Source organism: Vanellus vanellus (assembly GCF_965231255.1).
Source record: "Vanellus vanellus genome assembly, chromosome: 16".
NCBI lineage: Eukaryota > Metazoa > Chordata > Aves > Charadriiformes > Charadriidae > Vanellus > Vanellus vanellus.
This window is the reverse complement of record NC_138921.1, coordinates 1,055,943-1,199,569: the sequence shown is the minus strand read 5'-3', so window position 1 is coordinate 1,199,569 and position 143,627 is coordinate 1,055,943. Positions and strand designations below refer to the sequence as shown.

At 51.3% G+C, this 143,627-nt stretch overlaps 1 protein-coding gene across 1 annotated transcript; it reads right to left on the bottom strand.

The window, feature by feature from the left end:
• Window positions 1–39,188: 39,188 nt before the first annotated feature.
• Window positions 39,189–119,373, bottom strand: RTN4R (reticulon 4 receptor; the record flags this gene model as incomplete). The annotated part of the gene is given in 4 exon segments (XM_082491905.1): window positions 39,189–40,618; window positions 118,155–118,184; window positions 118,187–118,235; window positions 119,314–119,373. Coding segments are annotated over 4 exon segments (1,569 nt in total).
• Between the last annotated feature and the right edge of the window lie 24,254 nt (window positions 119,374–143,627).

The window sequence follows — 143,627 nt, the reverse complement described above, 5'->3', positions numbered from 1 at the left end:
ATCTCCAGGTGGATCCACCTCCATGGGCTCCTCCTCATCTCCAGGTGGATCCACCTCCATGGGCTCCACACCATCAGCTACCTGAGTGATGCTGAGCAGGACCACGTAGCTGATGCTGCATCCCTTCTGACACCGCCTCTTCCTTGGCACCCTCATCAACCCCTTCTCTGGTTTCCCACGCAGAGATGGGCACCCGCTCGCTTTGCTGCTGTGGCTCCTTTTTCTGCCAACCATCGTGGAGGCCAAGGGCCCGGAAGCTCAGTGAATGTGGGCAACTGCTGGGGACAGGGTATTAAAGGCTCCGGAACACAACGCAATGAGGTAGCTTCTGACATCAGGAGGCCATTGTGACGTCTATGCAAATGACCATATATGGCCATTCTAGCAGCTGGGGGAGCCTGTGTCCTTCAAGGTACCCACCCTACTGTGGGAGGAAGAGGAGGGTCGGGGGGGTTGAGGGCCCCTTTCCTGGGGATTGTGTCCCACTGTCCATTGCTAAGGGGGGAACGTTTCAGGGATCCGATTTTTCTGAGGAGGGCCAGAATTGGTTGGACTCTCCCCACCCATCCTGCTCGGCTCCCTTGTAAAGGCTGAGGGATTGTTAAAACTCTAGGTGAGCCAGATGGAGACTTTGCACCAAGTTCAGTGGAATGTCGATGAGGCCCAATGTGAATGAGTCCTTAGAGGAAAACGGAATGAAAGCGCGGAGTGTTAAAAACTACCCTGAAGGCAATGGGTGCTGAGACATTCAAGCACTGGGAGACACATTTAGCGGAAGCCACTTGGCTAGTTAACACTAGAGGATATGGCAGTCGACCTGTCCCTGCCCAACGCAAAGCCCTGCACCCTGTGGAAGGAGATGAGATCCCCATAGTACAGATAAGGAACCCGTTGGGAAAGACAGTGCGGGTTATGGCTCCCTCAGGAAAGAGTAACCTCTTCACGGGATTGTTTTTGCTCAAGGACCTGGGTGCGTTTGGTGGGTAATGCAAAAGGGTCGGGGAGTCCAATGCGAACCTCAAGGTGATTTAAGCTTGGGTGAAAATAATCCATGATTTCAGTTCTCACCGCTGCTGGGACTGCCATATAGCAAAGGTATTCTAGCGGGAGCCTCTCACTGCTAGGCAAGAGGAGGGATTCCGCGCAAGGTTAAAGCCTACAACCTGGCCCAAAGGCAGCAGGCGTGGAGATTGTAACGGAACTAGCCTTAAGTTGTTGTAAGCTGTGATTGGAGTTGCGTGTTATAGGAATGACGATGAGGAGGATGCTTTTACAAAGAGGACCCTTATATCCTTTTAATCCTAAAGCAGGTTGATCCTTGTAATCCTGAGGGAGGAGGAGAGGGTTTTGATTTTGGTATATAAAAAGAAAGGAAGGGAAGAAAGCACAGCTCCGCGGTGGCTTTTTCGGGCCAGTCAGGCGAAGATGGCCTCAGAGGAGACTCCTAGAATAGTTTGGGTTGGAAGGGACCCTCAAAGATCACCTAGTTCGCCCCGCTGCTGTGGGCAGGGACATCTTTCACAGGTTGCTCCAAGTCCCGTCCAACCCGGCCTCGCACACCTCCAGGGATGGGGCATCCACAAGCTCTCTGGGCAACCCGGGCCAGGGTCTCACCAGCCGCAAGACCAGAGGCAGTTCCCTCAGCCTGCCCTCCTGGGCCCTGGCCCCTCACCGCCCTGAAGGCCCGGGGCTGGGCCCGCACCCCACACACTCGCGTCTCTCCTGGGCTGGGGAGACCAGGAGGGGACAGAGGAGTCCAGACACACTTCCAAAGTCACAAATAAAGAGAGGGAAAGCATTTTTAGTTATTTTCAAAGTTTATTATTGCCCAGTCTCGAAAAGAACTAATCGAGCAGCTAGAAGGGGCCTTACTGATGAAGGCCAGCACTTCCTGCCGGCAGACCTGCGGTCTTCCGCTTCTGCAGAGGAAGCTTTCTTGAGGCTCAGAGCAGAGGAGACGGCACCCCTTCAGAAGGGGTGAGGGTCTGGGAGAGGGTGGGAGATGGGAAGGAAGGTCCCACAAAGTAATTGTTGATGCTGGGGAGATGGAAAGCAGGAGCCGGCAGGCCGGCCAGGCACGGAGGGTAAGCCTCCCAGCTAGTGCCAGTTGCGGTGGCTGGGCCGACGGTAGGGCACTGGCTGGGCTCTCCGCCAGACCCGCTTCAAGAGTTTTGTGTGGTGGTGCCAGGGGAGCCATCCTGCAGGTGGATCCACCTCCATGGGCTCCTCTTCATCTCCAGGTGGATCCACCTCCATGGGCTCCTCCTCATCTCCAGGTGGATCCACCTCCATGGGCTCCACATCATCAGCTACCTGAGTGATGCCGAGCAGGACCACGTAGCTGATGCTGCATCCCTTCTGACACCGCCTCTTCCTTGGCACCCTCATCAACCCCTTCTCTGGTTTCCCACGCAGAGATGGGCACCCGCTCACTTTGCTGCTGTGGCTCCTTTTTCTGCCAACCATCGTGGAGGCCAAGGGCCCGGAAGCTCAGTGAATGTGGGCAACTGCTGGGGACAGGGTATTAAAGGCTCCGGAACACAACGCAATGAGGTAGCTTCTGACATCAGGAGGCCATTGTGACGTCTATGCAAATGACCATATATGGCCATTCTAGCAGCTGGGGGAGCCTGTGTCCTTCAAGGTACCCACCCTACTGTGGGAGGAAGAGGAGGGTCGGGGGGGTTGAGGGCCCCTTTCCTGGGGATTGTGTCCCACTGTCCATTCCTAAGGGTGGGACGTTTTAGGGATCCGATTTTTCTGAGGAGGGCCAGAATTGGTTGGACTCTCCCCACCCATCCTGCTCGGCTCCCTTGTAAAGGCTGAGGGATTGTTAAAACTCTAGGTGAGCCAGATGGAGACTTTGCACCAAGTTCAGTGGAATGTCGATGAGGCCCAATGTGAATGAGTCCTTAGAGGAAAACGGAATGAAAGCGCGGAGTGTTAAAAACTACCCTGAAGGCAATGGGTGCTGAGACATTCAAGCACTGGGAGACACATTTAGCGGAAGCCACTTGGCTAGTTAACGCTAGAGGATATGGCAGTCGACCTGTCCCTGCCCAACCCAAAGCCCTGCACCCTGTGGAAGGAGATGAGATCCCCGTAGTACAGATAAGGAACCCGTTGGGAAAGACAGTGCGGGTTATGGCTCCCTCAGGAAAGAGTAACCTCTTCACGGGATTGTTTTTGCTCAAGGACCTGGGTGCGTTTGGTGGGTAATGCAAAAGGGTCGGGGAGTCCAATGCGAACCTCAAGGTGATTTAAGCTTGGGTGAAAATAATCCATGATTTCAGTTCTCACCGCTGCTGGGACTGCCATATAGCAAAGGTATTCTAGCGGGAGCCTCTCACTGCTAGGCAAGAGGAGGGATTCCGCACAAGGTTAAAGCCTACAACCTGGCCCAAAGGCAGCAGGAGTGGAGATTGTAACGGAACTAGCCTTAAGTTGTTGTAAGCTGTGATTGGAGTTGCGTGTTATAGGAATGACGATGAGGAGGATGCTTTTACAAAGAGGACCCTTATATCCTTTTAATCCTAAAGCAGGTTGATCCTTGTAATCCTGAGGGAGGAGGAGAGGGTTTTGATTTTGGTATATAAAAAGAAAGGAAGGGAAGAAAGCACAGCTCCGCGGTGGCTTTTTCGGGCCAGTCAGGCGAAGATGGCCTCAGAGGAGACTCCTAGAATAGTTTGGGTTGGAAGGGACCCTCAAAGATCACCTAGTTCGCCCCGCTGCTGTGGGCAGGGACATCTTTCACAGGTTGCTCCAAGTCCCGTCCAACCCGGCCTCGCACACCTCCAGGGATGGGGCATCCACAAGCTCTCTGGGCAACCCGGGCCAGGGTCTCACCAGCCGCAAGACCAGAGGCAGTTCCCTCAGCCTGCCCTCCTGGGCCCTGGCCCCTCACCGCCCTGAAGGCCCGGGGCTGGGCCCGCACCCCACACACTCGCGTCTCTCCTGGGCTGGGGAGACCAGGAGGGGACGGAGGAGTCCAGACACACTTCCAAAGTCACAAATAAAGAGAGGGAAAGCATTTTTAGTTATTTTCAAAGTTTATTATTGCCCAGTCTCGAAAAGAACTAATCGAGCAGCTAGAAGGGGCCTTACTGATGAAGGCCAGCACTTCCTGCCGGCAGACCTGCGGTCTTCCGCTTCTGCAGAGGAAGCTTTCTTGAGGCTCAGAGCAGAGGAGACGGCACCCCTTCAGAAGGGGTGAGGGTCTGGGAGAGGGTGGGAGATGGGAAGGAAGGTCCCACAAAGTAATTGTTGATGCTGGGGAGATGGAAAGCAGGAGCCGGCAGGCCGGCCAGGCACGGAGGGTAAGCCTCCCAGCTAGTGCCAGTTGCGGTGGCTGGGCCGACGGTAGGGCACTGGCCGGGCTCTCCGCCAGACCCGCTTCAAGAGTTTTGTGTGGTGGTGCCAGGGGAGCCATCCTGCAGGTGGATCCACCTCCATGGGCTCCTCCTCATCTCCAGGTGGATCCACCTCCATGGGCTCCTCCTCATCTCCAGGTGGATCCACCTCCATGGGCTCCACACCATCAGCTACCTGAGTGATGCTGAGCAGGACCACGTAGCTGATGCTGCATCCCTTCTGACACCGCCTCTTCCTTGGCACCCTCATCAACCCCTTCTCTGGTTTCCCACGCAGAGATGGGCACCCGCTCGCTTTGCTGCTGTGGCTCCTTTTTCTGCCAACCATCGTGGAGGCCAAGGGCCCGGAAGCTCAGTGAATGTGGGCAACTGCTGGGGACAGGGTATTAAAGGCTCCGGAACACAACGCAATGAGGTAGCTTCTGACATCAGGAGGCCATTGTGACGTCTATGCAAATGACCATATATGGCCATTCTAGCAGCTGGGGGAGCCTGTGTCCTTCAAGGTACCCACCCTACTGTGGGAGGAAGAGGAGGGTCGGGGGGGTTGAGGGCCCCTTTCCTGGGGATTGTGTCCCACTGTCCATTGCTAAGGGGGGAACGTTTCAGGGATCCGATTTTTCTGAGGAGGGCCAGAATTGGTTGGACTCTCCCCACCCATCCTGCTCGGCTCCCTTGTAAAGGCTGAGGGATTGTTAAAACTCTAGGTGAGCCAGATGGAGACTTTGCACCAAGTTCAGTGGAATGTCGATGAGGCCCAATGTGAATGAGTCCTTAGAGGAAAACGGAATGAAAGCGCGGAGTGTTAAAAACTACCCTGAAAGCAATGGGTGCTGAGACATTCAAGCACTGGGAGACACATTTAGCGGAAGCCACTTGGCTAGTTAACGCTAGAGGATATGGCAGTCGACCTGTCCCTGCCCAACCCAAAGCCCTGCACCCTGTGGAAGGAGATGAGATCCCCGTAGTACAGATAAGGAACCCGTTGGGAAAGACAGTGCGGGTTATGGCTCCCTCAGGAAAGAGTAACCTCTTCACGGGATTGTTTTTGCTCAAGGACCTGGGTGCGTTTGGTGGGTAATGCAAAAGGGTCGGGGAGTCCAATGCGAACCTCAAGGTGATTTAAGCTTGGGTGAAAATAATCCATGATTTCAGTTCTCACCGCTGCTGGGACTGCCATATAGCAAAGGTATTCTAGCGGGAGCCTCTCACTGCTAGGCAAGAGGAGGGATTCCGCGCAAGGTTAAAGCCTACAACCTGGCCCAAAGGCAGCAGGCGTGGAGATTGTAACGGAACTAGCCTTAAGTTGTTGTAAGCTGTGATTGGAGTTGCGTGTTATAGGAATGACGATGAGGAGGATGCTTTTACAAAGAGGACCCTTATATCCTTTTAATCCTAAAGCAGGTTGATCCTTGTAATCCTGAGGGAGGAGGAGAGGGTTTTGATTTTGGTATATAAAAAGAAAGGAAGGGAAGAAAGCACAGCTCCGCGGTGGCTTTTTCGGGCCAGTCAGGCGAAGATGGCCTCAGAGGAGACTCCTAGAATAGTTTGGGTTGGAAGGGACCATCAAAGATCACCTAGTTCGCCCCACTGCTGTGGGCAGGGACATCTTTCACAGGTTGCTCCAAGTCCCGTCCAACCCGGCCTCGCACACCTCCAGGGATGGGGCATCCACAAGCTCTCTGGGCAACCCGGGCCAGGGTCTCACCAGCCGCAAGACCAGAGGCAGTTCCCTCAGCCTGCCCTCCTGGGCCCTGGCCCCTCACCGCCCTGAAGGCCCAGGGCTGGGCCCGCACCCCACACACTCGCGTCTCTCCTGGGCTGGGGAGACCAGGAGGGGACAGAGGAGTCCAGACACACTTCCAAAGTCACAAATAAAGAGAGGGAAAGCATTTTTAGTTATTTTCAAAGTTTATTATTGCCCAGTCTCGAAAAGAACTAATCGAGCAGCTAGAAGGGGCCTTACTGATGAAGGCCAGCACTTCCTGCCGGCAGACCTGCGGTCTTCCGCTTCTGCAGAGGAAGCTTTCTTGAGGCTCAGAGCAGAGGAGACGGCACCCCTTCAGAAGGGGTGAGGGTCTGGGAGAGGGTGGGAGATGGGAAGGAAGGTCCCACAAAGTAATTGTTGATGCTGGGGAGATGGAAAGCAGGAGCCGGCAGGCCGGCCAGGCACGGAGGGTAAGCCTCCCAGCTAGTGCCAGTTGCGGTGGCTGGGCCGACGGTAGGGCACTGGCCGGGCTCTCCGCCAGACCCGCTTCAAGAGTTTTGTGTGGTGGTGCCAGGGGAGCCATCCTGCAGGTGGATCCACCTCCATGGGCTCCTCCTCATCTCCAGGTGGATCCACCTCCATGGGCTCCTCCTCATCTCCAGGTGGATCCACCTCCATGGGCTCCACACCATCAGCTACCTGAGTGATGCTGAGCAGGACCACGTAGCTGATGCTGCATCCCTTCTGACACCGCCTCTTCCTTGGCACCCTCATCAACCCCTTCTCTGGTTTCCCACGCAGAGATGGGCACCCGCTCGCTTTGCTGCTGTGGCTCCTTTTTCTGCCAACCATCGTGGAGGCCAAGGGCCCGGAAGCTCAGTGAATGTGGGCAACTGCTGGGGACAGGGTATTAAAGGCTCCGGAACACAACGCAATGAGGTAGCTTCTGACATCAGGAGGCCATTGTGACGTCTATGCAAATGACCATATATGGCCATTCTAGCAGCTGGGGGAGCCTGTGTCCTTCAAGGTACCCACCCTACTGTGGGAGGAAGAGGAGGGTCGGGGGGGTTGAGGGCCCCTTTCCTGGGGATTGTGTCCCACTGTCCATTGCTAAGGGGGGAACGTTTCAGGGATCCGATTTTTCTGAGGAGGGCCAGAATTGGTTGGACTCTCCCCACCCATCCTGCTCGGCTCCCTTGTAAAGGCTGAGGGATTGTTAAAACTCTAGGTGAGCCAGATGGAGACTTTGCACCAAGTTCAGTGGAATGTCGATGAGGCCCAATGTGAATGAGTCCTTAGAGGAAAACGGAATGAAAGCGCGGAGTGTTAAAAACTACCCTGAAAGCAATGGGTGCTGAGACATTCAAGCACTGGGAGACACATTTAGCGGAAGCCACTTGGCTAGTTAACGCTAGAGGATATGGCAGTCGACCTGTCCCTGCCCAACGCAAAGCCCTGCACCCTGTGGAAGGAGATGAGATCCCCGTAGTACAGATAAGGAACCCGTTGGGAAAGACAGTGCGGGTTATGGCTCCCTCAGGAAAGAGTAACCTCTTCACGGGATTGTTTTTGCTCAAGGACCTGGGTGCGTTTGGTGGGTAATGCAAAAGGGTCGGGGAGTCCAATGCGAACCTCAAGGTGATTTAAGCTTGGGTGAAAATAATCCATGATTTCAGTTCTCACCGCTGCTGGGACTGCCATATAGCAAAGGTATTCTAGCGGGAGCCTCTCACTGCTAGGCAAGAGGAGGGATTCCGCGCAAGGTTAAAGCCTACAACCTGGCCCAAAGGCAGCAGGCGTGGAGATTGTAACGGAACTAGCCTTAAGTTGTTGTAAGCTGTGATTGGAGTTGCGTGTTATAGGAATGACGATGAGGAGGATGCTTTTACAAAGAGGACCCTTATATCCTTTTAATCCTAAAGCAGGTTGATCCTTGTAATCCTGAGGGAGGAGGAGAGGGTTTTGATTTTGGTATATAAAAAGAAAGGAAGGGAAGAAAGCACAGCTCCGCGGTGGCTTTTTCGGGCCAGTCAGGCGAAGATGGCCTCAGAGGAGACTCCTAGAATAGTTTGGGTTGGAAGGGACCCTCAAAGATCACCTAGTTCGCCCCGCTGCTGTGGGCAGGGACATCTTTCACAGGTTGCTCCAAGTCCCGTCCAACCCGGCCTCGCACACCTCCAGGGATGGGGCATCCACAAGCTCTCTGGGCAACCCGGGCCAGGGTCTCACCAGCCGCAAGACCAGAGGCAGTTCCCTCAGCCTGCCCTCCTGGGCCCTGGCCCCTCACCGCCCTGAAGGCCCGGGGCTGGGCCCGCACCCCACACACTCGCGTCTCTCCTGGGCTGGGGAGACCAGGAGGGGACAGAGGAGTCCAGACACACTTCCAAAGTCACAAATAAAGAGAGGGAAAGCATTTTTAGTTATTTTCAAAGTTTATTATTGCCCAGTCTCGAAAAGAACTAATCGAGCAGCTAGAAGGGGCCTTACTGATGAAGGCCAGCACTTCCTGCCGGCAGACCTGCGGTCTTCCGCTTCTGCAGAGGAAGCTTTCTTGAGGCTCAGAGCAGAGGAGACGGCACCCCTTCAGAAGGGGTGAGGGTCTGGGAGAGGGTGGGAGATGGGAAGGAAGGTCTCACAAAGTAATTGTTGATGCTGGGGAGATGGAAAGCAGGAGCCGGCAGGCCGGCCAGGCACGGAGGGTAAGCCTCCCAGCTAGTGCCAGTTGCGGTGGCTGGGCCGACGGTAGGGCACTGGCCTTGCTCTCCCTCCTCTCTTGTTGTGACCTCTATGCAAATGACCACACAGCCCTAGAATTCATCATGTCCATCCAAGAGCTAGCACTGCCCATCCTAGCACTGTTTCTTGGATGCATCTTTCAAGCAGATGAAACTAGTCTTTCTAATCGTTGTTAGAAACAATGTGAATACACCCTGGTTTCTGGGTGGCTTTCAAAGGATTGAAAAACCTATTTCTTCTACCAGACTTCATTTAAAACATAAGTCTGAGTTCTTTTTCTACCCAGGAACATGCCTTTACTGGTGCACAAATCTTTTTAACCCACAAATGATTTTATTAGAGGAGCTTTCTGCACCTGTTTCTGAGCGATAAGGAGCAATGAACACTGCTCACTGCTTGGCATTACAGTGATGTCATGCTCTCTTCCATGTTAGCCCCTCTGAGTCGGGTGCTGAGCACTCTGCCCAAACTCCTGGAATAAAGGATTTGGGCTGGCATGAGTAGGGAGCTGTAAGGGCTGCGCCATACTGGCATCACATGGATAGCCATTACTCAGGCTTCATTAATGTTTAATGAAGAGAAATGCTTACTGAATTGGAATTGGATTGAAACCACCTGGATTATTAAAGACACTGTCCTGAGCCTTCAGCCTGCTCCATTTCCAAGGAGACTGCCAGGGTGAGTGGGTTCAGCAGCAGAAGTAGACAAGGGGAGAATTTCCCCACCTTGCGATCACACACACACACACATATTCATACTCACAATCACACACACCCTTCTGGATATGCTTGATCAGCGAAGCTGGAAACTTGTGGAAGTCCCTGTGGCACGAAGGCAGTACTGCAGAAACCCAGTACTACAACGATGTGCATCTACCAGGATGCTGTCAGCAGAAACCGCAGTTTGAAGGTCCATGCATAAAAGCTGTATCTAACCCTTTTTCAGGCAGAGTTGCAAAACAAGGACATGTTTTGCAGTGCTCGCTCCGAATGGCTACTGAATGATGCCTTGGCTAAAAGCAGCTTTTGCTGGCCACACTAGTCACAGAAGCCCTGTAACAGTACTGAAACAAAATGTCCTAACACTGGGCAACTGAGCTGTGAAACAGCCTCAACTGCAAACTTCAGAACCACCTTGTGGGTAAATGCAGCTTTTTGTCTTCCTTGATTTTGGCCCAGAAGAGTGAGAAGGGCCCTTTGGTGTGGGACAAGGGGATCTTTGCAGAATGGTGCTGAGGAACGTGTGCTTTGGTGGTCAGTGCCTTCCACCTCCCAGGCTTCCAGAGTCATGGCTTTTGTCACTGTATCAATTTGTCTGTGGGGATAAACTTCCCTTCCGGAGTTATACACCACCACCACCTCCCCCCCCAGCATTTATTCCTCTGGACAAATTTGCTATCCCTGGCTTAATAAAAGAAACAGAGCGTTAAATGCAGCCCCAGCAGCGTGAGAACCTCCACACAAATTCCAAAATGTCACTTTGGAAGTTAGCACTTCATCTTTTTTAGCTACGAAGGGTAAAGATCCTCCTCAATGCAAATTAGCACTGCAGCAAAGATGCCAAACCTTCCTTTCCTCCCCCAGTCGTGGTAAGATTCAAGATTGCCGCATGATTAAGCCCTGGCAGCTTTCCCTCCCCTCCTTTTTCTAAAACAAACATTAAATTATGAAAATAAATGTAAAAAATCCCTTATGCTACTGAAATCTGGATGTTATGGATCAAATGGACCGAAGTCAGAATATAGAAAATCAAAAGGTTACAGAGAAATATCAGCTCTTCATCCTTCATTTCACAGACTTTAAATCAGTATTAAATGATTGCATTAAGAAGGCAGAATATTAGAGAGGGAATTGGCTGAAATTTTGTAGGAATACTTTTAGTCAGTGAAAATGCAAATGTGTTAACAACAAAACGTTTTGCAAATCCATATTTGTTTTGCAGCTTGTGCACTTATTAAAGACACTTGGGCAATGTCATATTCTTTAGTTTCCAATCATTGTGCTTTTTATAGTTTGAGGTTAATTAATAATATTTGAAAAAAAAAAGTATGTTCCAATTTTAAATTGAAATGTTTGTGGTTTGACAAATAAATTTTCACTTTACCCAAAAAAATTCTTGTTTGAGTTTCCAGTTTTTCAAAAATTTCAGTTTCAGTTTTGCTTTAGCTTGGAATTAAATTATCTGATTCTATGAAAAAAATCTAGGTTTATACATAAGCTAGGATAGAGTTAAAGTTTTCACCAGAACTTCTCCTTTTTTTTTTTCGTAGCTCTTCAATTTGCATCCTAACTTTGGGGAACTTTTGACTTTTATTGCTACAACCTATTTTAGTAAATATTTAGTCAGCAAATTAGCTAGAATCTCTTCTGCCTTTCCTCTTCCTTTCAAGTGCCAAGTTGTTTCATGATGAAACCTGCAGTAGTGAGTGCTGGGAACTAAAGGACACGTGTAGGGGCATTCTCCACACTCAGCTACTTAGTGTTGTTAAAAGCCTTTACCACTCTGGAAAATTGTCATATTTAATATTTTGTCATATGCTACCGATGGGCCACGTGTCAGTTGTACTTCTACATCACTCTCATTAAGTCCCCAGTATGTTAGTGCTTTCTTCATGCTCATGATGCTGTCCACCCTCCCCAGGTGTACTCACCATCGCCATGTGCTTGGGATGGCTGCGATGGACCAGCGCTCCACTGGGATGTCCCTGATTGATACCCTTCTTCTGAGATTCGTGGGTGTGAAGGGAAGTCCCAGTGGAAAATGGGAGAATTCAGAGGTCTTTAAGTATGCAGCCAAATACTTTTAGTGCTGAAGGACATGGAAGGGGATGGACACACTGTGAGCCAAAAATACATGGAAGCACTATGCTGTGTGCTATACACTGATGCAACCAGTGTGTAGTCATTGGGAGAAGGCCAATGGACATGACCACTGGCAGTGCCCACTGCATCCCTCACTTCTCTCTCACGGGCAGCTGAGCATCTCAGGTAGGAAGAAGAGATCCCAGGCTGTGGAAGACAATCTCCAAGCAGAGGCTTTCACAGTGCAGTAAAAATCCCATCTCTTCTTATAAGATTTCCATCACACAGGAAGGCAGAAGAGCATTTCTATTTCCTGGGCAGATGGTAATAAAAAAAAAAAAAAAAGGTAGGAAGGGAGTAATGCCTGATGGGGTAAGTAAAGCTTCTGGAGCTAGTCCTACATTTATTGAGGGAAGAGGCTAAAACAAATATTTCTTTTTCCTAGGAGCAAACAACCGTATTCATGCTCCCAATCCTCCTAACAAACCAGGGTTTCCAGGCAGAAAACAGTCACAGCTGGGATTCAGTGAATCAGCCACCAAGTGGCAGAGGGAGAAGAGGAGCTTCCAAACCATGCCTGCAAGTGGGATGTGTTTTGGAACTACAGCTGTCCAGTGCCTTTGCTCTGAGCACCCCACTCTTCTGTTGGCCTCAGCTTCCCTTTGCACGGCAGAGACCAAAGCACAGGCTGTGGGAAGGTGGATTTCTGACCTGTACAGATGGCCACTACAGGCATCTGCCTTCCTAAGAAAGTTTTCCTCTCTAGTGGTCTCCAGCTATGCTCACTTCTTCTTTCTTGCCTCCTTTTCCAAACTCAGTGCTTTTCTAAACTCAGTACAGCAGTTCCCAAAATTCCAGGGCATTTAGTGAGGAGGGCAAAATCCCAGTGTTGTGACTCACCACGATGGCCATGTCTCAGGGTCAGGGAAGCATCATAAAGCATGATTGAAATTCATGAATTGTACTAGCTGAGAAAAAAAATCTGCAGCTTTTTCCAAATGAGGATGCTGGAGTCCTGAGGAGATGCAGATATAAAACTGGAGTGAGTGTGCATTGACAGTGAAGCTGGAAGAGGTGCTGTCTGTGCTTGGTAGTGCAGCACCCACGTATGCGTGTGGGTGAACTGTACCCCTCGCACCTCTACCCAGGGATAGGGCATTCACCAGCACTCTTCCAGTCCTGCACCCGGTATTCCAGGACCAAAGCTGGAAACTAGGGGAGGAGCGAGGAAAGGAGAAATTTATTAGCCCAAATTTATAATTCTACAGTCTTGGTGCATGCAGCCAAGCTAGAGAAAAAAATACAGGTTTCAGCATGCAAGTCACCACTTTTGCCTACTTAGATATCTCCCTGATAGCAAGATTGATGGCTTTCTGGCAGGGATGATTTCTCACTGTTGACCATAATGGGACTCTAGATGATTACTCAGATGGAGACATCTCTACTCTGCATCAGTGTTCAGGCAGATGAATCCTGCCAGGGTCCCAATCACTCTGATATATGCCCATACACCAGGAGGTGCCTCACATGATTAATGGCTCAGCATATTGAACGAGTTCAGGATGATAAGGTCCTGTCCTGCTTACCCCATAGCCTGGTGTAGGTTGTGTCCATCCAGCCTATAGCTCTCTCTTTAGTCACAGGAGTGCTGGGTTCCCATCCCAGCTCCAATGCAAGCTAGGTGAGCAGCTATGGAGTAAAACTCCCCCCTCCTGTAAATTAGATTAAAACCACCCCCTCCAAAATAAAACAATTCACTTCTTGTCAGAGGAAGTGTTTCATTTGGCTTTTTAACCCAATATAAACTGTTTCGCTTTGCCAAAAAACTCTGTAAAGTTGTAGGTTTGGGTCAACCTCAAACAATTATTTTTTTCTGGATCACTGGACAAATCAAGAAAACAATTACTTGCATATCTCTGCTCGTGACAATCAGACAAGGCAGTCTTGCCCTCCATTTGCAAAAACAGCAGAAGGAGGTGAAAGATCTGAGCCGTCACTAACATACACAAAATGCTGCCAGCTCCTGCCTTCCAGGGCCCAGAAAAACAAGTGATTTTACAGGAAGCAGTAAAGTTAATTATTTCTTGAGCTCCTTCCCCTGGAGCAGTGAGGGAGGGACGGGGCTGTGATTCAGAGAATGCACGTGGCTTGGAGATTCACGGAAAAGTGTGCTTTGCCGCAGAGGTTAGTGGAGAAAAATGAAATGCAAGCAAAAACACACGTCATAGCATCATTGATGTTTCTAGGAAAGTGAGTGAGATGAATGAGAGGCCAGCATCTCTATCAAGGGTCTGTTCCCAATTAGACTTATTACAGAGGTGATCTAATAATGACTGATTCTGGCCCAAAGCTGTTGATGATTACATATTTGCAGTTTCTTAGAGACCTCCTAGTGATTTTTGTTAGTTTACGCACTGGAGAAGACCTCTACTCTTGTTGCTGCTATTTCTTTTCATAAATGAGTGCATGTAAATCAGAGAAATTCAGAAAACAGAAAGCAAATGCGTTGCAAGTTCAATGTAGTGAAGGAAAAATGCTTTCCAAGGCTATTAGCTGCAGGTTCACATCTTCTTTCCAGCAAACCTTACAGCCCTCCTTCATGCAACGGGATTCATGACTGCAGACAGCACAGCAGATGCAGTGTCTGTTCAAGCCACCTATCACTTGCAAAGTGATGATTGGGGATGTAGTTGTCGGGCAGGATGCACGGGAAGTGTGTTTTCTTGTTCACTTGGGTTGATTTCATTGTGGTTTCCACTATGTACCTTGTTGCCTTTGGTGCAATTTCCTTCCCTGTGGAAGCAAACTACCTCTTGGAAGGACAGTACTGACACCAGCAATCTTGATCTTTGTTTGCCCTTGACTTTTATATCTAGGATCAGGAACTAATTTTTCAGAGTTTGTGAAATGACATACAGCAGGCTGCACCTGGTGAGCAGGGAGTATTTGGGACTCAGAGTAACAGAAACATACCCATACGGACCAGCCTGACATCCCACACAGCTTGACCTTGCTATTTCTGCCTGAAATGTGAACTTCTGGCTTAGCATTTCCTCCTTCTTTGAGCAAACTGAAAGATTAGGGTTGCCACCAAGGCAACACCCAAGAAAATGTGGGGTTTGGACATGCCTCTGGATGTAATACAGGAACACACATCCTAAATTTCAGTCCTAAAATGCCATCTCAGGCTGCTGCCTAAAAATCTGCTGCTTTGGACTTCACGCAGCCACAGGGCTCTGGGTTTCTATGCGAGATCCACCCCTTCCAACCTGGACCCCACAGTGCACAGCTTCAGTGTATCTAATTTTTTAATGGTCCTAGCAAAAAGTCCAGAACTTCTTAAATAGCTAACATTATCATAAATTGCAGTCTGTGCGTCATTCTCAGACGCAGTCTTCCATGCCTGCAATTTCCTACCACTGGCTCTTGATCTGTCCTTATCTGCAAAATTAGACACTGTTTTGCTATCAGTAATCTGCACCCTATGGGTGGATTTTTATGCCATGACTACTATTCATAAACTTCATTTTAATAAACTGAACGATGGAGCTCCTTCTGTTTGTCACACTAAGTCAGGTTTTCCAAACCTTGACTCATCCTTGCAAGTCTTTGTCTACCTTTTCCGGCTTGACAACATATTTTAACAATGTGGATATCAGATATAGATCCAGCAGTTTGCTCTCCCTAATATTGTATGCAGAAATCACACCACCTCTCTCTACCCAGCTAGCATTTCCCTGTGAATGAATTTTTGGCTCATGTTCACCATCCCAGTTTCCTTATCTCAGAGCGAGCTTCCATTAGGTGGTTATCTCAAATGATCTCCAAGTCATTTGTGGGGTCATGGCTTTACCATTTCTCATATCACAAGTATGATCTGTGCTGTCTGTGCTTTGATTTAAGTCCTTGTGTCCGATGGGTTAAGAAGCATATCGTTCACTTGAGCCTGTCTTACAGGATTGGCCCTTTATAACTGACCTGCCCATCTCTCCAGTTTTTTGAGATTAGTGTACCTTGTTCCAGCCCAGCTGTGAAGAAGTGGAGTGGTTTGGGGCTGAAGACAGACCCCACCAGAGCAGCTAGGAGGAGAGGGTGGTGGGCAGCTCACTCCGCTGGGACTGTGCTGCCTGAGTGGTGGGTTTGCTACCTAGCATGGCCAAGGTTTGCCATGTGGGATGACACCACCCCACAGGGGAAGCAAGCGACGTCCTTACCAGCTTCCTCATCAAGATGAGAGGGGGATTTTAAGTGATTCCTGTGTGCTTTGAGAAAGAAGCTGCTACTTACTGCATAATACAGTTTTTTCATCTGCTGCCCTTATGTTTTCCATCGTCAGTGAAGCGTGGCTTTTGCCAGGGTACTCGATTCTTCCCTTGTCAGTGGAGAAGAGCAAGTCACAGAGCACCTGGCCAGTTTACTCACTGCTTCCCAGGCTTCTGGAGGAGGACTGAGCCCCTTGACAGCCGAAAATTTACACCCAGCCCCTAGTGCTGCAATCTGGTGCCTGCCGTGCTCACGGAGAGCTGCTCTCTTCCTATAATAAAGCTATCAGAGCCTCCGTGTGGGCTCTCTCTGCTCCTCACCCAAACCAAGGTGGACAGGGCTGTTGTGTTTACCATGCCACTGTGCAGGTGTGAGATTTGGATGCTGTACAGAAAACGCGTCCAGCAGCTGGAGAAAGATGCACCAGAGGAATTTCTAGCTTTGCTCCGAATGGGATAGCAAGACAGGCTGTGCAGGAAAAACATCTCACAGCTTGTCGAGTGCATCACCACTGGGGTATGATTAATGAAGGCCCAACTGCAATGGGACAGACACATGGCTCAGATGGACACAAAAACACCAAGAACTCTCCAAAAAAGTGCGCGTCAGCCAGGTCTTTTGAATTACCACTTGCAAAAAGGCAACAATACAGCAGCAACGTGGGGGAAGGCTTGTGCAGAGACAGAGGCCCCGGGAAAGAAAAAGCCCCCGGGGTGAATGGTGCCAAATCCATCTCCCAAGATTAGAACCAAACTTGAAAAATATTTTAATCAAAATTCAATCACATTAGGAAAGAAATATGCTTTTAAAATAGAAGCTAATTAGTTTGAGAAAGACCTCCCAGCCAAGGCCAAGAACCCAACATGTGCCCCTGATGGGTGAACTATGGGTCAAGCAGCAGCTATAGGCACAATCCCAGCGGTTTGTTACTCATCTTATGGGCTCCTCCTGCCTGACATTTGCCAGTGGAGACCAGTGAATGAAGTGGTTGTACTTCCCTGCTACAAATTCATAACCAGAGGGGACTGTTATGCTGATCTTTCTGATCCCCTGCTGATCACAGAGCAGTAGCTATCCGGCCCCTTTTTCACGGCTAAAGAACAGATGCTCCAGCAAGATGTTAAATCTTCATCTAAATGCCATCTCTGCACAGAATCCTCCACGTTTAAAGGCTGGGGGATAAACTTTGTGCTTGGCTAGGGGAGAGGTGCTCCCCTCTTCCCTTTGGTACTTTGAGGGCCCTTGCTGTGCCCCCATGGAGCCCCATTGGTGCTGGGGCAGGGAGGCTTTGCCCTGTGCTTTACCGGGCGTGGTAAAGATGCCCAAACACCCTCATGGTTTATGTGGCCAGAGTATTTTGTGGTGTGCAGGGTATGCAGTGAGATGCCATTCACACTGGGATTTTCTCATGTCCCATGATTTCCAAGCGCTCTTTCCCAAAAAAAAAAAAAAAAAAAAAAAGAAGTATTATGGTGGCTTTCTGCTACCCATCCCTCCAAACACAAATGATGCGAATATCATAAGCTTGTCTAATTTACATGAATAATTTATGCAAAGTAATAAGTTCCTGATACCAATAAACAGAATAAATACAACTCCCAGAGACCACATTACAAACTAGAATTCATTTTTACACAGATATAAAACTGTTATGATCAAGTAAGGGGAGAAATAATCTCCATCAATAACACTTCCTTATTTCTTCATTGTTTTATTTGCACAGTGCTACATCTCTGTATGTTGTACAATCCATCCAGCTGTCCTGGGGATGGCTACGAAGCTATTCCAGCAGGTATTAAATTAATCATTTCTCATCACCAGACAGATATTGTTGGAGGCTTTTCTTGTTTCGCTTGCAACATGAGATCACTTTTAGCAACAAGCAGAGTAGGATCTAAACATATTTTCCCCTGCAGGTACTGACACAGTCTTATTTGTAAAATATGTATTTTCACTGTTAATTTCATATTGGCATTCACTGCACAAGACATAAAATGCCATTATTGGACACCAGTAGCATGTCTGAATTCAGGAGCTAAAAATCAGTGAAAATACTCTGTGTCACTGGTTGGTTGTTTTGATTTTTGCAGATTTTTTTTTTTCCCCATTCAGGTCTGGATCATCTTTCCCTATTATTTCACAGCTTCTACCATTTTATCATTCACTAAAGGACTTGAGAACTCAACAGAAACATTTTGATTCACCATCTACTTAGCAGCATTACTTCTATGGCTGTATTCTGTGGACAACCCTAATATCCTACCTTTCATGTTAAAATTTTGTTAAAATGGATGGGGGAAAAAAATCCTTTACTTGGTAGCTACTGTTTTTCCTCATTGTTTAACTGATTTTCTAAAATGTTTCACCACTTTGAAAAGCACGGACGGAACAACAATCACCTAAAATTCATGTATTTTCATTTTTGACAGGAATTTGGGATTGACAGTAAATAGGTTAAAAAACCTGATTGCAACTTTTTAAGCTTAGCTAGCCAGATTACAGCTAGGACAATATTCAGCTGCATTTACTAAGCAGCACAAATTAGCTCCCTCAGTGGGAATCTCTCTCATGCTCAGCATGGAAAACATCAGGTCCCATCAGCAGGGAAACACCTACCTCTGCAACTCTTAATTGCAACTGTTAATTGTTGGGCTGGAAGTGCTGGCTGGCTACAAACAGGAGCTGTAGATGACAAAGGGAAGGTGAAAAGACAATAAAGGCAGCAGCCAAGTGCAAAGCCTGTGTGCTCTGGGGGGCAAAGCTGTGGGGATGGGCAGCCTGGGGACACAGCAGGTCCCTGGCAGAAGCACGAGTCCGAGCAGAGTTTGGAAATGCAGCAGGTTATGTACAGAAGAGCCGAGTTGGGAGTAAGCTGAGGGATGAGCCCAAAGCATCTGCGGGGCTGTGCTCCTTGAAGTCCACAGCGCACCCGTGCTTTCTTCTCCTCTCACACCTTCAAGCTGCAAGCCAAGTCCGGGATTGGCCACACAAAAGGGAGTCGCGGGAAGGTGAGGAAGGAGAAGTCTGTGGTCTAGCCTGGCTACCGGGAGGAATGGTGCGGGGCGTGCATGGAGCTGCAGGCTCAGTTCTGGCAGAGTTGCCTGCGCTGCTCAGCCACGGATGCAGGCATGGGTTACGCTCCAGCTACCCTTCCAAGGGTTTAATCACATGGGGGGAGATAAATGTGTTTTAATGATGAATGCTGCGATGCCAGGGCAGGCTTTTACTGAAAAGAAAGGATGCCATAGCAATTATCTTGGACACCTATCAGGGAACCTACAGCTCTTTGCCACATTGTACAGGTGTTGGGAATAAATTTAAATTGGTTTGTCTCTATCACTAGTCTGAGAAAAATCTTCCAAAATGGCTCAGGGAAATAATAACACTAAAACTGCTAAGAAAACTAAGGAGGTCTCTGATTGTTTTTTCAATTACTGTATTTTCAGGAAGAAAAGAAATCTCTTTAAAATTACTTCCATATGAAGGCTAGATTTTCTCTGTCATTTGATCTTTGTCCAGTTCAAAAACCTGGGCAAGTGGAGGAGAGCTCATTTTTAAAAGGCAAAGCTTTCGTTTTAATTATTCATGATCTCATAGAGAAAGCTACCCTTGGAAAAGGTTTGATTTTATCAGGTGGGCATGAGCTGGGAAGCCAATATCCACATGGGAGAAGTTGAGTTTTCTTCATTCTCACAGGTTTTTCAGTGGCCAAAGAGAAGAAACATCCACACACTCAACCAAATGCACTTTCAAAGTCATGTAAAGAACTATTGTTTCTCAAACATTTTGCTTAAAAATAGAAGCAAGGAATGAAAAAAGTAATTGAAAATTAGTGTCACTCCTTCAAAAGCAATTTCCTTCAGAGAAACACTGTTTCCTGAATAAAAAAGGATACTTAATTTTGGAATTTTTTCATGTTACTCCAGTTAACACCACCTAGACAAATACTCTTGTTTCCGAGTATAGGACAAATGTAGCCAAATCCATGCATACTGTTTTTATCACATTCCTATGGCATCAGATATGGATCTTGAAGCAGTTTACTTGCTGCTTCCCAAGCTTCTGGAGGAGGACTGAGCCACACGACACTTCTGTCCTCTAGCAGATCTAGCGTCACAATTTAAAAATCCCAATGGCAATTTTCCTGGGTGAAGTATATTTATGACCCACCTCAACACAGAAGATATATTCTTCTTAGACATTTGCTGATAGCACTACTTTTCTTGGCATGCTTAGCAGAAATAGTTTTAACAGCTCCCACCATGAATCTGCCCCTCCTTTATATTTCCTTCCCACGCCACACTGAGGACCTTATCTGGACAGTGGTTTTACCTTGCAGCCCCAGAAGTATAGTTGGAGGAAGACTTGGTCCTTACAACACCAGGTGGCATTTGCAGTTTGACCTTGGGTTCCTCCATACTGTCTTTGGCATCCAGATATTTTTATCTTAAAATAGGTACTAAGATGGTTCGTATGGGCTGTCCTCTGGAAGTCCCTGGTGCTTTGGGTTCCTCTGCAAGGAGCAGCTCAGATTTGGTGAGCTGCCTTTAATTTCTCAGCTCATCAGCAGCACTGTGAGGATATCAGTGCTCCGTTGCCCATGCATATCTATTTTAAGTGCAGTAAGTGAAGAGGGGACAATCACTGTCTCAGGACAGTCCCACCATCTAAACTGGGGCCTCTACACCAGTGTGAACATCAAGCACACAGTCCCTCCTGGGATTTGGTTTGTGCCAGAATTCAAAGCAGCTTCTCTTGCTCCACGAAAGCATGATCAAAGCCTCCCTCCCTTGAGCTGATTCCAGCAATATTCTTCATCAAAAAGCAAGGGGAAAAAAAACATATTTGCCTGTGGTTGTCTTCTAAATAAATCCCCCTATCTCAGGAGTCTTGGGGCTGCTGTCTCACCCCCAATCAGCTTCGGTGCTGCTGGTAAGATTATTTTCTCTTCATCACCTTTGGAAAAAATCCCCCTATTGTAGGAATTTGAGATGTTTACATCTGCTTATCTTCCTCCTGATCTCAGGATTCCTATAACACTGCGGCTCCCTCTTTAGCTGTATCATTAGTTCTGCACAGATCACTGAGAAAAGCCTTCTTGCAGAACTTTGCCTCTGAAGCCAGCCTGGCACCAGTGCCCCAGTGAGAGCATTTCCACCTTTCTCTCCTCTGGCCTCAGCTCCTTTCATTTATCTTGATAGCTTGCAAAAGATCTCGCACAGTTGTTTTATTAAGAAGCCTGCATGGCAGTGGCTGTAGCCAGACCCTGTTCCTCCTCCACCTCTGTACATAAGGGAGGTCGCATTGCCTCCAAGGTCTGTGTGGACAGTTCCTGTAAAACATGACGTTTCTACTAAAGTTTCTCTTTCAGAGGCACTTGCACCATTTCCTTTCCAGGCAGCCACGCTGGCACCTGCCTGTGCTGAAGACACATGAAGTAAATGTGCATCCAGACAGTAAATGGCAGTTTCTTTCCATTCATGTGCTGATCAGGCAGAGTGGTGATCCAGCTCTAACCTCAAAGCCAAGCAAGCACATAAATGGCACATAAACTCCCTCATGGGACATTTATAACCTTCTGTGGAGCAGAAGCAGGTTCAAAACACACCTGCCAAATTGCAGGGGACCCTGGTGCCCTGGTACACATCTTCAGCCAGGGATGTTCTTGCTTAGGTGTAAAATAGAAATTATCTACATGCAAGAGAGATGAGACAAAATAGACTGTCCAAAAGCTTTCAATGCTACTTGTCTAACTGCCACGATGGGTGCAGGAAGTTCAAACTGAAGCTCTGACTCCAGTGGGTGTTGTAGTTCCTTGACCTCACTCCAAATGAAGCAACCTAGAGCTGGGTTGTGTTGGCTGCTGACCTGCTCCCTTGGGTCCAGGTCAGCATCTCATCATTCCCTACCCCAGAAAACAAAATGTTGGGTTAGGGTTTCGCATACAAAGCCATACCTTTATTGTCTCAGGGAAGCTAGCCATGACATGGTTGTTTCCTTACGTACCTGTAAGACAACACTGTGTGGCCTGATTTTTATGTTCTCTCAACCCATTTAGCAGTGTTAGGCAGGTGAGGTGGGAGAGCACTTCAGGGTCAGGAACTGACATTTCAGTTCACCATGAAGCTTCATGATACACTGAGAGATGTTTCTAGAGTTGTTTGCATCTACACCGTCATGCTGGAGCATTCCCAACTCCTGCTCATCCTCATTGACCCCATGCTAATGTCCACTTGGGTCCTACCCTGATACCCACTCCCTTGGGAAGCAAACTCCAATGCAGCTGAAAAGCTTGGGTACGTTTGACTTCTATCTCTTTGCCCCATGAGGTCCTGGTACACCAGAGCTGGGTCCTATAGTGGGGATTGTCTGCCAAACCTAGAGCTAGCACCAGTGCCCGTAGCAGCCTGAAGTTGAGTGTGGTGCCTGTCCTGGTGTGTCCAAGACCGATGGAAGCACTCCCCAGTGGTCCCACGCAAGGCACGTCTGCGTGGGGTGCCCTGGGCACTGCCCTCTGCCTCGTCCCAGAGCATGCACTGTCATATAGCCCACCACCAAACACCCCCTCCACGGCCACTTGGCAAGAATTTGGGGACTGAAGTCACCATATGATGTCTGCCTAAGGAGGGCTGCATAACCCAAAGAGCCAGGGCAACACAGTGTTGTCCAAAGCAGAGGGGTGGCAGTGAGTCTGCAATGCCCCAGCTCGGCAAGTGTTCAGGTCTTACAGCACACAGCCATGGCCTGCCCACCAGTAACACCAGTTATGATGCTCAGGGACATGGCAGTAATCCCACAGCATCAATATTCCTTGGGACTCACTAAGCAGAGGGTATCAAAGGAAGAGCATCTTTCTACCAGTCCCATCAATGTCTTATGTAAAAGTTAAAATTACCTTCTCTACCCTGTTCTTGATCCTCTTAAATCCTACCCCAATTTGCTGGCCTGGGAATGACGGCCAGCACGCTCACCTTCTGCAGATCCCTGTCAGAGCTGGTGCCTTCAACAGCTCGCGTCTGCCCTGCACCAAAAGAGCTAACACTCATCTGCCTGTGCGAAAACACATTTTAATTGAGCAGCCCCACTCACCCAGGAATTTAGCTAAGTCTGTAAAGCTGCTTGCTTTTATCTGTGTATGCCATTCTGCCAGTCTTGATGTTATCTGCAAATTTAGATTTATTTTTAGATAATTGACAGAAATGTTGAAAAGTACAAAGGCTTCACTGTTTCCTTGAGATCCCGACAGAAATGTCCCCATTCAGTGACAGTTTTGTGTTGATTACTAGTGTTTTGTACTCTGTTGTCACTTCCCAACCCATTTAACATGGATTAGGTAATGCCCAATACTAATGTTTAAAAACAGAATATGATGTCAGATGCCTTGCAAAAGCCTTTTATGGGTTATATCTGTCAGCTCCATGCTGAGGGAGACTTTGGTGCCATGAAGCCCAGCTATTTTCTCAGTGTGTCCTGCTTTATTCACACCATACACAACTGTCCTTGAACCTCCTGACCAAACAGCACAGAAGCAAAATTCAGACTTCAAGCTCCAAGAATCTCAGTCCAAACAGGAATTCGCTCTGCCCTGAGGACTGGCCCTGCTGAAGCAGCACTCCTCTATTCCCAGTCACTGCTCCTCTTGAAGGAACTCTCGCGGTACTCCAGCAGTAGCACAACCTGTCTGCAAGATTTTGACCTGCTCCTGCTGCTTTTTTTCAGCTCGCCCCTATGATTCTATCAGGACAGTGAATAGGTTACCCCCCAGGAGAGGGGAAAGGAGCTCTGCAGGGACCACGCTCAGCTGTCGCCCCAGTCCCCAAAGCCAGCCTGGCTCTGACCCCGAGAGCGTTGCAGCATCAAGTGATGTCTGATGCATCCCTGCATCCCTCTGGCCCAGCAGTGCCCTGCCTGGTCCCCTCCCACCACTCAGCTCTGCTCTCGCTGTCCTGCCCACCCCACCAGGGTGGAGGGATGAAGGCAGCTCTGATGGTCTCCCTCTGGCAGCCTTGTCTGGGCTCATTGCAATTAAGTCTCCCTCCTGTCCACTGACTCTTTAAAGGTGTAAACACGGGGCTGTATGAGTGCTTAGAAGCAGTCCAGGAGGAGCTCGATGCGTCAGGATGCAATAGGCACTTGCAGTGGGGATTTTTATTTTTTCTTCTTATCATCAAGCTCAGCTACAAACAAAGCTTTAATTAATTCCTCCACAAAGTTCTGCTGAGCTCGTGGCCTCCAATTCTTCTGGGAGGCTAATTAACCTGATCCTCTCCCTCCGTGCTCCTTTCTCAAGATTGTCAGTTTTCACTTGTTGAATCTTAATGCCTTTCACTGGTGTAACAATCTGCTCCTGTTCACCAGATGCCTCTCGCCCCCAGTGCACAGGCTACATTTCTTTTTTGCCTGTATGAGATCATGCTACAGCTGCTTGAAAAACCACACAGCTCACACTTCGTTGCAGGAAAAATTGACTTTTTGCAAAATTTCCCCTTAGCACTGGAAAAGGAAACCGCCCAGGAATTTCAGTTTTCCACTAAAATTTTCAGTTTTCAAAAGCTGTTGGTTTTTTGGTGTTTTTTTTTTTTTTTTCTGTGAAAGCTAAAGGGCTGTGGAACATGTTCCTGTTTCAATGTTTTCAGTAAAAACTTGAGGAAAAAGAAACCAAACTGATATCTGCACAGATACAGATGTACGCAGGCATTTTGGGCAAAAGCCCATTTTTCGGGGGGTGGTGGTGTAGTCACTATTTCACTTGGCTCCATCTTGATCAAAAGCCCATTGATTTCAGGCGTGAGGCACCCAGGCTGTTTTCGACATGCATCTCCAGCCTTGAAAAAAATTCCCTGAAGCTGAAAAAGAGAAGCTCATAAAAGTAATTGAGATGTTTTGGAGACTGTGCTTTTAGTCTTCTTGTGACTCAGTTCCCTGAGATTGATGTAGGAGCACTGAGCTTTCCAACCCACCTCGGGGAGTGACATTGGGCACAAAAATGCTTGCAAAACTTCAAGACACTGATGTGCGCCATGAGCCGGTGGCCATGGAAGTGCTGAAGGAAGAGGTGGGGGGTCCAAGTGCAGGGGAACGAACTGGCACCCTGGAACCAGGGAGTCAAGTGTGGGACGTGGCATCACTGTGGGATATGGGCGCCAGACCAATGTTTGCACCTTGAGGGAAAGCCACAGCCACTTGGTTCTGTAGAAAAGCTAGGTGCCTTTAAGACAAGGTGCTTCAGCACTCCCCAAGTACAGGTGGGCTTTGTTTAGTCACAACTCACAGAGATCACCCTCTGCAGCATTTTCGAGGGGGAAAAACCTCCTGAGGTGCTATAGCCTACTGACTACGACCCCCACCTAGGAGGGATTTCACAACAAGCCCAACTTGCAGCTGAGAAGGAGCAGGGCGGGTTGTCCTGGGGCATTTCTTCACCTCCAGCATCCCTCTCCCCGAGTTGGCCACTGGAGAGATTGTTCTCCTGAGGGACAGAAGCAGAGGAGGGACCAGACTCTGCAGAGTTCCTCAGCAGAGCTCCCAGGGCAGGGCTGGTGGGAGAGGAGAGGGTCTCCACCTGACTCTCAGGGACCGGTGCCTAAGTGCAGGCTGCTATGTCCAAGCTTTTGCTTCCACTGGAGGAACCTGAAATAGAATCAGTTTAACAGATTTTTTTTCTTTTGGTTGAACATGCAGTTTTCCTCTTCTCAGCCCTCTTGAGGGGAAAAAAAAAAAAAAAGTGGAAAAACACTGACATTTCTGTTGGGTCCAAACTCTTTTGGCCACTTAATGCCTCAAAGATTGTTTGCATGTTGGTATCATTTATACCACTCTCATTAGAGATGGCTAGGAAATGCTGCCTGTTAGCTAAATGTTTGGGAAGGAAAAGAATAGAAATATCACAATTTGGCTTTTTTTTTTGTTTTTTTCTTGGGTTTGTTTTTCGGTTTTGTTTTTGTTTTTAACCTGTGTGGCATCCTCAAAGCAGTAAAATCATAGAAATTTTTTTTTGCTAAAAGGGAGGAGGTTAGGAGTGAGTGACTTTCTGGCAGTTTGCTGCTCTGACAAGCCAAATCCCGTATGTGTCTTGAGCGGATTCGAGGGCAGCAGCACCGAATTCTGCTCTCCAAATGCCCTGCTCTCCAAGCACCTGGAAAGCGCTGCCTACAACGGTGTTAAAATAATCTTCCTATTTTACAACGGTGTTGAAAACATCCAGGACCGGCTGGGTAGCATTCAGCTACCATAGCAATAAGCACCGGGACATTTATAGCGCTATATTCAGAGCAGGGCCGGGTGAAAGAGGCCACGCATTAAGCGGTGCCTGTGGAAAGGAGAACAGAGCAGTGGTTCCACCCTGAGTGCTCTCCAGGTTGAGTGAGGTGAGGCCGTGTGGGAAAATTCTGAGATCATTTAGCATCATCCGAAGGCATGCTCGCGAAGAGTCTGCAGCAAGACTGCATGGGGACGCAGCCCTGGTCTTCCTCCTTCTATAGCATTTGACTGAGCACCACCCTACCGCAAGGTCGCTCTTCACGCCAGGCTTTCCAGCTACAGATGTCCATCTTGTGTGGGAGAAATTAGCATCTCCAAAATTGGCTCAGACCTGCTAAATTTCACTGTTAGTGAAATATGAGACTAAATGCAAAGAAGAAACCGTATATAAGTGAATAGCAGTTTTCAGCCTTATTCGGGAAAGATGCCGATTGTTGCTCAGTTAAGGATTTAAATTCTCTGCATATTATTTGATGAACCCTGGATGGAAATGCAGCAGTTTATGTCCAAATCACACTTCTGCTCTCACCCTTTAAGGTCACCTGGGGCATTTTACCCACTCAGAGCTTCCACTTCTCCCATGAGTAATGACAATATAGGGCTGAGCCCTTCCTAGGGAGACTGAGGTCTGGAAGAGAAGTAACCCACAGGAGCTTTGCCTCTCTCCATAACTCTGGTGACACAGAGGGGTAATGACTCCGTTAACCTCTCTGCTTTGGCTAGGTTTTGCTGTTGCAGGTTGTGGCGAAGGATGGAAAAGGTCCCAGGACTCCTAACGTAACAGCCTGCCAGCCCAGCAGTGTGGTCCTGGGTATCAAGGTACAAACATCCTTCCAGGGACTGATCCCCTCTCCCCGCTGAACCTCCTACGGCCAGAATAGCACTTGGGCTTTGTCCCCCCAGGCAGCCTGCAGCCCCCCAACCTCTCCAAAACCAGAGACGGCACCTCCGAGTGCAGGTGCCCAGATCTCAAGTGGGCTAACACAAGGCAAAACAGACCTGGGGGAGTGAAGAGGGGGAGGACAGACTTAAAATAAGATTGTTGGGGAAAGCAAAAAAAGAAAAAAAAAAAAATCACCACACACCCTCTCAAACTCGCATGCTTTGAAAATGTGTGAGTTTCTGTGAGGCTGCAGAGATGACAAAGAAGGAGCTCCAGGGAATGGGTCTAGGGTAGGGAGGGGGCCTCCATGGAAATGAGAAAGCCCCGTAGAACAGCACCGCTTTGCAAAGGCCCTGCAGGGGTGGAGAGGGATGCCAGTTATCCCATCACAGCATATTAGTGCACTTTGTTTCTATATTATTATCCTCCTGTTGCTAGAGCCATTAAAAACTGCCTCTAAATAGCTCGGCGTGGTGATTTACTAATTGAGTTAACTTGGCTGCAGTGGCTCTGGTGCTGAAGGATGTGGTTTGTGATTAGATAAGACCATTGCCCCTTTCAAAATGAACAACACATTAAGAGGTTTTTCTAGGTCATGCTAGACTGCTCAGCACAGCACTCTTGCCAAGCACCGCATAGCCCAGGGCCTGTGGCCCCAACCCAAGACAGACAGTCATTACAGCTAATGAAGGTCTGTGCTGTCCGTCCCCTGGAGGAGACACAGAGCCTGAGAAAAGCCCAGGAGCATCTTCAAGCTGGAATCAGTCTCTCCTGCCTCAAAGTCCAGGGAAGGCCAGCTCAGGCAGCTTGGGCTTTCCAGGTCCTGCTGCACAGGTAGTGAGTGAGGGGTCTCCATGCTCCCAGAGGAGGCACGTACTCACATCTCCCCACAAGCTTAAACTCTGCTTGTAGACCTCAGTTCAGAGCACAACAACGCTGTGGCATGATGGTCTTTCAGGGCAAAAGTCACTGCTCCCTTCCCTGCATTTTTCTTGCTGTTTCTTCCCCAGATCTGCCAGCACCACACTGACCTTGCCCAAACCACTTTTTCCAGGAGCAGCAAATGTTGGGTCAGATTCTTCCTCACTAGGACACACCTCAGATGCATCTCCAAATTGTTGACATCCAGCACAGACCCGCACCAGGGGGGACGTGGCAGCTTCAGTCGGTCTCAGTTGTGCAGCAGCTGGTGCACAGAGCTCCTTGGGCTGCCCACAGGAGAGCTGATAGAGTTGACGGATCTCGTTGCTCATCCATGCACCTGCCTATAGTGTTAGGTGAGCTAGTTCTTGAGTTCACATGGGGGCCAGCCTCCTTGGTTGTCCACACCAGCCAGCATCGGTGAGCATTTAGCTCAGCTTTGTTGAATCTTCCTGTGGCAGGAAGACACAAGGCTGCATGGGGCTCAGTCACAGTAACTAGTAGCGCAACCTAGAAGCAAGTTGTGTGATGCTGAGGTCCCCAGCAAACCTCAAGAGCTGCACCACTCCATAGAAAGAGTCAGCCCAAAAGGAAAATAAGATGGCAGCATGCAGGTATGTTCATTGAGGTCTGTCCCAGTGCAGCTGGACCTTTGTGTCCTCCAGCTCAGACCGACAAAGGGTTTGAAGCAAACCCTACATTTCTAACATCGCAGAAGGGATTCTTCTTCCCTCAGTAGCGCTGAGGCTTACACCTCTGCCTGCACCGCTGTCCCAAAGGAGCGGCCAAGGGAACTGCAGGGGACAGGCATGGGGGAAAGCAAAGCTGGAAAAGGGCTGGGGACAAACCATGAGGAAAGAACATTGCAGCCAGGGTCCCGGAGCCACCATTTCAGAAAAATGCTTTCAGCCATGGAGATGCATTTGAGGAGACCTCCCACCGGTGAGCAGCTCCTGTGTCACACTCGCCTATGCCTGCGTTGCTCCACGCTGGCAGCAGTGACTGAATCTGCCCAGCTCAAAGCACGGAGGGGAGCTGCAAGACATCAGAAGAGACAAAGCTGCTCTTCTGGCAGCTCGAGCACCGTCCAAGCGGGTGTACTGGAACATGAAATAAAACCCCATTTAACAAGAATCCTGAAAGTTTTTAAAAAGTGAAATAATCTCGGATGGAGCCTGGTTCCCCCCTGTCAGCCGAGCGCTTCAATTGGCAGCCAGACGAGCACCTGTCAGGGCTGGGCTGGAGTCATTAGCAAGATCAGAGTCCTGGCAGAACAGCGGGAGGCTGGACGAGATGACCTAATTTGCGTCCCTTCTAGCTCAAAAAAGTCTGTGATGTATTTTTAATGAAGCACACACAATAAACTGCTAACATAATATTAGAGTCTCACTTCAAAGCTCAAATGGGCAGGGAAATCAAGGTGAAAGTTTCTGAATTCATCATTATTATGTGTCACTCATCTTCACTATGACAACCCATGGGCACACTAGATGCTCCCTTTCCAGTCTTTGGTACATGGTTTGGAGCCCACCCTCCTCCTCATTTTTTTTCAAGCAAACCAGAAAGAACCTGGAAAGTATAAAGCTTGACTAGACACCCCTTATACATATATGCATTGTTCCAGCCCCACAAAAGGCTTTGCAAGCAGCAAAATTTAGGGACTCTGGAGAAGGCTGGGGTCATACCTTAGACAAGCTGCAGGCCACCTGGGTTGCCTTTTGTTCTGCTGGCCCCTTCTCATCATATAGCTGGTGTCTGTAATGTTCATTGTTTCATGTGATGTGTCAGGGAGCAGCAAGAGCAGGGCTGCTCCCTCAGGGAAGGCAAGCCAGGAGCTGAGCAGGATCCCACAGTTGTAAGGGGTCCCACCAGCCACAGCCTTTCCCACAGGACCTGAGTGAGGAAACAAGATCAAGAAATGGTGGCCAGGTCCAGCCAAGAGTCCACACCATAAGGCAATACCATAGCAACGAGGCAGGTCCAAGGTGAAGCCAGGAAGTCAATTGACAAGTCAGGACCAGGTCCAGTGATCACCAAGCAGGTCCATAGTGAGGTGACAGTTCAATGTCAAGCCACAAAATTAGCCCACAGCTGGGGTTCAGAGCAGCATCTCTCTGTAGCCAGGCAGGGGCATGACTATGGCTGAATTGTAGACCAGTGCTCGTCCAGCATGGTTCCAACAGGGACTTAAAGCACCGGTCTGAACATAAATAGAGCTCCTGGGCTCACAGTTTGGGTAGAGACCCCAAACAATGCTGGTCAGGACCATTAGGACCTATTCGTTAACTCAGGGCCCTGGCAAGATGTATGAGCTGCACCAGTGATGTAGAAAGAGACAACATCCATGTGTCATCATTTTCTCCTTCCCCGAACTATTAGGCCACTCTGGCAGGAGAAAACAGATTTTTTTCCACACAAAGATCCATTCCTTCCCCCTGTTTCACCAAGTGGTTGGAAATAATCTTTTAGGTTGTTTAAAGATCACAACTCTGATGGAAATAAGCAATATATTCCAAGGGTGGAAACCAATCAGAAGCCGAATGCTCCTCTGACTGCATGTAAATATTCCTGACCTCTCCAGGTTACAAAAGTTGGCCAAGAACAATCTGGACAAGGACCAAATCACCTCTGAGGTCCAACCAAGCCAACAACGCCACAAGAACTTACCCACATGGGTCTGGAGAATGTTGGTATTGAACACCTCTGGTGAGCTGCCGGTGCTGGAAACACTCCCAAAAGTGACAGACAACCTCGAAATATACATAGTAAAGTTAAACATCCCAGTGTATTTTCCATCCCCACCCCAACTCATAGAAATTAGGTGTGCATATGAACGCATTCCCAGACCTCCTTGTTTGGGAGACTTCAAGTTGCTTTCCCTTCACCACCCTTCGTCCCCACCAGCCTCATCGCCACAGTCCCAGCACGGTCAGTCTGGCAGCAAGGGAGGGGCAGTGAGGAGCAAAAAAAAAAAAAGAGAAGCATATAGCAAAATACAGAATTTAATAATCTTACTTGGAAACCCTGTTAAAATTCCAACTTTTACTGCCCAAAGCAAATGGGAACATTTAGTCCTAGCGTCTTGAAGAAGTCAACTTGAAATTTGCATGAATGTCATGAATGTGAGGAGCGTGCCTGCTATCCAGCCTTGCTACATCTCGTTTGAGCTCAGCTTCTAATTGTCATGCAGAAACGGACTGAGCCTTCCAGGTAACCTGGTGTTAATTTCACTGCAGGGCGGAGGGGAGGATGGAGACAGCTAATGAACCAGCAAAAGTGATTGATTCCTGTCTCGGTGTCAGGACACCGAATGGCTGTTTGTCAAGAAACAAGAAAATGTCACTGGGATTTGTAAGCGCTTGTAACTATTACATAAAGCACTTTGACTAAGAATCACATAAGATAACTTTCCGAGACTGCTGCTCTGAGAGTGTGTTAATACAACCACTGGCTCTTCTTGACATTTCTGCAAACAACTTATAAATATTCCATGGGAGCAGCTGCTCCTGCTGCCGCCGTTGTTGCGGTTTGAATGGAAATACCAGGGGAGAAAAGAGCAGCTCTGCCCTTATTTAGCAAGCGTGCAGCTAAATAAGAGTCCTCAGTCAGCCCACTCCAGGGCTTTGCTCCAGTGAAAACAAAAAGCAGTCGAGCAACCTGTCCTTCTCCTGCTGAAGGAAAAGCTTGGATGTGTGTGAAGACCCAATGCAGTTTCGGGCCACCAGCCCCTCTGCACCCAGATGGGTGCTGGGAAGGGGTTTAAATGACTCACCCGAGGTCTCATACTGTGCATGCTCAGCCAGAGCCATCTCTGTCGCTTTACCCCAAAGGCTCAGAGGCTAAACATGGAGTTCTTCATGCAGGGCAAGGCAGCAAAGGGGGAAGCTGATGTCTGATGGTCTGGGGGGAGCAGCTCCATGTCTTTTTGGGGACTGTCCGTGATGGGTACTGTAAAAGGAAGATGCCATGCCACTCCTCACGGACACACTGGTGCATAACACACCCTTTGGCTCATGGGCAGCAGGGAGGTATTGTAGAATCTTAGAATGGTTTAGGTTGGAAGGGACCTTGAAGACCATCTAGTTCCACTCCCCTGCCATGGGCAGGGGCACTTCCCACTAGCCCAGGTTGCTCCAAGCCCCGTCCAACCTGGCCTTGAACACCTCCAGGGATGGGGCAGCCACAGCTTCTCTGGGCAACCTGCGCCAGGGGTTCATCACCCTCACAGTGAAAAATTTCTTCCTAATATCTAATCTAAATCTCCCTTCTTTCAGTTTGAAGCCATTACCCCTCGTCCTATCACTACGCGCCCTTGTGAAAAGTCCCTCTCCAGCTTTCTTGTAGGCCCCCTTCAGATACTGGAAAGCTGCTATAATATGTCCCTGGAGTCTTCTCTTCTCCAGACTGAACAACCCCAGCTCTCTCAGCCTGGAGAAGCACCCCTCAGCCCTTGGGACAATGGGAGGGATCACACAGCAGATCTGGTGAGAGATGCTGCTGTGCTCCTGGGCCACGTCAGCTGTCCATGCCATGAAGCTTGTGGTCCTTCTCTAGAGGTGCTGGATCAAACTGCACTAGAGAGGCTTGTGCAGAAAGCAGAGCAGGATTGTACAGCTCAGGCAGCAGCAGACGCACGTGCAGTGAGTTGCAGGAGTGCAGGTTTACACCCCACTGACCACAACCAGCCAATAGGTGCAGCTTCACTGTTCCAAAGTGTTAGCTCCCCACGCACATGGAAAAGTCCAGCACACCATCCTCATACCAGATTTTGCAGTCGCTCCCTTTCTGCTCTAAATCCAAGCGATAATACTCAAAACCATCTACAGAACAACAAATGCAAGTAGGAGCCAGCCACAACCACACCACCTCAAAGGAGCTGAGCCATGAGCAAACCACTGCCAACAGACCCGACCCACAAATAAACCACTGCAGATGGACCCTGACACAAGTAAACCACTGCAGATGGAGCCGCCCACAACCGAAATGTTGCAAAGAAGCCCAGCCCGTGACTCATCCCAGCTAGCGCCCCTGTGATGGTGTCATGTGAAGTGCAGCAGCCTATCAGAAGCTATGATTTCATCCCAAAAGACGTTACTGTTTTTATTCTTGATGACAGCTGGACCTTTTTGGTACCTGCTGACCTAGAACAAGTCTCTCAAACTGTACTGAAGGTGGGTCATTTCGAGATTTGAAGTGCCTCATCATTTAGTGAGTGGGCAGTGTATACCTTTATTTTCATCGTGCCTCTTTGCCAAGTCTCCATTATGCCTATTTATAGATGCCCTGGGAAGCAATTCCATTAAGTCTCACCTGCCTCAGCATTTCCCCATGTGGTGCCCTAGTTATGGCACAAATCAAGGGGTCTCTAATTAGTGTTCCTGTCCCTAGCCAGATTCAAATGTTTAGGCTTGGCTTTATAGGGAAGGTCTCTGCATAATTTCACAGATTCTTTGCCCTCACCATGGTAGTACCCATAGTTCACGCTATCTCCGGAGCTTCCCATCAGCAATCGTGACACTGTGGTCCAATATCATCACCTTTGCCTCTCTTTCCTGTTCTCTGTTCTCCTGCCCACCCCCATCTCTCAATGACTCTGGGTATTTTTATCCTTTCCGGATTTTGAGAAGGAGGCAGAATGGCAATAGCTCTTCTCCCGCACTGTCTATTGATAGGGAACTAATCCAGAAACACAGATTTGAATTAGAAAACCTTCCAGCCTTTATTATTTCTGTGCATCATGTCTGTTTGTACCAAAACTCAGCAGCTCAGATAATCTCCTCCATGTCAGAGCAGAGACGTGGAAACACCACTTATTCGCAAGGTTTAGGAGCTCCTGATTAGGAGCAGAGATCTCAGCCCTGTGGAGACATAGGCAGCTGGGCATTTGCCCCCTGATCTTCTATGAGCTATTGGGGAAGGATGGGGCAGAGATGTCATCTGCCTGCAGCCCAAGGCCAGGGTAAGAAGCAGGTAATTGTTCTCACAGACAGGTAACTACTGCCAGAAGCAGGTTCCATTCCCTGACACAGCATTGCCAGCTCTCATCACTGTCCTGAGTTTTGTGAGATTTGGTGTTTCTCTGATGGTTCCCCAACTCAGAGGAGGACTGGGGAGACTTCAGCCTCAGATGAGAAAAGCTTGGAAACATGGTCTCCAAAACCAGTATGCAACCAAGCAGAACTCAGATGAGCTTCATTAAGAAGCCCCACATATTTAAGCTGATTTCAATTTGGGGACCCAAGTAATGTTTTTTAGCAGCTGGAGAGTCACTGTCTGGGATGCTGTCTGGAGGACCAGCTTGGAAACGGGAGTCCACTGTCTCAGAGGAAGAGCAGGAGAGGCAAAGGCAACGTGCATGTCCTCTCACATGTGAAAGAAGGAGGAAAGCAGCTGTCACAAACACATTTGAGGCAACTGTAGACTCCTAAAGTCTGAAGCCAAGAGAGACCATTAGCTCTGCCTGAGCTTGTCTCCCTCAGGGTATTGCACTTCTCCTAGATCCCTGGCATGCAGCAAAGTGACTGTTCCTGTAACACTGTTGGGAACACAATATTCTGTGTGCAGCAGGCAGAAAACAAAGCTACCAAGGTCCAGTGCCTGGCCATGGTCAGCTTTGGCTGGTCTTGTCCAGCTCCCAGCCTCTGCTGGTCATCTGATGATGTGCTTCCAGCAAGGCTGATGCAGCAGCTATAGCAACAAGGTTTAGACCCAGACCTGTGAGGGACATTCAGTGCACAGACTTCATCTTCTGAAGGCTTGGAAGGGCTCTGGAGAGGGAAAGTGAGGAATCCTCAGGAGACCACAGCTTACACTAGAACTGCTTGAGCTACATGTGACAGAACGTCTAAGTCCTTTCCAATCAACATCTAGGATTTCTTATGAACCAGGCCATTAGTGGGGTTTCTTTCACACCGCATTACCCCTCTCCTCCTCTCTAGCTTTGATGAAAAAGGTCTTGCTGATGGAAATGGCATCAAAGTCACAGCATCCCTGTATAAAGTTTTGATCTCAGTGAATCAAAGTTGTCCACTAAAAAAGCAAAACAAAGCTTTCAAAACCAGTTTGGTGAAATTGCTTTTACATAAAATGTCTCCATGTCAGATGTTGCACCTTGGCAGCATGGTAGACAGAGATGGGGACCTCTGGAGTGAGGCTTACCATTTAGGATGAGGCTCTTCATTTAGGATGGAAGAGATCAACACCTGGGGACACATGCTTTTGGACTCCACCTCCCTCTGCAGGAGGATAGGAAGGTGGAGGGAGGGGGCAGAGGATAAATACACTTCATGTTACCATGACAAGGAGGGGCATAATTGTCTCCTTGGCTGGCTTGGAGCCTGGTGGTGCTTACAGGTGGTCCTGACAACCTGGAAAAAGTGTTTCTCTTCTGGTACCATTCCTGCTTGTTGCAAGGACAAGTGTGGAGCTGGCAGCAAAGGAGAATTGTGGGTCCGCAAAGGCAAATGCTGTCAGAGAAGCAAGCATGAACACCGCGGCTTGAAAGCCTGTGTTTTGGCTTCATCTTCAATAGTGAGCACTGCATTATGAAGGGTCTGCATGGCGACAATGCGTAGAGTACACTACGTGCTGCATTGTGCAGTTCTGCGCTCTGTGATGGGGAGTCCATTCTTCCTAGGACAGTCAGAACTGCATCCCTCACCCATCCGGAGCCATTCTGACTCCTTGCTGTTGACTTTGTTTATTTGATTTCACTCCTGGCATCAAGGACGTCAGCAGAAAATTGACTGTGACTTGCACAGTGAGAAAGGAAGAAATATCATGAGATGGGGAACAGTCAACAAGGTCCTGAGTCCTGATGGGTAAATCCTATTTAACTCAGTGACATCTGCGTGTAAAATAGGTCTAGGAATATCTGGAAGACTTGTGCCAACCCCAGCAAAGCACAAACCAGAAGCGAAACTGCCTTCCTTTGAAGTCCTCCAACCCTCCCTACCCTCACCAATACCAGAGCTCACCCTTTGCCTCTTCCAACTTCCTACAGGTTTTCCTGCTGTCCACTGCGTCCCCTTCTTCAATAATTTGTCATTCAAATGGCCTTCTAATGCCTGTAAACACAGAAATTGGCATCTGAACAGCAGGAAATCTAGGAAATTAGCACAAGGGACTCTTCTGGGCTTGTGGCCAATATATAGTCCTAGAAGCCACTGAAAGCACAGCAAAGTTGAGCTCTAGAAAGCAGGAAGAGTGTCACTGGGTTGCCATAAAGCGACTCAGTCCATTCAGGGTGACAGTAATGTGCTAGTCTGCATTGTGTTAACCAGAGGGAGCACCAAAGCCAAACTCCCTGTGATACTGAGTTGGGCATAGACAAGCCCAGACCCCAGTTCTGTTCAGGGCCCATTTAGCTGCTGTGGGGAAATGACACAACACACAGCTGTTTTCCTGTTCTTTTCTTTTTTTTTTTTTCCCTCAGGTTCCTCCTGGTTTTTGCCACCTCATCTGGTTTCCTCATGCCCATAGAGCTGTGGGCACTGGTCCAAGCATTTTGACCACAAGATTCACTAACTGCTGTACAAGGGAGACACACAGTGTACCCTGTGACTATGACCAAAATGGGAGTTTCCACAGCAGCCCATCACAGAATCTAGCAATTCTCCTTCTGGCTTCTCTATGGGCTTTGGAGTGGTGCTGACCCCATGGCCAAGCCAGGCTGAGCTGCTCTCTGCCATGGTGCTTCAGGTTCAGGTGTAGGTTTGAATCCCTCAAGAGCTTGAATGACACGTTTGGATGAGTAGGAGAGGAGAAGGCCTGCTTCGGGCATGCAGGACCTCGGAAAATCCTTCAGCATTGGCATGAAACGGACAAATCCTAGCAAGTATGGCAGAAAGCAGCCGGTAACGGACCGATCACTTGCCTGTGTATGTGGATAAGCATGCACACAAACTGGGCATGCATGAGGCATCAGGACTGCCAAGGCTGCCTAGCTTACTTAGGAATTGCAGCACAGGGCACTGACTTCTTGCTTCATCCTTTGGGCAGGACAAAGTATTTGCACTGAAACATGCCCGGCTCCTCTGCAGAGGCTAAAGCTGGTCATGGAGATGGGATGGCAGCAGTCAGATCTGCTGGGATCCCAGGGCCATGCTGCACAGCATCTCCTGCCCAGCAATGCAGCTGGTACTGACGGATCAGTCCCCATCTCAGTGCCAAGAGCCAGAGCTCTTCTCTAGTGTGGGTCTATGCCACATCTTTTTGGCAGCCCCAGTGACAGATTTGGAGGAGACAGATCATAAATGCAACAGTTAGGGCACTGCCCTCCCTGTCATTCACACAGGTGGAAACTGGCTGTGGCAGAGTTAGAAAGTACCCAGCAACACCCCATGAAGTTGTTGCAGGTGGGCCTCAGATAGTGCCCAACTTGCAGCACCACAGTCTCTCTGGGACACGAGCTATCCAAGCATCCTCCCCTGCTTCTTCCCAGAGTTGCTGTCCCCTCCTCATGAACCATCAATCCTGGAGCAAGGCTGGCACCAAGTCATGGCTCTGCTGATGTCCTTCACTCCTGGCTTGTGACGGTTCCTCCCTCCTCCACATGTGGTTGTTCTATGAAGCTGAGCACTAACCCCCAGTGCTGTGAACCGCGATGGTGGCCAGCGCAGCCTGGAGACCCTCAGCCTGACTTGCACACATAGACCACTAGTGCACATTCCCAGGACCTTGGTACACCCACGACACTCCTCTTGCTCTTCTCTGGCCCACACTACATGCCACCTGCATGTGACAGGCTGGTCTTGCATGCACAGACCTCAATACCTCAACAGTCTTCCCAAAGAGAGGAGCGCAGAAGAAAATCTACAGTTTGGTAAGGAAAAGCAACCTCCTGGCAAACTCTCTGCCCAACCCTGCCATAACCTGAGTACCTGCAGAGTGCACAGGGGGGCTGTCTGCACTACAAGGAGCACACACCTCGATCTGGGCAGGTGCTTTATGGCCCACTGTGGTGGCATGGGGGCACCCAGACATGGATGGTTTTATTTTCATAGCGTCCCGAGGTCAAAAGATGGGGGTCATACAGAAAATGAAGACGCTTGGACAGCAACTCCATGAAGCAACTCCGTGGTGGCACAGCCAGGAACAGACACCACCTCTCCAGCACGGCCAGCCTGAGCTGCAAGGCCAGGAGCTGTGTGTTTGGAGAGATGCACCTTCTTTCATAAATCCAAGCCTGAGTGCTGCTCCGCTCTGGAACTACCTTCTGGTTCATTAATCACAGAGCTGAGTCTAGTTATCTCTGCATATCAGAAGACAAATGGCCCTGCCCGCCTTCTTGGGATTGCTTACTAACGTTCCTCTACCTGCAACCTGGAGTGCTCAGCTCCAAGGGGCTGGGCTAATATTTCCTGCTATTCCGGGCACCCTGAAATATGAATGATGTTGGGCAAACGCGTGGGACAGTTCGAAGGGAAACAGGAGCATTAGCAGAGCATGTTTCACGCAAGGAAACCCTTTGCTGGCATCAGTTAAAGATTGCATAACCATGCCGCGTATGTCTTATTTATTACTGTCGTGTTAAACGCTCAACCTGCCTTCAGATCACGGATTACTCAACGTCCTTTTCATTTTTCAGCTTTTTAGCTGGTTAGTGTACTTCACCCCTTGCAGAGGACAACCATTTAGGAAAAAGAAATCTTTATTTTTATTTTTTTTTGTATACTTGTACACAAGTAAAATAAAATGCATATCTATATATACTGCAATCTTGTGAAGGAAAAGGTAGCATTCTTTAACAAATGCTGCCCGTAAACATGGTGTGATGGAATGAATACGGAAAAACTGCAATATTCATAAACATAGGATTAAAACAGCATCAAATTCATTACCTCTGCAAATGGGAACCTGCAATATTGTTCAGTGTGATGTTAAGATACAAACAGATTTTAGACATTCTTTTCGGAGCATTTCTTACACTTTTTTTTTTTTTTTTCCTGTAAATAAACCATATTTCTTTACCATCTGCTGTAGCAAAAGCTGCTTTGTGGGCAAGTGCAGTTCCAAAGACCAAAGGTATAATTCACAGGTTTCAGGACAAATAAATTATGTACATCTTGGTGTTTGTCTATTTTGTTTTTTGTTTTTTTTGTTTTTTATAAAGGCATCCAGTTAACTTTTGTGTAACAAAGCTTTCTCAGGGTGGATGGTAGTTTTGCTTTTGTTTGCAACATTTATGGAGGTCAGCAAAAGTCTAGTATTAAAGTGTCATCAACCCAGGAAAAGAGTTAATTTTAGCAGAATAACAGTAAGCTCCACACCAAGGGGGGGATCAAAAGGCTTAGGCTGAGCTGTAACGTGGAGCTGTTTCCTTGCTGGGTGAGGCGGCACTGGGCCTTTGATTTGTTCTTTTTAGAGCAGCCCTGCCTCTTTTTGGTTGGGATTGTGGAAGGTTCAATAGGCTCTAGAAATTCTGGTTTCAACTTGGTCAATGGAGGGTCTACAATGCTGGGGAAGGTCCCAAAGGGGGAATCATTTATCTGCTTGTTGCTGCCATTTTTGGAAGGGTCCGTCTCAACGTACTTGGTTTTGGACATGTTCTCCTTATCCTTGAGAGGGTTGTTGGAGGATGGCCGGCTGCTGTGGGAAGAAGGACCTGCCTTGCCTTTAGCTTCATAAATAAAAGACTTATCTATTTCCGGTTGGCAGCACTTCGGGGAGCCGTCGTGGGAACCGAGAGGGGGGATCCCGGTAGGCAGTTTACCAGATCTGGTCTTAGTGCTAAAAACGCTTGTTCGTATCTGGTTGAAGGAGTCGACGCATCCTTCCAAGTCGGCGCTCTGCAGCCTTTTGAGGTCTCTCCCGGCCAAGCGGGGGGGAAGGTGGCACTCTAGCTCCGAAGAAGATCCTTTAAACTGCTTAAACCAATTCCAGAGAGACCGAGCCTGGCAGTCACAGATCCACTGGTTGCCATTCAAGCGCAGGTACTGCAGAGACACCAGGGGAGCCATGGTTTCCCCCGTGAGCACAGTCAGGTTGTTGTTAAACAGATACAAGGTCATCACTTTCCCAAGGTCATGAAAAGACCGGCGGTGAACCAGGCTGACCCTGTTCTGGTGCAGAAGCAGCCGGTCAAGGTTGATTAGCCCGCGAAAGACATTCTCTGACAAGCTCTTGATTTTGTTACCATGCAAAAACAGGTAGGTGAGGTTTGCGAGATCTATGAAGGTGTCATCCAGCAGGTTCTGAAGATTATTATCCTGAAGGTAGAGATATTGCAAGGAGAACAACCCTCGAAAAAGCCCTGTGGAGAGCTCCAGAAGCCCACAGCGATCCAGGTGTAAGGTGTGGAGGTGAATAAGACCCCGAAAAGTGACAGGGTTGATAGATTTCAGGTTCGTGTTGTCGCTGAGATCTAACTCCTCCAGTTTGTTGAGCCCATAGAAGGCTCCAGGCTCAATGAGGCTGATGTTGTTGGAGTGGATCCAAAGAATCGTCATGTTGCGGCAGGATGTGAAGCTGGTGGACCTCACAAGGGTTATCTTGTTGTTGTGCAAGAAGATGCGCTGGCTCTGGATGGGTATCTCAGTGGGGATTGCTGTCAGTCCTTGCTGCTGACAACTTATTGTAATCTTCGGTTCACTGTAGCATACACACGCCCCGGGGCAAGACTCCACTTCTGACTGGATGTTCAAGCAAAGCACCAAAATCAGCAGTTTGCTTCCTAAAGGATAACAAAAATAGTATGCAAATTAGCCAGGGTCATGGGAGACCATTTTTCTTTGCAACTAATAGATGAGCCTGAAAATCACCCTTCTAAGTGTGTTGCCACTAACCACAAACAACAAGTGCCACGGGAGCCAAACAATTAAAATGCAGAATTAAAAATGCTCTACCACTGAACACAATAGCTAAAATCAATATACACTTGTAGCGACAAAGTCTGAGCACCTCCTCAGCCTTTCACACTTGGGAGGCCTCTGACTTTGGTGGCGAAAGAGCGTGATCATCATTATGTATTTGCATCCTGGATGCACATCTAACACAAGCACTGTGCCAAAGAGCTTACCTCTGAGCAAAGGGGCTGTCTTCTGGGGGGCCATTTGTCTCTGCCACAGGCACAATTAGCACAGTTCAGCCTATGGCGAAACATCTGCCCAGCTGCAGCTGATGCCTGCAGCCACAGGGTTGTACCAGGCAACTCCGCGTCGCACTCCAACAGTGCCACCAGCTCCTCGCTTTTCAGAATCATTGAACAACTCTCCAAAACAAGCAGGTGTCCCCAGACTGCACTCAAAATGTAAGAAAGACGAAAATGTGGCTTTTGTGACTTTCTATGAACCATTTTGGATTGATCTGGCCTTTCTGTAAGAAATAACTGTGAGAGATTCCCAGAATACAGGTCAGACCTGCCTGTAGAGGTCTCGGGGCCAAGAGCACACTTTCCTTCTCTCGGTCAAACCTTTATGCCATATAACCTTGCTTGCCTTCCTCTCTCCACTTTTTTTTTCTTTGAATCTGTGAAGCCACCAAGGAAGAAAAGAAAACAGCACATTTTTCCACAGAGGGCAGTGCTGTTGTTGGAGGAAATCATGTGCAATGCTTGCTTGGTTCAGGGATTCCTCAAAGTTTGCAAGACAGAAGTGGGTTTCATGTGTCCCAAGCACGCAGGCAGCCCACTGGGGTTATCACAGAATCACAGAACGGTTTGGGTTGGAAGGGACCTTAAAGACCATCTTGTTCCAACCTCCCTGCCCTGGGCAGGGACACCACCCACCAGCCCAGCTTGCTCCAAGCCCCGTCCAACCTGGCCTCGAACACCTCCAGGGATGGGGCAGCCACAGCTTCTCTGGGAAACCTGGGCCAGTGCCTCACCACCCTCACAGGAATTATTTTCTTCCTAATATCTCATCTAAATCCCCCTTCTTCCAGTTTGAAGCCATTCCCCCTCGTCCTGTCACTACATGCCCTTGTAAAAACTCCCTCTCCATCTCTCCTGTAGGTGCCCTTCAGATACTGGAAAACTGCTATAGTATCTCCCCGGAGCCTTCTCTTCTCCAGGCTGAACAGCGCCAACTCTCTCAGCCTTTCTTCATAGGAGAGCTGCTCTGGCCCTCTGATCATCTTCGTGGCCTCCTCTGGACTTGCAGGGTTGATAAGACCCTGAGAGGAACATTTTTTCATGGTGATGACCACCCGCTTCCCCAGGATCTGGGCTGCACAGGAATCACAAGGAAACACTTTGATTCCCCGAATTTTCCAGTCCCAGCTGGGATGCTGGGAAAGGGCCTGGAGGATGGGGAGAGATGGGCAGATGCTGTGCAACCAGCATCATCTTCTGAAAGGAGACCCGGGAGGGAGGGTCAGCGTGAACCTCCAGCTGAGAGACCTGCTGTTTCCTACCCATGGTGGGGAAGGAGGGGAAGAGAGGTTGTTTCAGCAGTGCTTTACCACCAATTATCAGCAAGTAATTAGATTGCTTCCTCTAAACCGCATATGGGAGCTAAAATGAATGGGCAGCCATTGTAGCAGCGGGAGGCTCCGTTTGTGAAATACCACATGCGAGCAGAGACACATGTGCGTCCTTCCCGGCTCACCACAGCACCTCTGCAAAAAGACATGTTCCTCCCCACTGCTGGGGATCTCCAGCCCAGGGACAAACAGCAGCTTTCCCTCTTCGCTGTTGTGGGAGGTTTTTTCTTCCTTGAAAGACTGAAAATATTGTCCAGGCATGTCCATGCCTCATTACACCTTAAGGTAAAATAGCAGAGTTCAAAAAGTCAGGCAGAAAAGGACAATGATGGGGAATGGGATAAACTGGGGAGACTGGAGAGAGCCCGGTCATATCCAGCCACGCGTGCACAGTGCAGCACGCCGCTCCCGCGGGGCCAAATCCTGGAGAGAGTGGCTGCCTCTCACAGAAAAGCCTGAAAAGTGATCGTGTTGCTAATGAAATCACGTTATCTCTGCACTGAAGCAGCAACTTCAGACCCCAACGATAAAGGATTCAATCATAGGGAAATCTCACCGAACCGTTTACTGAAGCAATAACACAGGTGTCGGAGAAGCCAAAGTGGGAAAGTCGCTTTTCTGCAATAACAGGTTGGGATCCCAGGCCTGAGCTTCAGTCTAGTCAAAATAATTCACCGTGTGCAGCTAATAAATCTGTGGTGATCCAACAGTCCAATACAGGCAGGAGACTCCTATATATCATAGTCCACATGGGAGAAAAAATACCAGCTCAGCACGCAGAGATAATTTGAGCCTGATATTATTAGCTGCTGAGCATCCTTGGAAGGGAGTGCATTGGGTACAGTATTATGACACATTCTGGCTGGCTTGTCATGTTTTGACATATCACGTCCCATCATATGGAGCAAAGTAACACGAGACAACTGAAATCCCCTGCTGGAGACATGTCACACCAAGAGGAACCTCCTGGGAAATTAAAGCAATGCTGGCAACTCTCTGACCAGCACGATTCCTGTCCAGCTGATAATGAAAATCTGTAGCCAGAGAAACAGGTCTTTCTGGAGCCTCTTTCTCCAGTTTCATGGTTCAGATGATGGGGACCGAGGTGGCACTGGATCAAAGAGAGTCACCTCGCTAGGCAACACCACCCACTCTGGTGCTCGGACTGCAGACACCGCTACCAGCTCCACCGCTCTTCCCAGTGGCTCTTCCCTGCCTCAGCAAGACCGCGGGGGCTACAGCCTACTCGGGGAGAATCAAACCACAACCCAGATGCATCATCCCACATGCCTTATAAATATGTGACACGCTCGCAGTGGAGTGAACGCAAAGAACCGCTCCTATGGGAGAGGAATCACAATGACAACACTCCTGTTCCAGCTCCAGCCAGGGGAGGCAAGTGCATAATAAATATATGTATACACGGGGAGAGAAAGAGAGAACATGAAGCAGCCGGCAAAGGACAAGCCCTGCATACGAATGCCACCCTGTCCTGTGCCACCCCCTCCTGACAGCCATGCCCCTGCACCCTCTGCATCACTTGATTGCTTGTGCCCTGAGCATGCACCAACAGCCTTCTCCTATGGACAGAGATGTCCATAGGAGACAGTGGAGATGTCCATACGGCTGGGCAGTGAGGTCCTGTCCCAGCTTCTGGGTGTGCGCAGAGCTGGAGGCACGCTGCGGCTTCTCCCCAGCGCGGAGGAGCAGAAGGGATGGGGCAAATCCTGCTCCACTATGAACCACGGCTTTTCTGCTGCCGATGCCCCTGAGGCTGCCGGGAGCCGTGAGTCAGTGTCACTGATAGCTGGCTGCCAGTGGAGCAGCATAGGGAAATTAATTACAGGCAGGGCTAGCCTGTGTGCTTTAATTAGGGACCTGGTGTTCATGAGCTGCTCGGATTAGCTCCTTCCACCGGAGACAGTTACTGTCAATCATCCCCCAAAGCTTTTTTCCAGTTAGTTTCCCGCCGTGCAGCTCAACCATGTCCTGACTGGTCCCTGACAAAGCTCAGCACCCAGCAGTCATCAGAACGTCCCCAGCCAACGCAGGGCCTGCAGCAGCTGCAGGAGTGGGTGCAGTCCACAGACAGCCTTAGGAAGTCAAGGTGACCTTTTCTTCCCGAACCAGACTGGGGTGTGCTGTGGCAGAGACGGGAGGGACCATGCCTTGGCCTTCCCTTTCTCCTCCAAGGAGCTTCTCCATTGCTGGTGTTCAACCAGTGCTCAGTGTGTCCCAGACCACAGTGGCCACTAAGTGCCATGAGCCATCCAGACCTTGCACCAGGATAGTTTCATCTGTCCAACTCCAGGCAAACATTACCTTGCTTTTTCTGACCAGGTGCCAAGAGACCACTTTAGGACACGGGTGAGCACAAAGCAGGGTCCTGGGACGGGGAGGTTGCTAAGACCTGGCATCAAGCCACATTAACACAGTCACACAGTTTTGAGAAGGTTTGAAGCATGGCAGAGCTTGTTCCCATCTGCCTGGACTATACCCCATATTTTCAGGTAATCTCTTACTCTAGACCAAGCCCTGCAAGATTGAGACAGGCCAACGGTATCACTGCCCCGTGCCCCCGGGGCTGGAGCCCATGAGTTGGAAACAGGCACCTGTGTTGGGGCACAATGTCATGACACAAAGCACAGACCCAAGTCCCTCTATCCTGAGCTGAGCACTGCAGAATGGCGTGGAGCATCACCTCACTGAGCATCATGCTCTATCACGGAGACGGGGCCATAACGCAGAGGAAGGAGCTGGAGCACTGACCTGGGGACTGTAGTACAGAGGTGTGTACAGGAACCGAGCACCCCGACAGCCAGCCACCCTGGCACAAAACTAGGCGCTCCACCTTCTTCTGTTCTCCTCTCCACCTCCCCTTGTTCCTCTCCCTTATTGATGACCTCCTCCTTTCCATCCTCCTCTGCTCCTTCACAACCACTATACCCCAGGGCTTGTCCAGCTGAGGTGAAGGCAGCACCCAGGAAAACCCGTCCGTCCCCAGAGAGGCCGGGGCACATCCTGGCAGTGCCCAGAGCCTGTACACTAACCTGTATGCCACACTGCAGCTTTCTTCCCTTGGCACAAAGCAGAGGGGAATGATGAAGATCTGCAGAGGGTGGCCAGGCAAAGATTGCACAGACACAGCTTAAAACTTGCCAGGAATAGCGTGAGTGTCATGGGCTTCTGCTCCTCTTGGGAGGCACCACATAGCCATGATGCTGAGGGGTCCGACCGGGTGCTGCCCTGAGCAGAAAGGCCAAAGCTCTGGTTGAGGGCAGAAGACAAGAATCCAGAGGACCTGGGCAGAAAGAACTCAGCTGCTCCACAGCCTGGCTGGCACAGGCAAATGGCATCATTTGTCTTCCTGGAGCGCTGGGTTCAGCTCTGGCTGTGGGCTCCTTCCTTTTCCAGGACAAACACACCCTGCCCTTAGGGCAGAAGTACAGTTCATGGGTGTCACAGGGAGGAGGGAGGTCAGAAGGTGTGCCTGTTCACAGAAATACGTGCCAAGCCCATGTCCCAATGGGGAACTACAGCGTCCTTCCCTTAACCTGCCAGATAAAGCCATAGTACGCCGTGTGCTCCCACCACCACTGCCCACTGATGGACACCAGACCCTCCACCACCTGCTGGAGTCTTCCACCTTGCAGGACTCAACCTTAGTGCCCATCTCTGAGAAGACGGGTCTTGGCGCGGCATCCATTCCCTCATCTCTTAGACAAGAAGCCATTCCCACCCCTTCCAGAACATGATAAAAACTTAACTGGATAGTTCCAGTCAAAAGCAAAAGATGAAAGAAAATCCAGTACCTGGAACCTTCAGTTCCTCCAAGACTTTGGCTTTGAGTTTAGCATTTGTTCCTCCAGAGCTTTCTTAAAAGCCAGAAACCTCCTTCAGTCAAACTGCCGCACTTCCCCTTTGCCATCTCAGAAGTGTTATGACTCATGGAACTGGGAAGCAATTAAAGAGGGTCCATTATCTGTGCGATCGCATTGTCAAACATGGCAATTAGAAAGAAAAGGCTCCGGAGGCCTCTAATAGATGCTTTGCAAACTTTTTAAGAGGCCAAAGCAAAATGCAATTTTCTGCAGTTTGCAGAGCCGTGGCCTTTCTCTGCCGCTCTGCACTTGTCTCTATTGATTTGGAGATATTATAATGCGGCTTTCCTACAGTGGAGGGTCAATAATCATTTGAATTCTCTCCTGGTTGGACATAAAGGGAGTACTTTACAATACAAAGCCTTTTGCTGATGCACATAGCATTTTGCCTTTGTTTATAGTACGGAGACACTATAGCTGCTTAATTCCCTGTTCTGAACGGGTTATTGTTTGAAATTCAGCACATGGCTTTGAAAGACACTCCGCAAAGCAGCTTCCGTGTCTCCTGCTTTGTCCTGTGGCCAAAGGTGGGTCTGTGTGTGCGAGTGTGTGCATGCCAAAAGGAAGAGGGCAGCACTCTTATGCATTTCATGTCGAAGGCGAATTGAGAGGTGAATGAGGAAGGAGAATTGGTCTGGACTAGTCTCACCCCAGGCTGGAGCTTCCCCCCGCCTTCTGCTGCCTCCTCCCTCCCTCCGCTGCAGAGAGGAAGGCTGGTTCGTGATGGTGCAGCTGGAGCGGCTTTAGGGTGAGAAGAAGAGGAGTGACGCTCTGCCACCACACAAGCACCTGGGAGAAGCAGCCAGTGTTACAGCTCTGGGAACAGAGGATCCAGAGTGGGTACAATCAGAGCAGGTCTCAGCACGCAGGTGTCCATGGCCGTGTGAGCATCCTCAGCTGCTGCATCCTGCTGCAGGTCCTGTGGCACATCTGCAGCTCCATGGGGATCACAGTGTCGGTGTGTCGGGCACCCCTCCCGAGGCAATCAGTCAGTGGGGTCACTGGAGCGAGCGAGCTGAGCGCAGCTCCGTGCCTGCTCTGGGGCGCTGAACTGCTCTCCAGGCTTGGCTGACTGGGTCCACTCCGTCTCCACGGGCCGTTGCTGGAGCTCAGAGTCCCAACTCACACCGAAACACCTACGCCTTCTTCCAGTGCTGGATCCCAGCTGCCTAAAAATAGGCGGCTCGTTCCCTTTCAGACACCCTTGAGGGTCTGAGATGCCAAAATGAGCGCTGGGAGATCTGAGACAGCTCCTCCAGGAGAACTGTGCTCTGGCAGCAGCTGGAGCCGGGTGTGATATAAATGGCAGCAAGCAGCAATAATTAGGCACTTGAACCCCACCCCTAACCTGTATAGGTACAGTCTCTGATCCCACATGCTCTGGGACTGCATCCAAATCCATTAACCTTTGGGAAGGTGGTGCTCTTCACTCCCTCCATCCTGCTCTTTGGTATATCCAGCCTCTACCCTGAACGAGACAGGATTTCAGCAGAAAAAATATCACATGCGGTCAGAAATGAAAGGTCATTTCCGTAATGCATCCAGGCAGGGGATGGAGGCAATAGATGTGCCATTTCCTAACTTCTAGGTGTTCATCTTTTCCACCTAAATCATACTCCTTTAATGTGATTTTTGGACTTAATATTGCAGGGATATTTTTAAGGGAGGAAGGTAAAAGCAAGTTATATCATGTGCAATTCTTAGAATCCATCCTCACAAATCTCCAGAGGGGTTTGAATGCTGATTCTTCAGCATCGCTTAGGGCTGAAGTACACGACTCATTACGTGAGCTGAGTGCAGCACAAACCTTAACCAGGGCAGCACCATCCATTCACGGGCAGCTCCCGGCCGGCCGTGCTCCTCATCCCTGCCGGGGGCTCTCCAGCGCTCCCAGCATTTTGGCAGCAGCATCAGTTTAGCCTAACAACATTTGGGCAGGGTTATACTTTTGGTAGTTTGCCAGCATTTCCCTCAGCAACATCGGGGAGAGAGAAAGGAAAAGGTGATAGTTAACAGTTTATATTTCAGCCAATTTGAATATGAATTTGATGAGGAGAAAGAAGAAGAAAAAAAAAAAAAAAGCCTCTTCTCTAGCCAGAGGGTTTTCTTCCTGCTGAATTTCAAAGGCTTGCTGCAAGCCACAGAGGTGTGAAAGAGTCTCAAAGAAAAGGTCACGAGAAACCTTAATAGGTGAACATATCGAGGGATTTAAATACAGGAGCCATTAGGTCCCTGTATAACAATAACACTAATATCAATTTCTAGAGCCTGGAATGCCCTGTGAGACTAGGAAATGAGAAAAAGGAAAGCCCTCCTTATACCACAAGAACGTAAGAAGAGCTGCGCAGGGTCAGACAAGGGCCCATTTGGGTTGGTCAGGAGCAGAGGCAATACTTGCCCTGGCATCTTCTCCAAGCCCTGGGCAAACAGTGGTCCAGGACCTGCCTAGGGCAGAATTTCCCTGTCTCCTTGCAGACTATGAAACCTTCTTTCCACTCCCTCAGGTTTTCTGCAAGCCCTAGGTCATTTCATGAATGCTGCCCCCGACATTTTTGCTCTACTTCTCTGGTCCTCTTCACTGTAGGGGTGGGAGGACGACACTTGGGATGCCACTGCAGCGTGGACTTACGTAGAGGTCTAGGTGTCCTGCTCTGCCCCTTACAGCTCCTGTGCTCTGACTGCTATCATTCAGCATCAAGCTGAGCTTTTCAGAGAGCCCTCCACAAAGTCTCCAGGATCACTTTGCTGAGTGGCAATAGCTCATTTAGAGCCCATCACTGTGTTTGTTTAGGTAAGGGTCTGGGCTGTTTGCCAGTGTACATTACTTTGTATTTATAAAGGCTGAATTGCATCTGCCATCTAGTCTGTGGTTATGAATTTTACCGTGAAACCCTTTGCTGCAACAAATCATGTGCCCAAATATCCACTTTCCTTCAAGCAGAAATATTACCATAGTTCACAGTTGTGCCCAAACCTTAAAATGTAAGCTGGTTTTAAGCAGTGACATCCTCCTGATCCAGCAGCCAAGCTGCAGCACGATGTCACAGAAATAAGGGCTTGGTAATCCCTACCTATCAACACAGGTTAAAGATGGTCCTCAAAATGGTTTACATAAAAAGAGGAATAAATGTTGCTGGTATCTTTGACATGAGGTTATTCTCCCAGGCATTAAAAATCTGACCTAGTTATCACTGTTTCCTATGGATAGGCATAGGAAAAGCCTATGGATATCCTGGGCCATGCCTCAATGAGTGCTCTTGCCAGCCCTGTGCTCTGCCATCTCATCTGGTGGGACAAAGTCTCTGCCAATTCTATCAGCAGAGGCAGAATTTTCAGCTGTTCTCGTGTAAGATGTAATATATCTGCGTGTTTTCCATCTGTCGTGTTTCCAGCTATCGCATATCTGGAAGGGAAAAGCTTATGACCTTTTAAAGGGAAAAGATTATGACCTTAGAGTAAAAACATGGAGAATTCTTGTAGAAAAGATGTGGGTTTTATACCATTCAATGCAAAACCTGATACTGTTCAACCCTGGTCCTTTCCATGTAGGTCTCAGATCCTGTTGGCCCATTCAAACTCTCCCAGTATTCCCTTTTTTCTTCCTCAGAAGCCATCTGGTTTCCCCACTGTATGCAGAAGTGTGTGCCCTTTCAGGACGTGATCATGTATGGTTGCTTAACACTGGCCATGTTCAGGTCTCCTAAAGTCATAATGCAAAGTCTTGGCATCCCCTTGCCCCTGGTCCTCTCTAGTGTCCCCTCCACCAGTGTGACACCACAAAGGTCCCTGCAACACAGCTCCCCCCAGGCCAATCTCAGCATCAGCCTCTGTACTCAGTAGAGCACATGGGATTTCACAGAATCATAGAATGGTTTGAGTTGGAAGGGACCTTAAAAACCATCTAGTCCAAACCCCTGCCATGGGTAGGGACACCTCCCACCAGCCCAGGTTGCTCCCAGCCCCATCCAACCTGGCCTTGAACACCTCCAGGGATGGGGCAGCCACAGCTTCTCTGGGCAACCTGTACCAGGGGCTCACTACCCTCACAGCCAAGAATTTCTTCCTGATGTCTAATCTACATCTCCCTTCTTCCAGTTTGAAGCCGTTCCCCCTCATCCTATCCCTACATGCCCTTGTAAAAAGTCCCTCTCCAGCTTTCTTGTAGCTGCCCTTCAGATACTGGAAAGCTGATTTGTGGGCAGCTGGCTCTGAGTAGGTGAGTTTGACATGATACCGTGCCTGTTACCAAATACAAGAGCGATGACTGTAGGAGAGGCAAAAATCTCATGCAGGTATCCAATGCATGGGACAGTCTGTGACAAAGGCAGAAGTCCAAGGCAAATATCTGATGTGGAAGTCAGATGAGAGGCAAGAGGTCTGGGCAGAAAATGCCCAGTGCCCACAGAGAAGGTGAAAGCTCATGGCGTGGAACAAGCACTTGGAGCACCTGTGGCAGCCCTGGGAGAAATGAGCAGGAAGGATGGAAGAGGGAGGGGATGGGCAGGAAGACTGTGGGCTTGCTGCAGGAGAGCCAGCAAAGCAAGGGTAGAGAGACACCCATGGAAGCCTGCAGGCTGAACCCTCCAAATCATGAATTCATCTCAGAGGAACACGTGGAAGAACCGTTGTGACCCTAATTCACCACACCGGGCTGCAGTGGTGCACTCACCGCAACGCTGAGCCTGGCCAGGCTGAGCACAGTGCGTCAAAGAGGAACCAGGCTCCTTCCTCAAAACCTGGGAGAAATGTCACATCTGCGCTTTTTTCCAAGTCGCGGCCACCAATGGCCACGGTGTTATCATAGCTACCCCTGCCACACTGCCTTTTGCAAAGTGTCATATGACTAAAATCCATACCCAGCCCAGTAAATCCTAGCAGATCCCAGGCTGCCTAAGAAAGCAGACCAAAAGAAGCTGTGACCCAACGCAGAGGGTGAGGGCACTGTAAGTCATCACAATCCCCATTCCCATCTTATTGAGATGGGACGCATCCAGCACATTGCACGAACAGGATCATCTATGATATTGCCACCACTCAATCCTCATACTGTGAAGAACGAAGTGAGAAAATATGCACTGTGAATCACAACTAGCTCCTACAGAAGTTAGTAATATCTGTGCCATATCTGTAAAAAAAAAAAAAAAAAACAAAAAAAATCAGGGACAAACAGGTGTCCAAAGGAAGTAAACTCTGGTTCCTGAGATGACTTAGAACTCCCGTGGAGCCCAAAGTGTCTCAGGAATGCTTCAAAACGTTATTAGTAAGAAGCAGAGTTTCCTGCGTATCCCAACCTGGCACTGGTTAGGGAGTGACTCACAGAATGGAGAGGTAAAGCTCCAGATGGCATTTACACCTGCTCCCCCCCAGCCATCTGGGACTGCCCCCCGCCTGGCAGCTGCAAATCCCACCCCCACAGCTTCAGCACTGCAAGTGCCCCATTGCACTTAGGCAGCGTTCTTCTCGGTTTTCCGCTAAAATGTCACTTATCTCAGCTCTCCCTTACAGACCCAGCATCTGCAGGTAATGTGGTGCAGAGGAATGGAGTCCAGGAAAGAGCCTGGAAGGAAAAGTTGCTCCAAAAATTTCCCATGACCTCGGTTTGGTTGTCCGCATGGATGCAGAAAACCCGCGCAGCTGAAGAAACCGCTTGGGAGTGAACGCCCCAGGCGACGCAAGGGGGACGGGGAGAGCGGAAGCATTTTCATTTCAACTTTAGACACAAACGCTTTTTTCAAAGAACAGCTAGAAATGAAAACATGAGAGCAGAGAGAGGTGACTGAAGATTGCATTTCTCTACCCTGCTCACAACTTGGTGCTCTCCTTTCTGAGCCGGGATGGCCGGAGCTCTCCACCCCAGCCCGGGAGCTGTCACCTTGGACAGTGGAGCAGCAGAGCCGTGAGATGAAATGCCGTGAAGATGCCTTACAGAAAGCTCTGCAGTGCAGACACGGGGCATTTCTCAGCGCTCCCCGGGACACCGGACCCTCCATCCGGGCGGTGGGACAGGCGCCCCATCCAGCCACGCTTCCCCTCCGCCTCCTTTCCCCTGTCTCTCCTGGCGTCCCTACCAGCTCCCTGGCACGCGTCCCCGCTACGTTCACATGGCTCATTCTTTCATCCCCAGATAAAAGCTGGGACTGATTTTTAATAAGTGTGCAAATTCACCCGCCGCTGTCTTTATCGGGTGTCGGCGTTGTCTCCTTTGCAGTCTCGGCATTAGACATGCTTGCTTGCCCTTCTGCAGCTCTCCCACCCACTCTTGCCAGATAAGAAACACAACACCCTCAACTCTACAAACATATTTTTTCGCGATGTGCAGACTCTGTGAAGCCAATCTAAACAAGAATACAATAGGACGCTAACGATACACCTTCCTGTTTGCATGGAAGTCGGGAAGCCAGCGACGGGGAAGGGATCCCAGCCGGCAGCTGGGGCTGCCCACATCTCTTACCACAGTGGATGTTGAGAGACCCCATCGCGCACCACCGTGAGTCTGCACCAGGTTTCCATGCTGGAAGCCCTCGGTTCAACTTCCAGCCTTTGGGTCTCATTACAGCTATAGCAGATCACAGCGCCTTCCTGCTTTTTAATCAAGGTGGATAAAAACTCCCTATTCAGACTTCGGCTTCCCCTCTTCATCCAGAGAACACGTTCATCCATTTCACCACTACAGGGCATTAAATGTTCATAATCACCTGTTATCCAATATGGCCCTTAAATCAATTTTAGAGTTGCTGCCCTCGAGCAGGCAGTCTCCCAGCCTGACGGAGTGGCCTACATTCCGCGCTCGGAGATGGATGACCGAGCATTTAGCTGTATTAAAATTCATGTTGTTTCGCTGTTGCCAGTCTACCAAGCAATTGCAATTGCTCTGCATTAGAGACTTGCCTTCATCATTATTTATCACGGCAAAATTTGAGTCAGCTGCAAACTTTACGGGCAACTAATTTATATATATTTTCCGGATCATTCATGAAAATAGTGAAATACACTGGGGTGAGAGCTGAATCCTACAAAGCTACCATGCAAGCAGCTCGTTCGGCAACGATCCTCCAACGGCAATCGCATTTCGAGAGCTTTTAGCTGCCTGCTTCTTAATCCATTTAATAACTGTCCATTGATTCAATAGACAGTATATTTTCAACCAAGTAAATCAAGTGCCTGACATAGGTCTAAATATATTATGAAAATCCAGACACATGAGCAGAGACTGGGTTTTTTTTGTCCACATCTAATAGACCAGGACATTAGTCCCTGCCTGGGGCTTGTTGGCATTGTGGCAATATGATTAATAAATAATAGCGACAGCATTATCTTTAAAAACAATATCAGAAAAAATTGAGAACTCGACTGGGTTTAAGAATACTTTCTGGGAAATCTACCAGTTGAAATTAATGGTATTTCTATGCCTTTGATCTTCAGCTATGTTAACATTTCCTCTTTCTCCCGCAGCGCTGAGATCGAACCGACCAGCCTCTCCGTACCTCCTGGGCTTTCCTGCTTGCTGCTTCAAACCAGCGGTGGGCACCGGCCTTCCCTGCCTCTGGGACTCCCATGGTTTTCTGCTATTTATAAGGAATTAGAACCGGGGCCCCGTCAGCTAATTTTGACAGCGCTGCCATGCACGCTCCTTAGGAAGAGGCTTGCGCACCCATCCGCGGCTGGATTACTGTCACTCTCCATAAACCGCTCCTGATGCATGGCGTCTCACCTCCGTCGGGCAACCCTCTCTGGAGATGCTACTTCACAGCCTCCCCAGGCAAGTTCCTTAAGAGCTCAGGATCATTTCAGAGAAAATAAAAGATTTCCTTAGCAGTGACCCCATGAGACCAGGTATTCACGTCACTGCCACCGCCCTGTCAAACCAATACCCTTCCCTCACTCTTCCACTGTGGGCAAGGTAGGCATTGCCATCCCACTGTTGGCCTTGTCTGAGAAAGGGATGTTGTAGCAACACATTTTGCTTCAGCCCCTGAAGCACATTACTTAATTAAAAGAACCAAAGCATGAAGCTTATTGAAGGCAATCTTCATCCTATAGCCAGGACCTGCACATCTCCACAGGGACACGGACTTCACACCCTGCAGTTCAGTCACTCCACGCAGAGCCGGTTTAGTGCAGCAGGACTAATTTCCCCTAATACTAAGTGGCCATTAATATTTCATGATACTAAGTGAACTTTTTTGCCATTTCATTTGCCATCTTTATTTGTTTAATTCACCTCCTTCAGCGCTGGGAGGGAGACCAAGGACCAACTGCTGATTTGGGGGAAATAGGAATCATGCCATCAAAGGAATTAACTGAAGTGAGAAAAAGGAAGAAATTGGCCAAATTATGAATAGAAATTACATCAGAATCACAAAAATGGACCTGGGAAACTCAATCCTGCAGCATACTCCTGAGTTAAAAAGCAATAACATCAGGCACCAAAACGGCACCTGATAGGAAATATATACATTTACAAGCAGAATATCCCATCTCTTACAGCCTGGAAAAAGCTTATCCCAGTATATTCTCTGTTACTTTCTTCAGGATTTCTCACACTTGATGCACGCCAAGGAAAGAGAAGAGTAAATCTTGTGGATTTGAAGACAGAAAAACATGACTCCTCGTTTTCCCCTGCTCTCTTTTTCCTGCCAAAGTGGAAGCAAACTCTGGGGAAATAGCTTGTGCAACTTCTGACAGGAGCAAGGACAAGCAAAGCAAACCCCGCTGCTTCCAGCGGGCACTATCCAGACAACACATTTCAAAAAAGCGTGCTTTGTGTCAGCCTCAGCATACAAACCTCTTCAGGACTCTTGCCTCCAAAACTCACAAACTGCCCAGCAAACCATCTCAGCCCAGCCCTGTGTGGGCGATCGGGCCAGGGATCTCGCACAGGGAAACCATGAATACTTCAGAGTAAAGCTAGGAATTTCAGATTGTTGTTTTCTTACATCCTCATGAAAACCTACTTCCACCCAGGATCCAGACGCTGCCATTTCTGCTTCACCGGTCTTGGCCTCTGCCTTGATATTTTCCTTCTAAGATGCTATGTGGAGTGACGTCCCCTTCGCCCCATCTTTGGCTGAGAAAACAGTCCAAAGTGGCTTCCCTTGCTGGACAGCTTGGTGAAACTGGCACCATGCAATAGCATCATGTAAAAAGCAGCAACAACCTGACGCGCCAAGCAACTGGGGCAAGCACACCAAGCAAAGCAGGTTGATAACGGAGGAAACGGTGTACAAATTCTGCACTGACTGGTAAAACGTAACCATAAGGAAGGGTGTCTTCTCAGTGTTTCAAGGACCAAGCCTGTGCTGTTTCAAAGGACAGCAATCTCGTCTTGTCTCTGCTGATGTGTATAAGCAGCAACTCCTGCCTGCATCCCTCTCCTACTCATCACCACACAGCATCCTTTCTTCTTCATGCTGCCACAACCCGAACTCTTCCTCTGCCCTGAGGAAAGGCTTGCGCTTCCCTTCACCCACCGTTTCATACTTCTGCAGGGTCCGACTGCTGGGGAGGTCCGTGTCCTGCCCCAGAGCCATCCACACTCCCTGTGTCTCCAGCCGTGTGCACTGCTGGGTTCAGCTGGTGGCTTCATCTGGTGGATTCACATAGGTGGACATTGATGTCTTCTGGATCTTTATTCTTCACAGGTGCTAGCATCCTTTGCTGTAGCCACCATGTGTCCTTCATCCTTAAGACAGCACTTTGTGAATCCCTGAACCCCCTTTATTATCAAAATATTCCAGCTCTTTCCCCAGCAGTCTAGAGGTCACCTTACGTTTTTTCCATTCCCAAATGTATGGTTTGACATTTGCTAATGTTAAAATCCAGAAGCTATTTCTTTCTCCTCTCCTCTTACGTGTTTAAATCCTGCTGAAGGTGACGCATGCCTCTTAGCCCTCCTGTTAGTTGCTGGTGCCCAGAGGCTATTATCAGGGAACCGGCTAATCCTAGATTTGGAAGGTCCCTCTGGGGTTTCCTGTGACTGAGTAGGAGGTGGGGGTGTCTGATGGCTGGGTTTGTTCAAAATCGCTGCCTGAATTGAAATCAAACAAGTTCAATGTCCTCCTGTTCATCTTCCCTGGGACTCTGGACGGTTCCCACAGCGCGGCATCCCCTCATCTCTAGCTGGCCGGGGAGCAGCAAGGTAAGCAAAACAGCAACGGTGGCAGTCACTGGGACAAGGGCAGCTCTTGCAGTGGCAAACCTCCCCAGGAGCTGTCAGCACCTAAAATGCAACTGCCACAGCAGTTTTCAAACTCATCTCAGCTACCTGTGAAGCCGATGGCACACAAATTTTCTTGCCACCTACCAGCATGAGAGTGCAGGTGTTGATGGACCTCAGCATGCAGGGCTTTCCTTGGCCAACGGAGCATGGAGAGGCTTGTAGGGGTGCCCACTGGTGTAGAACTGTTTCACCCATAAGCCCAATGTGGTGCGAAACCTGGTTGTTGCATCCCCCCAGTGCCTGACTTGAGGCAGAGACCTGCACCTTCATCTCCAGTTGGCTGGGCAAGGCCCACAGATGGACGATACGCGCTACAGCATCAACCAGCTCACTCCTGACACGTTACATGAAACAGCGATTCATACTGGATTGGGGGAATGACTACTACTGGCTGAAAGATCCCAACTGAAGCTTAATGTTAACTGGTTGATATATTGAGAGGAGCACGTGTGCTGTGATAGGCCATTGGGACCACTATTAGACCCAGACTCATTAGGCACTCTCATTAATGATCTAGATGAGAATGGGAGAAAATAGCAGGTTAATTAAATTTGCCCCTACTGAGCTGGAGAAGCTTTCAGCATTAGTGGGGATAGATAAATGACAGGGAGGGTTGTGGAAAAAAAAATATGGCAGATTGATATAGGCTAGAAAAATGCAGCTACTTCTGGGGAAAATGATCAGCCTTCCAACTAATCAGTGTGAAGGGGAAAGGCTATAGATAAAAGCACCATATCTGAGGAGCTGCCAGAGAGCTGCAAGATGATGGCCGATAATGAGTGAGGGGAAGGTGGTTTACTTGGGAGTGGATTTTTGCTCTGTGCTTGCATTGCCAAATGTTAGTTCTTGCCTGGGGCTCCCAGAGACTATCAGAAAGAATAGAATTGTTATTATTGATCGCCGCTACAACAGCTTTCAGATTCTGATGTTCTTGCTTAACCAAAACACCAAGAAACTTATGGAAGTGCCGAGAGAAAGAGCATTAGCCACAGGTGAACTTGGAGGACCAGCTCTGTGCACAGGTTGAAATGTCTTAATTGTGTGCCCTAAGGGCTGCAGAATCCTGGAAAAATACAGGACGAAGCAGCGTAGCACAGAAAATTAACTGAGCTGAAGGAGGAGCAACCACTCTACCAGGCACTATAGCAAGACCCATCAACAAGGAGATATGGAAAGGCTGCAGGGGAAAACACATCGTCCGTCCTCTCTATTTAAACATGCACCTCAGAAGTGAGCTGTGCAATGGCCGGCCACCCCACCCAGTCAGGTTGGTACCCACATGAAGACAATGCCGCAGAGAGACAGTGAGCCGAACACACATCACGTCAGCTCTAGGCAGGTTCTTTGCAAAGTGTTGGAAGAAAAGAAAAAACAGAAGGTTTTGGACAAAATACTCACAGCTCAATTTCTGCATAAGATTGGAACAGAGCACCTGGATGTAAATCTATCACTCAGACCAGCGCAGCACCACAGGTCCATGTTATTTGGCCTCCTTTTTGTCATCCTTTTGGTGAAGGGAAGGACATGTGGTGCTCCGCAGAAATAAATTTTTCAGGAGAAAATGTTTGGAGAAAAGGGGACATCAAAATATCACCTTTTAGAGATATAAATACTCCCAGGCCATCACAGATGGCAATAAAAGTGTGTACACCCCCAGTTCTGCTCCACATATGAGTCAGAACTTCACCAAAATCTGCCAACTTAACCCAGCTGCAGTCCGAGTGGTCTCTGAAATAACAGCAATGAAGATCAGGTCCTGTGACACACAAGAAATTTCTCTCCAGAGGGGAAGCAAATTCGAGACAAAACTCTTTGAGCAAGAGGGAGACTAAGTGTACTTAAAACCATTTCTAAAGGGAGCAACTTCAAAAAAGAGGGAGAAGATATTCAAGGCAAATGTGGAAGTCTGACAAGACAACATGGCAATCTCTGAAAAAAAAAAATAATGTTAAGGCTTGATAGTAGCATTAATGCACAAAACCAAAGCAATTTCTCTAATTTCTGCCTGTCGGGAGGAGGAGACCCACAGCTTCCAGAACCACAGGAGCCCTCACACCTGGAGGGGAGTTCAGCCATTCCTGATAATCACGACAATACAAGGGAAGCCCACAGCTGAAAGACATTTACAAGAGGCTGAGGAGAAAATCTAAATGAGAAAGAGAGAATTGAAAAGCACTACAACAAGTGACCCATAGGCTTTCTGCTAAGACGCTTGTAAGCTTTGGTGCATCTGAGACTTGCACAGCCTTGCAGAAATTAATAAAAGGGCGATGTAGGGTGCTGATTTAGAAAAAAAACATATATATGACTAAATGGTTGTCAGCTGCAGACCACTCATTTGAATACAGATTGTGTAACCACTGATCAGATCACATCCAGACACAGGCAATTCAGCAGAGGAGACAAATGAAATACAAGAGGCATGAAATCAGCATTTTTAACTTATGAGCTAGTTATAAACTACCTAATCCGAGAGAAGAAACCCTCGGGATAATAGGGATAGCACAAAAGGCTTCAATTTAGTTCTGTGTTGGTGGGTATGGCAGATACTGAGAATGCGCGGTACTTCAAAGAACATACTGAATTGGCTTTGACGGAGCTGAAGATCCCACCCGGCCTTCCACACCAGTGACGTATTCTCTAAAGGGGCACATCGTCACCTCTGGCTCTTCTGCATTTGCTTCACCCACCCTTCTTGTAATAGGTCAGCTGGACCTCAGTGTAAATTTACCATCAATCACCCTGTCTCTGTGGACTACCTGAAATAACATGCAAAGTCGAGGAAAGGTATCATAGCTTTGTCTCGGATCATTAAGAACATTTCAAATCACATTTGCATGAAATTTGAACTAATGAATGCACCGAGGTGACATCGAGAAGGACCAACCTTTAAGAGAAATGGTCTGAGCTGAACTTCAGATGAAGTCACTGACCCGTTATCCCCAAAAGAAAGTACAAACAGTCTGACATTTTAGAGCATGGCCTCTACAGTGACTCTGACATTAGAAAGAGAAAACAACTTTACACTACAAGACGAGTTTACATCGGCTCCAGAAATCCAGGCTGACTGCAAACAACCGAGTCCAGCGCCATCCCAGTCACATTCGCAGCACCAGTACGCCAGACTGGACTCTGGAAGAACTGAGTTAGAGAGGGCGGCCAAACACAACGCTTTCCAAGCGAAACCCCATGTTGACGAACTGCCTACCTGAACAAAAATGAAGAAGTGAGTTGAGATATTCCTGCACATAAGGAGTTCTGTATATCTTTAGACAGTCTTAACACCAGTGAGTTAGGGGACAGAACATGAGAGAGATCCTAGAAAAACGGAAAGACTATTTGAAAGGCTCAAAAGCAAAGCCCCTGTGTATAAATTGTGATCTTTTAACAATCAGGAACATCCCGCTTAAGACGATCAGCTGAGGCTCTCATTACAGTGTCACAAGATGACGCTTTTCACACAGATTCTCACGACTGGCCATGGTCTGAAAACAGGTGAGATCCCTGAGCAAAGTGGTGGCCCCACACATCTGCCCGGAGAGAAGAGCCATTCCTCAGCAACTACTCAGGGCTGGTCCAAGGCACATATATCCTGGGAGCAGAGCTGTCAGACCCCACCTGCAGGTTTAAAATAATCAGTTTCTAGCAGAAAAGACAACAGTGGCATCAATTCATAATGATGATGATGATATAGGAGCACCACAGCACAAGAAGAGGCTCCTCCATAGGTCGGTGCCCTATATAACTTGAACTTGTCTACCTGCACCCTGCTGGCAAATTCACAGGCTTAAGGATGTATTTGTGCATCACTAAGCAGCGTCTCAACGGTTGGTGGGAGACTCCAGAGAAAGGGGGGCAACTTCAGGCATCTGAACTCTCAAGATCATAACCACATCCAAGTGGATTCAAGAGGAACCAATAAGCACACTGAAGGGCTGGACCAATAACCTTAGCAGGAAGGACTGAAAAATAAAATGTGCTGAGTACGGGTCTGCCATGACAAATACAACGAAAGCTTGCAAAGAACGAGGCAGGAGATGAACCTGAGACCAGGACAGAGAGCAGAAGGGAGAAGGTCTATTTCAGTCCCTGCTCAGAGGACTGCTTTTTTATTTGACATGACACATCTGGGAATTAAAAAACAGAGATGCTGCACTGAGGAGGGGTGAGGAAACAGGGCTCCCTGCCCTGCTGCGTGCTCAGGCAATAAGCTCATGCTGTCCTCCGCTTGCTCCCGCAGGATCCTTGTGCTGCCGGCTGCATCTGGGCTTAGAAACAAAAACTACAGGGCACAACGCCCTCCAACAATGGTATATCACTTGGAGATGGCCGTTGAAAGCCAGGAAGCCAGGCGGCATGGACCAAGGGGCTTTCTGGCTCAGTCTTGGCTCCTAAATCTCTCCTTCATCCCTGATGGCAGAAGCGTAGGCAGGCTTCCCCCTCAAGCCACCATGATTTGGCTGGAGTCCATTCCTCGCTGGCCTGACTTTCAGAGGTACCCCGACCCCACAGCGGCAGGTGGGTGCCAGTGGGATCGACAGAGGCGATGAAGCTTGTTGAGGTCTGCACTTGCAGTCAGAGCTGTAGGGGAGAGGAACATCCTGCGTGAGAATGCCTCGAATACCCAACGGCGCAGCCCTGCCCGCCACTGTGCCGTGGGAACTGAGGAAAGTCATGGGATTCGCTAACTGCAGGACTTTTCATGTCCACTGAGCACCTAAGAAGCTCTAAGATTGCAGCACAAGGATGCCATGTCCCCTAAACAGCAGGGATAACTGCTCTGCCCTATTACACAGCGGGGTCACATGGCTCAGCACACTGCAGGTGAGGGAGTTGTTGGTGGTGGAGGGTCCCGTGCCGGAGAAGCATCTTCAAAGTTAGGCATCAAATATGGCAGGCTTCACGTTGGGGAATAATCAATAAATGCTTGATTAAAAAGATGTCAGGCCCCAGAGAGAAGGAGGTCACGGAGGGCTTGAAACCCTTTTCTCCTAAGGCATCGCTTTCCAAACAGCTGCCGTACCACCCTCTGCCACGACTGCTACTGCAGCCACTCCCCCATCCTGAACTCCAGTCCTCACCCCACTTTCTGCACCCAAAAACGCCCCAGCCTCACTCAGAAACCAAAACAGCTCTCACTCGCAGGAAAAATATTTTTGGGGAGGGATGACAGTTTATTGCGACTCCCTTGACACTAACACTGCAGACAAAACAAGAGGGAACTCTGAAATGCTTTCAAACTTGGGAAATTCAAAGGAAGTGAAAACACTACCTGTGGTTTCCGTGACAGGATATGACCCACACGATGACTTCCCCGAGTGAGATTATAGAGCTGTCACTCACTGCCACGGCACAACACGGAAATTAGCAGATCGGGCTGATGATGAATGTCTTGTCTCCACGCTAAACGAAGGCTGCTCTGATCCCACTGCCCCCTCCTCCCCCACTTGTGTGGCTCAGGAAAGGCAAAGGGAGGGGAGGAAGGGGCAGGAGACCCACCTGAGACTCAGCCCGGCCACCAGCAGCAGGGAGACATGTGGGAACTCATGTCCTGCAGGTCTTGCTAACTCGCAGGATTTTATCATTGATCTTAAGATACTTAGCAATTTTTTTGACATCCTGGCTTCTGGATTCAGCAGTTCATCACAGCTTTCTTACTAATGCTGATTTTATTTTTTTTTTCTGGCAAAGAAGATGAAAATGCTAAGTCATCTATCTCCTCAAACCTCAGAAAGAAGGAGGTAAATGAAACACCCCAAACTATGTGTTTTCTGAGCATTTCCTTCCATATTCAAAGCTGATGTTTGTAGCTGCTGTTTGTAAACGTGGTAGATGAGGAAAGGTTCAATGACAGACTCACGAATCTCAGAACTTCCCTGAAGAAAGTGACACCCCTTTCCTGAGCAACAGGGTAGCATTATCCAGGATTTTCTGATGTTAGCTGGCTCCCTGTGGCTCCAAGCAGAGTAGTGTGGAAAGAGCTTGAGAAGGTCTCAAAACCAGCCGAAGCCTGAGTACACGCTGTCCTCAGACTGAAAAACAAGGTAGCAAAACTGAGTTTGAAAAGAGGGAGCAGAATGCACAGGGATGGTATTGAAGAGGATGGTTTAAAAGGATGGCAGGGAGGGAGGAAGATGCTCACAACCCGCCGGCACAGACTCTGCTCGAGGACGCACTGCAGAGGCGATGCTTAGTCCGACCTGCGGGTTTTGATTTAAAGGACTGTGCCTTCTGGAGTCCAGATGACCAATAAGTGCTTGTCGCTTTTAAGAAAGCCCTTGTGCCTTGCAATAATTCACCGCTGATTGCCTACATTTCCTTAAAAGAGCTCATTTAGAGTTGATTTAAGTACTCCTGGGGAGGCCAGGCAGGCAGGAGGGGGTGCGGTGATTTACGGACCTGGTGTCAGCTGGAGAAGCAGCAGAGGCTCTCCTGCCTGCAGCAGGGATGCTGGGGACTGCCTGGAGGGTTACAGTGGAGAGTGTGAGGACCAGAGACCCCCCAAAAAGGTCCTGGAGATGATCCATGGCAGCCATAAATCTTACAAGATCCCATCTTCTCCCCTCTTCAAGGGCCAGCTCTGATCCAAGCATGGGATCGGTGTGTACCACAGATCCCAGAGGTTAGATGATGTTTGCAGTTGAATTTCACTATTCTAATTCTGGGGAGGGGATCCGACCATTCTGGTCTACAGACTCTGGAACACAATTCAGCTGAGCAAGCACAGGTGCTGAGAAAGAGAATTATCATGCACTGGACTCCATTAACTACAAAGAGTGCAAAGATGACTTGCTTAGACATAGACATTCAGGTTTGGTCAAATAAACGGACATCCAGATCAGATGTACATATCCATATTGGTCTGATCCATCCTTTTTTGAAGTGACACCTCCTGTAAGGGCCTTTGGTGAGAACTTGTGTGGACCCTGAGCGCAGTAGGTGTTGCCCTACTAGATGCCTTGCTGCTTTACTGACTCTCCTCTCTGATGTCTCCTGACTCTGCAGGTAGCTGCTCGGCTACGGACAGCCTTGGAAACAGAGGCAGGAGCTCAGTAATGTGTGTAGGCAAATCCCTGATGGCTTCCTCCGTTCCTGATCACTGCCCAGCATCTCTGCTGAGCATCACGCCTGTGACAGAGATGCCTGAGAATGAGAGGCAAGTGCCCTCCAGGACTGTCCTGCCCTTCATTCTCACCCACAGCCCACTGCGGAGCTCAGGCATCCCCAGGAGCTGGTTGGCAGGTCCCTGCAAATCTGTATCTCCTGTCAAGATGTAGAAAAGCAGGAAAAATACAACAGAAAGCAAACTTTTAAGCACATATGTTCTTGCCTTGTAAGTGTGCTGCCTCTTTAAAACACTGCGGCTTATATTTCTACACATTCCTATCTGGAAGGACTGAAAAAGAAGAATAACACAGGATAGAAATAGCAAGGAAGAAAAGGACCAGTTTAGAAATGAGCAGAATGGGGAGCTTTCTGCTGTGCCTCCCTCCCTGCGTCGAGTCCCCCTCTCTATTGCTGCCCTCCCAAATTGAGGGCAAGGCCAGCCAAGCAGGGAGTTACTCCACGCTTGCCCCAGCGAGGTGCAGAAGAGGATCGGTGCCTCTCTCGCGGTGCCTCTCCGCGTTCATTGTTTCCAACCCGGGAGCCTTGTCTCTGATTCCTCCCTGGATGAGGACTGGAGAGCTGTCATAACAGGGACTGGTTTCCATAGCAAACCCACTGTTTTCAGATGGAGAGGCTCAGCCCTGCATTCACTAGAGCTGAAAAGAAAAGCATTTATTCCCCCATAAGCATGAAGGACAGGGAGAAGTCTAATGCCACGTGTGGTTTATATTTCATGAGCTTCTTCAAAGCAGAAATAGCCTGCTAGTGAGTGCCTGCTGGCAGCTTTTCTCAATACACGAGTTGAAGCCTTCACGATGCAGAGCTGAGCCTTGCTCCCTATTTATCGGTTTGTTGGCTTCACACAGTATCCGAGGGTCAGTGGTGGGCCACGCTGTGCACAGAGGGAGGACATGCCGCTCTTGGCCCACGTGCATTGCTGAGAAGCAGAGCTAGAAACCAGCACAAGGGCAAAACTGAACTGAAGGCACTGAAACCTCAACAGCAGGCATGGGAGGACGAGAGAGGGGTGGACCATGGACATGAGATGAAGATGGCCAAGAGTGCTGCATCCAATGGCAGGCAGGAAAACAAGGGCCCGGGACACATGGGATTAAGAGCCAGATTCTGGAAAGCACCTGGGGAGGGGTTGGACATTGCCAAGGTCAAAAAACAACAAGAGCCCATGGATTAAGAAGGGTGGGGAACCTTCATCATCAGAGCTATTCTCAGCTCTGCTCTGCACCACTCTGCCTGATGGTGGCGATGCTCCATGCTCCCAGAAAAGCTGACACTGGACCGTCAATGCTCCACCATCCTACAGCAACCATGAAAGTAGCCCAGGGGCCACGCTCTCACTCCAACATCTCTGCTTCTCATGCGAAGCTGCTTGCACAGGGACATGCTCCTCTTTTGGGCTCTGGCTGCACAGCTGCATGGAAAACACTCTCCATACCCAGCTCCCCACGCACAAGTCCATGAGATACACAAGCACTAAAACAGCATACGGCATTTATTCCAACTAATCAGCGTTGTGGATCTGTTGCTTTGTGGTTCGGCTATGTGAATCCCAAAGGGTGAGTTATTTCATCATTTTTCCACAGCCACCGTGACTATAAACCACTTTAAAAATTAATCCCATGATCCCAGAAGCTAGGGTTTTCAACAAAGGCGTGGTGTTAGAAAAGTCTGGGAGGGAAAACTTGTTTAGCCGACAAAGGAGAGCGAGACAGATACATCGCCAAGGCCATAAAGGGTTACAGAAAGCAAGAGAAATCATTTCTCTCCTGCCCTCTGACTAGGGTTCCACAGCTCACTTCATACGGGTTGTGTGCAAGTCAGTCACTGTGGTGTTATCTGAGAGGCTTTGGGGACTGGGAAGAGCTGGACGGTGGGGGGGGCTTCTTTGTCTGCACCAGAGCCAGATCCAGGGGCACTCAGGAATCAATTCTTTCTGGCCTGGTCCTCGGCATGATGCACTGAAGAGCACCCCAGGAGAAGAAGGATCACCCTTTCCAGCCCTGGCCCAAGGCAGGGAGGGTGTCTGGCCGTAGTGGCCGTCCTGTCCCCAGAGCCCTTTACCAGGGCTTGTGCAAGTGCTGCACAGAGTGATGCGTCCTTGTCCTCCAGAATGAGTTATCACATCTACGCAGAGCAGACAGAGCAGGCGTTTATTCCTCCTCCAGATGGAGAGATCTGCATTTGCAGTGGACATTAAATTCGTAGCAAGGAAAAAAAAAAAAAAGAAAAAAAAAACAACTGTGCTGCAACCATAAACCTCCTTGCCTCAACCAGAGAGACACAGTGTGGGGCAGTAGAAGGGATGTTGTCCAGCCCATAGGAGACAAGAGGGGACAAAGGGGTTGTCCTCTGAGAGGACTCACCTTTCTCGTAGCAACACTAAGGGCAGGAGAAGCATTTAGCTCTTCCTGCGCCTGGCATCCTTGTGCAGAAAATGCCCCAAAGCATTTGTAAATGTGCTGGCAAGCGTCGCCTCACACACACACCCCTCCCCCCCCCCCCCCCGTTGCTTTTTCCTGGCTATGAAATGAACATCTTCAGTCACAGATCGGGGCTGAGCGTTTTGCAGGTAGAAGGGAACACTCTGTTTCCCAGCTTGGTGCCGGCAGCTCATGATGCGGCCCTGTGCCCAGCTGCATTTTGGGGAAGGTCTGCTTCCTCCTTTCCTCTGCCCTGTGACATTCCCTTTCCTGGGGAAGGCGAGAACAGCCTGTCCTGCAGCCCTGTGTCCAAGCCCTCTTCCATGGCTGGGAACAGATCCCCATGCCCTGGTGCCGGAATAGACTTCCAAACCCATTTACAAGTGCCCGCTGGTTAAGGAAAGGAGGGAAGATGCTCTTTTATATATTAATTATATGTCAACTCATTTGCTCTAGAACTACACTGGGAGCACATGAAGAATTACCGCATTAATTAGAGAGTAAATGACCCCTAACTCTTAACAGTGTGCTCCCAGTTTTGGCAGCCATTTGTTAACAGCAATGAAAAGCACCAGATTTCATTACAGAACATAACGAGTGACCACACGTTCAGGGCTTCCGTATTCTCCCGCCAGAGCACAGGGAAGTTATTTGTCCCATTGAAATCAGCAAGAGCTGCTGTATGTAATGCTCCCAGCATCTCACGCGTTTGATTTTGGGACCAAGATCTTTTTCCTCCAGCTGAAATGTCTGTAGCGTGCCGTCGATGCGGCACATCAGAGCGATGACCAGGGGCAGCTTTTGCTCCGCTGCGGCTCTTCCCAAACCAGAGACCCAGCAGCCTGTGCATTCTTAATTGACAGAATTAGGAAGCTTATTTGAAGAATACTTGAGTCCTCAGAGTCTAATTTCCTGCTGTATAAATAATACATCAGCAACAGCAGTCTCCAGGAGGGAAAAAAAAATAAATAAATAAAAATAAAAACTAAGAAGCCCAGATGAATATTCTAGCTTCCATCACACTGTGAAAATCCTTTGCAGAGGTTTTTCACAATAGCCCCCAACAGCATTGTACCATTTCTCGCCTCGTCTGATTTAACGAAGGGGATAGGAGCTGAAAATTACACAGGCGGGCCTCGCCACTGCAGGCGTGATCGCACCTTTTGATGAGCACAGCCAGAGCTGGGGCTCTCCGGAATAAAGGCTCCAGCCTCCCAGGTCGGAGCCCTCAGCTGTACACCCAGTGAAGCCCACCACCGGCATCACCGGGAGCCCCCCACCAGCTCCGCTCAGTGGGCCACCAAAGTGCCCACCATGGCAAAGCACCGCAACTCTCGGATGAGCCCCTACTGCTGCCTCTCCTTCCCGCGGCAGCCCTGGGGCTGGCGCAGCTCCAGGAGATCGAAGAGCAAGTGCTTATGTTATTAAAAGCCACGTCGCTCCACATACATATTCATGGATGGGGAGAGGAGGAGAGCTGCGCAGGCATCTCTAATTTCGGCAGATCGCAACTTTTTTTAGGGTTGAGTTTGCGGCTGGAAACTGCCTCACCAGGTCCAGTCCCGGGTGAAACATCAGCCTGGCATATCGGACTGGAAAAGGCAGCTCTGGTCTCGCTGGACCACCCCTTGCCCCAGCGCCATCCCGCGCTCGCCTGCTCCATCCTTGGGTCATTTGGCACCACTGCTTAGCAAAGCTGTACACAGCGACACGGAATCACGGAATTTTCAGAGTTGGAGGGCACCTCTAGAGATCATCTAGACCCACTCCCCTGCCAAAGCAGGATTGCCCAGAGCACATTACTCAGGACTGCATCCAGGCGGGGCTTGAAAATCTCCAGAGAAGGGGACTCCCCCACCTCCCTGGGCAGCCTGTGCCGGTGCTCTGCCACCCGAACCGTAAAGAAGTGTTTCCGTGTATTTGAACAGAACTTCCTGTGTTCTAACTTGTGCCCATTACCCCTCGTCCTGTCACTGGGAACCATTGAAAAGAGCCTGGCTCCATCCTTCTTCAACCCACCCTTTAGATACTTGTACGCCATAATAAGGTCTCCCCTCAGCCTTCTCTTCTCCAGGCTAAAGAGTCCCAGCGCTCTCAGCCTTTCCTCATAAGGGAGATGCTCCAATCCCTTAATCATCTTAGTTGCCCTTTGCTGGGCTCTCTCCAGCAGTTCCCTGTCCCTCTTGAACTGGGGAGCCCAGAACTGGACACAGTATTCCAGTTGTGGCCTCACCAGTGCAGAGTAGAGGGGGAGAATGACCTCCCTCAACCTACTGGCCACACCTGGACTTATTCTGATTTACTCCGCACCGTGTTTTTATTTCGCTCTTGCTTTGGCCCCGCTCTGCTCTGCGGACGCTGGTGGGAAATGTGGGGGAAGCAGCAGCATCCTTGCCTGCCTTTGCTGAGCAGAGCCGTGGATGCCACCGTCAGGGAGATGTCGCGGCCGCAGGACAAGGCTGGAGCTGCAGCCTGAGGGCGTTCGGGGGTTTGCCTGCCAGGGCCACGCTGCCTGCAGGGCTCCCACCGACACAGAACCAAACAGGCCTCTGGAAGGCTAAAACGAACGGAGTAGGGGAGCTCCAGGACTTCATCCGAAGTGTTTCTGCAGCACAAATATTTGCACTCCTCTGGTGTGGGATTTACGAGCACACACACTCGGCTGCGGGAGGGAGAAGCCTGCAAACACGAGAAAGGTCTCCATGTGCTTACCACTTGCTCCTGCCGACCTCTGTCTCTCTGGCTTTCTCTCTCATGATCTCTGTTATTTTTTGCGTGTCCGAACCAGGGAAATGTGGTTTCTGGCAAGCAACCCAGTTAATGGATGCTCTCACTAGAGGCAAAGCGTCGCAGGGGAAGGGGAGGTTGGTCTCCCAAGGAACAGGCAATGGGACAAGAGGGAATGGCCTCAAGTTGCACCAGAGGAGGTTCAGGTTGGACGTTAGGAGAAATTTCTTCACAGAAAGTGTTGTTAAGCATTGGCACAGGCTGCCCAGGGCAGTGGTGGAGTCACCATCCCTGGAGGTAATTAAAAGCCGGGCAGACGTGGTGCTGAGGGACATGGCTTAGTGGTGAGTTTGGGCAGTGTTAGGTTGATGGTTGGACTCCATGATGTTAAAGGTCCCTTCCAACCTAGACGACTCCACGGTTCTAAGCAGCGATGGAGTGGGGGTGGAGGTGCCCGGCACCCCGAGAGCCCCTGATGGGGATGCACCCGGAGGCGTGAAGCGGTGGGGAGAGCACAGCCCCGGCTGCAGCAGTCTCCGCTGCCGGCATGGATGTTCCCTTCAGCTCGCTCTCCACGGGCAGCCCCACCGTTTCAAGGGAGTTCCTGTGTTCTCACCTGACAGGCAGAGCACAAGGAAGGGCTGTGGCAAACGGAGTTGTTCCTTTCCCCGTGCACGGCCTCAGAGGGCCGCGGCACCGTCTCCACCTCGGAGAGCCGAAATCTGGAGCGCACGCAGCAGACAAAGGGGCCCGTTTGAAACAGCGCTGCCAATAAATAATTCATGGGAGAGAAGTGGTGAGTCTCAGGGGAGCCAGCACAGGGATCTGTGAATCTGGATGAGTTTGCAGCGCTTTAATTATGCAAATTGACAAATGTCTCTACACTGAGAAATTCTGCTAGTCCTGCAAAAGAGCAAGAGCTGGAAAATGGCAAGAATTTCCCAAGGCCGTGCGCCTAGCCAGCTGTCAGCCACAGCTGGCAGGGTGAACCTCACCGAGGCCTCTCCGCAGCTAGCTCTGCTCCTTTAAAGAGCAGCCAGCAGGATCCCCCCAGCAGCAGATGGAGTACAGTGCCTTCACAGCTTCAGCTGCTCCACATAGCCATGGCCTCAGCCCCACCAGCAGCCTTTGCTCCTGGGATGAGCCGGCTCGGGGAGCGGGAATGAAGAGCCATCTCAGAGCTGTTGTGGGATCACAGATTATGAGTTAACATCAGATAACTTCAGAAAGGGCAGCTGGGGATCCCCCCAAAACCTTTCCCACTGATATTAGGAGGAAATTCTCTCTTGTGAGGGCGGTGAGCCCCTGGCCCAGGTTGCCCAGAGCAGCTGTGGCTGCCCCATCCCTGGAGGTGTTCAAGGCCAGGTTGGACAGGGCTTGGAGCAACCTGGGCTGGTGGGAGGTGTCCCTGCCCAGGGCAGGGGGGGTGGAACTGGATTGTCTTTAAGGTCCCTTCCAACTCTAACCAGTCTATGATTCTGTGATTAGCTCAGCTGTGATAAACATAAGGGGTTGTGTGGGGAGATACAATCCCTGACACACACCCCCCCCAAAACACATGGGTGGGAATGTGGGACACTTTCTTCTGCATGTCTCCGAAACTCCTGCTGGGTCCTGTGCAGCTGTCTCGTGGCCGCAGCCCCAGCGCTGGGCTCCCCGGCGCTGGCCCCAAGCCCCGCATCAGCGGAGCCAAACTCCCAAAGGATGGAGGACGCGCAGTCACCTGCTGAGGGATGCTCACTTGTGCCCAGGCGGATACAGGGGCCATCCATCACGGCCTGATGCAGCTAAGTCTTTGCCTTTGCAACAGCCTTTTGTCACACGGAGCTTTTGGGAAGCCGAGCCTTCTTCAGCCTGCCAACAGGCCAGGCAGAAATAGGGCAGAGGGAAGCTGAATCTAGGGCGCCGGGGGCTGGCAGTCTCCCCAGCAGCAGCCAGCCCACGTGGGGTGCGTGGAAATCAGCTCCGTTACAGCACAGGCGTCCCCCGGGACCCCCAGACACTGCCTCCTCATTCCTGTGCCCAACATGCTGTTTGTCACCGGAGTAGATTAATTTGGAGCCTGATCCAGCCTCATTAGGATCGAGAGGACCAGGCACAGCCTGCTGAGAGCAGGAGGACGGTCCTTGGGCGCCTCGGGCTTTTGGCCATGAGCAAGAGGAGGGACCCGACGGCGCTGACGCTGTTGTCCCCACACCCCCCAGTGTCTCTGCATGGTTGGGGCTGTAGAGCCGGTGGGACACAGCATCCCCCTCCTACGCTGCAGGCTGGCCGATTACAGACCCCCCTTTCTCTCTGCAAACTCTTCACCAGGTAGTTATAATTTCCTCACTATATTAACAGTTGTTGGTTTCATTTCTGAAAACTGGCTTCTCTTCTGTTTTGATGAAAAATATTCTATGTCCTCAAAATATGCGGTCCTCCGTTACCCAAACTCAGACACTTCTACTGAAAAATTAACACTGCTTCTGAATTATTTTTGTGCTTGTCTCTTTGGAAGATGGTGGGAGAAGAAAAGAGGGAACAGTATCATTGGGGGAAAAAAATGGGAAAATGTCAACGCAAACAATATTTTATGCAGAAATGCCTGGTATGATTGAAAATCCATTTTCTCACAAAATAAATTTTTCATGAAAAGTGTGTCAGAGCCAAATCCAAACAGGGACAACCTGGAGCGGAGACAAGCCACCTCGTTCCACTGATGCTGATTTATGCCAGGCTGCCTGGAAGCAGGAGCTGGTGGCAGCTGTCTTCACCTGTCAGGCGCAGAAAAAAAAGTGGTTGAACCTCCCAATCCCAACGCAAAGCCAGGAAAAACGAGGCTCTGGTTTTTGCTGAGGTTATTCCCAGCACCTCGGCAGCCAGAGCATCACATTGCTGGCTGCCCTAAGCAAACCATCCTCTCCCCTCACATTTTTGGCAACCTGATGGTGGGGCAGGATGGGGGCACTGGTTGAGGTGAAATGCAAGGTCTACTCAGGGGTGACCAAGCGGACACAGCTCAAAGCAGCAATAGTGGGGCACAGCCCAGCACCACGCGGTCCCCAGGAGCCTGCTGTTTCTCAGGTTCTCCATCCCCAGAAGAGATGGGAAAGGTAGCACCCCAGAAGTACCGTACTCCACTTGAGAGCTGCGGAGCAACTCGTATGAGGTTTGGCCCTTTCCCAATGCACCCATCACTCTGGGGATGGAAAAAGCTGCTCGTGACTGCCAGCCCTCGGGGCTGCATCAGCAGCATGTGACACCTCCCCATCTGCAAACGAGCGGTTCAATCCAAGCAGGATGAGCAGCTGGCCCTTCAGGGGACTGGGGATATTCTGGCGCCAGTCCTGTGCTGGAGGCAGGATGCTGGCAGCTGGAAGGGGTACCCAGATCCCCTCTGCTTCTGAGACAGTCTCACGCAGGGGTTTGCTAAGTGAGCTGCCGGTGTGTTAAAGACCCATCGCTCGCTGCAGGCTCGACGCTCACATCGGTCACCAGGTCAGAAGCTGGTGTCTTGGCGGCGCGGGGTCTGCCGGCTGTCTGCCCTGAGCATTGCTCGGGTGGCTCCGCGCCAGGAACAGAGCGAAATCACAGACCTCCCAGCACCCAGGCAGCCACTGGAGCTGCTGCTCACACGGAGAACAAGGAATGAAGACCAAGAACTACAAATGAGACACATGTCCTGGCCACAATCCCTGCCTAGCGAACAGCTCCCGTGTACGGTGGGTTATCCCCTGCGCCTCCAAGCAAAGGCTTGGATACCACACGGTGCCAGGATAGCTTGCAGCACGCAGGAGCCTTGGCTGGATTTGGGTAATCCTTGGGTAGATTTTTGGGTATGTCTTCAGGTCTCTGCACTCCCAGTCATCTGCCACAGTCATCAGTTCTGGGAGCACGTCAACTCCAGCTGCTATTGCCGTTGCGGTTGTGCTCCAAGATCAGAGCTGAGACCTCCCCTGTGCCAGGAGGAAGGACACACGTCCCCAAGTGCAGAGAGCAGCAGAGCTCGCAAAGGGGCCAAAAGCTTCTCACCAGGGCACATCCAGCCCCAGACATGCTATAAGAGCAGAGGAGCATAGTACGGTCCTGCTGCAGAGGCAGCGTTTCTCAGACACATCAGCTGAAATCAGCTAGCGATGCGCTTTCTCCTGGCTGGCTTGAGCCATACTTTTGGTGCACGGCAGGAGCGGGTCCACGCTGGTAGCCACGTTTCTTTCGGACACTGAAGCCTTTGCAGGGTGGCACTGCAAGCTCTGGCTCTTCTGCAGCGTAGCTGGTGAGTCCGTTCTCCTCCTCCTCCTCCTCCTCCCTGGGGGAGAGACCGCAGCAATCTCCGCCAGGTCCTTGGGTGAGCACAGCCTTCTTCTGCCGTTCTCTTTTTGGGCAGCTCGACCCGGTGGAGAGAGAAAGCTGCATCTGACCTTGAGTGGGGATCAGAGGTCGGCGCAAACGCGCCTCATTCGGCACAGCCCAAAGAGGCGAAGGCCCCATTATTTTCCGCCTCAGCACTGGAGACAGACAGCAGCATCTTAAAACAGGATTCTCTCATCAATCATTTATTGGATTTATGCAGCTTCACTTAGGAACCTGATTTATATTTCCTCTCAATTTACTGCATTTGAATTGTTTGCAAATAGGCACGTGAATCATCGGTTGGAGCAGAAAAAAAGCTATTTTCAAGCTTCATTTAGGCCGTTCGAAGCATTAATTTTTAGTTGCAAAGGCTATTTTTTGCTAAATTGGTTTTTAGATCTTGTCTTCCTTGCGCTGGGCTATAAATTTAGTGCTGCTGGAGCAAAAATGATCAGAATTGGATTTTTCAGCCTTCTGAGGCAGGTGCAAGGGCCCCATTCTGTGCTGGGTTGCACTGCGGCACCAGAGAAGATAATTTGGCTCTCGCTGTTGAGACAGAAATACCTGCCCTCCTCCCCCCCCCCCCCCCAGCACAATTTAGCACAAGCTCTGGAGGATGAACTGAAGCCCTGTGCACACTCTCTCGTCTTTCTTTGGCATCAGGATTGGATTTTTCCTTCAAGCATATTCTGAATCCTTAAGCTACCCTCCAAGGCCATCCTTGGTCTTGGGAAATCACCTTTGAATCTAGCACGGGAAAAGCCTTCAACTCAGCTGTTTTAAAGGTGAACTTTTTTCAGGGCCACAGCATCCCAGCAGCATGTGTGGGTGGTTGGTGGATGATGTTTTATTTAAACACAAAGGCATGAGATTCCAGCTCATTTCAAACAAAGCCTTTGGTGGGAAAATATGCACATATTTTTGACACAAATCTGTCCGTGGCTCCATTAATTCTCTGCCAAAGCGCTTTACCTGCTGGAGGAGATGATAATTCAGCAATGTAAACAGAGCCTTTTAATTTTATTTTGGGATCACGAAGGGAAACAAACTGATTAACAAAAGCAGGGTAAACAATGGTTCTGCCTCCTCCTGTTAGTATTGATATTCGCCTAGTATTGATGCTGTCCTCCCAGGAGCCTGTGTCAACACAGCGAGCTGGGTGCCGCGCACCGTGCCAAGCCCTTCCCACCCAAGGACGCGGTGCGGTGCCAGGAGGATGGTTCCTGCAGCACGCCGGCGGGGAGAGAGCCTCCCACACCACCTCTGCGATACACCGGCAGAGAGGGGAACGCATCCTCTTCCTGTTTGCGACCTCCCTCTCCCGGCGGCCAGGGGCTGCCCCACCATCCCCGGGGTCCACGTCCTTGCACGGCCGCTGCTAACGCCGCAAGGTGGGACGTGGAGCTGCCGGGCAGGTGAGCCTTCAGGCGTCCCAAGAGGGGTTTGCTCAAAGGGCAAGGAGATGGGATAAACCTTTGAGACCACAGAGTCCCTGAAAGCAGCCTGGGGTGGCAACCCCAGCCCACGTGTCACGTCAGCTTTGTGGTGCTCCACGGAAAGCAAGCAGTGCTTGGGATGGTGACACAGCACATACAAATGTGCCGCTGATCTCCTGTAAATGATTTAAGTGCAAACAGGGGGGAGCGCAAAATTATTATCCCAGCAGAGGGACACCTCCACCCACGTTGCAGACCCAGGAGAAACCATGCACCCCTCATCCACAGAAGCACGAGGACGAGCTGGCTCTCTCCCAGGGTCGGCAGGGCACCCGGTGGGGCTGGGGACAGGGGAACGTTACAGCTGCTCCTTCTCCGCCACATCTGGGACAGCGAACATACGCTCAAGCAATAAAAAACAGCCAAGACGTGGCTCCTGTCTAGATAGCAACTCCACCACAGCCAACCAGCTGGAGATGGACGCGCAGGTTGCAGACAGCCTGTGGTGAATGGGCCACTGCCTCCTGGGGAAGGGCTGCAGGACCAGCTGCAGCGACCATGCCCAAGCCACAGGCTGAATTAAATCTTGATCAGGATTGTGTGCCATTCCAGCTGCCAGAGAAGACAAACCTAGAAGGAGGCAGCAAAATTTTGGTTCTACAAACAGAGCTTTTACTTCCTTTTATGCTAAACACAGCAACTGCTCTTTTACTCTTTGCTTTGGAGAACGGTAGGCTGGAGCTCTGCAAGGGACCAGCACATGTAAGTCACTGCAGGGACAGAGTAGGTGAGCATCTTTTAATGCACCTCTCAGCCCAGTGTGAGTCATGAGCACCATGATGCGAGAGCTGGTCTGGGGAATGCCAACATTGGCATCAGAGGATGCCATCTCCACTGGTAAGTGACGCCTGAGGAAGCCCTGAAGGAAGTGTTCATGCCCAACCTGGTGCCTTTGCGGACGAGAAGGAGAACAGAAAGAGAACGCTGTGGGTCTCGCAGTGAGGTGGTAGCTGCCAACAAGAGATCAGGGAGATGAGAGGGAGGCACAACATCCATACTGGGCATTGCAGGGCCTCAGGGTTAAGAAAGTGATGTCTAGACCAAGAACTCACTGAGATTACTTATACAGGTATCTATACACATATCTTAAAGTCCATGACACTTTGGATGCAAATGACAGATTTCACTGGCTGTTGTAGACCACTTTCTTAATCCTGGGGCACACCAAGATGTTGGAGAAGTCAAGCTATTTGCTGATCTGGGTCAGAAACCTGGGAGAGATCAGCAAGCCACCTTTCTGCTCAAGCTGTAGCAAGTCAAGGTCAGGGGGACAACACGTTCCTGCTGGGGGGACTAAGGAAACGGGTGGCAGTGAATTCAGGGTGAGTGCTGAAGATCAGAGCTGTAAGGCAACATCAGAGCTTTGCAACGAGGGGACTATGAAACCATGACAAATAAGGGCTCCAGGAAGGTAATTTAGAAATTGTGTAATAGCACTGTAACCATCTGTGTGCTAGTTAATTTGAATTCCAGGGTTGTCCTAAATATAGAATAAACAATGACTTCTGAAATAGTCTTATTGTAAGTCCCTTGTGAAGCAGTGAAAAGGTTCCCATTGCAAGGTGCGCTGGTAAGGAGAGGGAACACCAAGCTCAAACTGCGCGAGGACACCGAGGACCTTCTATAGTGTGTGATTTGCAAACTGTTACACTAAGTTCTTATGACGGCAGTTCAATTACCTCTTGCAAGAAGAGGTAAACGGGTAGAAAATCAGCTCTTGAGGGTCCCTTTTTGTTCATCAAAGAGATTTCTTCTCAAATCAGCTTAAGAGCATTTTGTTAGCGGGCCTGCAGATGCTCAAAGGCTAGTGGCAAGACCCAAATATAAGGAAGCTCCAACAGTAGTAGAATAAAAAGATCTTTGACATAATGCCTATGATGCGGTTGGAAACAACACCAGAGTCTCCAGAACATCTTTTGGACCCTGCATCAGAGCTCTGTGGTTGCCCCGGCCAAGGACACCTACAGGCAGTCAGCCAGCCCAGGCAGGCACCAGGTGTCTCCACCCCCATTTTGTCCAGAAGGACATGCTGGGGGTGGGGGGGTGGGGGGGTGGAGCAAAACCCAGAGGGAGTCATCCAGATCAAGAGCTGGGAGTGGAGCTGGGTCTGCTGGTTGGCTTTAACTATGCATCACGTTCCATGAACTTTTTCCAATGGGTTTATAAAGGCTGTCATTAGGAGGATCCCTTTGACTTTGGTGAAATCAGCCAAACTTCTGTTCTTTTAACCCCATCAAGAGGCAGGAGTGATCTCCAGGCCAAGCTGTCAGACGCAGGACAGTGGCCCCATGGTCACAGCATCTTGCTAAAGGCACCTGGTGGTCCAGCCAGAGCCGCTCCCGTCGAGCACACGCAGTGAGAGTCCAGATAGCTGGGACAGACACTGGCCACCATCCTGCATTTGTGGACCAGTAACATCAGATGTCCTCACTACAGAGAAACGTCCTTGGGAGGAGATCGCCAGGCCCCTCCAGCTCAGAGCTAGCTTGGGGAAGGCGAGTTGCTGTTCCCATGACACTCACAGAAAGCTTCCCTCTGATGGATCAGAGCACAACGAACTAGGAAAGCCGATACGACTATTATTTGGGAGCTTTTGTTTAAAAATAATTCATACTGTTGCAGAACATCTGCAATGTTTTACGCTACTTATGTTCGCTGTGTGATTTACGTGTGTTTTACCAAGCAGCTGCACGGTCTGTCTTTGGAAACTGAGCAGTTAGCACCCATGTACTGCGGATTTTCACGTACACACGCTCGCACGCGCGCACAGGCGCACAAAATAAACCAACCATAAAAAAAACATCCGTGGGATGCTTTATCGTAATTTTAGAAAACCGTTAAAAAAAAAAAGACAGACAGATAAGAGGGAGAAAGAAATCTCAGGCTTCTAAAAGTTAAATCCCTGTTTCTGCAACACTGAAGCAGCTCCGAATCTGGGTCTTAGCTGCTCCTGTGACCTTTTTTTTTTTTCTAATTCTTTTTTTATACAAGAACTGGCATATTGAACCAGAACAAAGATCATCAGAGCTTTCATCCTGTCTCTGACACAGCCAGCAGCCCCCACTTAGGTAAGAGTAGGAGAAACAGGGCAGGAATATGATAGCCCTTCCCTTGACACACTGTCAGAGGCAATAGTCAGCAGTTTGGAGACATCCAAAATGGGGATTGCACACGAACCATCCACTTTATGGCCACCGATGGATCCTGGAAAGCCAGTTTGCCTTTTCTCACTTTAAACTCACTCTCTCTTTTGAGTCCCACAGCATCCTGGGGCAAAGATTTCCAGAAGTGATGGATGATGCGCTGTGAGACTCCGGCCTCACCACTTTACTGAGTGCTACCAGTGTTAAAAATAGCAACTAATTACTCTCTGCTCATCTGCCCTGCCCCAGTCATTGCTTTGGAGACCTTTGTGCAAAAGGTCTCCAAAAGTGTAAAAACCTCTACGTGGGTCTTTCCCCATCTGAGACGTATTTTGTAGCTCTGATCATCCTGGCTGCCCTTCTCACAGGCTTCTCCTTTACTAGAGCATCTTTTCTGAGTCAGGGCAACAAGAAAGATATAGATTATTCAAAACACGGACAATACCACGAGCTTATTATATATATATATTAAAAAATCTTCTCTCTTAGTGGCATAAAATCATTGCACATTCAAAACAAATTGATTCCTTGTTAACATTAAAAAGCGATCTCAGTTTTCAATGCATGAACAAAGTTGCTGTAAAATTCTTGTACACACAAGTTGACATTTCCAAATGAAGCAGTATAAAATTAGGCACATACTCCCCGCCGCGGGGAATTAGGAGGGCTTTTCTAAAGCATTTAACTGCTTGAGGAGCCAAAGTCCTAATAAATTCAACCTGCAAGCTCTGACGATGGGATATGGTCAAACTAAAGCCCCGTGGCTCTCTCGCTGGGAGAATCCTCAGTGCATCAGAAAGTGGAGTTTGGTGCTCAGCAAATCTGTCTGTATCACTCCTATGAGCAAAGTTTTTCCTTGGGCTTTGGCACTGCTTTCCAGTATGGATGAGCATTTTAACGACTAACCTTAAGAAATAAACTTCTTCAGAAGAAAAAAGTCTCTATGGACAAGCTGGGAAACTGCTAAGAAACTAATTAAAGAAACAAGCACAAAACAACCACTTTAGCAGCACAAGCCTGTAAGACGAAAAGAAAATGCATACCCGCAACATGAAAAGAAATAAAACTAATTTAAATTTTAAAAACATCTCTTTTTTTCCCAATTGCTTTGTGCTTACCCTGATTTCTCTGCACATAACAGCCCCTGGCCACAGCTCAGCCATTGCCATTTCACACACACATCGGCAGTCCTCTGCAAAGCTGGGTTTGAAGCAGATCTGTGCTCATTTGGACCACCAGATCCTCCAGCAAGGTCAGGAACAGTGTCCGGGGCAATGTATGTACCTTCACTGAGGATCTTCCAGTCAAATTGGAAGAAGGTAGATTTAGATTAGATATTAGGAAGAAGTTTTTTGCTGTGAGGGCGGTGAGCCCCTGGCGCAGGTTGCCCCGAGAAGCTGTGGCTGCCCCATCCCTGGAGGTGTTCAAGGCCAGGTTGGATGGGGCTTGGAGCAACCTGGGCTGGTGGGAGGTGTCCCTGCCCAGGGCAGGCGGGTTGGAACAAGGTGATCTTCAAGGTCCCTTCCAACCTAAACCATTCTATGATTCCGTGATCTTCCTCATCTGAAACCATGCAGTCCACTAAAATCCTCTGCAGGGCAAGGGATGGAGCCCACCAGCCTTGTAGCTGGTCTCCAGCAACTGCATGGGCCATGGGGCAAGCAGAGGGGTCTGGCCAGGCAGGAGACAGGTCAGGGAGCTGAAGGGAGAGTAAACCTGCTCCTAAGGCATCACCCCTTCTCAGTCCACAGTCACTGGCTGGAAAGCCCTAGGAGACAACTTTGTCCCCTGACCTCCAGCATTGCAGAGACAATAAAACTACTTGGATTTAATTCTGCTTCAAGCTCAGAGCTAATCAAGAGGGAAACGCAAAACCTGTTCACCGAACCTGCCAGTGACAGCAGACCCGCCATCCCCCTCAGCACAGCAGCTAGGTCCTGGTCCTGTTAGACAACATGTGCTGTCACTCCAGCTCCTGACACCAACCCTTATCTAACCTTTGCCCACCAGTCTGAAGAACCCTTTTCACTCAGGTGTCGCCTCCTGTGTGTGCCTCAGCAGCCGTGAGCCACTCCAACAGGCGGCCAACTCAAAGAGAGGTATCTGAGCTGGGGTTGGTGTAGCCACAGCAGGCATGGACCCCATGGCTCTCTGCTAGACCATCTCTCTGCAGGCAGATGACCCTATTGACTGCCCCTCTCGCCTCCTGGGAAGGAAGAAGGTCTTATCTCCTGCATGGTGCTGTGACCTTCTCCTCCAGTGTGGAGTCTCTCAGGTCTGCTCTGAGGTGCCTGAGGTGCCTTCTGCATCCCTGGGCTCGTACTGTCTACATTGCTGGTGCCCCTTGGCTCAGCTGACATCAGCCAGAGGAAATTACAGACCCAATGCTTAGAACAGCAGCAAGCCCCAGCTACCACCATCACGCTGTGTCTTCCCAGAGTGGGAGCAGCACGGGCATGACACATGCAGCAGGCACCACGTGCCGAGGCTGACGCGAGCCTCTCCCAGGAGGCATGGCACTTTTCACCACCACCATCCGTGCAGAAGGCGGTCCAGGTCTCCGTGGTCCCTGTCACAAGCACCAGTCGCGGATGCCAGGGCAGGTCCCTCAGGAGGCAGCCGGGGCTCTGGCCTCTGCTGAGGAGAACAGGCTGCGTGGGGTCGGCAGTGTTTCCAGCCACTTCACAGCCTGAGCCTCACGCTCAGAAATCGCAGCAAGACGGGAAAGGTCGAGCACTAAGAGTCCTTGATGTAATTCTTTGCGAAACCACTCTGCAACCTAAAAACACTCAGCCTGCTATTTAAAGAGGGGGATTTTCCCAGGAGACAAGCCTGGCACAGAGTATAGGAGAGGAAGGAGTTATTGGCTTTCCTATACATCGCCTAGGAGAGCTTTGCTGCTAGCATAGCCCTGGCCTGGCTTCACCTGAAACCCATGGAAATGCCTGAAATGGGTGATGCAGAACCTGTGGAGGGCAGAAAGCATGGTTGAGCATGGAAAAGGTGGAGAACAAGCATGGGCCCACTTGGAGGTCTTGTGCAGACCCTCCCTGTCTGTCAGATGGAGTAGGAACAAGCTCCTGGCTAAGGGAGATATGGACTTGCGCTCCCTCCAGCTGAGCATGGGATAGTACCTGCTTTCTGCACTAGCCATGACGTTGTTGGTGCCTCTACCCACTGCTGCTCTCCTTGCTGATGGGGACGATGGGGACAGCTCAGCATGACACCATCCATGCAGGGGCATGGACAACATGTCAAGTGCAGCTGAGTGTCACCGTATGCCTTAGGAAGGAGACAGACACCAAGAAGCTCAGCACAGGAGGACAGCAGGACCAGGGTCCTGTGGGTGGACCACGGGTGAGTGGGTGCCATCCCTCCCAGGAGTGAGGTTTTGTAGGATCTGAGCCCATTCTGTCTAAAATCAAACACTGCTGCCCAACTGCCCAAGTTTTGTCTCCATTCAGACACCTGAAAAGCCATCATCTCTGCACCTTCATGCCTCTGCTCTCCCTCTGTGGACAGGGAACAACATCCCAGCCTGTCTGCTGGGGGACAGCGAGGACCGTGGCAGCAGAAGAAAGGTCAGGTCACAGAGAGGGGTCCTGCCTGTCCTGGGACCCCAAGGGAAAGCCGCCCACCCACTGAATTCTGCCACGGGCTGCCTCTGTAATCTCAGGAAAGGGTCCTGAGCCAGAGAAGAGGTGCTGACCGCTGTTAGCAAGGCTCCTGGTTCACCCCCAGCCCTGCTTACGTCTTCCCTCCCTGCCCTGAGCGCTATGAAAGTGCTGATTTTTCACTTTGCCTGCCTTTTCGCAGTGAAAGGGAGTATTTCTGCAAAACTCAGTGTGAACGAAGGAGGAGGAGTCAGCAGAACCAGAGGGTTTTCCACCAGACAGATTTGCAGGGCAAGGAAAGAAGAGGGAGAAACTTCTGTGCGCGCGTACCGCTGCTTCTCCTACACGGCACGTGTGCCTGTTGTGCACACACACCTGCAGTTCCTGTACGTCCCTGCAATGTAGGCGCCAACTATTTTTCCCTCAAACTTAAAACCAGCAGTTGAAACTGTCGCTGCCCTGAAGGCAGGCCCACTGAAGGACTCTGACGGTTCCAGCTCAGCATCCTGGGATAACCATGTCCAGCAGGCTCCTAGGAATTTCTCCTGGACCTACCACAGCTCCCAGTGATGGAACAAAATCAGGGAACCTGCTAACCCACCGGTCTGATCCTGGCTGCAATGCACATGGCAGAGGAAAGGGCAGCCATGCTCTGATAGCAAAACTAAGGAGTGATGGGTGGCTTGGGATGGAGCAGCAGGTGGCTGAGTGCGCACCAGGGCAATCCCTGGTCCCTGCAAGCTGGAGACAGGTCCCAGGTCAATTCTGGTCCATGTCTTGGTGCTGCTATCCCTTGGCGTTGGCGTGTTACTCTCATTATCCTGGCCTCAGCTGCCTTTGCTCTGCCAGCAGGAGAAATGAGCTGGTGTTCTGGGCTGGGGAGAGCAGATCCAGCCCAGCAGGACTATCAGGGATGCACAGTGCCATTGTGCAAGTAGTGGTTTGGCCACAGCCTCAAGCTCTCTTGGGTGGTCTAGGGTCCTGGCACGTCTTCTTTCTCCAGCTGCACTTGGATGTCTGACCCCTCCAGGAGAAAGACATTTCCCTCCCTTCACCCAGGCAGCTCCCTCCAGCTGGGCTTGTCTTTTGGAGACGTAGCAAGTTCATGGCCTTTGCATCTCAGAGGGGTTTGGGAGACAGCCCTTGGTGGAGGGAACTGTGACTGAACCCGAGCCCTGCCTCTGCCCCCCTGCATTAGGTGTCCTCGAGTGAACGCGGAGCCAAAGCCACACACTCCTCCAGCCTTGGGGCAGTTGTGCAGCTCTGCTGGAAGGGAAAGGGCTTGTAGGACCAAAGCCAGTTCACCTCTGTTTTAACCATTTTAACCACCTCCATTTAATGCCTGGGCCCCAGGCGTTAGCTACAGCTTGAACTCTCCAGTGGAGGCTGCAGGCACTGCCTCCTTCCAGGCTGGGAGAAAACAAAGCCAAAATCCACCTGCATCCCCTGCGTCAAGCACGGGCATTGAACAGGGGATAAATGGAGAGGAAAGAGAGGAGAGAGGCCGCTGCTGCCCAAGCAGAGGAGAGGAGAGGACAGGAGCGCAGCTGGCACAAGGCCAGCCCACTTCAGGCAGAGAGGAATAAAGTAAAACAAAACTTCATTGTCCGTGTCCAAAAACGCACCAGATCCAACTCTTCCCGCTCCCCGGGCCTGCGAATCTGCCAGGCCACATCCCAAAAACAGTAACTGCTCATCAAAAACACAGTGTCCAACCAGCGTCATAGCTCAAGTCACAGTGCTGGGATGGAACGACAGCCATCAACGTGATCACACATCGGAGGCCTTCTGCAAGTCCAGAAGGGAGTTGGCCCACACTGCAACGCAAGGAAGGAAAGATTACAGCATCGCTCCAGTCTGGAAACATCCCAAGTGAGTTTAGAGAAAGGCCTGAGCCTGAAGAGGGGGACCAGTTGTAAAGAAGAGCCTAAAACGATACCAACAGCCAGGAAAAATGTGTGAGGTTGAAGATACATGATCTGCCTCTCCTCTAAAAAGAAGCTAAAAGAGGTGACCAGATAACGGCACCTAAGCACTTTCAAGGAAGAAAACTACAGGGTGCTCAAAGGCTCTTTAACCTAGCAGAGGGTGGCAAAGCAAGATCCAGTGGCTTAAGGTTACAGCCAGAGAACGCAAATCAGAAATGAGATGAGTCACAGCGATTAACCACGACCATAACGGTGGTGGGAAACAGCAGCTCCTCCATCTACTGTGCCCTCACAGCCCGACCGTCCAGAACAAAAGCTGTGTTCCCCCACCCCATCTCGCAGGTGAAGCAGGGCCAAAAAGCTGTACCAGCCCACGGCGCATCTCCCACATCCCTGCTCCTGGGCCTTACCCACGGGAAACACGAGGTCCTGCCCTCTCAGAGAGCTCTTGCCGATGCACGCAGCCTTGGCACAGAGGCAGCCAAGGCTCTGGACCTGCCTTTGCAAGGATCTCCCCTTCTCCCACGGCACGTCTGGGGTGCTCCACTGCCGGCCCCATGCACCAACTCTCTTAGGGCTACAAAGATGATTGAGGGATTGGAACATCTCTCCTATGAGGAAAAGCTGAGGGACGTGGGGCTTTTCAGTCTGGAGAAGAGAAGACTGAGAGGAGAATCTTATCAACACTTATAAATCCTTCAAGGGAGGGTGCCAGGGGGATGGGAACAGCCTTTTTCCAGTGGTGCCCAGTGACAGGACAAGAGGGAACGGGCACACACATGACTGTAGGAAGTTCCATCTCAACCTGAGGAGGGACTTCTCTCCTGTGGGGGCGGCAGAGCACTGGCACAGCTGCCCAGAGAGGGGGGGAGTCTCCCCCTCTGGAGCCATTCCAAACCCGCCTGGACGTGTCCTGTGCCACTGCTGGAGGTGCCCCTGCTCTGGCGGGGGGTGGGACTGGGGGAGCTCCAGAGGGCCCTTCCAACCCCCACCAGTCTGGGATTCTGTGATTTCTGCCTGAGCGAGGGCTCAGCTCTTCCTCAGACCCCTGTGGCTAGACATGCTGAGTCCCAGTAGCTGTTTTCGGATGGATGATCCCGGCCGAAAGGTCTGCCTGTCAGCCTGCCCAGCACCCATCGCAGTGCTCCCACGGCCCTGCATCCAGTGGGGCTAAGGGACTGAGCAGCCCTGTTTGTGTCACCAGGTCAGGTCCCTGTTCCAAGGACACAGGTCTCCCCTGCCACACTGGGCGATCCTTTAGGGAGTCTGGGAAGGGGCAATACAATAACCTTCTCCACAGCAAGGCCAGCCTGGGCCCTGCAGCATCACGTATAGGAAGGTGGTCCAGGGCCAGCCATGGCCAACATGGGTTCCCAGTGCGGGAGTGCCACAAGGCACCACCAGAGAGGATCCCTCGGTCTGGAGAGGGAAGGAGAATTCACAGCTCAGCAGAACACAACAGGCATCCAATTGGTTGGAGCACATCTTCTGTTAGTCAAAATAAAATGTAGATGCTTAATTATTAATCAGCTCATATGCAAAATAGGTATCATAGCAGGATGGGGGAGGGGGGAACGCATTGTTCCTTAAGAATAAATATTTAACATGATACAGAACAGCATGAATTTTTAAAGAGAAGTTTTTGTAACTGCTGCAGCTCTTGAACTGCTAAAGAAGCAGACCATCTCCTAGCAGCAATGCCAGCTTCTAGAGTGGGCAACAGCCATTTCCACGCCGGGACTGCAGAGGAGGAGGAAGGACGCGAGAGCCTGGGCCCCAGGAATAGCAGCTTTGCAACCACCATCCTCCTACGCCCACTGCAAAGCAGCTCTAAAAGTGCAGCTCCCGTTGGTGGGGACAGCTGAATCGCAAAGGGCGCAGCCTGCCCTGCTGCGCCCACGGCGAAAACCCGAGTGACCCCTCCTGATTTCAGGACTCCGCACAGTGAGAGCAAAGGCTCAGGGAGCTGAGCTGGTCCAGCCATTTATGTTTTTTGGGGGGGATGTGTGATGCTCTCCATCCTGCGTGGGGCTGGTGGTGCTGACGGATGCAGCACACAGCGCCTGGGACCCCGCGTACGTCCTCCCACGCTCTCCCTCTGCCCTTTCCCCGCTCATCTCAGTGCCTCAGCATCCCGCAGCGGCTTCGGGCCCTGCCTGCAGCCTCAGGAATGAGTCAGAAAGGGAGTTATTCCGCCGGTCCCTCTGCAGGGAAATCAGCCTGCTCCAGCCCAGCTCAGTCCATGCAACTCTCCTGGCCCCAGCACCGCCAGGAGTTGGACCCAGAGGACCCTTTCTCGCCCCTGTGCCGCTCGGGGCTTGCTCCGCAGCTCCTCTCGGGATGCCCCGCTGTGATCCCCCAGCCCTCAGACAAACCCCCAGCTACGAATATCTGGTGCGCGCGAGATGGGGCTGACACCCAGGACCCTGCGTTCCCGCTCGGTAAAGCGACCAGAGCCGGAGTGATTCCACCCACCACCAGCTCGGCTCTCTCCTGCCCAGGGCACCTCTGCAGCCCGGGCATCCCCTGGGGCAGCACTGGGTGGGGGCAATGGGGCACTGCACCATGGGACAGAGAGGAGGACAGGGCTTGTGCGGTAGAGACCAGACCCCACGGCTCTATCCCCACCCTCCAAGGGCTTGCTGGCTGCTTAGAAGAGCTCTGAGGAGCAAAATAGGAGCTAATCTGCCCTTTCAGCTTTCTGATCAAGTCAGACAAACCGAAGGACGCTGAAGCCGTTTTCACAGGTAGGAGCACCAAGAAATGATGCTGGCTGAAGAGATACCTCGGGGGAGGTCCTCAGTGCTAGGCCAAGGGGCAGAGAGCCCACCAACAGCAGTACCAACTCTGGGTATGGGTGCAGGGAGGGACAGGAGGGCCAAAGATGCCCACGGTGTGGGGCACAAGCATGGAGACAGACTGTGCGTGGGACAGGGTGTCTGCAGGAGGCCCCCAAGGCAGGGCAGGGAGTCTGGTGGGCATCAGCAATATCTCTGGCCCCACATGCTGGGCTGAATGAGCTTTGGGAAATCTTCACTGTCCACTGCCAGAAGCCACGGGGCTTCGGACACCACCTCCAGGTTCCTCCCAGCACAGACTCAACGGCTGTCTGCACGGGCGAAGCTGCAGCATCACCGTGAGGCAGTGCCAGGAGTGCCTCTGCCCGGCTCCTGAAGGGAAAGAGTTAAACAGCCAAACTGGCGAATGATCCTGCCCATGTCGCTGCTCCCAGGGACTTCAGGACAGTCCCCCCTCTGCCGATGGGCCACATGAAAGCTATTACGCTCTTCCTTGATATATACCTCCTATAAATCCAGGGACTATAAATTAGGGTAACCTTCTGCTTTAAGGGCTGTCTGAGCTCTGCAAAGACATCCCAAAGTCAGGCAGATCCTCGCCGAAGACACAGGTACTCTGTCCTCTCCTCCCTGGGGACGGTGGCCCCCGCATAAGGAGCAAATGCACCCAGCTCACGGGCACGGAGCAGCTGCGCCAACGGCCGGATTTGCTCAGGGCTTGGGGAAAACCCCGATTTCTGTCCTCATAGGGGAGGGGAGACCGAAGCTGGTCCCCGTGCCACTCCTGCTGTCCCTAGGACCTCTCACCCCTCCTTGCCATGCAGCCGCTCTCTGCCACTGTCCCCACGCCTCTCGAGCAGCAAACTGCGGCTGTGCCGAACGCGTGGGAATGAGCACCGAGTCCTCACCATCGCCTCTCAGAGGTCAAAGAAGAGGGCCGTAAAAAAGATGCAGCACTTCCCTGCTCATCTTTGAAAGCGCGTTACCCTGTAATGACTCTGCACTGTGTCTTGGCAGGAGCAGAGACAGCTCTGAGCTAGCGCAGAGCCTGTTCCTCCCCTCCTCCACCAGACACAAGTGGGTCGCGGTGGCCTTGTGCCACGTGTCCGTGCTCAGGATCCGGCCCCAGAGCTGACCATCACGCCGCCAAAACTGCCCAAGCCCACCCTGCCCTGCCTCATCTTCTCCGTCACCCCCACGTCCCAAATGGCATCCCTGCTGTCCACACAGATGCTCTGGCGGTTCTGGAAGCCCCAGGGCTGCAGGCAACAGAAATGGAAACAGAGAGACCAAACGAGGGTTTACCTCCCTGGATCCAGCTCCAGGCTGCCGGCAGGAGCAACTGGGGAACAGGATCCGCTGTGACCCACTGCCCTGGGGCGGCAGAAATCCCTCAGAATTACACCCTTTCTACACCAGACCTTCACCTGCTTCCTTCTCACTTTGCTCTTTGTTTCCTCTGGAGCATCTCTTCCACCTGCCAGGCACTGAGCGAAGCTGTGGGCAGCAGCGCCAGAGCTGGACCCACTTTAGAGAGCCCACCATAACCTGCATGAGCCCAAGTCTGTGGGAAAGCAGCAAACTGAGCCCTCCAAGCACACGGCATGTAAGGTTGATTTGCCCCCCTGGGAGGTCGGACTTGCCAGGCTGGGGGGATCAGAGGAGTGCAGACACCCCTGGGGGGCTGTGTTGGCTGAAGTTGCCACCCCAGTAGAGATGCAGATCTTGGCTGTGTGAGGGCTCCCAGGATGTGGCAAAGCCAACTCGGGCACAAGTGACGACCTACACATCTGGAGGCAGCTCGAGTCCCAGAACAACAAGTGCTCAGGTGTGACAAATGCCCTGTGCCTGGCAGGACTGACCTGCCATCCATGGCAGGTGGACCTGCCATGCCCTTGGAGCCATGGAGGACGCAGGACTCGGAAGATGATGGCCAAGAGCATGAAGATGTTGCCATGGGCCTATGTCACATGGGACAACACTTGCCAACCACGATCCAACTTTCTGCCTTGAGAAGGTCATGCTTTCACAGCACCAGCAATGTACATCTTAAAACACCCGAGACTGCATGCAGGGTGTGAAAGAGAAGATCCCTACCACCACACTGCCATGGGCTGCCATAAACTCACAGCGTTCAAGGCAAACTTGCCCAGATCTGCTTGGGATTGTCACCTTCTTATTCCCAAGCCACAGGCAGGTGGCACCAGGGGACCCAGCTCTAGAACTGGAGCAGCCTGGTGTAAAGCCACCACAGGGTCCTCAACGAGCAGCCTCACCCCTGGCCCTGGTGCTGCCGCCCAGCACGTCTCACAGCCTAATCCAAGCAGAGCATTAACACACAACAAAAGTTAAAGCTGAAACTAAGCCGAAACTAAGCTTCCCAACAGAAAACACCCCCAAGAACCCAGCCTGCTCATCTGCTTCTGGATGAGAAATCTAATAAAGTCATTGAGGTGAGTTAGGGCTGGGCACCATTATTCTCCCCCAATTTGTGCTGTCAGCCCCTTGTAAAACATGACATATGACTCTGAAAATTCATCTTAGGCACCAAACAGAATTTATTCTGCTGTAAAAAAGAAATGTGCAGAAAGAGACGGTGAACAGTGGCCCAGGGACCTCCACGCCACTGAAAACACACACGCACTGATCTCAGCAAACAATTGATTTTATTCCCCACCGCCGCCATCCGTCTCTGCTCCATCCATTGCCCGATCTGGCTGGCAGGAGAATATGAGTTTTAAAGGTCACCACTTAATGATGTTAAGGACCCATCCTCCTTCCCAGATAAAATGGTGATCAATCTGTAATATTTCTGACTGGACGCTGCTCGTGGAGAAGATAGAGGAAGATTCTGTTCCCCTTTATGTTTCAAATATACTTAAAGCCTTTCCTGAAATCGAGCTGATAACTCATGCCGGGGACAGACACAGGCTGGAACTGCCACCTCATGTGTCCAGCCTGCAGGCAGGGAGCCAGCAGAAGGGGTGATGAAATGCAGCTCGGACTGCTCTACAACATAAAGTGCTATTATATCCTTACATAACTTAACGTATAAGCGTTCCGCTATTGCCTCTCCCGTCACTTGTGGAGAATTAGAGCAGTTAGAGCATCTCCGGACCCGCTTTCCTCCATGCATTTCACACGCCCGCGCTCTCAGAAGGCCTCACAGGCAGCTCAGAGGTGATGGTCCTGCAGCTCTGCCGGCGTAGGGCACCACTGCTCCACACTCAGCAAACTCAGAGAGCGGGAGCATCATCTCCCCGCGCAGCTTTGGGAGGTTTGGGACCCTGAGCGGGCACAGCAACAGTGTCACCCCTGTTTCTGAGCATCCCATCCCGGGGACTTTGCCACTGAGACAGCGCTGAGCTGCGAAACACATGTCCTTCCAACGAGGTTCCTTGTGGACCGCTCTAGCAAGACCTGCCCAATTCTTTGCCGAGACATTCCCAGGCTGCTTTCAATGCACAGCAGCCAAGAAGAGCTCGTTTCACAGGTCTGGCTCCCTCCAGCAATGATCCCTGCTCCGGGGAGACCCATCAGCACCTCTGCGCCCCATCCCTGCCTTGCGAGGGAAGCAGAGGGGAGCCCTCCCACACCCCAAGCAGGGGACCTGGGCTCTCCTTGCCTTAAAAAGCAGCATGGTTTAAACATTTACCTCCCGAGCCCTCTCCGAACGTGGGAACTCAGGGATGCAGGCAGCGCGGAGCCACAGCAGCACACACCGTCGCACACCTGCACCTCCCATCCAGGCTCCCAGCCAGAGGTAGCCCCCTCCTGAGTAGCCTGAGAAAAAGATAAATAATGTGAATACACAGTCTTCAAAATGAAGCAAACAGCTCCATTTGAAATTACACCGAAGAGTATTTAATTTGCTTTTTGGATGTGCAGCCTGGAACAAGCGCTCTACCAGAGGAAGTGTGTTTATAATTTATTTAGCAGCCAGCGCATTTCAGAGTCTTTCAGAAGTCCTCACAAAGAATGCCACAGATGGGGGGGGGCGGGGGGGCAGGGTTATTTTATTTATTTTTTATTTTTCTAAACAAAGTGAGCAGGTTCAACTCTGAATTTCTAAAGCATCTCAGAGGTGCTCAGACTTTTAAAGCTCTCCAGAGATAGCACTCACACCTTTTCTTCCATTCTTGCTCATTTTGCTCTGCAAACTAGATCCCTCCAACTTTGTTTTAAAAACAAAACAATGAAAAACCTACCTGCCTTGCTTACAGAGCAACCAGGCTCCAAAACTCCTTGTTCTTTCAGCAGCAACAAAGAGCAAATTTACATCCCAGACCTGTCTTTATTCCCAAACAATTCCACGTGAAAATAACCTGTCTTTTACTAATCTAGGCCAGGAGTTTAAAGCAGCGTGGATTATGTGCACAGGCAAACAAAAACAGGTCAATTTTATTTTTTTCCTCCCTTTTCCCTCTAGCTGGATTTCCAATGAGCTCCCAGAGGTGGACGCACTTTCAGCTGAGGCTGAACGAAGCTGCATCGCCGAGGGCTGGGAAGACCCTGAGCCCACGGATGCCTCTGGGTGCCCGGCGGAGGGTGGGATGTGTGACATGGCCTCCTGGACCTGCTGCCCCAATGCGTCCAGAGCCCCCAGAAGCACCTCACAGAATCACAGAACGGTCAGGGTTGGAAGGGACCTCTGGAGATCATCTAGTCCAACCCCTCCTGCCAGAGCAGGGGCACCTACAGCAAGGTCCTACCTACCTCGGGGACTGCCACCTTTCTCCTTCCTCAGCAGAGAGGCAAAAAAAAAGAGACAAAGTGTTCTGAAGATCCCTTAATTCAGAGCTACCCCAGAAATGCCTGTCAGGGACACTGCCTGATCGTTTCATGACCTGTTTCAGGTGAAGCTGAGCAGGATCTCAACTCCCTTAGTCACTGACAGGGGCTCCTTGTTTAAATACCACCAGACAAAAGTCAGGCCCCCATCGTGCCCAGTGCTCCTACAGACACAATTCCTGTTGACAAGTGGTGGATTAACCCAGAGAAAGGTGTGCAGAGGCAGTCCCTGGGTCTGGCCAGAGCCGTACCGCGCTGCTACCATGGCAAGACCTGCCCGGGCAGCTGCCGCAGCTTGGTGGCAAAGGGGTGAGATCGCCAACTTGTCCAGCTATCAAAGGCACAGGAGAAACAAGGGATGAGGCTTAGCAATAAATATGGCCTGCAATTCATGTTCGTTTTACCGTTTTCTGGCAAACGGTCTCCAACGCTACAACCACGACTTCAGCCTTTGCTAGAATAAAGTCTACTGGTGAGCAGAGTGCCCTCTGATTTCCTCCAGGCAACGCACAAAACCACACCAGCCACTCTTACCAACAGATCTGGGCATCTGCAACCACAAGTGAGACCACCAAGGTCTGTTTGGAGAGATTGGGGGGGGGGGGGGGGGGATGCTCTTGTGATGAATAAAGGGGAAAATCTCCCCTGCAGCTCCCTGACCCAAAAGGCAAACAACGCAGGGGGGGAGAACCTGCAGCAGCATGAGCTGTCCCAAGGGTATCAGCCTGGCAAAGCAGTCTCTTCACCAGACTGTCCAGCCCTCAGAGCAGCGGGATTCACACAGCCGGGCTGTTTACAGCCCCTGGCCAACAAGGAGTTTGTAACTAAGGGCAGGAAAGGGCCCCCATGGAGGAGAAACAGCCACTACTGCCGCACCGGGGAAAGCAGAAAACATCCAGGCATCCCCCCCCCACCAATTCTCCCCAGGCTCAGGGGCCACATCCCACCGGCTACATCTCGGGCTTTAAATAATCAACGGTTCTGGTTCCCGGGGAACCACAGCTCACGCTCACGGAGCCCCGCACAGGCGCAGAGCATCCTCCCGCTCAGGGAGAGCGAGCAGAAATAGCGCTGCTGCCCGCCTGACCTGGGAAAGCAGCTTAAGGGGTAAGCACAGAGATGTGAGTAGCAGGGAAGGGGCCAGCACACCAGAATTAGCCGCCCAGTGGAAAGGGGATTACACGCTCTGGCATGTCCTGGGGGCAAGCCACCAGCCGGGGCTGGCAGGCAAGAGCTAGGGGGGGATGGGAAGAATAAAGAAGTCAGGGCTCCGTTCTCCTCCAAAAAACCCCAGACACTGAGCACAGGATCTGAAGAGGAGAAGGTGCTCATGCTTATGGCACAGGAGAGGAGCAGCCGACAGGACAGGGACCAGAGGCGAACATGGAAGAGCTGCATTTACCAGCGATATCCCAAATCTGAAGCAGTGTGGATAGAAAAGAAATAAGAGGCAAGAAATGTGACAGATTAATGGTCTAGAGCTGAAATATGAGATTAGAAATTTCAGAATATGTCTGCATATTCCAGGTGCTCTTTAAATTTGTACAGTCTAGTTACTCTATTATGTAAAATTTAATTGCCTAAGAAATCCATATAGCTTCACGCTCTCAGCAGCCAGCCCGAGAGTTTCTTTGTTTTTGCAATTTTTATCCAGGTTGGTTTTAAAGATTGAAATATGAGCTCTCCCGGGTGAAGGGGCTTTACTAAATCAAGTGCCACTGTTGGGCTGAGAGCACAGAAGGACGCGGCCGGCCAGGGGCTGCAGGCAGGGGCTGCAGGCAGGGGATGCAGGCAGGGGATGCACGGCCAGGCTGCCTCCCTCTGCCTGCCCCAGAGGGGCCGTGGGAGCACTGCGATGGGTGCTGGGCAGGCTGACAGGCATCCCTTTCGGCCGGGATCATCCATCCGAAAACAGCTACTGGGACTCAGCATGTCTAGCCACAGGGGTCCGAGGAATTGCTGAGCCCTCGCTCAGGCAGAAATCACAGCATCCCAGACTGGTGAGGATTGGAAAGGCCCTCTGGAGCCCCCCCCAGTCCCACCCCCCGCCAGAGCAGGGGCACCTCCAGCAGTGGTACAGGACATGTCCAGGCGGGTTTGGAATGGCTCCAGAGGGGGAGACTCCCCCCCCTCTCTGGGCAGCTGTGCCAGTGCTCTGCCGCCCGCACAGGAGAGAAGTCCCTCCTCAGGTTGAGATGGAACTTCCTACAGTCATGTGTGTGCCCGTTCCCTCTTGTCCTGTCACTGGGCACCACTGGAAAAAGACTGTTCCCATCCCCCCGGCACCCTCCCTTCGGGGATTTATAAGCATTGATAAGATCCCCCCTCAGTCTTCTCTTCTCCAGACTGAAAAGCCCCACGTCCCTCAGCCTTTCCTCATAGGAGAGATGTTCCAATCCCTAAATCATCTTCGCAGCCCTTTGCTGGACCCTCTCCAGCAGTTCCCTGTCCTTCTTGAACCGGGGACCCCAGAACTGGACACAGCACTCCAGATGTGGCCTCACCAGTGCAGAGCAGAGGGGGAAGATGACCTCCCTCACCCTGCTGGCCACACTCTTCTTGATGCACCCCAGGACACCATTGGCCACCTTGGCCACCAGGGCACATTGCTGGCTCATGGACAAGGTTTGACAAGGTTTGTTAAACTCCGGGCAGCAGAGCCGGGCTGGCACTGCAGCAGGGAACCGGGCAAGCAGGAGGGTTCATAATGCACTACCACAAGGGCTTAATGCTGCTCTTCCGCTTTGCCCTGTGCTGAGCACAGCCACCGACCCCCAGACCACCAAGGATGGACAGCACCACCCCATTCCTCCCTGGTGAGCAGCCCACACGGAGGGATGGAGGCAGAGGAAGGCTCAGGGACAGCGTGATTACAAGGGACTCACTGACAATCCCTTTGAGCGCTGGCAACGCCTTCTGAGAAAAGCCCATCTCTTCTGACTGGTCTGCAAGGACGAGGGGATGAGGGCTGATCCCGTACTAGGCAAGGCGCCCATGGGGATGGGAAGAAGCTCCTCAGCCAGGGCTGGATGCGGAGGGGCTGTGAGTCATGGCCACGGGCAGCACTCATCCAGGCAGCTCGGCATCTTGCTCAGAGCTTCCCTTCTGCCTTGGACCCAGCCTGTCCTGGTGCTGGTGCCTCCAGGGCAAGGTGGGAACGCAGCCCAGGATCTACCGGACCTGAGGGCAAGCAAGCGGCTTCTGGAACAGACCAGTGGCCAAGGAGAGAGAAACGAGGCACCTATGGTCAGTGAGCCCGGCCCTTGCAGGGGGATCCCCCGGGACACCAGCACAGCCTCTGCGGGTGGAGCAGAGCTGCTCTGCCATCTTGCCCCATTCACGGTCCTTTGCGAGCATCCCACCGGCTGTGGAATAATCAGGCAAGCACTGAGCTGTGCTGCTGGGGAAATCTCGCCTGTAAAGCCATTCACGCCGCTCTCGAAGCTGCCGGGCAGAGCTGGGCATGCCACGGAGCGACTGCAGTGAGTAATCCCCTCAACAGACACTCAGCCTTGCAAAAGCAAAGCAACCAACAAAGGGATATTTAAGGTTGCTACTGAGCACTTAATATAGTTTATATTTACAGCTTAATGGCTTTTCAGCATCACTAACTTCCATTCCAACAAAAAGACTTCTCCTGTATTGCCTCAGCTTAAGTGCTAACTACATCTTCACATTAATAAATATTTTAAAACAGTGGAACTCTAAACTCCTCTGGCACAGAGCCGGCATCTGCTCAGCTGGAGTTTGCATTTGCACATGAGAGAAAACAGACGGAGAAACCCCTTCCGAATCCCCAGGACCACATCAGCAAGGAGCCCCTCCAGCCCTGCGCCAGAGCACCTCTGCCTGGGGGAGAGCTGCCTCCCCTCTCCTCCTCCTCCTCCTCCTCCTCCTCCCAAAGCAGTGGCCACAGGGGCTCCCACGGGCCCTGAGAGCCAGCTCCTCCTCTGAGGGATGGACCTGGACACCAGGCTCTCCTGGCTCATCCCTCCCCACCAATGATTCCTGGGACTCACCCCCGGGCTGATAGGGCCAAGCCCTCAGCTCTGCCCCCCAAAATTCACCTTCCCACCCTGTTGCACCCATACATCCCACAGCCTTTCCCACCTAAGCCCTGAGTGCTAGTACCTGCAGGGGGAGACCCTTCGGTGTAGCACCCCCCGACCCTCACATGCACCCCAAAGCCTCCTTCCCCTCTCTGTGGAGTCCATCAGGTTCAGGCCACCGAGCAGCGCGTGGGCACAGCATAGAAATCACAGACTTTGGGCAGAATTAGGTCCAGAAAAAAGATTTAGCTCTGTCTTTGCTCAAGCCTGAGGGACGCCACGAAATGAGCAGGAGACACTGTGGGATTTTGCAGAATGGACCTTCATGGAGTTATGGACCACCTCGGACCTCCCAGCTTCTGACCGTGATGAAGGCATAGTGCATGCCTTCATCAGCATGAATTCGCAGCGTGCAAGAAGCAATCCACACCACAAGAGAGCCATACCCACATGAACTGCTGTCCATGCAGAGGAGAGGGAGACAAAAATCAGATCAGCAGGCCCTAGGAAGATCTGTACATTGTCTGGCAAAGACCAGGTTGAGCAGAGGACCTGAACCATAGACTTCAAAGTGTCCTCACATGCCTCTGTCCCATAGACACTGCTCCACAAGGTCTGGATTTTCCCACAGAAAGGTCTCAGAATGCAGGGTTAGCACTGGCTTAGCAGGTGGGTGCACTGGCAGCATTGGCCCAGTCTGGCCCACCACAGGCTGCACGGCAAGGGATGGGGTAATGGGCAGGAACATTGTCCCACCTACCAAATCACAACCAGCGTGCACTGCCCCACCTCCACGACTGACGGATGGGTCATCTTGGGGTGCTGTTCCTCATAAAGCTCCTTCCTGAGAGCACTGAGGCAGTTTAGCTCAGGGAAGTAGAAGAAAATACAGAGTGCAGCAAAATGGACCCGCTTAGGGCAGGTAGAAGTCCTTTCTGCAGCTCTTGGTCCACGGATCACCTTAGCTGTAATATGGGTCTGTGGCCACAGGACACTCTCCAGCAATGTCCCTCCAGACCAGGCTGGGGCTTGGCTTGGCCCTCAGGTGAGTGTGGTTCTCCCATGCAGACAAGTGCTGTGACTCCAAAACCCTGAGAGGCACAAGGAGAAATCTGAAAAGCCCGTCATAGTCTAAAGGCCATCCAGGCTCAGGGAATAATTTTTAACAAGCCAGGCGAACCTTAGCAATGAGCCACCAGTATTTAGAAAGACTGACAAGCAAGACCTGCTCAGCCATCCCAGCTGCGTCAGCCGGAGGACTTGAGGGCCCCATCACCAGAGATGTCCACCAAGCCTTCTGCTGCCAGCCACAATGCCCAGATGCTGGCCTCTAGCCATGGGCTGCCTGCAGCAAGGTGTCCTAAAACTGTGTCCAAGCTAGCTAAGATACTAATGGAGCCATAGAGAAAGGCATTACATCCAGCCCGGCTTAACTGAGACCACGATCGGGAGCTCAGGAACTTCCAGAAGGTCCCTTGAACCACACCAGAGAGCGATTCTCCCACAGTGGCAAAGCTGCCAAGAAACAGCACCAGCAGGGACTGGCAGGGCCTAGGAAGGGTCCCTAACACATGTAACAGGCTCTGCTGCTCCACAGACATCCTCCCCTTCGTGAGCTCGAGATGCTCCGCTCCTCCAGAGACCCCACATCACGCAAGCAAAGCAAGATCTCACAGATCAAGGTCCTGTGGACCACGGGGCTGGGCCGTGTCCACCTTCTCCCTGCTATTAAAGACGAATTCCTGCATAACCTCCTCAGGAATGAGTCTGTCCCGTGCTACCTATGTCGGACTTTTCAAATGTAAAGCTCTTGCTGCAAACTCGTCCTTTGGCTCGCAATGGGGCAACCCAGCTGGGAAGGGAAGCAGCGAAGAAAGGAGGCAGAGATATGGCTTTCATGTGCAGCGATAGGATGGGGGTTTGTGTCCCCTCTGAGGGACATAATTGCACGAGTCACCCACATGCGTGCACACGTGTACACACACACACACACACACGCTCCTCAGCGAATCCAGCAAGCAAAGCCATGGCTGAGAACAGCAAGCATATATCAAGCACAAGCTGGGTCATCTCTGCTTTTAATTGTCTGGATGGTTTGTTACAGGAGGGAGGGAAAAAAAAACCCCAAACCCACTTTGCTCTCAAGGATCCAGCTCTGTAAACGGCATTATGCCTCGGCTTGTATAGGAAATTTTACAAAGCTCAGTTGAAGGAAAACCTTGACTTGTACAGTGAGAGATAAAAATCCTTAGCGTTCACAAATGAATGTACCCATCTGCTGTGCACCGTATTATCTCTCTCAGAAAGAAAAAAAAAAAAAAAAAAAGAAAGAAAGGAAAAAAAGAAAAAAGTGAATTGAACTTTGGATGCTTTTCATTTCCCTACAATGTGCAGCAAACTGTGAGTCCTATTCATTAAGAGAGAAGATTGACATTCATTATAGTGTGCATTAAATTCCTCATTCTTCTTCTACCCTCAAAATTAGTCTACAGAGGGTAGTAACTAGTAATTTCTATATTGAATTTCTAGTAACTACAGTGGGTTTTTTCTTCCAAATAAGCAAGGCAATTATAATAAGACACGCTTCTTCCTAAAATGGTAAAACAGGCAGTGCCATTTGAAATCTCTGTTGCTTTCCTTTACAGCTGCAGTTAGACATGTGCACAAGCAGCTCACATGTTAGCTCCTGAACGAATTTGGGAAGAAACGCTGATACCCCAGAGCACAGGCAGCTCTGCTGTAGTGGCAGCTCTCACCCAAAATGTCTTCCAGCTCTGGCTGCACGCAACCGCGGCGTACTGTCAAACATGGGAGACCCATCAGCCCCGCTGTGCACGCACGGGCTGCAGCAGGGAAGTCACAAACGTGCCCGTACCCGCACCGCAAGGACGCAAGACATGCAGGAACTTCGCAGCCTAGCTCCCTGCAAAGGTGCCTCTGCACAGATGAGCCAGGAGATGCCTCCCCCATCACCTCTTCTTCCTCAGGTGAACGCCAGAAGAATTTGTCCATCCGTGATGCCTTCACCGCTGGCCAGACACCACCAGCTCACAAGTACAGCAGCGGACACGGCACACTGCTCTCCCCCCAGGCACGACCTGGCCCCGGGCACAGGGTGCTTGCAAGGACCCCCCAGAATCTGGCAGGGGGGTTGGACTAGATGATCTCCAGAGGTCCCTTCCAACCCTATGATTCTATGATTCTATGAATCACGGTCCAAACCCAGCTCCTCCACTGCACTGGGTCCCCCCAGGACTGGACCCTCTCCCATGTAGCTTATCCACCACTGAGGTCCCTTGTCTCTGGAGATGCAAGGGAGGTCTGTGGCACTTCACATGAACGTGATCTTCGCAGTGCCATAAGGAGAAGCAATTAGCGTTTGTGGTTTTAACTAAGCAGCCCCATCTCTCCTCAGACAGCAGGGGACCTGCAGACGTTACAGACAGATCAGATATCACATGGCAGACGTGGAGAAGCAGACTATCTCCGGAGCCAAGCAAAAGCAGCATGAGGAAGACGGGAATGAGGACAGACACCCCTTCGGCGCCACAGCCCACAGCTCCTGAGATGCTGGATGCACGTCCAAGAAACCACCTTGGCTTGTACAGGCTCCCCTGGTGGCACGGCCACCCTCCAAGTGGATTTTTTGCAGATTTTTTAGCCAGCCCGGGGAGCAAAGCACATGGGATGGAGAGCCTCTGACCCAGCACGGGGTCTGGCTCCCCTCGCCTTGCTCTGGAGGACACCCAGCCCCTCCAGCCATCCCGAGGCACAGGAGCTCTCCAGCCTGCGCATCCTCCTCTGTCCTCTGCTGCCCCAGCACCTCTCAAACAGCCCCTGGGTTGCAGCTGGAGCCAAAGCCATTCCCACCTGCCTGGCCGGCCGTAGCCCGCTCAAGTGATCCCTTATCCGGGCAGACAGTGTGGGAGCATCCCGCAGTTCTGGGGCACGCACTCTGGAGTGCCTTAACCCGGTCAGTGATCTCTGAACGACCCATTGGCACCTGTGCAATGCCCTCTGCCACCACCCATCCCACCCTTCGACGCTGCGGCGGGCGCCCCCAGGACACAGCACAGCTGTCAAGCAGAGCGGGCGCCCCAGTCTTGGGTCACTAAACGTGGACCTGTCACCCTCCCTGCAAAGGGAGTGACAGGACGGAGCGGTGGCTGGAAACCTGTGGCTTAGGCACCCGAGGAGGTGGGCTGGGGTGACACCCAGCATCCCTTTCCTAGGGACAGGGGACACGGCCATTTAGCACCTTGCACAGTTGCCTCGGGAACAGCTGGGCACAGCTGGAGAGGTACATGTGAGTGCCATCACGGCAGGAACCCCCCTGCTCCTTTCCCACCCGCCTGCTCTCTGTCTAGACAGTGCAGCCTGAAACCAGACAGGCTTTTTTTTTTTTTTTTTTTTACGGAGACACAGCAATTCTATGTATTTTGCTGTTTTCAGGCCAGACTCCAAGGCCCCAACCTCTCCCCCTAAGGGACAAACTGGTGGCCGTCGGAGCTGGCCGGCAAGGCGCCCTGTGGCCAGGAGACCTGGCAGCATGACACATGCTCAGCCAGGACAGGGAATGCTCAGGAGAGGGTGCAGGTGCCAGGAAAGGACATCGAAGGACGTGACGGGTTTATGAGGGGCTGAACTGTCTGCCGGCACAGCCCGCAGAAGAGAGATCACTATTTCTGCCCCAGGGCAGGTGGAAAATAGAGTCTGTTATAGAAACCACCTGTCTGGAGCCTGTCAGGGCTTTAAGATGCTATCTGAGGATTATTTAGATTTTGCATCTTTGCCTGGCGAGTTCTCCTTTAGCCCTGCTGATTTGTGAGCGCGGCACCCAGACGCTTGTCACACACACCGCCTCGTCAACCCTCGACTGACACAAATTGGGAGTACCGCAGGGAGTGAAAGGCAGTTTGGACAAGGCATGCCTCACGACGGGCTCAAACGTCACAGTATCAGGATCAGCCGAGTAATAAAGCTTGCCAGGGACATTCAGACCTCTGAACCCACCGAGCAAAGGACACAACTGCCTTCTCGCTCCTGAAGAAACTGCACCACCAGTGCCAACACATGAATTGAGATGGCTTTGCTAAAAGTAGGCTACCTCCTTTTACTGGCTTCACTCCCGCCCAGTATTAATGCTATGTCCCTCCTGGCTATTGCCCTTGGTGTCCTAAAGACAGTGGAGACCAGGAAAGCCCAGCCCGTCTGGTAGAAGACCAACATGGAGAAGAAGGGCAGAGGAGTAGGTCTGTCTTGGTCTGACACTTCTCCCCCAGGTATGGCACAGTAAATGGAACAGAAATGCTATGTCCCCAGAGGCAGCGTATCACAGAAGTGGGTGACACCAGCACAGCATCCATGTCTGGGAGAGGAAATGCTTCCTGAAATGGAAATATTCCTCAGTGAGCTATTGCAAAAAGATTTGGAGACAAAGGAAGCTGCTCCATATCACTCAGAAGGCCTGTGGACATTCTTTGCCAGCTCCCAGACAACAAGCGGACAATAGGTCTTAGGACCTAAGTTCCCTGAAAGGACAACCTATGGGATTTCCTTGAACTCCTCCATCTGCAAAGTAGGGCAATTCTCTTCATAGCTTTCCACTACAACTTGGGACTTGAGTTCTCTGTGCAGGAACCCACCACCTTCTTGCAGCTGTGTATTAACCACACCTGCAGCTCAAACCCCTATGTCCTTTCTCATTAGGCAAGTGAGGACTCCCCTTCTGAGAGGCGATTTCTCATCAGAAAATGTGATTATGGTGTAAGCTCCATAGATTAGTGCTAGTTTCAAGAAAACTTGATCAGGAAGAGGTGTCTCTTTACCAGGAAGGTGCTTCTGGTCAAGGAGCATGCAAAGTCCGAAGGTGCCCTAATGGTTAAGGCACTCAAGCAGGCTTCAGGCCAGTTCAGATCCCAGTTTGCTGGTGTGGTCAGAAGCACGCTCCACGCAAGCCATTGCTGTGAGGTGATAACACTCTAACCCCGGTCTCCATTTCGAGCTATTCTTCTTTGTATAAATAAATAATCCATCATCTTCCAGTCCAGCATGCCTGTGCAGCCTTGGGGCGGGCTGTCGCTTCTGGCCACATCTGGTACAGGGCCCTCTTCTTGCCGCAGGGGCTTGAACCAGTGTGCCTTGGCTGACACCCACCATTGGCCATACGCTCTCCAGTTGCGCTGGACAGGGAAACCCATCCCTGCACTGCTCTCCTCTTTCCATCCACATCGCCGAGACGAAGACCGTGATGCTTTTTCGTTCCCCAGGCAGCCACAGGGAAGCGAGGCGATACCGATGGCTCTGGCAGGAGCTTGAACCCCCCAGTCCCAGCTGTGCCTTCCCAGTGCAGAGCCTGCCACGACTCCCTGTGCTGTGCCGCCTTGCTCCTGGGCGATGAGGACCGAGCATCTTCACCACCTCGTCCCTGTCCTGCGTTTCCCTCCAGTGCTCGCAAGCCCTCCTCCTGCAGGCTGCTGTGTTTATTGTTTATTAATTAAGGAGATTTTAATACACCTTGTGATGGATTTGTAATGGCTCTTATCCGAATTTACAGAGAGTTGCAGAATACATAGCAGAGCTTCGACATTCTCTTAATTAGCACCCGAGCAAATAAGAGCATGCTAGATCTGGAGATCTTTAGGGCCTCACACTCCCCTTCTCAGAGCCGCTGGGGATGTGAGTGTAATTTCAAACAGTTAAGGCTGCTTGGAAGGGCACCTCCAAGGTATTTGTCATCATTTTCAAACCCCTTATTTACTCTCTGCTGTTTCCAAAAACCCCTCTGGGAGCTGGGAAATGAATCTATTTTCCTATTGAAACCCATCACTTGGACATCCTGCTTTGCTATTTTTAGGGATGCTTGTGAAGGCAGGCTGCGCTCTGCTCTGTTATTTCGGGGTCTTGCTAGCCTGGAGCTGCCCACGCGGGCTGTTATCGGAGGGTCCTGGAGGAGAGCCCAGCTGCACACCTTGGCTTGTTTTTTGAGAGCTCCTGCTCTGCTGACCCTCAAGCATTTGTCCTAAACAAACACGGATCTGTACTGGCAACTGTAATAACTCTGCAAAAAGCTGCAGGGGAATGTTCTGCGCCAGGGCCACACAACCAGAGCCATTCACAGTGCTCTTCAGGTGTGTTCTGCCTCCCCAAAGCCACACTTGAAGCTGGCACAGCCCACATAGGTGTGGTGGAAATGCTGCAGAGAGAGGCATATCCCCACTGGCAGGAGCTCATAAAAAGCAACAGGACTGGCGTGGCAAGAAAAGCTTCGGTATGGATGGTCCAGCCCTCCAGGGACGTTGATACAGTCTTTGGTTATTCACCTGTGCCGAAATCCATCTTCTCTGCACAGTCACCCCCGCCCACGCTGTAATCACACCTTTGTTTTGCTCCATAGGTACATACCAGGGGCAGCCTGTGGACTCAACTCTTGATCTTAGTCTCTGGCCTGAGCTAGGACGGTCCTATCAGTCACTGCTAGCTTTGACACCTGGGATTCCCTTCAGCTCTTCGTCTGCTGCACATTCAACCAAACGGGAGCTCCCTCCTGCCGCAGCAGCATCATCCCGATCCCACCCTGGAGGCAGAGGAGCCCTCTCCGGCACTGGCGCTGGCTCCCACGAGCCACTCTCGCCGCTGTGAGATGTGTCACTGCTGACAGCTCCCCCACCCAACACCCAGCGACGGGGACATAATCCTCCCTACGTCACTCAGCAGCCAGCTCAAGTCACCGAAACATGTCCCACCCATCACATCCCATCGGTTCGGGGCTGTTTCTGCTGACAGCAAGGCAGAGCGCGTGAGCTCCCAGCGCTTCCAGAGCGCGGGAGCTCCTCCTCGCAGGGAGCACCTAAAGGCTCCCTGGAGGACCCAGCTCCCCATGCTGCGGTCCCGCCAGATGCATCCCCAGGGACAGAGCATATGCCACCGATGCCCACTCCCCTCCCGAGACCAGGCAATCCCAGCTTGATGCCCCGAGTGACATTTCCCAGGAAAAAGAACAGCACAGTAAATTCAAAGGTTAAATTTGCATACTTCCCTGGTGAGGCTCTGAAGAGCTGCTCAGGATGAACTGCTGCCAACCTGCTGCACAGGGAGCACAAGCACCCTGTGCCCACCAGGGCTGAAGGGCCCTGTCGGGTGGCACCACGCAACTTCTCCACAGTGGCCTCTAGCCACTAACCAAAGGACCACAAGCAGTGGAGGGGACGGAGCTTTGGCCGTGTATCTGTCGAGGCCAGCGCGGAGGAAGCCAGCATTACCTCCATCACCCCATCTGAGGCACAAGCCAGGACTGGATGCATCCTGGGAAGAAGCAATGGAGGCACTTCTGTATTAACTAGCATGACATCTGCTTTCAACTGTGTGCCTGGGACTGTATCGCTCCAATAATGTGCCCAGGGAGGCCACAAAGAGTCTCCACAAAAAGCTCCAAAGGCTACCAGCTCAGCAAAATGCTGCACATTAAGTACTCTTTATAGTGTGTGCAGAAGGACTGTTACAAATTCAAATGAACAAGCCGCGAGTGAATCACCCGACGGGGAAGGGTTGGCTTCAGCTAAGCAGAAGCAAAGCAGCCGCCAGGGAGGGCTCTCGGTGGGAGCGGGCTCGGGCTCAGCCACAAGATACTAAAACACAGGGAGAAACTCTTCAGCAGCACACGTGGGGGAAGAAACAGAGGGGCTCCCCTGAGGTGTGGGCGCAGGACCACCCTGCAGCACCAGCTTCCCAGCTCAGCAGTGCCACGTCGCTCAGCATCAGCCCTTCGGCAACACTGAGCAACGCATGCCCACCGTCGCTAAACGTGTATTCAGTATTCATCTTTACCCACCACCTTTCATTTCCCAAGCCTTGTTTCTGCTCCTCCAGATGTCTGTGTTGTGCTTTGGAGAATAACTCACTCGCTCATCTCCTTAGCAAGCTCCTTTGAAGCAAGGAACCAAGGTGGCAATGCTTGAGAGGGCGCGCCTGCACCCAGAACCGTTGGGTGAGGAGAAAACAGGGTCAGTGCTGAGGCTGGTGGCACCAGCTGCTGGTCTTCCAGAATGAGCTGCTCTGGTGGGCACTGGTGATGACCCCTCTTTGCATTCCTGCAGGCAGCGGGGCTGTCTCGTAGCCTCAGCTCTCCTCCTCCATCCCTGCCAGAAGCGGCAGAGCCCGCAGGCAGGCATTGCTGGATGTTTTCCTGGAAATATAAATACGTGGCCCTTGCTGCACCTTCCGTGGACTTTCAGCAGGACCTGGTGGGAGGCAGCTCCGGAGGACTCTCCTGCTAGCGAAACACTCTCCTCCTACGCTTTTCAGCGTGTTGCCATCTGGCTGTTGTATCAGAAGCAACAGCCAAGCTATCCTTCTGTGCCATTTGTCACTGTGCTTTCTCCTCTATACTGGCCCATCTTTTCCATCTCCCTTTGACATCAAGTAGCTCCAGCCCCTTTCAGCTCTCTTCATGTCACACTCTCTTTGCGTGCTCAGTAAATTAGGTCTTTTTGGAGAGAAGGGAGTGGAAGGAACCATGATTCTCCAAGGGAGGCGGCACCACTGATTTACGTACAGACCTTCCGTTTTTCTCCCCACCCAGTTTTTGTCCCCCCTTCACACGTGCTCCCATTCTGGCTGCCAGAGCCCCACGCCGAGACGTGCACCGGGCTGCCCGCTCCCCTGGATCCCAGCACGCAGGTGACGACAGGGAGCACCGCGATGCCCTTCTTGGCGCTGAGCTTCGTGCCTCATCAGCTCCAAAACCATGGGATCGCACAGGGCTCAGCCCCTGCAACGAGCAGCAGTGCCCACCGCTGCCCGGATGCTCGGCGCAGCCTCTCATTAGCCTGTATTCACCATAGCCATTTGTTTGATTAATTTTGTTCCGTGTCTCTGATTTTCCCGTCTCTTTTGGGTGCCAAGCAAGCTGCAGCCCCGTCCCCTTCACAAGCCACGTGCTCATCCCATGATCATTTTTACCCCTGTCCCACGGTGGACAGCAAAGCAGCCCCTCGTGCAGCAGGCACCATGCCCTGCTTGCGTGACCAAACACACGTACGGCCTCTGCTCGCACAGCCCAGTGCACACAGTACCGTGCACCCAGGCATGTCCGCCCTCTGCGATGGGCGTTTTGGCCTCACAGCGATGCATACAACCTCACGATCCACAAAAATGCCGGGGGGGGACAGGGGGGCACTGCAAAGCTGCATGAGTGCGTGCTTGGCCCAAACGACGATGCCCATCACCTCGTCCTCCCCAGGCGTGAGAGGTCTGGGGGGAGCAGGGGGGGAGCTGGGGGTCACGCGAGCCGCTTTGGCAGGTTGAGTCCAGCCTGAGCCAAAGGTGGACGGAGGCTCTTTCACAGGAGCTGTCGGGGTGCACTTGGCTAACACTGTTCATCTCCTTTTCCTCCCTGCCCATTTTGACACTCACAACGAGGTGCAATTTTCCTCACCGCGTCATTTAGCTCCCGTCGCACTGAGAGATTCCTGTGCCATTATAGCCCTGCCGCCCATTATCACTTCCCACGTCTCCTGGTGCCAGGCGTCAGCCTCGTTCCTTTAATTCACGGGATCATCTCCGTTTCAGAGCGAGCGGTAAACGCTTGCTCTGCTCCAGCCCCGCATGCGGGGAGAGCTCGCGTGTCTTCTTTAGCAGTCCGGCGCTGCATTCCCCAGGCTCAGCGCGGCGGGACCCGGTACCTGCAGTACCGCCAGCCATCAGCATGCCCCGTCTCCTGCCCTGGGATGCTCAGTACTCAGTCTCTAATGAGCAGAGGGGATACGGGGACAGGCAGGGGGGAGGCAGGCATGACGACCGCCACCCTCCTCTCCGGACAGAAGGACGACGATACGCTGACGAGGATTTATCAGGAGGGGCTGCGTGCCTCGGGCGCACGCAGGGGCGGTGGGAGCCGCTGGCCCGTGGCCTCTCTATGTCACCCACCGAATCACTTGCCTGACAGCAGGTCACCAGCAGCGCTGGACCCCTCGCCCCGGCCAGGCAGCCCCGTGCTCGGCTCGCTGGCCCCTACGCTGTCTGCATTGCAGCAGACGGCAGCAGATGCCTCAGCTCAACTACGCCTGTCTCCCACCGGCACGCAGGGAGCGGAGCAAACCCCACACTCATCACCGGCTTTTTTATGAGCTTTGGCATCGGCAGTTTCCCCCCACTGAGCCCACGCCTTGAGGGGGGGGGGCTTCATGAGCGGGAAACAGAGCACAAACGTCCGCAGCAAGGGAGTCGCGCTCAGATGAGCGGCAGCAAAGCCTTCATTTTAGGGAGAGGGGCAAGCTAGAACGGCTCAGAAACCCAGCCAAAACCGACACGGCTCAGACGCTTCCAGAGGGTCCGTCTCAGCTGCAGCGAGAGGAGGAAAGAGGGTGCAGGCAGGGAAACGAGTCCGCAGCACACAGAGATCTGCCTTGGCTGGCACCCACTGGGTGTTTGCCAACAAAACGAGCTCAAAAGCAGGCTCCGGGTACGTCAGAGGGTTGGGATCCCCCTCCAGCACCGAAGGCAGAGACCGTGCAGCGCAGGGAGTGCCGGGGAGCTCAGCGCCTGCCAGTCCCGCAGCCCGTCCATCACAGCGCCGTCCCAAGACATTGCACAGAACGCTACGCAGGTGGCAAGGCTGGAGAAGGCAAAGTCTGTTCTGGGGGGGATCCTCATGACAATAAAAACATGGCAGGCGCACCTGGGTGAGAGGCAAGCCCAGCTCTGACACCCATGCAACACGTGCCGTGCCAACCTGCCACCGGCCCATGTGCGCAGCGACACGCAGTTGGTCCTTTCCCCATGTGCCGGCTCCCAGCACCTCACCCAGGGGAGAACAAATTCCCCGTCCACCTGATGGGAGAGTGCTAAGGGGCTTCTCCACCCGCTTCCCCGTGGTGGCTGCAGCCACAGGTACCTCTTCTCCATCAAAAGCGGCGTGTGCGCACGCCCCATGTCAAGCTCTCCCAAGCTCCTTCTAAATCCAAGGTCCTCGGGAAATGACCAAGCAAACTGCTTTGAAGAAGACTTTGTCCCCGCAGCCCAGCTGCCCACCCAGAAGCTTAGGATTAATTGTAAGCCTAGCAAAACACTGGGAAAGCCAAAAATAAACACGGTGAAAGAAGAGCGTTTCCCACTGGAAAGCCACGGCCAAGGAACGTCAGTCTCTTCTGGGCTGGTTCCCAGGAGGCAGCTCAGATTCATTTATTGTGCCACTCATATAAACGTCTCTCTTTGGCTGTGCTGCTCCCTTCCAACCGGGGAGAAAAAGGGCCCATTATTCAGGCGCAACGCCGCTCCTCGGGCAGGACAGCGGTGCCCGGGCAGGCACATGGCTCCGCAGCATCCCCAGAGCCTCTTCCCACGGCCCAGGACCACTCTCCACTGCACACAGGAGAGGATGCAGCCTCGGGAAAACCAGAGTGGTGCTCGCCGGCCCGGGGACACCGTTTAAATCGCTACCGCCTGATTTCCAGACACCGCGTTTCCCTTGGGGCACAGCCAGCGGCCCCGGGCAGCAAACTGCACGTCGCGTTAGAAACGGCTCTTCCTAAACTGAGTGGGAGAGATGGCTCCACCTGGCTGGTGGGCAACATCAAACCCAAAGATATTACCGCTTCCAGTCTTGGGGGCAAGCCACAGGGCATCAGCCAGGCTCTGCCTCCAAGCCCCAGCTAACATCTCACTTCGCCGCACGATGGCAGATACTGGGGGTTAAAGATGACACGTCAAAGCCTGTGAGAGCTGACACCCCCATAATGCCCCGACAGTCTTAGCTGGCAGAATCCCTTTGCTCTCTGCTAACGCTGTCTCACCCAGAGGGCCCAAAATTCATTTTGCGGATTGAAATTGAACCAGCCAAGCGAGGGATGCGGCAGCTTTCGGTCTCCAACGAGGAGTGCAAGTGTGTGGGGGAGCAGGGGCTGGGGTGTGCAGCGATGGAGCCCACCAGCCCAGCCCGAGCAGCTCCCCGGGGACTTCCCAAACCGCCCCGTGCGCCAGCCTGGCCGGCCACATGGGCAGGGAACGTCCCACACCACCAGCATGGAAAGCAGCACTTCTCACACCGCAATCCCACGGTCTCTGGAATGAGCTGGACTGCTCTGCAGACCTTTACTTGCTCCACGGACACCCCAGAGACAGAGACAGAGAGAGGAGCAGGGCCAGAGCAAAAGGGCAAGGCGGATGGGTGACAGCAGGAGTCAGGCAATGTCCTCCCGCCAGCAGCAGGGGACACCTGAGCAGCAAAGGGGCTCATCCCTGGTGCTCAGCCCGGGGACATCCCTGCCCGCAGTCCAGGTGGCAGCAGGTCCCACCCAGCCTGCTCCCGCTGCCCCTCCTGCCTCACATCTGGCAGCAGCTGCTGTCCCTGCCCATGGGTGGTGGTGGTGGTGGTGGTGGTGGTGGGTAGAAAGCAGGTCCAACAGGCCATCTCCACGTCCAGCCTCCTCAGGGCAGAGCAGGCTCCCACCATCCATCACGATGCATGTGGTTCATGCTACCGCGCAGGACTGTGAGCTGCTGCAATTACCGTTATTAATTCCCCCCTCCTTTCAGGATATATTAGCTGCAAATTGAGAAGAGGAGGGAGAGAAGTCCCTGGAACTTGATAAATCAGCTGCTGACAAAGAAACGACGTCTGCAGTTCAGTGTGTGCAAGATGCAGCCCCGGTGCGTCCCCAGCACCCACCAGTGCCACTCCTCCCCTGGCTCCCGGCCACCCCACCGCATCCCCCCCACCTCCCGCCCTGCTCGCTGAAGCAGACCCTCGTTAGCCCAGGGACTTGGCTGCTCTCAATTAACACCGCTTCTGCCCAAAACCAAGCCAAACAATGACTGCCCAGGCATCCAGGAAGGGAAACTAACGCCCCGAACGCAGCTGGCACAATGCACTTGGAGGTCACCGAGGGGCTTGTGTTGGCGGTTGCGTCTCTCCAGGCGGCCACACCGCTTTAGGGAAAGGTCTGAATTCAAACCAACTTTGTTAAGTGTAGGCAAACCTCAGCCAGTTTCATCTTCACACAAGTTAAAGCCACTCTAGATGAAGGTGCGTGGGGACGCAATTAAACAAACCTGTGATATGAACGCCTATGTGGACCTAAAGCAATTGGCCTTCATGGTGGCCAAGGTCCCCACAGAGGTCCCAGCCCTGCTGTCAGCAGAAGAGCCCGAGGAAGCCGTCCCACCCGAGCTTATGGAACGCAAGCTGCCAAATCTCTTTTCAGCCGTAGGACACTGCAGAACTGCCTCCCGCCATGTCCAAAGCACCTCCCGCCTGGCTGCAGGAGGGGATGTGCAGATGCTCAGGGCTGCAGCGGGAGATGCCGCGCTCCCAGAGTGAGCCCCTGTGCTAACACTCGGTGCTATTACTCCTGACAGCAAAAGTGGCCTCAACGAAGAGGAAGGGAAGACGACCGCCAGTTTGAAGCCTGCTGGTTCTTGCAGAAATGCCGCTGACCTGCGCAGGAGGACAGGGTGCCTGGCGATAAAACCAGAGAGGCTTCACATCACCCGAGACAAGCAGCTCCAAAGCGCCCACCAGACCAGGACGGGGATGTCCTCGTGCAGCACGGAGAGAGGCGGTGAGCAGCACGTACAAGCCCGCATCGCGTTACCCAGCCGACAAAACGGGCCGCGGTCAGGTTGTGCGGATGCTGTGAAGCACAAGAGCGTCCGCGGCGCGCAGACTCCTGCCTTTTCTCTGAAGGGAAAGGGACAGACAGCCCTCTAGTGTAAAGCCAACGCTAACCATGTTCGCACGGGCATGGGAGGCATCAATCACAGCCAGATCCACGCTGGACACCTGCGCTTGGGAAGGGAGCGGCGCCCAGCTCCCCAGCTGCAACTTCCCACCACCCCTCAAAACATGCCGACGCTGCGGAGATGTGCAAGTCCTAAAGGTGCCGGTGGCTTTCAGCTGATGATTTTTCTCTGCAGAGACAAATACAGTGTTAACAAACTCAGTATTTGCTCTTAGGATGTCAAAAGGTGCCTTTTGCCCGAGGAGGGCACGCAGCCTTCACAGCCTGACACCAGCACTCGCAACAGGCTTCTGAAATGCCGACTTGCCCAGCAGCTGAGGGCAAAGCCCTCCGTGGTGTCTGGAAGGAGGAAAAGGTGAATTTGGGGCCTCCAAATATTTCTTCCCTTCCTCTCCCTCCTCCCGTTCTGCTTAAGAGTCAGACTGAGTTCACATCTCTTCCCTGCGCACGTTGCCGTGTTATGCGCGTGGGGTATTGTACGTGGCTCCAATCATCACTCACAGCCTTAAGAAAGACGCACAATTAAAATCAATATTTAAAGTCATCAAACAAGCACACACAAATTTTAACAGCCACACAATTCACTCTGACATAACGACACAGGGTGCAGCGTCAAGAGCTGTGCTGGGAGTGCCGAGAGCATAGTTCTGCCCACAGTCTTCAAAATTTAATGAAAACACACCAGTTTTAAACACTTCCCCAAATCCAGCTCACAAAATCTGTCACTTTGATGTGAATGGTCCCAGTCTTAGACTAATCAGTCACTTTTACTTTCTCTTTAGTAGCTAAAGACGCAAATGAACTCCCAGCAAACTGCACAGCTTCAGGAGAAGAATTTAGCAGCCAGATGGTTCTTGCAAAAGATTTGTTCTTAACAAAAAAAAAAAAAATAAAAAAAAATTAACCCGTTTCCCCAATGAGCAGCACACAGGAGATGATCTGACACATCAGCAAGCAACTCTGAGCTGTTATCTCAGAGCATCACTTCTACTGTAGAAGTGCCCCTTCCTCCTAAACCGCCACGTAAAATATAATTATCACTAATAACTGATCAATTAGTACAAGTCCATGCAAGGCACTATAATTATCCCCTGCACTCAGGGAAGAAAATAAAGCATCAAATTTGAATGCAAACATTCCTTTGTTTCCAGCGGAAGGTGCAACACAGGGAGATAAAAGAAAGCACAACTGTTAGAAAGGCAACAAGACTCAAAGAGCCATCTGAGGGAACGTGCCGAACTCCCAGGGGATGGAGCAAAGCTGTGACGGGCTGGAAACTCCCATCCAGGCGGTGAACTTCACTCTACTGGTGTATTTGCATTTGCTTTCTCTGGGCCTTTTTTTCATCTCCGTGTGGAATTGCAGCTGTGGATGGGGATCAAAGCATAGCTGACAATAAAGGCTCTCCAGACGTTCATGGATCTCCTTGGATAAAGTACAGAAATGCAGGACAAGAAAGTTTTTCCGAGTCAACTCCAGGAAGTAAACAGCAAAAAAAGTTTGGCAAAAGGACTTTGATCACCTCAAGTTGTTGATGTTGGAAGGAAGCAGGCAACCCCTGTCAAAGACTAGCTTCTCCTTAGCTGTCTGGGCTGCAACTTGGGCAGCAGCACAGGGAACAACCATTCAGCAGGGTGATTTGGAGAAGCGAAGTGCAGGATGGGAACCCTGGACTTCTTCAAATGTTTCTGACTCACTGCTATGTAACCCTTCGATACAATGAAGAAACACATTCCTGTGCACGTAGGCATCTGTTTACCTAAATGTCCAAGCTTTTTGAATGAGTGAACGAGGGACAGTATCAAGAAGTGGTACAAGAAGTGCATGAAGTTCTGCACCTGGGGCAGAATCATCCCGTGCACCAACACCAGCTTACAAACTGTGAGCAGCAGTCTGCTAGAAACGGCCGGGGAGATATGGTGGACACCAAGGTGAATATGAGCAAATGGTTGCTCTTACTATAATACGTCGACTACACCAAGGAGGGTGGACAGCAGAGTGGGGGAAGTTACTGTTCCTCTCCATTCAAGACTGGGGAGGCTGCACCTCAAACACTGTGTCCAGTTGTGGGTCCCTGAGTTCAAAATTAATGTGAGGAATCAAAAAAGGTCCTGTGGAGGGTGAGCTAGATGGCCAGAAGCCTACAGCATATGTCCTACAAGGTCAGGTAGAGGGAGTTAGGATGGTTGGGTCTGGCAAAGGGGCAGCCTACAGCTACTCAAAGGCGGTTATAAGGATGACAGAGCCAAACACACCTTTGTGAGGCCAGATGACACAGCAAAGAGACGTGGCCAAGCACTGCAGTTTGGGAGGTTCCGATCAGACATTAGGAAAAGCTTTTTAACCAGCTCCAGTGCTGGAAAAGGCCAGCAAGTCTCCATCACTGGAGGTTTCCAAAGCTTGACTAGAGAAAGCCACAGCCGACCTGATCTGACATTAGCAATAGCCGTGCTCAGGGTAGGAGTCTGGACCCTCCAGAGGGCCCTTCCCACCAGCACCTCCAGGATTCTGGGGTTTGGCCATGCTAAACCATTCCCCCAGAGAGGTTTCTGCCACTGCACGGTGTCCAGGAAAGGCTTCCAGCATAGGGTGCGCTTGAGGACTAAAGAGTTTCTGGGAAACTCTGCTTTAACTAACATTGGTGTGGGGCACCATGCTGGGAGTATACAGAAAATACGTTCAAGGGCTTTGTCCCCAAATGCAGTCAGAACAGCAAACAAGGCAGAAATGTCTGGAAGTGTCTGCTGCCTTCCTGAGAATCCCTGCCAGGGACCCTGACTGTGACCCCCACTCTCAGGTCCTCCTTGGCATCCCCCTCAACTCCTGCTCCTGAACTCACTGGGACAACCACTTGATCCCATCAAGACCAGACCCAAGGCACTATGTGCACCATCACTCCTGCCCCACTACTGCCATGCCTAGTGACAAGCAAGAGGTACCCTGACCATGCTAAAGGGACACGGGCCACTCATGGTCCTGACCCAGGCCAGATGACAAAGGGCTTGAGCAGCCTTGGCCGGACAGGCCAAGAAGTCTGAGCTATAGAGGAGGAGAAGATATCTCCATCCTTGGACGTGACATCCATCATTGACAGGACAAGCCCCTGCGCAACCTGATCTAGCTTTGAAAGTAGCAGGAGGTTGATTAAGTATCTCCAGATATCTCTTCCAAACTCTTCTATGGTTTTATGAAAGCAATTGTTCTATAACCCCTGCCTCACTTGACCCATGCAGAGAGGACGCTAACACCGCTGGCTGGCTGGGGCAGAAGGGCTGCAGCCCACCACTTGCCCATCGTCAGGCTGATGCCTCATACTACTGACCTACCAAGAAACTGTACTAGAAATCCCAGCACTGGTGTACTTTCTTGCTTCCAGCTTCCTCAATGTTTTGCACATGCTCGTGTAATGCTTCTGCTTTTCTTGGCAACCAGGAAGGCTACAAAACAAAACGCAAGTACTTTTCTGATCCCCTGATTCCAGGAGCAGAGAGTTGAAAGGGACAATAAATACTGCAAAATCTGCTGGTCCCATTGATCAGCTCCAAGCTACAATGCGAAGGTTGCGAGGAAGGCAGGCCAGACCAGAGAGACAAACCCGCTGTTGATGCAGCAACACCCCTAAGGAGAATATCATCGGTCTTGTCACCTGACACTATGTCACTGCTAAAGAAGTGATCAGCAATTGCACAGACCTCCACGTTTTAGCTCTGGACTGACCTTTAAGCATATTCTGGGTCCCTTGGGAGATAACTCAGCATCAGTGTCCCGGCATTAGAGCTGGAAAAGCTGAAACTACATCAGAGAAAGGCTCATTGACCTGGTCAAGGATACAAAGAAGTCAGAAGTAGGGCCAAGACCAGACTCCAGAAGCCCAGACTTCCAGGAGCTCTCTAAAAGTAAAGTAAATATGGACAGCCTGTGCAACACCACGTGCAGATGTGTTTTGCCTTACATACAGACAGGGCCTTTCCACGTGTGCTGCACACACACCATAGGAAATATCTGTGTCACTTTGACACCACTCTGCTCTGAGTCTATGTACCATCACTGAACACCACCGCAACGGACAGCCAGCCACCCAAAACTCATGCTGCTGCACGTCCCCCCGATAGCCACGATAAGACACCAGCGCAGGCTGAGGTGAGTCTGCATGCACATTTTTGCAAAGTCTGTATGAATTGCTTTGGCATCTCTGTGCAAACACGGACGGTTCCACCCTTTGCTTCTTTTAGCCGATTATGACTTTTCAGTAGAATTGTCTCCTTTTCCCTCAGTCTCTGGAAACCTCCAGGAGCTGCGACCACAAGCGCGAAAGGGGAGGAGAGGCTGGGCTTTGTAGGTCCCAAGCCTCCCTCCCACACCTCCGTGCGCGGTTGTGATGGAGAAGCCCTGAAAGCCCGTTACCCACAAATCCCAGACAGATCCACCCAGCTCTAGGACACAGCACAAAGCTTTCCACATGGACAGGAGGGAGAAGTCCTGGGGCAACCCCCAGCCCTCGCAGGCACCATACTGCGATGCTGCCTCTTACGACACCTCTTTGCAGTGGCACAGGATACTCCTATTCCACTGTGTGCGTGCCTCCTGCATAACAAAAAAAAAAAAAAAAAAAAAACCACCAAAAAAACCTCTTCAGAAACATCAAAAGAGGAGCTTGGCACTTAGAGATATGTCTTAATGAAGGTGACAGCAGCAGAAAGCATTGCAAATCCAAGGGGAAGAGAATGCACACCTAATTAGACCAACTCCTTTCTTCTCCCTTCGGTTCTGCCTCCGGCGGGATGCGCAGGGCGAGCCCTGCACTGGGATTGCGGCTTCAGCCTCTCCACCAGGCTGGAGCCGGCGGGGCTGAGCCGCCTGGGACACGGGCACAGCACCCGCGTGCGAGCTCAGAGCGCAGATTAGAGCTCAGCTCTTCACAATCTTCCTTGTCCTGCTTTGCGCTGAGGCTCTGGCTCAACTGATCTCCCCTCTCTCTCCTCCTCTCCTTCAAGGCTCAGGAGGACGGGAAGGGAAGAAGACGACCCAGCACTTCCCAGGGCAGGCAGCGGGTTCCCACAGCCAGCATCGCCCTGCGTGCAGGCTGTGTAGCAGTGTGCCTGCGAGCCGGCCTCCGGAGCATCCTTCCCCTTCCCTGCCCCCATCTCACAGTCTCCCTCGCTGCTTCCGAGCCGAAGAAGGTGGAACGTTCACACGAGGATTTTGCCAATTTTGCTTATTCCTTCGGAAGGCTGAATGGCCGAAGTCATGGCTCGTGTCAGCAGAAGACGACACAGGCACAAGGCCGTCATTACGAGCAGACAGGCTGTCACAGAGTTATTGGTGGGGAGGTGAGCTGCGGGCCCCCATGCCCCCTGCCAGCTTCCGACCCCACGGTGAGCCACCGGGCTGAGCGTACGGACAGACAACCATCCCCCTGCCCGATCCTTCCAGCCCCGCCGAGCAGGGCAGGGAGCAGACGAAAGCAGAGGGAGGCATCGCCACTGCGTAGCCAACTGTCCCCGTCCTCCCCTTGCTCCTTCCCACCACCGACTCCTTTGCGCTGGTGAACACCACGGGCTCCCGGGAGGGTTTTACTCAAGCAAAGCCCGGAGCACCTGAGCACTGGGTGGAGGTAATTAATGAAGGACGTGGCTTGTTAAGACAGGCCATGCACCCCACGCTGGCGCTGAGCAGCGCAGCCACATGCTGCCCACAAGCCACAGCAGCGGAGAGAGCAGCGGCGGCTTTCTGGCTGCTTCTAATTAACTTATTTTCTGGACGAGCTTTCTCTAGCGCTCTTAGCGGGGAAAACATCACAGAACCAGCAGGGACACGACGACATCTGCACTGACACAACGCCCAGGCACTGGAGCAGTGCAACGGCACCTCCGCCTTTTTGCCCTGGTAGTCCTCTGTAGAAAACCTCCCCAAACAGACCCTTTGATGGTCCCACAGAACAGAGGTCTGAGGCACGTGCTGCCTGGTGGGGAAGGGGGGACCAAGCCCAGGAAATGCTGCAGCCCCTCGGTACAAAATGAATGTTGTACAGAAAGGAAATATAAAATAATACACTGATGAATGGTGTTTTCTCTCCAGAAAAAAAAAAAAGAGCTGCTCTCACATCAGTGAATAAGTAGTCTCTGAGGTCGGTGTAGGTTCTCATACAACAGGGGTTTGTATTTGGTTTTCTAAAAAAAATAAATTTCATAAAAGAATAAGCACAGAAAGACCATTTTCGATATAAATAAATTGTGTTAATAAGGCAGTAAGTGCTAAGAACACCAAGTGAAAGCTCTGCCTGTCTAACTGGCCCTGGTGGCTATTTCTGGCTTACAAAGCACTTGAAGTATCCTGGCAGCCCACGGTAGGAAATGTAGTCCAGACACAGTAGGATGGTCACTCATCTAAACATAATCTCCCAAGGTTCATAAGGACTTTACAGTCACACCTACCAGCAATCCAGGCTACCCAGCCTCTCACAGGAGCAATTCATAAACTGCAGGAGGAAAAAAAATAATAATTCAAACCCCTCAAAGCCTCGTTCTATAAATAAAGCCGTGGTAACACAGTTTTTGTATTTCATTATCTTCTGTGTTGTTTCACATGATGCTGGCAGCAGCCGGGGATGTCACAGCGTAAGAGAAAGTGCCGTGCTGCAGCAGGATCGCGAACGGCGCGGGAGAGGCGATGCTGGGTGCCCGTACCACACCCAGCACCTGGATGCTGCTCTGCACAGCTGATGGCCCTCCGACAGCATCACGGTAGACAAACAGCCCGCAAGCCCCAGCTTGGTACCAGGAGTCTGTGCACCAGCACACCAGCACACAACCACCGGGTTCGAATCGATGGGTAACCCATGCACCAGGCATAGCAAATGGATGTTGAAATACCAGTATCCCCCCTAAGGGCCCGCAGGAGAAGCCGCCACTGCAACCTGCTCCCAAGGTGTTTCCCAAACAGGAATAAATTGGCCATTTTGGAATTAAAAACAATACAAACTCTCTAAAGGAGGCGGCGTGCCATATGGATCAGGGCTTGGATATGTCCTTTGATCATCACAAATAAATCTGCCAGAGTGCCCTCCAAAATAGAATGAAAGAAAGAAAGAAAGGAAGAAAGAAAGAAACAAAAAAAAAAAGAGTGTATTTGTGTCACTGATGGGAACGGGAAGCAACCCGGAGATGGCACGCACGGGAAGAGACGCCGTGCAGCAAGAGGCTCCCTTGACCAGCAGCCTGGACAGCAGTGGAGCTCCTGCAAGGGGGTTGATCACTCCAGTTAAAAATTGCACCCTGTGGGCTGGGTTTCCAGCAAACCCACCTGGGCGGCACATGCTTCTCCAAGCGGTCTGAACCTGCAGCGTGAGAGCATGTGTTCCTCCACATGTAGGTCTTTATTTCATGGGTTTCACTGCAAACGGCCAAGCCACGACGGTACGGGTACAGCGGGGCAGCGGCTGCACCCCCCCCCGGCTGCTGCGCCCAACACAGCCCCCCAGCCCCATCCCTCTGCACCGGGAGCCGGGAAGCAAATACCATCGCCAGGGCTGCCAAATCAGATAAAAAAGGGCTATTTTCAGCCAGAGGATCCCGCCGTGCCATAGCTACACGCTGCCTGCCTCTCCCCCAGTGGGGCGACCCGAAGTGGGGTCCCCCCCTCCCCGCACCCCCAGCTCTTCCCAGCCTCTGGCTAAAGGACAACCGGGCTGAGCCGAGGCAGGGGGGACCCTGAGGGAGAGACGCTGAGGGGTCCCCGGTAACCGCCGACCCTCCGGGGAGCCCGGAGCCTCTGCAAACTTCCCCGGCCGGAGGCACCCGCAGGCGGTCGGGCACGGCGCGGTCCGCGGCTCCTCCGCCGCGCTCGGGGAGCGGAGCCGGTGCTGCCCCGCCGGCCGGGCTGGCAGCGGGGGGGAAGCCGGGCTGCCCCCATCCCCGCTCCCTCCGCCGGGAGGAGCAGCTCCCTGTGTGTACCCCCCCCCCCCCCCCCGCCCCGCGGGATGCGAGATGGAGAGGGTGGGATGCCGCTTCCCCCGGTGTCACTTTGCCCGCTCCAACTTCGGGGGGATCCCGGGCACCCCAAGGCCGAGCCGAGGCATGGGGGTGACCGACCGACCGCCCCCCCCCGTGGGGCTGGAGAGGGGCTCAGCCCGCTGCTCTCCTTCCAGCCCGCTGCCGTGCTACGCGGCCGGAGCCGTGTCCTGCCGGTGCTCGCTCCCCCTCCGGCCTCGCCTCTCCTCCGCTCCCGCTTCTCCCCCCCCCCGCGCCCTCCCCGCCGCATCTCCCGGGCCCAGCGCCCGGCTCCCGCCGTGCCCCGCCGGCCGCGTCCAGCCCGGCCCCTCTCCCCCCGCGGCGGGACCTGGACGCGATTCCGCGGGAAAAAAAAAAAAAAAAGAAAAAAATGAAAAAAAAAAAGAAAAAAGTTGCAGTGAGGGAAGTTCCCGGTGCGGCGCGAAGTTGGGGACGTGGCCGCCCCTCGCCGTGGGAGCCCCGGCGGGGGGGGGTGGGAGGGGATGGGGGGGACACGGGGACGCGGACGCACCTACCTTCAGCGATCGCCCTCTTCATCTTAGGGGTCGGGGAAGGCACGTCTGGAGGCGCAAAGTGGAGCGGCGGCGGTAAAAATCCTTGCGAAATCCCCGGGCAAAAACTTCAGCCCGAGCGCGGAGCGGCGGCGGTGGCGGCGGCGCACGGGGAGGGGGCTCTCCCGGTACCGGCGCCCTCGCTCATCGGGGGAATGAGCAGCCCCCGAGCTGGAGTCAGCATCCAGGCGAGGCTCCCCCTCCCTGCCTGCCTGCCTGCCTGCCTGCCTGCCTCCTCCCTCCCTCCGTCCGTCCGTCCTTCCGTCCTCCCTCCCTCCCGCCCGCCGCACGCACGGGGCCGGAGCTGCGGCGGATCCCGCGGCGGCAGAGCCGGCGGCGGCGGCGGGGAGCGCGGAGCCCGCTGCACTGTATCCCGGGAGCGAGCGGGGCGCAGGGATGGAGAGGCGATGAATGTTTTATGGGATCATGTGGTTTGACGTGAGAGGAATCAGCCTAGATCGGATTTACTGGCTGGAGGAGTGAGAGGGAGGACGGGGGAGACGGGCACGGGATGGATGGAGGGAGGGAGGAGCCGCTCCGGGGGCAGACGGAGCGCGCAGGGGCCGCTCCGACGGCGGCGGTTCTCGGTGGCGGAACCCCCCGCGGAGGGCGGCCGCGGCCCGGGCAGGGCTGAGAAGGGCCGGGCGGCTGCGGGAGGCTCATTCCTGGAGGAGAGGTGCCACCTAAAGGAAGCCGCGGATAGGGACGCCCGGGCGGCTGCGGGCACGGGGCCGGACCGCTCCCCTCCGCCTCCCGCACGGCCCGGCCCGGCTCACCCCGGGGTCCCTCCAGGGGAGGGAAGTGGGGGATCAGGGGGGCCCCGGGTGCTGGAGGCCCGGGCGGGTGGTTTTTTTGCCCTGCTGTGCTCCCCTGGAGCCGGGCTGCTCGCAGGGGAGGCAGCGAGGGACACCCGAAACAGCAGAGCATCTTCCTGCTGGGCTGGCGAGGCCCCGTCGCAGGGTTTTGCTTCTGCTGGTGCGGAGCCGCTGCATTCCTTGGAGTAAGGACGGGCCCTTGGGTAGGGTCCTCTTGCGTGTCTGAGCCCTCTCTCACACATCCCACCCCTGCTCTTTTGGGATCACTCTCCCGTACGCAGGAAGGACAACAGCTTACCTCAGTTTACCCCAAAAGCACGAGGTTTGCACTGGTCGTAGATGAGGCAGGGCGAAGCTGGCTTTCCCATCCTCCTCAGCCCTCCCGCAGGCTTCCCTCCTTCCCTGTCCTGGAGTGGACAAGTGCTTACGGCTCCCATCTGCAGTTGTCCTGGGAAGCAGAAAGACAGATTTTTATTAAGTGAACTCATTTGCTCAGTGGGGAAAGGAGGAGGGAAGGATGGTGCCAGAGAAAGCCGAACATCTTGAACATGAAGGCATGGTGGCTCTGTCCCTGCTAGTGAGAGGTTTCAAACTGCTGCCATATATGCGTATAGATCTATAGCTGTGTACACATAGGTATATGTACGCTATTGAATATTCATTCCTCTCTTACAGCTTGCCACCCTAATATTGACCATCTCCAGAGCGGCTTGCACTCAGGGCTTGTGTCACAACCACATCTCTTGAAGGCCTACCCAGTTTGCATCTTTCCACGCAGGCATTGTTCCAAAACGAGCCAGGAAACCATTTCTCCTGTCTACAATAACCCATCTCATCTCACCCAAAGATCTGTGGGGGCATTTCATGCTGACACCACAATCATCTATGGAAAAAAGGAAATGCAACCAAAGGAAGGCCTAACTGGACATTTGAGCCAGGTGGAGGTAGTTTACCAAGTGTGGACTTTAATTATGCAAACAGCCTCAGCTGTCCAAAGGTATCAGGGAGGTATGGCTTCCGGGTGTCTTCTAGATAGCCTTTGCTGACATTTTATCAGTCATCCGCAACCAAAGGGTAAGAGCAGAGCAGGGGACAGGCTGCTGTTAGGATATATGGGCAGATCAATAGAAGCAGGAATCTTCCAGCACCTTCGTGCCACCATCAGAACAGAGACAAATCCAACTTCTCTCAGTACAGGGCAGAACCTCCCAGTTGTAAATACAGCCGCGTTCTCATGCAATAACACTCATCTTTGGAGGCCTGTACTTTATAGGCTTGCCGGGAAACAGCTGGAAGCAGGGTGTGCGTTGAGGAATGCCCACACGCAAGCACTGGTGCCAGGACTAGGTGTGTGGGGAGTCTGGGGGCAGCTGCCTCCGGAGCCTGGCTCAGAGGCAGAGCGGTGCGGCACCAGGAGTCAGGTGGTGTGGCACCAGGAGTCAGGCTGGGGAAGAAGCTCAGGGCTCTGGTGTACTGTCTTCCACTCCGTAAAGCTCTGTGAGTTCAGCTGACAAAGAGGGGTGCAAATGAGCCTGCCCAATTACACATCACCTACTTGCCTTGCCTTACAAACCTTGTAAACCTTTTCGCCTTGGTCAGATGCTGCGCCTTCCCCTGCATCAGACTCCTCAGCCACCGACCGTTGTGGTTCCCCGTTCTCCTGCTAGAGTTTTCACTTGCAGTCATCCGCCTTTGAAATCCCACCTAAAAATCATCCGGGAGAACTGTAGCCACTCAGACACCCTCTAACATGGTGCAAACTTAAAGCCTAATGTCTTGAGCCCTCCTCCTCCATTCCCCTGGACAGGGGAGATGACCCCAGGGGAGGGCAAGGGGATACCTGGCTCTCTGACCACTCTCTTTCTGCCACTCCAGAGTCCAAGGGTGCAGGGATGATTCCCTAGTTTGTTTTTTTTTCCTTCCCACGCCTCCAGCCTGCATGCCTGATTGCATCCCAGCTTAAGCATACCATTACCTCCTCTACTCCTTTTGCCTTGCACACCTTGTTCCCTCTAAGTGCTCTGCATAAGGGTGATCTCCAGCTGTATCCCTGCCCATCCCGTACCCGTGCCTGCTCCCTGGCCGGTGTGTGCTGCACCCCTGCCCTACCCTGTGCATGCCAGAGCTTGGCACCATACAGCCCCTCACTTCTCTCTGCCTCCTGTGTGCACAGCCCAAGGCAGCGCTTAATGAACGTGCCGCTGAGGGTGCATGATGCCCGCCAGGTCAGAGGTTGGGACCCTCAGATGGGACCGTGGCTTTCAACGCAGCCGTCTCCTCTGCGTGACTGGGCCAGGCTGTGTCAGGGATGCTCCGAAGGAGTGGAAGGGATGGATGTCAAGGGTAAAGGAACAGTGAGGTCTGGGACGAGACCCGTGCAATCTGCTGGCAGTACGCCTTGTTGTTGATTTGTGGGCATCTTCTGGGGAGGGAGGATGATCCTATCGTGCCCTACTCTTTCTGCAGTGACAGGCCAGGTACCACAGGTTAGGAATACGCTGCTCCTCACTTTTAAACACACCTTCAAGCACTCATGTTTCAATAGTGCCCTCTGACTTTGCCATCCCAAGTGGTGCATCAGGAGAGAGAGGTCACCGACGTGCAAAGCATCGAGATCACTGCAGATAAAAGAACCCTGGAGCTGGAATTGTCTGAGAGAGGACTGGAAGGTGAGCACGAGCAACGAAGGAGTTAACTGAAGCTATAGTCACAAGGCCGAAAATTACAGGTTCTACCAGGAAGGCAGCCGGCTGCGTGTGGCTGTTTGGCTGACATTTCTGAAAGGTTAATCTTGAAATGGAGAGAGCACATCTGTAGAGGGCTGCAACTGACTTTTCTTGCAGATTCCTGCACCGCTTTGGGCTGGTTTGAGACCCGAGAGTTTGTTACGCACGGGTCACCATGAAGTAATATGGTGGCTGTGACCTTGGCAGGCAAAGTGGTGCTCCACAGTGTGATGGGTGTCCTAGTGCCAGCTTGCTGTCCAAGCTCACATTACAAAGTACAGGATACTGTCTCTCCTTCTGCGCCTGCACCTTGGACCCTTCGTGCTTTCCATTCCCCAAGGTGTCTGAGCGTTGTCTAGCAAGGACTGGGTGAAGAAGGAGTCTCCCAAGTAGGAGATCTCCTGGGGGAACTGCGGTGGCTTGCAGTTACAGCGTGAGCAATTCTGTGTAGCTTGTTTGCAGCTTGGAAAGGAGCCAACATTCACCGAGATCAAGAGACACCTTGCTTTGACTGGATAATTACGTGTTCGTCTTTACCTAATGCTTAATCACACTTAGATCAATTCTCTTCCGTTGGATTGTGAGTCTTGTTTGGAAAGTGCCAGCCGTTCCCTTGCTCTCTTTAACCTATGTCTGTGAGCAGAGTGGCTCTAACGTGTTTGGGGCACATTCCTGAGTCTAAGGGTGCTGAGGAGAAGGTGGAAGAGAGAGGTGGACATGGAGAAATAAGAGAGGGCACATAAAATGGGAAGCCATTGCCCTTCACCATGCTCACACCCACCTCTTTTTTGGAATAGGACCTAATGGAGTTGATTCTTGAATCCCAATATTAAATGTAGTTTTTACCCTTGTGCTGATCCAATAAAGGCTTTTTGCCTTTCTTCCCCACTGCCTTGTGGCTGCACCTGTCCTGTGTCTGATGTGGATGTGAGAATCTGAAAATATCTCTTAGATGAACAACGAGGCAGAAAAGGGGCACTAAAAGACCGATTTGTTTGCTGTTGTGCCTAGGCCAAGTTCTGGAACTGCCTGTGCTTGCAGGAGACGGGACCAGATATCAGCACATGGTGCACAGCGCAGCATGGGCAGTCAGCAGGTCAGGGAATATTATCTTCTCCACTAGATAAGGATCCCCCTGGACCCTTGGACAGGTCATCCTTCTGGAGATCCAAGAAGACCTTGACTTGAAGTAGTTTTCTCCTGCTCTGAGGACAGGCGTAGGCAGACAATGGATCAGACTCCCAGATACAAATTTGAAAGGGCTCCCCAGACCCACCAACACTGGGACTATTGGCATAGTTTATGTACTACACCATCTACCTGTTGTCTTCTATGAAGGGCACAGAGATCATGGCTCTCTCCTGGACATTTTCAGCAGCTGAAACACATGCCCTGCAGATTGGCTGAACATGGAGGCACAGGGAGGCCCTCCATCAGCGAGGGTCCTTGGCCAGGTTTGCACACACGAGGCTGAACTGTGCTGACGTCATTTTTCCAGGCACCCATTGTAGTTACTGCTCCATTTTCAAGGCTTGAACTGATGCACACCGGTGGGCAGGTAAACTGTATGCTGACAGAGAGACTGTTCCAGCAGACCAGATGACCATGAACGCAATACTGGATCATCCTACCTGCACACCAAATATATATACACACACACACATATATATAAAATTTCCCAGGTTACAGATCAGGTCTGATTTGATTCCTGCAGGAGAATACCCCACTGAGCAATGTGTCCTGGGTACCAGAAAGCCTCAGACGGCTGTATGAGCAAACAGCACACTGCAGGGAGAGCCCAGAAGACCGAAGTGTGGCTGGCCACTCCTAGACTCCTTTGTGGTGAGAGATGTCATGCCAGAGACACGCTGGTTGAGTCCTGGGCCCTGGTGTGAGCTTTGCCCGGCTGGAACCATCCATCACCTCCCCGGCCCCGTGGCGGGCACGACACTCCATCTCTGTCAACTTTCTCAGTCATTACCATATCACGTTAGTTCAGGAAAAGGCACTGAATTATCTGTGTTGTTCTTATGTGCCGTTTTGCTCCTATTGCCATGAAAAACTGTGGCAGAGCCTTGCAGAGCCTGGATGGGCGGAGCGAGAAAACCTTCCCCTCCACCAGTCCATCCACCCCCTGCACAGCCAGCGATTCCCCACGGATGCTGCCTCTCCCAGGAAGGTGAATTATGAGCCTCATAGCTTCTGCTTCGTGATTTCTCTCAGATTTCAGGCCTCTTCTGCCTGAGCAATAGGGTCGGCTTGGACGAGTTGTTTCTGTAAATCATCTCAGTGCTCGCTTCAGCCTGACACATCAATCCCCTCTCGTCACGCAGTAAAAGATTCCCACCTGGTCCTGGCGGTGCTGCTGAGATTGGGATGCGCCCAGAATCCTTCAGAGCATCATAGGGCCCTGCAGGAAGGGCCACAGATTTATTGAGGCACCTTTTGCAGAAACCTGCTTGGTTTCAAGCCTTAGGGGGACTCAGCTGGATGAGACCTTGCACGTGGCTTGCAGCTGCCCTGAGCTCACTCTGCACTGACTGTGAAGCAACTGGGAACAGTAAAAGATGCTAAATGGACTTTGAAGAAAGGGAAACACAAAGCCTTAAGAGGTTTCTTCAGTGACTTCCTGGACAGATTCTTCATTCAAAGGAGGGTTCTCCATGGTGGACCTTGGTACTTGTGGGCTCTGAGAAAGGCTATGCATCCCAAGTGTCTGGCCTTATCAATGGCTCAAGGAGTAGATTGGTCCCCTGGATTTTTAGGCAGGATGTTTTTTTTTTTTCCTTCCAAATGATGGACTGGGTAGGATTCATGACTTCATGGACCCTACAAAAGGTGGAGAGGGACTCTTCATCAGAAACTGTAGCAATAGAACAAGGGGTAATGGTTTTAAACTGAAAGTGGGGAGATTTAGATAAGATATTAGGAAGAAATTCTTTACTCTGAGGGCGGTGAGCCCCTGGTGCAGATTTCCCAGAGCTGTGGCTGCCCCATCCCTGGAGGGGTTCAAAACCAGGTTAAACGGGACTTGGAGCAACCTGGGCTGGTGGGAGGTGTCCCTGCCCAGGGCAGGGGGGTGGAACGAGGTGATCTTTAAGGTCCCTTCCAACCCAAACCACTCTGTGATTATATGATATGAGGGTAGGAGGTTCTCATCAGCATGTGCAGAGGTAATCAAGGGAAGTGGCAAGAGGCCAGCAAAAGTCTAAACATGGACCAAGGATAAAATCTGCTCCTCCAGGGGAGCCCTGTGCACTCCATGTGTGTTGACCGCAGAATGAATGAAGGCTGAGTTGAATAGGTATCACGGAATCACGGAATCTGATGGCTGTGCATCTCACAGGCCCACTAAGTGGCCTGGTTCAGAGGAGCCCAACAGAGCCATGGCCTCTCCATTTCTGCACTGCTGCTCTCTGGCAGTTTTCATCCACACCTGTGTGAATGGCAAACCTCCAGAAGAAAAAAACATCCAAAACAAGCAGTTATTTGGGGTTGGAAAGCCTTCCCAGTGCTTCTTCAGTAAGACCTGGTGACCAGATCCTGCACATACTTACAGGCTGCCCAGAGAGGTTGTGGAGTCTCCCACTCTGGAGACATTCAAAACCCGCCTGGACGATGTCCTGTGCAACTGCTGTAGGTGACCCTGCTCGGACAGGGGGTTGGACTGGGGGACCTCCAGAGGTCCTTTCCAATCCTGACCATTCTGTGATTCTGTCATACTCTGTAGTTATCCCTAGACCACCAGGACGTGGGTTGGACACGGTGCCCAAGGAGTGAGAAGAGCAGCAGCAATAGAAGAATGGCCGCTCCATCTCAGCCACACCAGTATGATTCAACTGGGGTCACCTCCCTTGTCCTGTAGCTGCTCACAGTTCTGCATTTCAGGAGCTGTGCTGTTCCCAGGTACAGCATGCTGATGGTGTGGGCAGTAGCTCATCTGTTCTTTAAAGGGGTCAGCTTTTTGTTTTCTTTCAAGCCGACAGTGTCTCCACTGTGACGGTGCCAATCCTGGATGGATGTTGCTGCATAGTGTTTCTCTGCCTTGAGTTACTGAGACATGTTTTCTCCTACTTGGTTTGGGGTTTGTTTGTTTGTTTGTTTTCCAGTTTAAGACAAGAAGTGGTTACTAATTTTTTTTAAGGCTGACTCCTACTCTCTTGATGTTGATGGATGTCCTGGCAGGGGCAGTTGTAGGGACATGCAGAAGGGCTACTAGAGAGCACTGGCAGAAAATGAACATCTAATTTGTGACTAGGAGCATCTGCCCTTACAGCCTGGTTCTCAACGTCACATATATTTCATGGAGGAATGAGAGCATGGCAGTACCACATGACCAATCAAAACAGCTCTGATTTCAGATCTGCAGTACTCCCAACAGAGTTAGCAAATGAGTTGCAGACCAGGAACTATCTGCAAATAGTTTCCAATAATGAATTGAGGTGCGAAAGCTGCAATCTGCTCCTAGACAATCTGTAAACAGAGGGAAAGAAAATTCACCAAAATAAATTATTCATTTCAGATTACTCTCCTAGCTCATGTCTTAACTTGAAACCCTCCGGGGCCTGCAGAGATTTCCAGGGATGCTCCTGTACCTTAAGCACTGCTGTGTTGGGGGCAGGCGCAGCCATGGTGAGGCAGATGAGGGTGTCCTGTCACCACTTGGCCAGCACTTATCCATCCCAACTGATGTGGATTTTCTACCAAACATGAACCAGCTCGATGGGTTGTCCGGAGACAGTGAAGGTAAAGGCTATTCCAGGACAAAAATTGGACTCTTCCCCTCTCCCTGCTGTCGTCATCAGAGAGAGGTGGAGGAAAGGGGACCATGCTGGAGCAGGAACCAAAGCAGAGGAGAGATGGGGAATGGGGGAGGGAAAAGGAGAGCACACAGCTAAGGGATAGAGAAGCAGGGCAGGCCAGAGGCAAATTATAACTGCAGGCTGGACCAAACCATACGGGACATACAGACATGCCCCATCATGGCATGGCATTCCTGAATAAGGCCATGCGTGCCGGATGCCGGAGCCCACCTGCGTGATGAACCCAGGAACTGCACCCAGCCATCCCTTGGGAATCTTCCAAACAGCCCTAGGAGAAGAAACTGGCCCTTAAGAAGAATGAGTTCCCTAAGAGTAGCTTGAGGTTTCCTGAGGGCACATATGACCAGACAAACACCGCTGACCTCAGGCAGACTGTCCAGGCGATGGGGACTATGAGCAGGCTGTGTTTGAATGCGTGAGGGATTCAGTGTCCCATGCCCAAGCACTCTTTCTGATGAGTTTAGGACTTGGCATGGCTTGGTGCATGAGAAACTGGCTAAAGAGCAGAAAAACTGTACATGGTAAAGAGGAACATATGGAGCTGGAGGAAGGTGCAAGATAGGAAGCTGGGATATGGCAGTGATTATTTGTTCAGTGATCTGCAAAGATTGCTCCCTCTGAAGTGGCTGTTTATGGGTCCTCCTATGCAGGACCCAGGACAAACAGGTTTAAGTAGCTTTGTCATTTTGACTGTCGGCGTCCCATGGATCTCCAGATGCCACAGTCTGGCTCTTTCGTTTTCTAAAAACTGTAGTGCAGTCACAAGTCTTCAAAACTCAACATGTAAACCAGCAGACTGGACTGCAGTGCATAAACGTATTTCACAGAAATGTATGAGGCACTATTATCATTTTCTATTATAATTAAACAATTAAACAAAATTCTTGGGCATGCTTTCCTGAAAGTATACTGTGGGGGGTGTTGGGCTGACATATGGAAGTGCAAAGTTCAGAGCAGAATTTTCCATCCCCGATCATGCCAAACTGGGCAGAAGACTCGAGGAACAACGTATTGCTCACAATATTAGAAGGTTTTAGATTAAATGTGACCCCAGACATCACCTGGAGAGAATCTGTGGCAAGTTGGACTTTTTCAAACCTCATTTTCTGTCCTAAAACTTGCTCTATATTCAGGGGAGTACAGTAATACTTGAACAGTATCTGGTGGATTTGTCCATGATCCATTTTGGCAATTATTGTCCCAAACTACCGTTCTCTCCCCAAATGCCAGTGTTTGGCCTTTTGGAGCTGCCTGTTTTACAGCCCAGCTAACACTAATCGCCAGGCCACGGGATTACTCTTGCATTATTGCTGCTCTGGACCACAATGATTTTTTCAGGAAGATGTCTGCTGAAACTATTGAGACCACTTTACAGAGACCATTTTGGCTTTAAGGATTAACCCAAAGAAAACACTGGCAACATTGTTCAACCGGCTCTTAATGAAGGCTTTACAAATATCACCGTCAGGGCAATGGCTTTGCTCTGTTGATCAAAGGCAGGTGAACATCTGGGCACCCGATTCACAGGGGTAAACTGGGAAGTGACAAGTGGAACTCATGGAAGTGAACATTTTGGCAAAAAATGCTGCCATGTACAGTAAGAGGGAGGTGGTGGTCTTGACAGCCTAGAGTATCTCCTGTGGTTAGGCCACTTCACGAACCCCATTGATCTGGTGACCACTCAGTCATCCATCCTTTCATATTTCAGTGAAGAGGCTGAAGAGATGACTAAAATCCTGTTCTTGCATAGTGTGTCCCCAGGAAAAATGAAGTGCCCACGTAGTTTCCTAAAGAAAGTGGTTTTCAGGAAAAGACAGAAGGCTGGAGGTAAACATAATGCTTCTCTGTGGGAAGACTCAGCGTCCCATGGAAATCAGTTCTTTTCATTGAAAATTTGACTATCTGAAAACCAGCTGCTTGATTTAGACACCAAGCAGCATCAGTAAGAATTGTGAGCCCGATGTCTCTTGTTCCCATCTCCTGCAAAACCAGGACTCTTCGAGGCCGTGCTGACCAGTTCTTGACCAGGTGAAGACGCACAGGGACACTCATGCCATGCTAGCTGCTCATCAAGGGTAAATGTCGCAGTGCATCATAAGAAGTGAGGTCCAACCATGAACGCTGGAGGATGCTGTGGGAATGAGACACTCAATCCTTGTCTCCACCAAAACCCGGCCACAATGTTTCTGAACTGAAGGGTCTCCACAGTTGTCTCCATGAGGTTCCTCCTTGCCCTGACTCCTGTGTGCTGCTGTTTCTGCCACCCCTTGGCTAAGCATCATAAAAAAGGCAACTCAAGAGGCCCAGCTAAGAAGCGAAGTTACTGAACAAAATTGGTTCTGTTTTACCTCAAACCAGGACATTATGGAGCAGGCAGAGGTTGAGAAGCTCGGGTGACCTGGTGCAGGTGTCACAGCTGTGCTGTAGTGTGAGCTTGGGACTTCTCACTTCTCCTCAGATGCAAGTCACCCTGCTCTGGCATTGCAGGTGCTTTCCTGTGAATAACGGTGCTCTGCTTCTGCCTTGCTGAGGAAAATGTCCCATTGGATGAATACTCTTTAAGCAGGTGGAAGAGGACTTGCACAAGGGCCATGTTCAGGTGGCCAGACCAGCCCGTGTTTGGACCAGGGTGCCATATGGTGCAGAGACAGTGCTGTCCATTACTTTGCAATGAAATAATATTTTGTTTTACGATTGTTTGCAATTAGCCTCCTGCAGCAGATGACTAATCTGTTCTTGTTGATTCGACAGAGACGTTGTTTGGAAAGAGGACAAATAGCATGTTCCGCCTCACCCAGCAATCACAGGCATTAAAGGAGAGAAATACGGACACACCAATAATTCCCAGCGACAACTCCGGTAAATTTAGCAGTGCTGGCATAAAGCAAGCGATGAATGCAATGAGCAGTGATTGGAGGAGCCACAAAACCTGCTGCCACAAGGTGGATCGGCCACTTGCCACTTGATGATGGCTGGAGAGAGGGGTCAGGGAGGGGAAGGGGGCAGACCCCTGCCCCAGGCTGCTCAGCTCTGAAGTGTGACAGCCAACGACACCACAACCCCCGTGGGAGAGATGCTTTCTCGCAGTCAGAAAATATAAGCCATTTTCAGAAGGCGAACAGATTTTGGTTGGGAGGTGAGGGAAGCGGAGGGCCAAGAATAGAAGGGAACAGTGGGCGTAATTCTGACTCCCTGCTGCATTCAAAGTAAAGTACAGGACAAGTTTCAAGGAAACAGCGGGCCAGAGCTGGGGGGAGCTGGCAGAGAAAATCGAGCCTGGCAGGGTGTTGGTGATCCGACCGTGCTGCCCCAGAGGAAGCAGGAGAGCATCAGTGCAGGCACATTGTTTGAGAAGCAGAAAGGCGAGATACATCACTGCACTCATCTCAAGCAGGGTACAGAGGTACAAATGATAGTCCCCTTATTAGGGACTATAAAGGAGAGACGTGCAGCAGGAGAAGATGATCCTGGGTGACAGCGGTGAAGAGGCTCTTAGGCACAACAGAGCTGAGCATGAAACGAGAAATCGTTCAAATCACTGAGAGCTGATCACTATCAAAATAAAATATTTTCAAATGTATATATATATATATGTATATATATATCTGGCCTTACAAACCCGTGCACACGCGGGCGTGCTGCTCAGCACACTGGTGCGCAGCAGACTGCGGAGCACAGCTTAACGCCATCTACGTGGCGAGAGCAGGAATTGCATTGGGCCTTCCCCGAGCAGAAGGGACGGCAGGGCGTGGGGAGGACATCGCGCTCTGCTCCTCTATTTGCCTCTCTTCCTTCAAAGTGCAGCATTTTCAGTAGCTTGCCATGGCGCTGCCCGGGGCATGGACCGGGTGTGTTACCCGTGCGATGATGGGGACATCAGGTGGAGCCAGCAGCTGCAGGGCACAAGGCTGAGAGACGGCTGTGGGTGCCAGGCAAGACACCCCAGAGCATTTCATTGCTGCAGGAGCTGCGACTTTGTCTTCTTTTCTCCGTGAGTGGTACCTGCAGGGCAGGGGGCTTTGCCCACAGTCTGCTGGCAGGAACCGCTGTTGCTATATTTGCTCAGCGCTGCAGCTTTGGCTTGGGCGCAAGCTGATGCAGCAGTAGACGGGCTGGAGGCAGAAGGCAGTGTTGAAAATGTGCTGCTGTCGGGGAGGATGGGCACGGCCGAAGGGATCAGTGAATTGGTGTGGAGCAGAGGAACGGCGGTGCTGAGGCGTCCATGGCCAGAGAGCTCTGACAGGGAGCAGGAGAGCAGCGCAAGAACAGGGCAGGTATGGAGGAGACCAGCCTCTGTCAGCCCCTGGCTGCCCCTGAAGGTGACGGCATGCAAAAGAGAGCAGTGAGGGAAGGGAGGGCTCTGCACGAAGCTGCAGTGTTTCAACATGGAAGGAAGCTCCTTCCCTGAGTGTTGGGGAGAGGACCTACCTCCACTCCTGTACATCGCATCTGCCCTGGGGGCACAAGCCCTCTTACTATATACGCAGGGGACCGTGGTGGTGGAGGTCTGTCCCTGCTGCTCTCCACTGCCCTGGGGGCAGGGAAGGACTCAGTGCTGACTCCTCATTCCTCCTCCTCAGGTTTTTCCAAAGCCCAGAGCCCACCTAGCCCCGTTGGCTAATACACCCACCTTAAAGCCTTTCCCACACTTCCCAGTCCTGCCTCTTCCTTTTGTGCCACTTGCTTCCATTTTCACCTCTGCTGCAGTCCCATAGCTGCACGCAGCCAAGGGCAGCAATTGCATCCATGAAGGATCCCCTGTGAGGGTGCATCCCATCCAGCTTTAGCTCCTCTTGTGCAATTAATCACATTGAAACTGGAAGAGGACAGGTCCATGGGACCAAGCAGGTCCAGCAGCAGTTGGTCTGCGTGTCGTGTTGGTTGTCTTGCCCACACTAACCCTGGCTGAGTTCCCACCAAAGCAGCAGGGGAAGGCCTCATGTGAACACTCCTCTGTCTTCCACAGCTGTTTTCATGGCAAACATCTCTGATCTGCTCTGACAGATGCCTTGTGGAGAAGGGCTGTCAGTCGTGTGCACTGGAAAACTGCAGGCTGGGAAGTTCTTGCACCAGTGCTTGGGTGTGGAAGGACCTTCGATATCCAGACAGACCTTGGGGCTGCTCTCTTCCTCAGGCTCCAGAGGGTCTGTGAATCACACAGACAGCTTGATGTCATGCCAAAACAGCAGAGAAGCCATCTCTGAAGGGCATCCTCCTGTGTGTGTGTGATAATGTGCTCTGAAATATATGAAATAGTTTCAGAGTGAGGAAGATCACTGATAGCTTTACCAAAATTTTCTTGAAAAACTGTTTCAAAGCATTACAAATGTAGCTTGCAAATATCTGGACGTGTTTGCTGTTCTCTGAGGGGAGTGGGTGGTAGGTGCCTCTCTGCAGTGCTCCCAAGGAGCTGCTGTGAATAGCAGAGCTTTGCAAACCACACTTCTGAAGTGTCCCTGAAATGACAGCCCTGCAGCCTGCACGTCGCTGGTGAGGGAAGATGAGCTCTGGGAGGACAGGAAAGTCTTTTCAAGTCAGACTTAGTATCATCCCACCAGCCCTTTAACTCATGGGCACAAGAGCATTTTTTTCCCCGTTATATTGCATGGAGTACGTGCTGAGCTGCTGCAGAGCTCACGGCTGAGTTGTCCCCCGGACCAGGGATGGTGGTGCCTTGGGAAAACGGAAAACCAGGAGAGGGCACCTCCTTCAGCATCCACTGTCAAGATCTTGTGTCACCCTGCTGGACCCGTTCCCACTTTACAGGGAGGTAAGAAGGACCAAGTGGGTTTCCCTGCTGCCTCTGCTCGGTCCCTTTTGAAACAGGGCTCAGGCAGAGCTGAGAGCACGTGTGAAAGCAGAGTGGGGCTGGGGAATGTTCCCAAAAATGCTGACAACTCAAGGTGGCTACCACCCAGATGTGAAGTATCACCCAGTGGGGTTTCCCAGGCAGACCAGTCTGGGTGTCCGTGCTGCAAGCAGGTAACGCAGGTGGGCTCTGATAAGCTGGGAATTTGGAGAGCCCTGAGGGACATCCACAGCCATCTCCAAGCCAGGCTTTGTCTATTCTCTGCACCACACGGGTGAGGAGCAGCCCATCTGGCTCGCGGCTCCCGACAAACACAGTTCCCCATTCACTTTTAATAACAACGAGCAGAAAAGGACTGATGGAAATGGATTTTTTTTTCCCCTTCCTTTTTCAGGGAACCTGGCAAGATGTCAAAATGCTCCGCTGCCACCCTGTGCGTGGAGAGCGTTGCCCAGCTCTTCCGCGTGCTCCTTTGCCAGGCCTGGAGCAATCGCAGATCTTATTTTCAGCAGCTGAACTGGCAACGTAAGCGGGAAGAGAAAGCTTGGCTATCAGTCATCAGGAGATACTAATCACTCCCACGGAGGTGTTTACTGGAGGGGCGTATGTGTGTGTGTGCGTGTGTATGTGAGATGGGAGATGAACTGCCATTAGAATTGCAGATCGTGCACTTGTTAGCAAAGTGCCTAGACCCTGCTTTACAATTTGCTAATAATAAAGCATTTGTTCCCAGGAAACAAACGCCCAGATTTATGTCTTAGTCACAAAGGACTCCAATAGATATATTGATACCTTGTGAATCTGCAGCAGAGAGAAATATTGAAAAGCGGCTGTTTACTTGACTCCATCAAGCTCCTCTATTGATAACTGGGAGGCATTTATTTCACTATGGATAGACCACTTAGAATTGCTAACTCTCTGTTGCCAATACGTCCCATATTTAGGGTTATTATATCACCATAAAATAGCTTTATGGACCTATGAATATAGACACACATCAATACCCACAACTGCAGCCACTGCTGTTTCATTTGCCTGACAGTGCCGGGGGAGCCCAGGCAGTCCCGCAACCCAGAGGACAGGGAACGGAGGATTCAGAGGGTAAATATGCAGAGGAAGATCTCTCGGTGCCTTTCACCCGCCTGGGTGTAGAGCTCAGTAACGCCTCCTCTCTGGAGAGCCGGCGTGCAGACAGCCTTTCTTCGGCGCTGGTGGCCCATTTTACCAGCACACCTAGACATTGCAGTAACACTGATGCTCTTGGGCTGGCCGGGATACTGCCAGGCACCAAAAAACACATGCAGAGGCTCTTGGTCTTCCTCTACAGCCATGGCTACTCAGCCATGGTTAGGGCGCTAGCTGGAGCGTGTAGGGATGGAGGCTGTTCGTGGTGCTTCCAGGTGAGCATGGATAGGACGTGTTGGAGCACCATTATTTGTTCTCCTCTTTGGCAGATGGTACTTTGCTCTGGGATAATTTTCCAGAAGACCTCATCTGCCAACAGAAGTACAGCATGGAGAGAAGGTCCTCAGGTGTCATCAGGAGGAGTTTCTTCTATAGGGGGAATTTCAGACAGACAGACAATGGCATTGGGATTCCTCTGGGGGTTTCATACCATCCATAGCTAAGACCTTACACAGCCAAAATACCCGTGCAGGTCCAGGCTCTGCCTTCTCACTCCATTCATGTGTTCAAAATTTCTAACCGTATGCTCAAGCGTGCCCTTATTTCTTGGTGATTCATTAAATCTGGGGTTGGCTCTCCGGGTGGCGGGTTTGCACGCACGGCACTGTAACTGCTCCCACAACGAGCCTCTCTGAGGCCGTGTTCAGCACTGCAGCTTATATCCTCTATTACGTTTTTAGCTGCTAAATAATGCACTAATGGAAACGGAAACCTTAGCCAGGGCATCTGGATTAAGATGCAGAGCAACCACAGCTTTTAGCTTTAATTTTCTGGCTTCAAGTGATGTATTTCTTAGCTTTATTTCTACATGTGTATGTATTTTTTTGCACGGGCTTTCCAAGAAGAGAGGAAACAGATTTTTACTATAGCACTTGAACTTTAGCTATTAACATTTTCCCTCACAATAAATTTTTGCTTCACAACAAAGCTGCTGGATCTAAGAAACTGAATGCAGACAGTACCCAAAGCACAGAAAGGGCTGAGAGGCGCCTTCAGTATTTTCAGAAAAGTCTGTTAAGATGGTACAGCTCTTTGATGATATATTAGCTCTATCCATCTATCCATCTTTCTGCTTACTGCTGTGTTCACCTTTCAGGGGGAGTGGCCTTTCTCTTGATGACCTGAGAGATTTTTATTCTGGCTATTAAATTAATAATTAGCGCTTCATTTACCCAGGATCTCCAATGCCCAGACAGTATTGATTTGTCAGAGATGGTACGGTGGAAAGATGGAGCCTCTTTCATTGAAGTTTTGGGCAGAGAGTCAACAGAGCTTCTTAACTATTCAAAGGTACATTTCCCATGCAGCAGTCCAGAGAAGAAGCAGGCGGGGAGAGAGGAGCCGAGGACTTTGTGTTGCTGCAGGCTGCTCAGCCCTCTGCTGGTCTGCCCGGAGCCCTCCTGGTGAACTGTCTGTGGGTCCGGCACTGGAGCTGCTAGCACCCCCGGGCCGCCGGTGGCATCCCATTCCCAGCACGGCACTGCCACCCATGTTTCTGCTGCTCTTGTGATCCCCATAGACAGCCCATGCTGAGAATCCTTGGGGCGGAAAACACCTTTCCTGCAAGTCTCTGCTGCCTAAGGGGGACTCCAGGCTCAGGACACTCCCCATGGCTGGGCAAGGAACGGCCAAAGTTGCCTGTTTGTTGTAAAAACAGCTTGTGATTCCTCTGCGGAAATCTCAGCTGTTTCAGGAAAGAGGAATTAGTATAGGAATTGGGCTAGGGAAGGTAGTCTTACTTGCCTTTTGTATGTCATAATTACCCTTCTTTCACCTCATTTTTAAACCGGAGCATAACTCACCACCATAACCCAAAAGCTGGCTGGTTTAGTCCCAAGCCTTCAGCAATTCTTTTATTTGAAGCAGTCGTTTATGAACTAGTAAAGCATCGCTAAGAAATCATGGCAAACTTAATTGAAGAGACCGCTAGTCACCAAAGCAAGAGACAAGAGGTTATCCGTCTCAACACGAGCATCCGCAACCCGGTACAGGATATCTCCTGTCGATTACTTTCAGAGTCATGTTGCAGAATACAGCCGGGACCCAATGCACCCGGAGTACACCCAGAGTTCAAGCCCATGGCAGTGTACTAAGGGCATGGAAACCGTGAAGGCTCAGCCGGAGGCTCTGCTCACTTCTGCTGGAGCTGAAACGTGGGAAGGAGGATGCTCTGAGCACAAAGGCTTGAGCAGAGAGAACGAACTGCCGTAGATACACCGAGTGGCAGAAGCAGCACATTGGCACAAACAGCTATGCAGGGGATAAGCAGACTTAGCGAGGCTTTTGCCCACAGGTGTGCAGCACAAGGGAAAACATATGTAAAAAAAAACAGTTTTTACAAATAATCTTCATCTGTAGCTGCAAACTCTCTACGCTTAACCACAACCACACGTCACGTGCAATGGTGCAAAGTCTGTTGCAGTGCCACATGGCATGTCCTCTCTGGGTCACAGCAACTGGGCCATTATCACACTTGGGCATCTGCATCTCACCTGCGGCATCACGCCTGGTGCTGCCAAAGAGACATTCAGTGAGGATCCAAATTGTACACGATTACAACATGCCATCTTGAGATAAAGACCGGAGACATTTAAGGGATTAACGGAGTTAATTTATCTACAACAGCTGATTGTCTTTCCATGCAAGAGCAGCTCCCAGTACAGCATCATCGCTCCAGTGGAGTGAAAAGAGGTTAGAAACTGCTCTGGGCTCTCCAGGTATGTGTTTTTGAACCTTCTCCCACCAGCAGCTTGTCTCTCCCTGTGGTGTGCAGCAGGAGAGTGTCTCTGCACACCCCACTGTCTAAAGGCTTCTCCTGTGCTATCATTTCCCCCAGCAGTGGATCGGATGTCTGCATTTTCCCTTATGCATCTCGGGGATGTCTTGTGAGACTGGATTCCCAGCTGGGAGTGCATCCTCCTTTTCCCTGCTCGGCTCCCCCACTCTGCCTGGCACCAGCCCTGCACTGGTAAACAATTCTGCATTGCGAATATGACAAGCTGCGACATCCCGAGACAGGGAAAAGGAGGCACCAGGTTGGCTCTGAGAATAAACCACCCAGCCAAACCAGGTGAGGTCACCCAGAGCCTCCAACAGCATCCAGACCACATGGGAGGAACAGCGGTGGGCTTGGGGCAGTTCCAGAGACCGGAGCCAAGGGATGCCAGCTGTATCTCACCCCTCTTCTGAAACTTCTGGGGGTTTGGTCTGTAGAGCAAGGAATAAAACCCTGAAGACCTGAGTGTCAAATGACCTAATGGCAGGAGGCAAAGGCAGAGCCCCAAATGAGCAAAAGCAAGCGTTGCCTCCACCTGAGCCCATGATTTTGAGGCCCTTTGGACAGCTGGCGTCTGACTAGCTGGTGCTAGGAGCAGAGAGCTGCAGGAAGAGTCAAAGCCAAGAAAAGCCGGTGCTACTGCCACCGTTGTTTGTCAGACACGGGCAGTCCATGCCCGTTCAGCTCAGAGGACCCGGTGCCCGAGGGAGGGGAGCACCTGGCTGGGCTGAGACACCAGCTGAGAGCAGAGCGGTCAGTCTGCAGGGGACAGCATGAGGAGCCATGGGGACACGTCTTCTCTGCTGCAGTGTCCTGCTCTCCTGGGTGACCCTCGGGCTCCTCTGAAACCGGAGGAGCGGCTGGCTCCTTTGCTGCCAGCGGGCATCATCTTCCAGCTGCCACCTGAGCAAGTGCCCAAGCCCGGCACAGCAAGAATTGGAAGGATTTTCCCTTGCACTGGTTTGAACTGTGACTGTAATGGGCTGTTTACTGGCTAATTCAGGAGAAAGAAGCACTGATTGCCACAGATGCCTCCCAGTAGTTAGCAGAGTTGTGAGCAACTATGCCACTGGAAACATCATTGAAAATTCATAAAATGACAGAAAAAACCCCAACCAAACTCTTGTGTTTGAAGCTAATTGAACCAATATTAATTGAAACAAATTTGCAAACACAGGCCCAGCTCCTGCACTTAGGGCACAACTTAGATGTAAGAAGAAGCAACCAGTTGTCTGGCAAGAGGGGAGCTGAGCAGCATCCAGGATGGTCTCCAAATAGGAAGCTTTTACATTCTGGCCTCGTCATCCCAGATGGACTCAGGACCTCCACAGGCTTTCGCAGAAGCTAGTCCCCAGCTGGTGCGTGGTGCAGACACGCTGCTCATTTCCTGCTGCAGGGGCCCTGGTTGCTGCCGTCAGGAGGGTCAGTACAAGTCCTACAAATAGTCCAAGCAGCTTGGAGTTAAGTTTACAAATGTTTGTGGCTACTGGGGAGTTGCTTTATCTTTTATCAGGGCAGCAGGGCTCAGTCGCAGGAAAGGAAGCAGGAAAAGCTTTCCAGAAGCAGGAAAAGCTTTCCAGAAAAAAAAATAATGTAAAACTCAAGGAAATTTGGAACATTCTTTGGAAAAAAAAATCTAATGATTTTTAAGTCAGTTTCCTAATTTTTGAGGATTTTTTAAAAATAATTTTTTAACTACTGTCAGGTTGCCCAAGCTTTCAGAAGGGAAACAGAAAACCCTTGGTATTCTGGGTAAGTAGCAAAGAAAAATGGGATTTACCCATCAAAATCTATACATCTTCCATCTCTGTGCAAGCACCTGTAAGTAGATTCCACAACAAAGTGATCCTACTAATCCTACTGTCCTAAATACTGATGAAATATTCAGGATAATGTTAAACTTGACAGTTCTGTAAGCACTAGAGGACCATTTCGGTTTTACAGGCATATAGTAAGTTTGGAAACGCTGATGCGCTCTGTCGGGGCCACACGATTCACTCTGCTCCTCCCTGGGAGGGATCCTGGCTGCGTGACCGAGCCTGCCAGCGGCCAAAGTGAAACAAATGACACCGATGGTTCAGGCCACTGCTGTGGAGAAACCGCCGAACACCCACATTTCTGGTTACGGAGCAGCGTGGGCAGCTGAGCAGCCTGTCGATTTGCTGGACCGTCAGCAGCCATAATACAGCAAAGCAGCTCGATCCACGAGAACCAGGCTGAGGAGCACCTGAGCAAGGCATCCATCCCCCAGGGATGTTAGAAGAAACATTTCCTGGGTGGTCAGCTCTGGTTTGGGGGAACAGAGGTGTTCTCTGTCAACAGGGCACAGGATCTGGGTCAACAGGGGAATGGTTGTCACTGGAGAAGAGTGACCAGCACCCTGCCAGAGCCTGGAAGGACCTGTACATCTACCTCACATGTGCACACCTGCCTACAAAGTACACCGACCACGCTGCACTGCTTGTCCAGGGGACGAGGAGAGAAAGGGGAATCCATCATTTCTAAAACCAAACACCTGATGCGTCCGTGGAGACCCAAGAGAGAATCAACACGGAGCCTTTTCATGGCTGTTGTTCCTCATCTAATACATCACAGCAAAATTCTCCTAAAGCTGCACCAGTTTGTCCTCTTATCCCCACACAGTATAGGAAGGGCAGAGGGAGGAAGATGGGTATCCCTTCTCTGTGATGCTGCCAGTGCTTGCTGTGGAAATAGAAAGTTTTGAGCACTGAAGCCACTCAAGGAGCAGGAACAAGAGTGCTTGAAAAGATAAACTCTGGCCGTCAGAAAACAAGTTTCAGGAAGAAAAGATCAGGGTATTTCATGACTGTCAATGGCAAAGAACTGCCTCATGTTTCATTATTTATATTTCTTATTATTTTCTAAATCCCCATCATCATCAAATGATCCCTTTTACAAATTTTTCACAGAAGAGTTTGTTCCCCTTTTGCCTTTCTTCTTGGGTTTTCTTTTCTTTTAATATGTATTTCCCTATTTACAGTTCCTGTGGTGTGTTGTCACTGATTCAGCTTTCAGGCTGACAAGTCTATCTCCTCCTTTCCTCCTTTCTTTCTATTTCTTATCATGTTTAATTTCCTCCTCCTGGCTTTCTCTCCCCTTAGGCCAGGTCTGTGCTGAGGCTGCTGTGGCTTTTCTCACTCAGAGGAACCAAAATATTGGATATTACAAAAATGTTCTTCACAGAGAGGGTTGTCAAGCACTGGAACAGGCTGCCCAGGACAGTGGTGGAGTCACCATCCCTGGAGGTATTTAAAAGCCGGGCAGACGTGGTGGTGAGGGACATGGTTTAGTGGTGGTTTGGGCAGTGTTAGGTTGATGGTTGGACTCGATGATCTTAAAGGTCCCTTCCAACCTAGACGATTCTATGATTCTGTGATTATTTAGCAAATGTTTGAGGCATAATTAAGCATAAGCACTCAGGGACAGCAGTTCAGGATGTGAGTTTGAAGGTGGGCAGCAGTAGACTGACAGCAAAGGGTTTGGATCTGAGCTCTCCTGGGAGAGCACAATGGGAAAGCTTTGGGGCTGAGTTCAGGGAACAATAAGGTTTAGGGTGACCCACCATGGTGGAGTGGGTTGGAATGAGCTTGAAGCAGGGATGAGTGGCCCAGGCTTTCATAGGAATAGCTGATGGTGAGTCAGCCCAACATCTTGGGGCAAGTTCTTGGGCTGGAAGTTTTAACTGGCAAACCGCATTTGCAGTCCTGCAGGCTGGAAAGCACTTTAGAGTTTGCACCTTCTGGGGCTTGGGTGGCTACCACGTGGGTATATTTTAGGGTGACCTCTGTGTATAACAAAAGTAGAGGTTCATTGACCTCAATGGGGATCTAAGCTGATTCCACCACCAGGAAAAGTCTTCTTAAAATAAATAGGGCACCATGGACCCAAGCCGTTCAGTGTCACTGCCTAGGGGGCAATTGTCAGTGAATTTGGAGGCATAACCTGGTGTCTAATCCAACAAGTTCTTGTAGGGAGGGAGATTGAACGAAGCCCCACTGAGCAGGGCAGCAGGGTGGCTGAAGAGGACGGTCTTGGCTGAGAGCTTCCTTCGAGGTCAGTTGAACAAGCTACATGACGTCTGACTCCACTTAAAGACAAGAGGAAGGCCCTAGGGACATGGTGGGGATAACAAGAGCACGTTGCCAGTGGTTAAGGTCTTGTGTCAATGACTGCCACAATACAAGAGCAGACAGGGTCAGGAGGCTACGCAGCTGCCAAGCTGTGTTGAGTCTAGAAAGAGAATGATGAAGCTGGAGGTTCTCTGGCTTGGCCATCTACAACATGATGTTCTGCAAAACCATACCTAAATGTTGCGGAAAACCCAGGCTTTAGAGCCAAGTCACTTTTCACAATTAAATCCCTCAGATGTGTCTGGCATTAGCCTTTCCCTCCTGGCTAGGCTCAGTAAGTTGGGTGCTCACAGACATTTTGTAATGCTGAGTTTGAGGAAATCTACACACTTTCCAGAGTTTGGGGCTGACCTTTTCTTAGCCGTGCTCTGGCTTGGCTACACGTGTTATGTACCAGTGGCTCTGCAGAGCAGCTCGGAGCTACTGCAGATTTCCAGTGGTTTGCAGGCAAAACAGAAATCTTTGGCCCATTTAGATTAAATCTTGGAGGGTTTCCATGGGATGTCTGATCCTGTGAAGAAAAGCTTCAGAAATACACCCGCCTGGAGCAGGTGAGTGCTACTGGCAGTGCTCTGGGAAATGAGGCAGTTAAGGACATTCAGAATAAATGTCAAGAAATTGCAAGGAGAGTCACCTGCTCATTATTTTTATAAGTTCTTGCTGAAAGAATGCTTCTTTAGGTAGCAGATGATAGTGCCGTGAGAAGCATAAATGTCATGTCTTTTTTTTCTTAATTCACACTAGGCAGAGGCATCTGCCTGTTACAAGTTTCTGATAATGAAGGGCATGTAATAGTGACCCCCATATAGCATAAGCAAGCCCTGTTTAACATGCTCGTGCTTCCCTAGGTGTTCATTACAAAGCTGACTGTGCCTGATGCAAACTCATCCATCCCATTATTGCTCTGCTTTTTATTTGGAGATCACTTGAGCAAGTTGAGAGCTTTGGTCTTTGAGGGAATACGTTTACACTTGAAGTATTTGTGCATTTATTATAAGTGGTGTTCGGGGCGGGAGGGTCATGGCTTCAATCAATATGATGCAGCTGGACTTAGGAAACAGGATTAAAGAGCATCGCGTGTACTCAGTTCTCTCCATCCTGAAGATGGGGCATTTGTAAAGATGTGGTATTTGTTTGCTCCAAATATTACCGGCAGAGGAACAGTGCATGGCCATCACTGGGGTAATGAGGCCTCTCCCAGTGTTGAGTACATGCCAAGCAGGCAGGAGGACAGTTGGGTGTGCAGGGAAAGGGGGATTAAGACCTGAATGTTAGCTTAATGCAGGGCTCACCTGGTCTCCAGAGCTGGCTGGGGGCCTGGGAGCTGTAAAGCAAAGCCAGACCAATGCTGTCTCATGTCACGTGCCATGGCCGTGCAGCTTCCAGAGCTGGGCCAGCAGTTCCTCTTCTGTCTGTCACCTTGTACTAGGTCTTTGGTAAACTCCAAGACAGGTACACATGGTGCTGGGGGACGTGGTTTAGTGGTGGTTTTGGCAGTGTTAGGTTGATGGTTGGACTTGATGATATTAAAGGTCCCTTCCAACCGAGATGATTCTATGATTCTGTCTTCCCTGACGAGGACTGAGGGACATGGGAAGTGTTTCCCTGCAATGGGTGCCAGAACTGGTATGGTGCGGGAGCTGCCCAAGCACCTTGCTGGTCACCACCAAAATGAAGCTATCAATGAAAGTGTGACCAAAAGTGAGGGATGAGCCAGTTCCCGCAGTCTACCCCCAGGGTGCCTATTGCCCCAGCACCTCTGAAAGCAAAGCACAACCATCTGCTTTGCCGCAAGGGGCCACTTCTGCAGGTGAGAAATGATGGGAGCTCTGAGATGCCATTTGCGCGGGCTGCCGCTCTCCTTCTCGCTGCCGCCCCCTCCCCTCTTTCTTCAAAGGTTTTGATTTGGTTTCTTCTCATTTTACAGCAACTGGGATTCCCAGTCCTAGATGGTCATTAAAGCGCCTGTGAAGCTGCCTGATGGGTCTTTAGAAGCGTTTGATCTCTGTGCATTTGCGCGCGCGTGTGGGGAGAAGTAACTGAGGGACCTGCAAACACCTGTGGAAACCCCCCACCACTGCAGCCTGGCTTCCAGACAGCGCCTGTTTTGTTTTATCCCTCCCTTTGACAGTGATCTGTGCAGGCTGCCTTAGTCCTGGGCTTATGCTAATGGGGCGAAGTGGCCCTGCAGCCGTTGCGTCCGTTCTGGTTTCTGTTGGATCATACGCCGGACCCTTTCCCACCAAACCTGTGTGCCTTCCAGTAGAGCACTAAGCAACGCGAAATACGCCGGGTTTGGTCTTGGTCATCCTGTCCCAAAGCAGAAGCGTCTGCAGCCCGGTATGTCAAGGAGAAACTGTCTGTTCTTCCAAGCTGGCTGCACACTTTTCTCAGAGGGAGCAAAGCAGAGAAATGTGCCTTGTGCCTGGAGCAGAAAGCAGGACAGCCCGTGCTGCTGCGGGTCGCAACACCTTCGGTAGCTCCAAGGAAAGCTCCATCATCCATCCAGTGCTCCCACACTAGACAGGCATGACTGAGCAAGGTTTCCTGAGACAAGGAGTCACAGGAAAATATTTTCAGGTGGGAAAAAAAGTCAGAACAATTCTGGTAAAGTGAAAGATGTTTGGAAGATATTACTTTCTTTGTACTTTTCACCCAAACATTTCAAATTTTCTTCTAATTCTACTGCATTTCTAACAGTCAGCTCATTCTTCCCAGCTTTCTGACTCAATACTGCCATGGTCTCTATGCTTTTTCCTTTTGGACCTGTAAAAGCCACTCCGGGCCACTGTCCTACAGCTGGTTGTACAGAGCCTCGTGCTCTCCCACCCAGGGAAAGGGCTCCTAGCTGCTTCCAGGCAGCCTGTGGTGGTAGCCATGCTGGAAGACAGACTTCCCACAGATGGCAGTAGGGCCACCGATGCAGAAGGTGGTATGTTCAGCAGGCAAAACACATGAAACTTTTGGAGGTGGCCTGCCCGCATAATGACAGGCACACACATCCTTTTTCCTCCACCCTGCATTGCACCACCGGATGGTTATTTATGAAACAGAGTTTTGCGGGTTTCTTTTTCTCTGCTCCTCAAAGACTCCCCCATCCCCAGCCCCTTTTGAGAGCATCATGGCAAGCAGCACACTTGCATTCTTGGCCC